Raw genomic sequence first — 126,258 nt, forward strand, 5'->3', positions numbered from 1 at the left:
GTCTAGAAGTGTCATTATTCTGCCCTTCATACTTTATTAATATTTTAACTCGATATAGACTTATAGACTAAAATTTATTTTTCTTTCAATATTTGAAGACTTGTCCCATTGACCTGTACCATCTGGATTTGTTGATGGGAAGTCTGATGTTCATGTGACTCTTATTTTATTCCTTTGCATGCAGTCACCTTTTTTTCCTCTCTAGACTCTCCTAAGATCTTTGGAGAAAGTGGAAAATTATGCCCCAAAAATGCATACTCATTGTGTGGTACTTATTTCTCAATGAACAATATCATATTGTTATGATATTAGTCATATAAATGGCTGAGTAACTATTTAACAAAATGTTTTATTATTGAGGTGATCAGGAAAAGAAAGGAAGGTAACGTAAGAGTTTATTATCATCTGTCATATCAGGAAGTCAACTGATAGTCTATTTTATAAATCAAAAATTAACGATGTCTGCATGTTATTTAGAAACAAGAATTTACCCAAAAAAGCAAATATCATTGAAGATGATTTCCTCTGAGAAATAAACCATAGATGTAGCTATATACAAATGCATAGCGTTAAGAAGGAAAGGGTGCTATTTAAAAATAGTGTGGGGTAAAATAATAAAATATGATAGTGAGTTAAGGTATGCAATTTTTAGCTAGTTTGGATTGTCAGAGAAGTTTTCTTTAGAAAAAGTGGCATTTGAGAAGATGAGACATGAGAAGATCTGATGGGGAATATTTCAGGTAGAAGTAATAGCAAGTGCAAAGGTCCTGAAGCAGGAATATACTTAGTTGTTCAGTGGACAGCCAGAAGGCCGATGTGATAGGAGTGAAGAGAAGAGAGGGAGCATGTTGGGTAATGAGTTTGGAGAGGTGTTCAGAAGCATGATCCTGTAGGGTAAGGGAAAGACTTTTCAGTGTAAGGGGAGCTACTGAAAGTTTCTGAGAAAGGAAATATAATCATATTTGTCTTTTCAAAGTATTATCATGGCAGCTTTATAGAGAAATCGGGACAGAAGACAAATTAGTTGGCTACCCTAACAGTCCAAGTGAGAGATGATGGTAGCTTAAACTAAGGTGGTATCTGTGAAAGTGTTGAGAAGTAGTTGGATTTGGAAAATGTTTTGAAAGTAGAACAACACAGTGAAATAATATAAGATTTTCATCCTCAGGAAGTGGAGAATGTAGGTGCCATTTGCTAATATGGAGAATGAAGAGGAAGGAAGCCTCTTGGAGTTAAAAAAATCTGAAGTCTACTTTGGACATGCTAAGTTAGATGTCTATATTTGCTTTATACTTAAGTGCAGATATTGAGTAGAGAGTTGTATATGCAAGCTGGAGTTCAGAAGATAAATTAAGATAGAATGTGTAAATATGAGAGCATCAACACATAGATACTATTATATTCAAGGTCCTGGAACTAGATAATATTATCAAAGAATAGGAGTATAGAGAGGAGAAAAACTTCAAGACCTAAAGCCTAAGAGTTGGGAAATTGAAGCAAAGCCAACATAGGAGAGTGATAATAAGACGCTTCTGAATATGCTAGTTTGGAAGATAGGGCACCTTGAGAGATTGCTAAATAAGAATGTAAGAAGAGAAACAAAGTGTCGCAGAGTAGGTAATCAATGTATGCATATGTAGGTTCAGTTTGAGGTGTCTTTGATCCACCCAGTTGAGCGTGTCTAGTAAGAAGCTAGGAATGCAACTCTGAAGCTCATAAGAGTGAGTGAAACTAGAAACATGAGATTAAATGTGTTATATATAAAATTATGATTAAACTCAAGGGCATGAATCCGAATTGCTGAAGACAGCATAGAAGGTAAGGAATAGGACATTGACTCTCTTGATGTACCAGAAGTCTGGAAGGCCACTCAGAATTCTGTATTATTTGATATGGGACTTAGAAAGTTTCCAGTACCTATTTCAACTCTACTACCAACTGGCTGTGTGGCATAAAATCTTCATGTACTAATTGGGAATTAAAATAATAAGTACTATTATACACACCTCAGAGAAATATTGCAAGAGTAAAATACGATCATGTGTGTGACAGTGTTTTGCAACTTGTACAGGGCTATACAAATGGAGATGCTCAGTTTGGGGTTTTTTTTCTCTCTTTGGCTTCGAGTAGAGTAGTTTTCATGATGAAGAGTCAGGACAGGCTCTGTGGACATATGGAGCTCCCAGGGGGTTTGTGTAGGACTCAGAGAAATGTCCAGCTTAGCCTGCTGGGCATCACAATTTTGCTGCTTCAACCCATCTGCTATGGAAAATGAGGAGCCAACAAAGAGGAGAGAAACAGAGGTGAGGGCACCTGATAATGAGAGATCTAAGAAATGGAAGGAATAGGCACACAGTGTCAGGTTAACCTAGAAGCCAATAAAGATGAAAAACCCACTGGGCATGACCAAGAGATTGTTAGTGCAATCTGCCGACATATTAGCAACCTGCTTGCCTCGCCTATTCGCAGGCAGAACTGTAATGCCCTTCTCTGACAGTATCAGTGAAATGGTGTGAGATATCTTTACTCTATTCTCAGCTATATCCTGACTCATTCACTTCAACCCATCTCAACATCTCAACCTGATCCTCACCTTCAGAGTTCCTTACCCTTGGAATCAATTTTTGTTTAAGATCTTATATCACCTCCCTCAAAACCACTAGTCCACATTGCCCTTCTGTTCTGACCTCTGGCTGGCCCTTTCAGGAATATTTTGAGTGCCTCTTCAACCCTGATTCTTACTTAAGCTGCTTATTAGACATTGATCTCTGAATTCACCTCTCCCTTGGTTGTGATTTGCACAGTTTACCTTTGAATATGTTGCTTCTGTTTACTCCATATTAACAACCTGGGTACCTCTCTTGGAATTCACACCAACCAAACCACTGATTCATAGATTCACCCTCTAGCAAATGAAACCCTGAAACTACTAAAAAAAAAAAAAAAAAAGCATGCACAGATGACACTGTGTTGAGGCAGAGAGGTTAGTTGGAAAGGGAGGAAGTCATTCTGATAGAGCTGGAAGAGTTTACACTAAAACATAGTGATTATAAGCTTGGGCCCTGGGATTCAAATTCCAGCTGTACCATTTATGAGTTCTGTCCTTGGTCAAGTTATGTAACCTCTCTAACCCTCAATTCCCTTCTCCATTTTACCTAAATCTCAATATATTCTAGCACCAAGTATATGACAGGTATTAGAAGTTGAGTGAGTGAATTAATACAGATTTTTTTAAAAAACCAAGGCCCATGATTAAATGATACATATGTAGTTAATAACTAAGGAAGAAATTAATCCTCCATATTAAAGCAGTTACATACCATTAATTAGGGAAATAAAGTTAAAGTCTCATCAAAATGATGGATTTATTTTATTTAACCAATACTGCATAGTGCCAGACATGATTCTAAGTGCTTCACAATTTTCTTGTGTGTTGGGTATAATTATTGTCCCCATTTGTCTATGGGATAATTAAGGTACAGAAAGGTATAGAATTAAAAAGATTCTTGAAAGACTTACTGAAGGAATACTGTGGTCCCTTTCAAATAGCCTTTTTCAAGTTTACTAATTTAGGCTACCATGTTCTCTGTTTCTGATTCTCAGAAGGCGCTTCCTCTCTATTTGACTGTTGGCATGTCACAGCCTTAGGGAGGGTTCTAGAATACATTCATTTATGAGAAAGTCTATAATTTCGATGCCTTAAGGAAGCTTCCCATGATACTGTTCATTGTAAAGAACAATGGGTTATTTTAAATTCTGGGTGTACACTCTTATTTTTTCTTAGCATGGCAAGTCAGAAACAGCCACTAATATTCCTGGTTCTTTCTACCTCTCACAAGATATATCCCTACCTCAGAGGCTTCAGGGAATCAGGATAGCCTGGGGAGTTTAGACTTACTGCTTTTAAGTGTTTGCCAGTTACCACTTCTTTACGATCTGAAAATAGGGTGGAGAGCTGGGTAGAAACTGGAAGAACATATAAAGAGAAAGCAGCAAACAAACCATGTGGAAAGCAAACTGAGGACTCAAAACAGCTGATGTATCAAATTGTATATTCTTGTGCTCAAGCCTAGTACCCTCACAGCCTTTTAAAACATTGTCACAGGATGCCAGGATGTAGAGGGCTTCTAAACTAGGCTGCCTCTAAGTTACTTTCAAGTTGACTTTGGAAAGATCACATGGAATTTTATAAATTATTTCCCTTATGAAATTGTAATAGTTGAGTCAACCATGAATCTTGCACCTTACCGCAGAAGTATAAGATGAATGCTTTGGACCTGGAACTACTGCAGACCAAGACCAAAAACCTTTCAGAGGCTGAATTAGCATAGTGTAAATATCCATCCAGCAGAACAGGTAATTTTCTCATTACTCATCAAATCCTTTCCTAAGCATTAGTTACTCTACGAGTTGATTCTTTATAGAAATAGCCCACAAGTAGTTGAATCATTTTGGAGCAAATTTTCTATCACCTTCCTTCTCTGTGTGGTTCAGGCCTTTGTAAAGCCTGAGTGACATGAATCTGCTGGTTCCCTACTGGCAAGGATGATAAAATGTTTTCTTAATTGTTTCTGTTTTGTTTTAGTTAAACAATGAGAAAATTCTAAGGGAAGAAATCTCATTATCATATTCAAAATACATCGAGGGCTGTCTGATCACAGTAAGTTTACATTTACCCAATATTTATACTTCTTGAGTTAGACTCTGTTACCTTTCCTAGAGCAAGATGAAGACTCTCTCAACTAGCATCATTTTTAAAACAAGCACAGGGCAATGGAAAATGTTGTCACTACCAGGAGATAATCCTGAGGGCCCATGGTATTTTCTGTAATGCCTTGAATCAGTCTGGCTGTCTCCTCTTATCTGTCGTTTTTAAAGAAATCAGTGTGGAACATCAGCAGTTGAAAACTCAGAATACCAAACCAGTCCTTCCCTGTGACTCCCACAGAGCTTTTGACTGCAGGATAAGCCTTCTTCACTGACGTAGCTGCTTTTTTAACTTTTTTTTTCAATCTGGAAAATCCCCCGCCTCCTCCATTCCTTCACAAAACCTTCTGCCTGAATGACTTCGAGTCTGAGGGCCATACACATATTTTGTTTCTCCCCACTGCAGGTTTTTTTTTTTTCTCTCCCAACTTCCGCATGCTGCTGTTTTCTTAAAGTGTCACATTTTAGGAAAAAAAGTTTCTCACCATAAAGGATTTTGCTGTGCCATTGCATTGTCACCAATTCCCCCCACCCTATTCCAGCTTGTTTTACAATGCAAGAACCATAATTAAGAGAGTTTTATTGGTAATTAAGTATCTAAAGACTACGCAGACTTTCTTCTTTATTGTATAAGAATCTTAAATGTTTAATGAATATTTAAGTAAACAAATTTCAGCAACATGCCTTATTTTAGGAATACAGCTTTAATAAAAATCCAAATACTGTTAATTATTATTGCAAGCATTCAAATGTCAAAACAACCTTTGGGTCAGGGAATCTTTAAGAAACAGTGATGTCTACTGGTTTCAGTTAAAAGCATCCTTTATTAAATTCTTACAGTTCTCTCCTTCTAAACACAGTTCCTTTACAACTCTTCTTCCCTCCTTCCCAAAGCCCCCCCCCCCCACCCTGCAATCGAGTGCAATTAAAGGCTTTATTATTGCTTAAGCTTTTCTCTCTCTCTTTCCATCCCTTTCTCTCTTCCTCCCTCCCCCTCTCTCCCCCTCGATCCCTCTCTTCCTCCCCCTCCCCCTCTCTTCCTCGGTGCTTGTGTGTGTTGGGGGAAGGATGATGTTTGAATGCTGTTTTTCAGGACCCAACTCTAAATGGTTTCTCCTCAGTAAAACACGGATTTTCCATCGCCTAAAAGAGGCCATCAAGTTTTAACATTGCGAGGCACGACTTCTAATCGCCTTCTTCCCGGAAAAGTACAAACAGTTCTTCAGACGAGGTCCCCACCTCCCACGCGCTCCCAGCTCACCCTCCCTGCGGAGAGCCCCGCGACAGCCTCCCCAACACCCGTGAATCATCCGGAGAGGCTGCCACCACCGAACGATTTGCACCCCCCCAGCCCCCACCCCCCCAACCCCCGCCGCCGCCGCCACCACCACCACCACCACCACCACCACCACCACCACCACCACCACCACCACCACCACCACCACCACCTCCCGCCCACCCTGGGTGTCTAATGCACGGCAAGGGAGGAAGTTAGGATTACTGCTTTGTGGTTATTATTTTAATCTCTAATGTGACCAGCACGAGTAGCCTTTCTCTCCCACACCCCAGTTTGAGCATCCGAGGGCCCCAAGCTCGCCTCTCCGGGTTCCTAGGGTCTGCCTTCTGAATGACCCAGCAGACTCTGATGTGTCCCAGCCGCCCTTGAATCCGAAGCCCTCCACCCTCTCCCCGGATGTTTGGACGGTTGTGTCGGGTGTGTACGTGCCTCTGTGGACAATTTCTAAGACATCCAGCACAAAACCCTAGGTCCGCCTGCAAAGCCCACAGAAAACAGCGTCATCAATGTTGCCCTCCGCAAACAACTCTCAGCTCCAAGCCCCAAGTCCTGCAAGCCCACGCTGGCGGGGTTCATTGCGCTTCCCTCCTCTTTCCCCAATCATTTGATTATCTCGGCGATCATTGCTCTGACGTACTTTAAAATAGCATGCGCCAGTCTCTCTCCCCGACTGACCACATCCATGAGAACTCCAAGCCCTCGACGCTGCTTTGATAAAATGAAGAAATCACTCATAAAAATAGCAACCCACGTAGCTTGGCCATATATGGAGATGGTGGGGGTGGACAGGGATGCCCCTTCGGACCCTCTTCTTTGGAGAAAACAAATCGCAGCTGAGATCTCCCCCCACCCCTCCCACCACCACCTACAACTCCTCCTCTCCCTTCCCTTACATGACTCAACCAAAGACTCAACTGAATGGGGGGAAAACACACACACATACACATTCACATGTGTCCCAGCCGCCCTTGTATATGTTACACACACATATATACATGCATACACGTATACACACATGCACACCACACACACACACACACACACACACACACACACACACATATGCACACACACATAACAAAGAACATCAGGAAGCCAGTTGCGAGAAAAATGAGTTTGTCTAAGACCGAGTGTTAAAAATGGAGCCCTAAAGAATCGTCGGGTTCAGGTGTTTATAAGAGACTGAAATACACAGGTTTGCAGCAAAGCGCACGGGGAGCTGAGTCAAGCGCTCCGCACCTCCGGGCTCCTCCCCTCCACCCCAGCCCGGTCCTCCCTCCGCCCTCCCCCGACACTTCCTCCCCGCCCCTCGAGGAGACGGCTATTAAAAGCTGCTTACGTCAAAGGGACGGCCATCTTTGATGAGGGCAAAGCTCACGTTGCATTGAAGACGAAACCTCGGGGAGGTCAGGCGCTGTCTTTCCTTCCCTCCCTGCTCGGCGACTCCTCCACACTTGCAAGCTTGCAGGGACCCGGCGAACACAGCCCTCTGGAGAAACCAAGGTAAGGAGCCCTCTCCCCAAGTCGTGGTTCTGGCTTGGAGTGGCTGCTTACCCAGAAGAGACCGCAGCTGGGCAGTCCAAGTGAGCCCGAGCAAATACAAGTCTCTGTGCACTTAGGGTGCGGTATTCCGTGTGTGCACGTCTGGCTGGACGCCTGCCTGGGGCTTTATAAAGTGTTTTCGAGGTGAGCTGCTTGGGGAAGGGTGAACGGGGACACTGCAGATGGAGCGATAGGGAGGAAGAACGAGGATACGTACCGAATAATAACTTATTCTTCTGAAACAGTAGTGGGACCCTCTCTCTCTCTTCCATTTTGCGATGCAGTTTTCAGAGATGTTTGGGCTGTTGCGGTTTTCCCCCCACTGTCGTTCTAACCGTATTATTATGACTGTTGTTGCTAGGGCGCTCTTAGCGAGGGAAGAATCAAGGGGGAGGCAGGGTGTGGGCGCTGGGGAGGCAAAAGGAGAAAGGGGGAGTTCCCGCCCCGGGCAAGCTGCGCTGCGGCAGCGACAGCAGCCTCCATGCCCCACGGACTTGATTTATGCCGCCTGATCTACGTCAACTGCAGGCTGGCGGGAGGCGGGCGGGTCGTGCTGGGTGGGAGGGCTCTGCGGAGGGCCGGCGCGGGTGGGCTTGCTTCGGGGACTGCGGCGGCCCCGCACTCAGCACCCTGGATAGCAACACCGACCTTTCAGCACCGGGGACAGCGGTCCGGCAGCCGCGCCGCAACTACCTACCTGCGGCAGAAATGTCTGGCCAGGCTAGATGTGCAGGGGCTGGAAGCCAAATTAATCGTCTCTCAGAGACCCTAGTCTTACAGAGACCCTTAATAGAGCAGGTGTAGTAGGTTAAAAGAAAATAAGAAAGAAAAATAATAATTTCTGTTCATAGGAACTCCTTTGTGGAAATTGCCTGCTTCCCTCCTCACCTCAACTGCATAGCTTCGACAAAATAGTCTACTTGTGAAAATCTTCTGTGTTGTCCTCTGTTCCTTCTTTTAGGTAGGGACTATATACATTTTTTAGATTATGCATTCATCCTCCAGCATATCAGGGTTTTGTTTGTTTTTAACACAGAGTAGATCTTTTTACAGACCTTAGGCATGAGTAGGGTATATATGAAGATGCCAGTGCTATTTATTTACAGGGGTGATGTATCACTCCATATATTTATGTCTGAGATTAGCTGAGCTAAGCAGAGTCAACTTTAAGAATGAATTCCTCTTCCTTCACCCCCCACCCCCGTAATTAAGTGTGAACACAAGCACACATCCACAAAATTACATCTCTGAGAAATACCACAGGTCCTGTAGTTATAGATTTAACCTCTATGCGCATGGTTTCAGAGTTCATGAAAGTATTTCCTATTGGCATTGGTTATTGCAGACTGACAGATTTGGATTTTGACACCATTAAAACTGGTCTTCCTCGGGGTAAGCTGTGCTGGTCTTTCTCAGGGGACTCCAACTGTGTCCTTCAGGGTAATGCAGGTAAAAGAACCATGGTGTTAGACTGGAATCGGACTCTGACTCAAAGATTAGCTGCAATTTCTATTGTGGCACTGCGGGATTTTACTGAGGCAGTGATAAGTACTTTAGCCGTTTTATACTCTAAGGCTTGGAGCATCTGAGTGAGCAAAAATCATTAGGGATATTTCTCTCTGTTTGATATCAGTAAAATTGGCATTAAATGGCCAGGAAAAAAAGTACGCCATTTGAGTAGTTTGTAAAGAAGAGTAACAGCATCATAGACTATATAAAACACATTAAAGAAATATTAACATGATCCCCTTAAAATACCCAAAATAAAACCTTGGAGTGTGTTTATTTAGTCATACTTCAATCATTTGTAGACTACAGATCCTAAAATTCCTTGTTCACATACAGAAAGTGCTTTCATTCCCTGCTATTTAATTATTTCCTGGTGTTTTTCCTTTTTATAGATAACCATGTATTTCCATACATGTCTATGTTGATCTGGTATTGTACATGAATGTAATATTATTTGGGTGGTTATTTATAAAAGAGTATGTAAATGCATGAAATGAGTTTGTAACTCTGCAATCTACAAATGAAATAAACAACCATCTTTTAGTGATGGGAGGAGGGGAGGAAATATGAGCAAGAGTCTTTGAGAATGCTTTAACTTCATGCTGCATGTCCAGACAGCTCTCTGCGTAGTTGCGTCAAATAAAAAGCCCAACACTGCCGGAATTACGTGCTTGGACATTAGTAATTACTGCTGGGTTTGTTTGCTAGTGGAAGACTGGGGAGGAGGGGAGAGGAAGAGGACTGCGGTGAAGCTGGCAGAGGGCACAGAACTGAGAGGAAGAGGCAATGTGCACAATTATAGAGCTAATTTTAGAATGGCTTACTAAGAAATTGAAAAGACGTATCATTGAACCACGAATTTAACATTTACATCATTGACAAGCTTCAGGAGTGAAAAAAAATCAGGAAATTTCCCATTTTAAGTTTGCATTTTAAAAATCCAGGACAATGCGGTGAGAAGAGGCAGAAGCAGATGGACATAGGATGAGCCAGGAATCATTCACGCAGACCTTCTGATGGTATCTGCTTGTTTGTTCATGGGCATTTTCTGCATTCCACCTGAGCGTTCAAATGGCAAAACAAATAACAGTCTCCTTAACCTCTCCATGGTAAAAATCTCGCAAGAATTCACAATTTTATTTTTACTTTGTTAAATACACACAACCACACATGCACAAACACAATGCAAACTACCCCTTTATTAGCTTGCCTAAAGATATTTCTAAACTCTAAATGTTAACCATAGAGTGCAAGTTATCAACTGAAAGACTGATGTGTCTGCCAGTGACACCTAGCAGCTGCATAGCAGTAGGCCTTCAGCAGAATACGTAGTTTTTGATGATGAGTAGAGGTGAGAAAAATAATTTGAGAAAGACGTTGAGAGAGGAGGCATGAAGGAGAAAATAGATTAGTCTGATTTTTAGATGATGCACTATGAATAAACAATATTTCTCGCATTGCAGGACTGCTTTACAATTCTGAAAAGGAAGGAAAGTCTATGTTTTAAGCCTAAGTGACAGATATATTTCTGCAATGTCATCCCTTGTCAGCAGGGACCAACCTGATAGGAAGATAGTAATCAATCAGTAAGCAACAGATATATAAATGAACCCCATGGGAAATATACGTCTCATGGTTATATGGTCTTTTACCTCAATAAATTTAGCATCTAGCAATTTTAATAAAAACCATTAAACAACAAATGTTAATAAATAATATCAGAATTAAAATGCAATAAAATACTAGAAGAAAAATTATGAGGGCATATGTGATTAATTGCCAAGTGAATGTGACCAACAGTAAAGAAGGTAAATTCAGAAGAGGGCAACATCACAGTGGACTAGAACTATCTCAAAGAAGAGGCAGGACTTAAGCTGTCTTTTGGAGGTTGCAGAGAGGTGGGGGGAGGTCTGCTAGGTAGAAGTCATAAGTAGAACTTCACACCTAGGCAAGCCCACTCTGTGGTCAGCAAACCCTGAAAATGCACATCCATTTGGGTAGAGTGGGAAACTTGTGGTGGTGGGAGGGAGAAGGATAAGCTTTAATGGAGAGTAGGAGTTTTCTGTGGGAGGTTTTGAATGACAAGCTGATAATTTGATACTTTATCCTTTAATGTTGATTTCCGAGCCAAAACTGATATAATAACATGGCCACATCCCTTTAAACGTCCAGGAATTGCTATTGACAAAGTGGATCTAATTTGTGCTCTTCCAGAAGTAGATGGGAGCAAATCGGTATCACAACGGATGATTAATGAAAAATGATCAGTTTTATTTAGGTATCTTTTACAATCACTGTTCATGATACATACACCAACACAGACATATAAGTCCTTCTCAGAAGTTAATTGTAGGTTTCAGTTTTCCATTATTAACTAAAAGAAATTGTTCAAGATGAGTATCTGCCAGGGAGATTGAAAAGGAGGTTGGGAATCTGTTGATGAGAGGTCCCAGAAGATACACATGAGTAATAAACATGAGGCAGGACATTCTCTTGCCTCCTCTAGGTAGTTTACATTGTCAATTGCACTGACTGGGTGAATGAGAAAAGTTGTCAGTTCTGAGCATGTTTTGAGCACTGTGACAAATGGAACCATCCCCAAGTGACTAAAAATGAGCGATAAAAAAGATGCTGTGGTAGAATCTCGAAAAACTGGGGTGAGGTGAAGTGGGCAGTATTCAAGTTTCTTTCTATATCTACTTTCTGACTCCTACTCCAGGGCTAGCTTGAAGCCTGAACTATACCCATTTGCTGTTTAACCTTGTGGTTACTACTCTAATAGCAGAGCCTCAAAATTCCAAAGGCTGACAAAATTGTTAAGCCAAAATAGTCAATGGCCTCATGTAGAGGAGAAAATGGCAATTGCAGACATAAATTTTGTTGCTATTTCATTTCTGGCTATAAAATATTAAGAGACAATCCTCATCTGCTCCTCACAAAACACTGGCAGTAGAGACAATCACAGGATAATATTTTGATTTTCAAGCTGACTCCCTAGGGAAAATTTGGAGGTAGTGACATTTGATGCTGTAGGAGGTCAGGCTGGTCGTTGTTAAACTGAGCCCAGAGAGCCTTTCAAGCATCAGGCAAGGTGAAGAGAGGAGATACGACATAGCATTGAGGAAGTAGGACATGGTGAGTGGAGAGAAACTTTAAAAGAAATTAATCTTACAAGAGGAAAGAGCCTTCAGAGAAATTTCCAGAGAACTCCAGCCGTACTCCGAACTTCAAAATTGCTATTATTGCCATAACAATAATACCTACTCTTTCTACATATTTTTCACAAAGATCTCAAGCACTTCATCTAATGTAAAAGTCCAAGCAGCTTCTGATTTCTAAATAAATAGTGCAAACCCTAGTCATATAATATTAGATTGCATTTGGTAAACCATAAATCTGAATTAGGACACAGACACCCAAAGCAGTGATTAATCAGAATAGACCTGTGGGGGAGAAGTGTGAGCCACTTGTTCTAAAAGCATTTACCTACACTCCTCGTAACAGTCTTATAGTCAGTTTATTATTATTATTTCCATTTTACAGATGAGGTAGCTGAGGCACAGCAAGACTGAGTAACTTATCACAGGATGAAGCCAGAATATGCATGCAAGTGGTCTGACTCCAGAGGTTAAGCTCTTTATATATTATGCTACCTTTAGCATCGTCCACATTTTTCATATTGACCAAATGAGACATGGAAAATGTACATCATTTTTTTTTTTTTTTTGGCAATGACCTTCCCTCCCATTTGGGCAGCAAGGCATGATGGTAAGAATGCTGGCTGAGAGCCAGGAGACCCAGTTCTAGCCCTGAAAGCCACTGCTTGTAATTTCTGTTTTAGAATCATAGTCTTTAAATGTCACTCAAGCACTGTTCAACTGGGTTTCTTCATAGGCAGAATGATAGAAGTGGACTAATAATGTCCAACATCCCTACTATTCAGAAGTCAATGAAATCCACGCTGAGAATGCTGGGCAATGAGTTCAGGTCCAGTGACTGATAGTCGCAGTTGACATTTGCATTGCCTTGATAATGAATGCTTCAGTATCTCACCACACCCCCAACTGTAAGATTAATTAAATTTATTGTCTCCCTCATCCCCAGTCCTTTTTTAAAGCCATATTCTGAATCATTACTGCTTTGAGTATTTCTCATCCTTCTTAATTAGATTGATTGCTATTTTGCACATACTATCTCCTACAATCTGCCTAAACTTTTTATAATTATTTTTCAAGTGAATTAACTGCTTTGTATGCTTGCTTTTTGAGTCCAGGTCTCACTGTGTTGCCCAGGCGGGAGTACAGTGGCACGGATTATGGCTCACTGCAGCCTTGACCTTCTGGACTCAGGCAGTCCTTTTGCCTCAGACTTCCAAGTAACTGCGAGTACAGGTGAACACCACTATACCCAGCTAATTTTAAAAAAATTTTTTTAGTAATGAGTTCTCGTTATGTTGCCTAGGTCGAACTAAAACTCCTGGACTCAAACGATCCTCCTGCCTCAACCTCCAAAGTGCAGGAATTAGAGGTATGAGCCACCATGCTTGACCTTAATTAATTGTTTGTTAAATTCGTTTCCAGACTCCTTTTGGTTCATGTCCTGTGTCTGACTTAGCAATTTATTCGTTGCTATTTCCCCACTCATCCGCTTACTTTTTCTGTCACTTAGACAAAACAGATGCTTTTATAAAACCTGTGAACCGTAAAGTCCTTTAAAAGTAACACTTCTATGTGATCTGAATCTCAGAATACTGATATCCAGCTCAAAAACGAATCACATTGGAAGGATGAGGAGTAAGACAACATTGCAGGAAAGGTTTGAAAACATGAAACGAGGCAAAGGAGAAAGCTTTAAAGCCATCAAGCTTTAAAGTTCGGAGGTCAACAGCTGGTGGTACAATACTGATTAATTAAATTCACAATCACATGACAAATAATTCACATGCCCCAGGAAAGACAGGTTCTTTTCATAACCACAACCTACTGCAGATTTCAGCATCATTCCACCAAGGTAAAACATAATATCACAAGAGGAGATTCTAATTAATTATCTTATGCTGACCACGAAGGTTAACTTCAGCTATGACCAACTGATTGGTAAGAACAAACCTGTATCTTCAAAAAGACATGGGGGGAAATCCTGTTTAAGGATTAGCATTTCCTTTTAAATGCCTAACAATCATTCCAGAGAAATGCAGTCAAATGATGCTTTGCTCCAGATTGATAATGATTGACAGCTGTACGGATTTGTGGTTGCTTTCTTTGATTATGAAAAAATATATTTCATCCTCTTCTTTGTTGGTGGTGGTAGTCTGACTTGGTTCACTTTACTCAAAGATGTCTAATTCTAATGTCTTAAATTGAGATGTTTGCCCTTTCTGCTGACTCACCATGTCTTGTCTTTCAAGGTGGTCCATTTTAAAGAGCAAGGTTGTTTTCCTCCAAAGTGGCAAGTTCTACAAAGTAACCATCTGGTCTAGGCTTCCCCATCACTTCTTTTATTCAAATGACACTAGTCACAGATTTTGAACTTGGGAGATGACTTCCCATGCCTGCAGCCTTGAATCAGTGGTTTCTGTCCTTTACTGATAACAGCATGTAACAAAATGAAAGCCTCTTAAGTGCCCCCCTGAGGCCAGAGTTCAGCCCTGCACTCCTGCCTCAATCCTTTTTTAGAGAATTCTCTCAGTAGGGCTCTGAGAATCCTGCAAGTTGGACAGAGTTCCCTTTCCATGAGAACTATGGAAAGCCCCAAATCAAGTTGTTGATCTTCTTTATTTATAGTTATCTTTTTCATAGTTTCAAAGAATAATGACTGGCAAATTGCATAACAGTAAATTTCTTAGATGTCCCTGCAGTTAGTCCGAGGTTGGTCTGGCAGCTAGCTGTGGGTAAATCACCCTGTGACTTCTCCATCAATAAGCAGAAAGTAGAGGGAAATAAATTGAGGATGCCAGTCGAGAAGAATATTGGCAAACAATTTCAATATGCAGTATACCCATAGAGTAAAATTTGTATTTTAATGGGAAAGCCCATTATAGCTTCACTAGAAAACTTTACCAGAAAACAAAGTAGTGTTCCTGATTTATGTCTGAGAAATTGCTAAATGTATCCACTTTTTTCAATTCCAGGATGACTGTTCATATATTCCTCCATCATAAGGTAGTAGTTATTATGGCATTCTTCATTAATTAATTCATTGAACAAATGTTTATTGAGCATCTGCCATGTACCAGGAAAACACTATACTGGTTAGACATAGCAGTAAATAAGCATGTTTCTGCTCTCAATGTATTATACTGTACATCCCCTTTGAGATGTTATTTTTTTAGAAGATGTATTTCAAATAGAATGCTTTTTAGAATCTAAGACATTAACTCTACCTAGGGAAGAGCTTGGCTCTCTACCCAAAATATACATTTGATTGAAGGTTTCTGCTGAGTGATCAGTATCCACAGATTGCCTGAATACATAGTAAGAACCAGGCTTGGCTATTGGAGAACTGAGTAAATATAGGCTAAGATAGGCCTTTGTGTAAATTTGTCTCTGTTTACATGACAATGGACTAGGATGTTACTAAATTCTCCTCAAATACATGTCTGTATGTTCCAGTATCCTCGTGTATTGGAGCTTCTCCCTGTATAGACCATTTTCCACCACTCATGGGAAAAAGAGTCAAACTTCAAGAAACATGGTATCTTTTAGGCCAGAAAACCTGTTTCCAATGCTAAAACTCATAGAGCAAGTTGACCCAGAGAGAAAATACAGGGGCCTTTGAATAACAGCACTTCCCAGCCTAATCCACTCCCTCCTCTGAAAACTCCTCATCTTTAAACAAGGTTCAGTAATTCAGGATCAAGTAGAAGTATGTCTTAGTTTCCCAACCCCTACTTAGAAATTCACCTCTTATCAATGATCAATGTTCCTCTCTCTCTTATAAAGTTTATCACATTGCTTTGTCATTACCTATTTTATGCATTTCTCTTCCTTAATAGACTGTGGAAGTCCTTGAGAGCAAGGGCAATATCTTAACCATCTTTGAATCCTCAGTACCTATCACAGTGCCTGTCACATTCAGGTACGTGGAAAATAAATGAGTGAGTGGGGACACCAGCTATCCCTTTGCAGAGAAAAAGAATTCTACCACTGTAAGTAATTCTGCCTTTTATTCATCAAATGTTATGATCAGAACAACTCAGGAATTGTGTAGTCCTCCATGTGGAGTCACCCTAAACATTGAAATAAAATTATGTCCCAAGGAAGTACTTTAATTTACTCCAGCTAGCTGCCAAACTATGGCAAACAATTTATTCACCTGACCTCGTGTTTTATCACCTATGAGTCAGGGGTTAAAGTGCTAATGAAGAATTAGAAGAGTCTCAAAAAAAGAATTAATTAAGAATGACTTAAGTCAGTTTCACATATAAAAGCCAAGCTATTTAGCATGTATAAAATATACATTTAAAATTTTTTACTGTTCACTAGGATGGAAAGGATATTTTTTATGCAATTGTTTATACATTCATTGAGTCATGTATTATAGACTTGGGATAGATTTGTCTCTTTGGTCTTTAGAGACACATATGTGCCACTGCTCTGTTAGAACTGGCATGGGGTATACAAGCTCTTCATGTTGATTTGCTTTCTATAAAGTGTCCTCCAAAGACACCAGTCTCTGACTTTTGCTTTCCAACAGTCAGCGTCCTCTTGTCTAAGAGAAAACCATAAACCTGGGCATGATATGGTAAATTTGTCCCATTTGTCTTTAGAAAAAAGCCATCACCAACTGAGCATTACATTTTGTACTTCTTTCCCACCCCTGGCATACTTCTTTTCATTAAAGAAAACTAAAACCACTGGTCAGTTCCTCTGCACCCTAACTGTTCCAGAGGAGAATAAAGGTACGACCACTTAATGACCATCAAGAAAAAAATTAACTAATTTACTGAATGCCTACTGTGTGCTGCAGTAGACATTTGGCATATGTTATCTCATTTAATTTCCATGAACAACCTTAAAAGAGTCTGAAACACATGTCTCTCTGACTGCAAAGAGCCTGGTTTTCCCCCACCACCCTGTGAATTTTCTCATGAGTTGCACACAGTCCATTGAGATCCTCTAAAAGAAATCATGTTCCTGATATGTAGAACATGAGTCAGCAAAAGAGTTCAGTCCTCTGAGCTAAGAAGTCTGGTGAGATGTGGTGGTATCAGTGACAAGAGAAACTAAGTGTTTAGATGAGTTTATTGTGCACTGGATTGAGAGTCAGATGGCTGTATACCAGCACCGCCACTTCAGTTGTATAACCCTAAACAGTTCATCTACTCTGAACTGAGCCTCACTTTTTACATCTATAAAAAGAAAGCAATTGTTCCATGCATATGTCAGGTGGTTGTCATGAGGCCTAAAAGAAGGACTGTTACCTCCACCACTGTGAAAAAGGGACTGTTGTTATGTTCAGTTACCTGGTATTTGCCATGCCAGATTTTCAGTGTTCCCTGTCGCAGGTTAAATGAAGGCCATATGCTTTTCCTCTTTGTTATGCTGTCTGCTTAAAGGAACACCAGGTCTTGGTATGGCATGACTCTGTAGCTTAAGCCGCATGGATGGTAAAATGGAAAAATATGTCAACAGCCTTTGATTTTTCTATTTGGAGGGAGGGTTTAAAAATATCTTTGATTAGCATCTCTGCTTTGGAAATGGCCTCCTGATGCTCAGGATAATACTTGGATACCCAAAGAGACTCCAGTTGTCATTTAACTAAACACTGGTCCTCTCTTCCTTAATACCTTGGATTTTAGAGGCCCTTGAGGATTTAAAAGAGATGATGTGCAAAATTTCCTGCTATTCTTTAGCTTATGAAAAAGAAATTTGCTGTAAGCTATTTAGAGAGCCATTACTGAAGCTACATCTGTTGGCTTCATTTTGTATTCAGTTTTGTGTTGAGATTTTTTTGTTGAAGGGGTGCATAGACTTCTTTTCGAATATTGTGTGTGTGCATGTGTCTTTGTGTTTACCCACAGAATATGAGCAGAGAGATGCAAACCCAGACTCTTTGTTGGAGCCAGCCTTGGGTACAAGATCCCTATATGTATCACCTCATTGTCAAAGCTTTTAGCTTTATTCATAAATCAGTGAATGTAAAACCTGCATGGGCAAGTTATATGAACAGTATAATGTATGTTCCAAAGCTGCATTCACAAAATGATTCCCCTTCAAAGCTGGAAAGTTCTCCTAAACAACCCTGTATGCAACAGTGATGTCAGATTCTGTTTGGTGGAGAATTCCTCCAGGTAGTTGCAGGAGGCTTGCAGTTAGGAGGAGTAGAAAATGCAAGTTTGCTGTGGACAGGCAGATCCTGGAGAAAAAAATCAAGTGGGGACTGAGTTTTGCTCGTCCATGGTGACATTCCATGTCACAGAGTACTTAAGTTGGGTGTGGGAAGGGCAAATAAAGGAAGGAGTGGAAGGATTGGTGAAGGCTATCTTCCAAGCACTGGTCTTTCCAGAGAGTAGAGGTTTCCATTTTATTAGCCAAGGTAGAAATTAATAAGTCTTTGAGGGGGAAAAAAATGATTCTTCCTTCTTCTACACAGCTAATAAGGGCGAGAACTTGGGTTTGCATTTAATGTCCCAAATACAATGCCACTGACCTTCCACAATTATTGATTCATTATTCTAGGACACTGGTTCTCAAACTTCAGCCTTTAGCCCATCATTATTACCTGGGAGTTTGTTAGAAATGCAGTTCTCAGGAAACCACCCCATACATGCCCGTCTGAAACTCTAGGGTGAGACTCAGTAACCTGTACTTTAATCACCTCCAGTTGCTCCAGTGAGCCCTAGAGGTCTTACATGATCCTTCACAATTTCACATTTCAAATTGATTCTGATGAGGATGAGGTGTTTCCACTGTTCTCTTCCTAAAGTTGTGACTAGGTACTTGGAGAGAGAAGATCTGTCCTGGGTCATTGGATAGAAGTCTCTACTCACCCTTCTGACTTAGTAATAAAGATGCTATTGTTCATAAGAGTGAGTATGAAGGACCAAGAAGGTGGTGAGTGTCCACAGAATAAGGAAAAGAGGATGGGGCAGAGGCCAACTCACTCATTTGTTATTCCTTGTTTCCTGCAAAAATAGCTCCATCTCCAGCTCCCAGAATCCTCCCCCCAAAACTTAAAATATCACCTGATGATAGGACAGTCCCTCTCACCTAATGAAGTGCTAACCCATAGCTTCTGAGGGATACCACTGAGGACAAAGGAGTTTCTGTCACTCCTCCTCTATATCCCTTCCCCACAATAAACTGCCACAAATATAAGGAGTTGGCCTGCCCTTTCCCATTCATCTCCTGAAAGTTCTTATTCTCTTCCCTGGATCAGAGCCCCAACTGCCCTTGTAGAAATGATCCTCATGTTTTGCATTGCCCTTCTTTTCTGTCTTCCTCTCGTGTAGAATCAGGTTTGGCACAGACCTTAAAAATTGCATTTTTAAAAAAATGACAGGTTACTAGACTCAGAGGTCTAGTAAATTCCTTACCAAGGTCTCAGGCTGAGCACTCCAGCCAGGGCTCCTGACTCAAACTTCAGTGCTCTTTCTGCTGCCTTGTACTGCCTTACCACTTCTGCCTCCGTCTCTTCCAAATTTTCTGTATTGTGCAGACCCAGTCTCAGGCCAAGAAATCTTTCAGTCTATTGTTACCCTCAGAAGTATTTGACTTTAAATTGTGACTCAGCCTCTAAAAAGCAGGGTAGAAGCATTCCCATGACTCTGAGCTGCCAGCGGAGCTTCCTGGAAAAAGTTGTATATACAGATTTAGCATCCCAAATTTTAAATCCAAATTGCTCCAAAATCGAAAACTTTTTGAGCACCAATATGGCGCTCCAGTGAGCATTTCACTCCAGACTTTTGAGTTTAGGATGCTCAGCTAGCAAGTATCATCAATTCCAAAATGTAAAAAAAGAAGAAGAAATTGAAAACATTTCTGGTCCCAAGCACCTTGGATAAGGGATATGCAAGGATATGCAACCTGTATTACTTATATCTACTTGAGTTTTGCATATGACAGAAAGTCAAACTTAAATATAAGTGGTTTTGGCAAAAACTGCGATGCATTGGCTTGAAGAATCTAAGTAAATATTAGGCAGTCAAGTCATGGGAAAGACAGAGAGGTGGCTGCATGTCAGGAACAACTCAAACCTAGTGTGCAAACACTACCAAAGCTGTCTCTCTCTGTCTCTCTGTCTCTCTCTCTGTCTCTCTCTCTCTCTCTCTCTCTCTCTCTCTCTCTCTCTCTCTGAGCCTCATGTTCCTGATTCTTCCTGTACATTGACTTCACATTCTCTTGTTAAAAATCTATTTCCTCCTTCCACATGCCAAAAACATGGGAGCTCAATTTGTACTTCCTGTATATGCACTAGGAACAGGGAACTGTTATTTGTTGCCTGTATCTGATGCTCAAAAAGATCAGGGAAGGTCTCTGATTGGCTCAGCTGGGGCTGGATACCCAATCAGTTGTGGATGTGGAGTGTCATAGGAGAGTATGGAACATGCTGAAACCACACCATTCAATTGAGGAAAGAACCAGTTTCAAAGCAGGCACAGTAAGCATCTTTCTTTCCTTTCTCCAAAAGCCTGGGTTGGATAACAAACCAGAGGCAAAACCTCTGCTGTTTTGGAAGAATAAACTACCTCACCCCTGAGAACATTAAAGGAAATTTAACAGAAATGAGGAATAATGTTTCTCTCACCTGTTTCTGGACTCACACTTTCCAGGCTCTGTAGTATATTACCTCCACATTACAATTCATTGAGCAAATGTTTCTTGTGCCCCCATGATATTCTAAACACTGTTCTGGCAATAGAAATCAGCAGAGATCAAAGCAGATAAAGTCTTTTTCTCATAGAGCTTAATTTCTAGTGGAAAATGACAGACAATACTATGAATAAAATCATGCAGGACAGGGGATAGAGTAATGACCCAAATAAAGACAAAATGGTTATTTACAAAGGGTTATGCAACAAGGCTTCGCTGAGAGGTGGCATTTAACCAGAGACCAAATCATCTGTGGGCTCCATGATCTTTATTTCCCCTTCCCTCTATACCTTCAGCAGAACTCCAGCCCTGGATTCCATCATTTATCAGCAATACAAATAGACTAGATCTTGGTTTGAATCATATAGATATGCTTTTCTATTATCTTCTCATTTGTCCACCAGATTTTATGACCAAGGGCCCTTATAGCTCCAGGATACAGTGAGAGCAAATGACCTCATGAAGTCCAAACAGTCCACAGTGGCAGAAATGAGGGATAACTTTGTACTCTGGTTCAAGTCTTTCCTCCCCAGTTCAATTTGCCTCCTAGCATGACCATATTATGTACAAGATGTACTGATGAGCTGGGCACCTGTTGCCTCTGTGGGCAAAAGGACTCAGAGACACTATCTGGTGTCAAACTAGGTGGTGAATTTCCCACTGAGCACAAGATTTACACTTCTAGTTCCTTCTATGCCTACTTAGGCTGCATCCCACATATGCATCATGAGAACATATGTGACCTAGTGGGAGAAGATGAGTGTGATCCCTTGCCCCAGTTAACCATAACATTTAACCCTGTCACAAATTTTCTTGGACATAATGAGAATCTCCTGCCGCTGTATTCACTGACTAAAACCCATCTCTCCATCAGTCACCAAAAAGGCCCAGTGTAAAGCGTAGTCACCTCTGAACCAATGAGAAGGTAAACATTAAGGGCTGGCATCTAATTGGACAATGAGATGTAGGCAGCACACAGGCCCTAGGAAAGAAAGAACAGGGTTCAATTATGTTGCTAGGCTATATGATCATGCCTGGAGCAGCAAATTCATGTTCAAGGTCATGTTTTCCTTCCACTTTGTTCTCTCTATTCCCTTCTTGCCCTAGTATCCCTAGTATCCCAGGAGCGTGGTTTTCCTTCCTTTTGTGTGTTTTATTCATTTGAGCTTGTTTTCTTTCTTTTTTTTTTTTTTTGAGTTGGAGTCTCTCTCTGTCACCCAGACTGAAGTGCAGTGGCACACTCCCAGCCACTGCAGTCTCGCCCTGCTGGGCTCCGGTGATCCTTCCGCCTCAGCCTTCCAAGTAGCCAGAATTACAGGCGCATGCTACCACACCTGGCTAATCTTTTATTTATTGTAAAGACGAAGTCTCGCCAAGTTCCCCAGGTGGGTCTCGAACCTGCGGGCTCATGCAATCCAATCGCCTCGGCCCCCCAAAGTGCTGGGATTACTGGCTGAACCACCAACCCCGGTCTGAACTTGTTTTCAATGATGGTTTCCTGAGTGTAGCTTTTTAATGTATTATTGAATTGGATGTTAGTCCTCCACATTAGGGGTCAAGACTCTTATGGGAGGCCCTTTTATGTACTTTTTCCTTCCAATTTTACCAACAACTTGGCCCAATGAACCAGAGTTGTCCCCTTCATCATTTTTGAGGTAACTTTTTTGGATTTGATAGGCTGGTGACTTAAAAGAACCATATTTTATATAGACAGACTTAAGTTTTGCCAAGTCACTTACCAAATAACTGCACTGATTTACCCTGCATCTATTTAATGACACATGTTCCTTTTTTTCCAAATTGTTTCCCCATTATGATCTAATTTTTTTAATTTCATTATAGCTCTTGGCAGGGGAAGATGATAAAACCATAACAATTTTGCAGATGTAAAAACTGGGGCACAGAAATTTGACTGCCCTGGAAAATGTCACCTACTTATTTGATGACAAAGCCAGTTCAGGGATGAAGGTTGACCAGATGTCCAGTTCCCAATCTTACTCTTAATCCATAAATGGAACACTAGTGATCTATAGACTTAATACTATCCACAAATTTATTTTATTTGGCCAGTACTGGATTTGCAAAATCTTTAATCTGAATGCCTTAAGGGAGGGTATTTCCTCTCCAATTTGCCACAGAGCCTAACACTACTTGTCTTTACATAACTGGTCCAGTCCACCAATTTTTATTATCTTCTCAGTCCTTAGGCATTTGAGTTTGCTTTCATTGACTAGCAAAGTAATGGAATTCTTGGTGGTTCTATGATCTGCTAGAGTCAGAATGACTAGGAATTTGTTTTCTGCATTATTTTACCACAACTTTTTCCTGTGGATATCTTCAGAAGTTATGTTAATATCTTGAGAAACAAGGTTGGGCAAACAAACTGCACAAAATAGATCAACCAAGTTTTTAAAATCTGAATAGATCTCAAAAGATCTTAGCTTTTTGCTTTCCTCATGGCCTCCACTGGTAGTATGGTGAAGCCATACTGAAGTCACTTCTCAGAGTAATATTTTTTTTTGAGTTGGCATCTCACTCTGTCGCCCAGACTGGAGTGCAGTGGCTGCTCCCAGCCACCGCAGCCTCGACCTGCTGGGCTCCAGCGATCCTTCCGCCTCAGCCTTCCGAGTAGCCGGAATTACAGGCGCACGCTACCACATCCGACTAATTTTTTAAAAATTTATTGTAGAGATGAGGTCTCGCCTGCCCAGGCAGGTCTCAAACCCGCAGGCTCAGGCAGTCCACTCACCTCAGCCTCCCAAAGGCACGGGATTACAGGCTGAGCCACCGAGCCCGGCTAATATTTTTAATGTATAAAATAAAATACAACCCGTCCTGTCTCTCCATCCTGTCTCTCTCTCTCCCTCCCTCTCTCCCCCTCCCTCCCTCCTTCTCCCTTTCACCCCCTCTCCCCCACATACATAATACATATATACATACATACATAGATAAATAAATGAACTACAGTTATCAAAATATTTTTAGAAAAAACAAATTTGTGATATAATAATATGTGTTTTTAATTAAGACATTAAATTATAATGTTTAGTGGTGAGTCTAATAACTACCATAATTTCAAAGTGGTAATGAGAATATATGACATCCTGAGATATCTGCAACAACTGTAAAGTGACATGAAGATGTCCAAGATATTTCTACTGGTGGCACATTATATTGGAGTACTCCTACACCCCTCTGTGGTGGGATGGGAAGAAGCCAATGAGTGGAGAGAGGAGTGGATCCATATGTCATCCAAGCACCAGTGATCCCTGGGAGACGCTGAAGCAGTTATTTTTGTTGTGGAACAAACCACCCCAAAACTTAGTAGCTTAAAACAGCAACTATTTCCTATTGCTCATGGGTCTATGGGTTAACTAGTTAGTTCTTCAGTCAACTATCATGTCGGCTAGGGCCTGGGTGGTCTAAAGTGTGTTCACTTCCATGTCTGGTGAATGATGCTGGTTCTTGGCTGGAGAATGCAACTGGACCATGTGTCTCTCATCATCCAAAAGGCTAACCTGAGGGTGGCATATGAACATGATGGGAATTCCAAAGTTTCTCAAAGCAGCAAGAGAGAGCAAACTCCAATGTGTAAGCACTTTTTAAGTCTCTGGTTAGGCTATATTTGCTATTGTCCCATTGACCAAAGTCACATGGCCAAGCACAGAATCAGTTTGGAGGAAAGAATTAGGAATACTGGGAGGGGAATTATGATAACTATTTTTATAAAATACTTACCACAGCCCCCACTAATCTTGTGAGCACAAATCAAATAAGGTCCCCCACACCATCTGCCACAGGCCGGACTCTGGATTCTGCCTGTCCATCCAGGGGCTATACATCTTCCACTAATTTCCACAAACTTAGGAAACTTAAATCTAAGTTATTAGTACCTGACCCTCCAGACCTTTTCCAGGCAAACTTGGAGCCCTCAAATTTAAGTTTTGGACAACCTTGAGTCAAGAGGGCACCTGAAGTGTCTAGTTGCATCTCCTCCAAGGTGGTTAAGCACCCACAGACCCAGGTATCTGGTAAATTCAGGAGGGGAGTCAAAGGGAACATTTTTTCCCTTTGAACTTTGAGGATAAGCAAGCATTTCTGGATTCAAACTGGAAAAAAATCAGCTTCTTATTATTTTGTGTAATGCTTCTTAAACTAAAATTTCCTTTCCCCTGGTGAGGACATTTGCATTTTTTTTTTTCCTGTCTCTCCAGAAATCTCCCTGTTTAAGCAAACCCCTGCTTTCTCCTCTCATTACAAGAGCTACCCATAATGGTAGAAAGAGTTCTCAAGGTAGCCCTCTGTCCAATGAGCACTCTGGAAATGGAAACTCAAGGGAGGAGGCAATGGAAAAAACCCTAAAGGCTTTTCAACTGTGTTGCTGCATCATGGAAATGAAGCCAAGCTATTGCAGCCTCACAGTAAGCCCCACCAGAGCCTCTCCTTAGTTACTCCGTAGCTTAGCGGGGCACGGCTGACTCACCCAGCAGCCTGGGCAGTCACTTCCAAAGAACATCCTGATACCTGGCTATGCCTTTTCTCAACTTGCTTCAGATATCAGATGGCAGACCCCTGAAGATCAAGCCCTGGGCAGAAGAACTGGCCCCTGTTTCAGACCCTCCACCACCTGTTTACTGAGAGCCCTAAAGGAAAAAAAAAAAAGAAAAATTAGAGGCTTCTAAGTTGTTTAGTTGGAATGCAGCCGTAGGTTGGATTTTCCAAAAGTAGACCCTGAGAAAAGGACATGCATGCACATATTTCATTTGGGAGGTGATCCTAGTAAGTACTGGTAGGGAACTGGAGGATATAAACAGATTTTTAAAAATTTTAAAACACGGGCACGAATGAGCAGGTTGCCACCTGCTGGTGCTCAGCCCAGCTAGGGACCTCTCTGGAGGGAGTATACTTCCTGAAAGACAAGGAAGCTGGGGCATTATGCATTGACTCCCATCCTTCAGTGGCTAAAAGCTGTCCCCAGGGCTATAAACTTGCACCCAGCCCTGTGGGAGGCCAAACCTACGCCTGAGATTGGAGAAAGCCCTAAGGCAGCGAGTCTTGCCTCATTTGCAGTAAGGGCACTAGCAGTAGAAGCCCTTAGAATATTCAGGAAAGGTGAATGCCTAGGGATATGGAGGGCACCCACTGACTGCTATAACTTTCCAAACTGTCATAGCCAGATACTCCAAATATCACAAAAGCTGCCTCCAGTTTTGGCACATTGATAGCTCAGCCCTTCATTTATTCAGCACATATTCAGTGGGTTCCCACTGAGAACCATTCATTCAGCATCTATGTCCCAGGCACTGAGTCAAGGCTTTTGCATACATCATCTCATTTGGCCCTCATGACAATCAGCAAGGTATTATTAGCTTCATTTTACAGCTGAAAAAAATCAAGATACAGTGAGGTTAAGTAAATGACCTTAACTCTACTTAAAAATGGCAGGGCTGAGATTCTCATTTACATCCCCCTAAAAGTCAAAGCTCCATCCACTGAGACTTTTCTCCTACTGATTCGAGACAAGGCCCGCCCATGCCCAGCCCCCATACCACCATTCCTTCTGAGTCCTTCTCCTCTGTCTTCTTTGTCTCTCCTGTTTCTTTATCTATCTCTTTTTTCAAAGTTTTCAAGCAAAATTTAGTTAGAAAGTAAATTAGAGAGAGAAGATTCACTTCCCCAAGGAGAGGGGGTCAAAGCTAAGAAAACATGGTGACTGTAGCTCAAAGAGCCATATGGAGACACCAGAGCTTGAGAAAGCAATGGTGAATGGAGAGAGGTAGAATGAGACTCACATCCCCAAAGTAGGAGAGGGGGCCAAAGCCAAGAAATATGGCAGCCATAGCTCAAAGAGCCACATGGACACACCAGGGTTTAACAAAACCATAGCCTATTTATCTCTTGTTCTCAAGTTGGCTCCATGGAAATAACACTTGTCGCTTCGGTGTTCCAAACCCTCTCTTGGGGCAGTGGGCTGACCCTCTCATCCTGCAGGCCTCCTTGCCCTGGACGCTGGGACCACTGTCTCCAAGCTCAAGACATCTTTGAACCTCCAGGTCCTTAAGCACCCTCTAGCTCACACCTACCCAGGATCTGTGCTCCTGCCACCAGCCTGGGCCAAGCACTTTGGCAGATCTAGTGTCCCAGTAGAAAGGAATCAGAGAACCCTCTCTTGATGGCCTCTTACACAGATTTAGAGCTGATTTCACCCATGGGCCCCAACAAACGGAACTATGTGATTTACCTTTAAGCATCAGGCCAATGTAAGTCCCGATTTACTTTGTTAATGTTTTGAAGCTAAGACAGCATGGGGCAAGGACCAAGAGAGGGAATAATTAATTCTGGCCTGCCAGTGAGAGCGTGGGAAGCAGGCAGCAGCTCCCACAGCCTCAGGGAGGGTACCACAGCAATCAATATGGAAGTGTAGTTTCCAAGTGGCAAAAAATATAAAGAGGAGTGACCGGGTGGGTGCAAAAGGATGTGGCACAGCTCCCACAGCTCCACATTAGAGCCAATATATTTGACTTCATGAGAATCATACTATTATTTCAAAAAACAATAGAGATAAAGCATCAATGTGAACACCATGTCTGATGGTGGCTCAGAAGCCAATAACAACGAGTGGCAGATTCTCACTAGCCCTCACAGGCCTAAAGAAGACAAAAGAAAAAGAAGTTGGAACTGAAAGAATATGATGGAGGCCTTTGATGGAAAATGCCCTGGTACAGATCAGAGAGTGTAAATTTTATACTCTGGACCCAAAGGGGCCACTTAAGCAGCAACATTAAAAGTGGGGGGTTTTTTTGGAGAAGGAAGAGGAGGAGACCTTGAATCATTCAAACCTAGTCTTAAACCACATCTTGCATCCCAGGGCCATGTCCTTTTGAACCACTCAGAATGTAATGCCACCCCTGTGGTTTTAGACAACCGTGGAATGTCATATACATATATGTGAAATTCACAAAGGCATACTTCCTAAGCAATAATTCAGGTAATTTAAGTGCTCTGAAGAAAAATAAAGTAGGAGGAACCAATAGAACCATGCAGATACACTATTTAGAATGAGCATTCATAAAAGTCTTTTGGCTTTGAAACATAGTTGAATTCTCCCTAGGCCTAGGCCTGCAGGTCTTTTTAAAATACAAACTAGGACTTAATATGGTAGCTGTAGGCAGAGGTACAAGTAGTAGAGAATTACTTCAAGAAGTAATTGCTATTACAAATTTCACATGCTACCAGACATCAAATATCTACTTGTATGAAGTTACTTACTACTCACTGTCACCAAATGCAGTGGATAATTGCAATATTTCCACTTACAGATCAGGAAACTGAGGTTCCAAGAGGTTTTAAGGAATATGCCCAGAGTCCCATGCTAGTCAGTGGGATGAGCACTGCATGGCCTTGGGCCCAAGCCCTTGTGCTATCCCTCAGTGTCCCATAAGCCCTCCCTAAGTAGAGGAGCAGATAGGGACAAGAGGGAGTAGAATCCCCTTGATTTGGAGGAACCTGGCTTTAAGAAGTCAGTTATCATCTTCCGAAACCCACAGGGGTCTTTCTGGAACCTGAGTGTAGTCACTAGCTATTACTGTGTAATGATATTACTGTGTCCCTAGTATCTGAAAGCAACACATATTTTTTATCTCACAGTTTCTGGAGGGTCATAAGTCTGAGACCAGTATGGCAGGGCTCCCTGCTCAGGGTCTCACAAGGCTGTCCTCCAGGGTCAGCTGGGCTGTGGCTTTATCTAGAGTCCAAACTCCACTTCCAAATTCTGAATTCTGTTGGCAGAATTCAGTTCCTTGTACTATAGGACTATGGGCCCTGCTTCCCAGCTGGCTGTCAGCCAGGGACCACTCTCAGTTCCTTACCAAGGGTCCCTCTCAGAAGCCTCTCATAAGATGGCAACTGACTTCTTAAAGCCAGCAAAGGAATCTCTTTGGGAAGTTCAGGAAGGGCCCATCCCTTTTAAGGACTTTCATCTGAGTAAGTCAGGCCCACCCTTGATAATCTTCTTTTTGATTATATAAAAATCAGTTGGTTGAGGACATTATTGGCATGCAGAATCCCTTTACCATTTCTGTATATTATAACCTAATCACCAAGTGACATCCTGGTGTGTTCACAGGTGCCACCCAAACTCCAAGGAAGGAGATTTTGCAGAACTCGGGTGGAAATGTTGGGGGCCAGTGTAGCCTTCCACCCTCCAGGCTAGGAAAGTGCCATCCTCCTTCCTCCAGCCATCCTCAGTGCTTCACTCTGAGGAGACATGCGCTACAGCCCAACAGAGAGCCTCGCCCCCCATCATGTGGTCAGAGGCCTCCCCAGTGAGCATTTCTCAGCTGCCAGTCCTCATTCTGAACTGGGTGATTCAGATGTTTGCAGACCTGTGGGCCTGCCTGAGTTGGGGCCTGCATGCATCCTTCTGACCTTGATTACCTCAATCCACAATCATCCATCCAGACAAGGCCACAAGGCCTGCTGAGCCCTGGAAGAGCAGGCAGGGGGCTCTGGAGCATTTTCTTTCAATGTTTGCCATTAGCAACCTGGGGAGTGATGTGAATGACTTTAGTGGCTCAGTGGAGCCAGCAGTCACAGCAGGTTTTGGAGGTCCCTGACATGAGCTGGAGAAACGCCTCTGCCAAGCAGCTGCTGGGGTGATGGAAAGGCCTTGCAGTCTCACAGAGCTTCCATGGAGCCAAATGAGAGTCTAAGGCTGCCTACCCTGGTCAAGAGAGGCATAGTGTGGACTGCAGAGCTAGCTTGGGCTTTCCTACCAAAGCTGGACTGCTTGAGCCAAAAAGAGCAGCAGAAGCCTTGACCCAGAAGGCAGGAATTGGGAGAGACCTTTGAGGCAGGGGGTGGAGAGGGTAAGATAGACTGACAAGGTGGGTGCAGTTGGAGGTGAGGGCAGCATCTTTGGTCTGTGGTTCACAGAACATGTCAAGCAAGATCTCATCTCATGGTGATAACATTTTAATAGGAAGCGGCAGACATCATACAGACAGATGGACAAGAAAAATACCAGATGGAGTTGGGGCTAAGTAGGAGATTAAAATAGGGTGAGGTGGTCATGGAAGACAGGGTCAGCGACGGTCTCTCTGAGGAGGAGATGTTTAAGCTGAGGCCTGATGACAAGTGGCCAGTCGTGAGATAATGGCAAAGAGTAGAGCAGACAGCTGGTGCCAAGCCAGAGGCAAGGGCAAGGCTGGTGTGCTCAAGACACAGTGATAGGTTGGTGCTGTAGGAAGGAAGGGGCAGAAGAAAGTGAAGCATTAGGAAGGAACCAGGTCAGCCAGGGCCTGTGAGCCTGGTGAGGGGTCTAGCTTTTGTTCCAAGAGCATTGGGGAGGCTGGAATTATAAGGGCATTGATGCAATCTGACTGATGTCTTTACAAGCTCACCCTAGATTAGAATGGATTGAGAGTGGAAACAGGGAGCCTGCTAGGAGACAACTGAACTTCCAGTGTGTGGCTATGGGTGAAGGAACTTGGGTGCAGAGAGATAACGTGACTTGCTAGGGGCTCCCAACTGGACGAGGATAACCAGCAGGTGAGCATCACGTGGGGCCCCTGGAGAACCCTAACTGCTGACCCCTCAGTCACTGCCTGGGACAGAACAGAAGCTGATTCTAAGTCGGCTACCTAAATACAGCTGGATGTGTATGCCAGTGATTCAGTGAGGGAGGACCCTCAGGTGAAACCTATAAGAAAGTGGGGAAAACAGGATGGGGCAAGAGAAAAAGCTAAGCAAGGATGTGGTCGCAGCTGGAAATTAGTGCCAACCTGATCCCAGAGGAACTCTGGAGTACAAATTGCATCATGGCCATGCCTGCCTTGAGACAGGGTCCCAGCCTATGGGAACCCTGTTAGTCGGTCACTGGCCAGCACAGAGTGGAGGGGCATGTAGTCTCCCAGGCACCTGTAGGTGGCTTCTACCAGTCAAGGGCAGGGCTTGAGAGAAGTCACAACTGTAAGCTGTGAGCCACGGCAAGCTCAGCATCTAGGGAACAGGTGAACCTGCCAGTAAAGAGAACTAGGAACCTGGCAGACCACCTCCAGCACCTATTACTGCAGCCATGACTTGGCTGAGAGAGGAGAGGGAGTTTGCCCAGACTATGAAAGTGCCCTTCTGCAAGAAAGCACAGGGCCCATATTTCTAGAAATAAATGAGTTAACATAGGACGCCTGTGACAGGTGGACCCTCTCATTTCCCACAGATTCCCTTCAAAATAGCTTTAAATAAGCAGCTCCCAATGTGCACTTAAAATAGGAATCAGTTTACGGGTGTTCCATTCACTCAGCTAGCTTCTCAGGAATAAATTCAGTGCATGCTGGAAGGGTACATCTGAATATCCATTTAGCCAGCATAAAAGGAGATTAGGATTAAATGTACCTCACCAGTACACTAGAGTTTTTCACCAAAGAAATCTGATCCTCTGTTTCTGAGAATAAATGAAAATAAATGTGGTCTATTAGCAAGGAGAGCTGTTCGTGTAAGAACTGCTGCTCTGTGATTGCACAGAAATACCAGTAGCTAAGAAGCTACTTCTGTGATGGCCACAGCTTCTCTTAAATGACTCCGGCTTTGCCACTCAACTGTTTAGCTCTTTAGAATGCAGATCAGTGGTTTCCAAACCTTGTCTGCACGTCAGAATACCTTGAGATCTTATTTGAAAAATCCAAAACCCAGGTCATATCCTAAACCAATCAAATTAAAATCTCGGGGGTGGGGGTATCTTTTCAAATAAACTTTTTATTTTGGAATATTTTTAGATTTATGGAAAAGTTGCAAGGATAGTATAACTCTCACTCAATTTCCTCCATTGTTACCACCTTGCATTATTGTGTTTGTCATAACCAAGAACCTGACATCTGTACCTTACTGTTCATCAAACTCCAGGCTTTTTTTGGATTCCATCAGCTTTTTCATTAATGTCTTCTTTCTGTTGCAGGACCAATCCAGGGTGCCACACTGCATTTAGTTGTCATGTGTTCCCTGACTCCTTTAGTCTGTGACAGTTTCTCAGTCTTTCTTTGTTGTTCGTGACCTTGACAGTTCTGAGGAGCACTGGCCAGGTATCCAGTAGGATGTCCTCCAATCTGGGTTTGTCTGCTGTTGTCCTTGCAATGGAACATGACTAGTGTTGTCAGACTTGAGTTTGGGGGAAGAATACAGCCAAGGTGAAGTGTCCCACTCATTGCATCATGTCAAGGGTACAGCAAACCCATATATGATATCACTGGCAATATTGCACTTCATTGCTTGGTGAAGGTCATGTTTGCAGGTCTTTCTCCAAAAAAGTTAATACATTTCTCTTTCCCTACTCTTTTTTTTTTTTTTTTTTGGGTTGGAGTCTCACTCTGTCACCCAGACTGGAGTACAGTGGCTGCTCCTGGCCACCGCAGCCTCGACCTGCTGGGCTCCAGAGATCCTTCTGCCTCAGCCTTCCAAGTAGCCGGAATTACAGGCATGTACTACCATACCCGGCTGATTTTTTGATCTATTGTAGAGATGAGGTCTCGCTGCCCAGGCGGGCCTCGAAACCTCAGGCTCAGGCAATCCATTCACCTCAGCCTCCCAAAGGCGCGGGATTACAGACTGAGCCACGGAGCCCGGCTCCCTACTCTACCTTTTGACTGAGTCTAGCCACAATCAAAGTGGATAATCAGTCAGAAATCTACCAGGAGCATTTTCTTGGCCACCACACTCTCCCCATTCATTTGCCTTTAGTTCCCAATCACAATGGTACAAACTTTCTCAAATGACCCAGAGCCTGGCATACTGTTCTGACCCCCTGGGTCTGAATTAGCACTTCCTGGCTATGATACCAGGTTACCTTGAATAGTTTTAGTTTTTTCTGAGCCTCAGTTTTCTCCATCTGAGAAATGGGTTTATAATGGGTATTGATAAATTACCTATATCTAAGAGTTTTTGCAAAGATTAAATTAGATAAAGCCTATAAAGTTTTTACTATGGTGCAAACATTTAACAAATGTTAGCTACCAGTAGTAGCAATAATAGAGGCAGTAATAATGCCTTAATTACTCTGACATTATGTGTCAGATATCTAATGTCACAATAATGCACCTCAGTAACATAACAATTAGTTGGCACTTACATTTAAGAAAGAAAAACATATTATAAAACTAAATCCACAATATTTGTTTGTTAAACTCTTATTTAGCACTTACTATATGCTAGGTACTATTCTAATCATTTTTATAAATATTAATTAACTCTTTCAGGCTTCATAAAAAAATATGAGGTCGGAACTATTATTATCATCATTTTACTCATAAGGAAACTGAAGCACAGTGAGGTTAAACAGCTTGCCTAAAAGCACAGTGGCAGAGCCAGAATTTGAACAGAGGCAGTCTGACTTCAGAGTCCATGCTCATAAGCACTATGCTTTGCTGTATGGTATAAACAAGAAGTACAAAGTGTTGTGAGACTGTGTGACGGTGACTTGGCCTGGTCAGGGGAAGGAAGCCCAGTTAGGGAAGACATCTGCTAAATTTTAGGTAAGCATGTATCAGGCAAGTTAGAGGGGTGGGGCAAAGGGAGGAGAGCACAGTGTTTGGAAAGATTACTAAGGAACCTCCCAGTCAGGTGGGCCATCCTTCCCAGATGCCATTAAGTATTCTTCCCATGGAAACTCTCTCTCTCTCTTTCTCTCTTCCCTCCCCCCCCACCTCACCTCTCTTTGAATGTGCACTTGGGAATTCAGTATGTCTTTAATTTTAGGGAGACTGAAAGAGATAAGACATTTCTTTCAATAATGGGAACTGGTAGCTGGCATAAAAGACTCTGGACGCTTCAAAGCATATCTTCATGCTTTCTCTTCCATACTTAAGAAAACCAACCCACCCTCCTTAGTTTTTAGGTCAGTAGTTTGGTAAAGCAAAGGACGTTTCTGATTATGAGAATTCAGATTAGCTATCAAATTATGTTTGGGGAAAATGAATGTTCATTTGAATCTAGGGTTTTTTTTTTAAAGTACTGTTTCTTGGACAGTGTGGATTTCAAGGTATTGCATTTGGAGTCTCTCCCTGGGTGTGTCCCCAGATCCAAAGTCTTGCATCTGAATTCAGCTACAAACATTACAAACATCTGGGTGACAGGAATGCTATCTTCTTCATCCTTCTCACACACGTGTGCACACACACACAGGTATACACACATACTGACACAGACAATCCCCACACAGCAGGTCTTCAATATATGTCTTAAATTAATGCATAATTAAGTCAACTCATGATAAGGTACTGTGACCATCTTATTTACCATTGCATTCATATTTGAAACCCCAAGAGTACATGTAAATCATAAGCTTTCCTTTCCTTTGTCCCATCTTATCCCCATATAAAATCGTCTTTCTGCTTCCAAAATTGACAAGGAATAAAAGTATCTTAACTCACTTCATGACTGAAATTTTAAGCATACCTTTAGCAAAATCTGAGACTTCAAAGCTGCATGCCCTGTAGCCCAGGTAAGTAACGAGTGTCCTCAAGCATTGGCATTATTTAATGGAGCTCATGGAAATTCATTCTATGCCTGAATATGTTGACTCTGCTTCTGTCTGAAGCCTGCTGGAAAAGCTCAGAATTCCAGTGGTTTAATTGAGGATATATTGATTGTAAGCTGATTCTGAGCACTTTCTCAGCCATTATGCTTTAAAGACGGGGTCTTACACTGAATTAAATAAAAGAGAAGATGAGGTAGGTGTGTGTGTGTGTGTGTGTGTGTGTGTGTGTGTGTGTGTGTGTGTGTGATGTGCATTTCTGTGCATGTATTGAGCTAGGGTAGACAACAGAAAGAGATCAAAGAGGTTGACCTATTTATTAAGAAGAAGAACAAATTGCACTTGAAATGTTCTCTTGTCAATGAAGACAGAATAATTAGCTGAGCCCAGAAAAATTTGATATAAAACACCTTATAGAGAAGAAAGAAAAACGGCAAACCAACCTGACAGTGGCAGGTGGGTGGGTCCTATTACTGCCTACCATGCCAGATGCTCCATCAGTGCCCAGCCCTCATCCACAACACACACACAATCTGAGTGACAACTGTGTGCTTGCTGAGAAAACTCACTTTCCAGATAAGCTTCCTAAAGTTCTTGCCAAATTGCCACCTTTAATTTCATGGCCCCCTCAAAATGTAGATGTGCTAAGAGTGGCCCTTGAAGTGGAGAGAGAAGGACAGAAGAGAAGAATAAATACATGCCCCATCAATATTCATTCTATAGGTGTGTTCACCAGCACCCAGGTACAACAGTCCTGTTTGGTCTCACATGTCAGTCAAGCACAATATTTATTTGGGCATCTGTCATGTCCAGACTGTCCGGCATCTGGTGGCAATTTAACATAAGGTTTAAGGGTAAATGTTCTGGCCTTAGACTTAGGGAAAGTCATTTAACCTTCCTGTTCCTCAGTTTCTTCATGTGTAAAATAGGGGTGATAATAATATTGTTCTTAGGAGGATTAGCAGACATAAAGAGGTTAGACACTGCTGGGCATGAGGTGAGAGCTTCCCAGTGTCAACTATGGCGTCTCTAGACGCTCAAGATGGCCGATACATCTAATTAAAACCTATCTGATCCAAAAGTTTAAAAAGGAACAGGCAATTTCCCAATGGCAAAAGCAAGAATCTTTTTTTACTCCCTAAAAAAATTGGGGCAGTTGCAGAGAACACTCTAATTATGCCCAGGATGCTCTCACGAATCCACGACCATCAGCAGCATGGTCAAGAGATGCCACCAACAATCACTTGTGCAGATCAGTAATGACATCTTGGGCTAGCCCTCCAGAGATATTTTTTTCAGACTCTGAAGTGAAATGAGATAATCACATTTTATTTTGCCAACAACATTCTTCCCGTCCTGGCCCACCACTTCAGTACTCCCTTTCAGACCAAGATCGGCATTAAACTGGAAATAAATTTCAGTTTCAATAGAGGAAAAGGCTAAGAATAGAATCACTGGTTGCTCCTGAGATGCCATATGAAAAATTCAGATTAAGTCAGGCTTCCTTTTTTCCCTTTGGCCTATTTTCTTTTAGTAAAGGATGCAAAGACAGCACCTTCCATTACTGACGTGTCTTCCACGCATGCTTCACTTCTGCTCTACTTGCTACCTGCCGCTTACTCATCCTGATGGTCCAAATGTCTCTAAAACTCCTAGCATGAAGGAATGAAAGGAAATTTGACTGCCGGGTATGGAGGGCAAAACAGGGAGGGCAGACGATGGCACGAAAGCAAACTTTTGAAATATACTCAGTAAGTCAATTAACTTCTGCTATGCAACAAATGGCCTTCAACTTAAAACTTAGTGGTTTCAAATAACATCCATGTATTTGGCTCCAGATTCTCTATAAGTCAACAAGTTGGGCTGAATTTAGCTGGGTTCCCTTGTCAGTCTCTTACTGGATCAGCTGGGGGCTGTCTGGTCTAGAATGGCCTTCGCCAAGATGACTTCTCTCTGTTCCACAGGGCATATCTCATGATCTACTAAACTAACCTGGGTCTGTTTGCCCAGTGGTTTCATGGATACAGAGAGGGACGGAAAACACTTCAATTTAATCATCTTGAGGCCTTACTGATGAGATGAAATGAGACCTAAGAAGTTGTTCTTCCTGATTGAATTGTGTGGGAATTATCAAACACACATGTATGCACAGAAGCCAACAAAAGGCATATTCGGCTTTGAGGATAAGGATACGGGGTACAGAGAGCCCCAGAAGGACCCAGAAGATATTCCATAGCCAACCCCTACACCTCATCTAATTCAGTTGTTAACATTTTCCTTCCTTCAACACAAATCTTTTTTTTTTTTTTTGAGTTGGAGTCTCACTCTGTCACCCAGACTGGAGTGCAGTGGCCGCTCCCGGCCACCGCAGCCTTGACCTGCTGGGCTCCGGCGATCCTTCCGCCTCAGCCTTCCAAGTAGCCGGAATTACAGGCATGCGCTACCACACCCGGCTAATTTTTTGATTTATTGTATAGATGAGGTCTTGCCAAGTTGCCCAGGCAGGTCTCGAACCCACGGGCTCAGGCAATCCACTCACCTCGGCCTCCCAAAGGCACGGGATTACAGGCTGAGCCACCGAGCCCGGCTTCACAAATCATCTTTATCGTGTTTCTTCTGGTTATAAAAACAATTTATGTTCATTGCAGAAAAATGTGTAAAGAGAATTATCACAAGGAAAAAATAATCAACCATAATCCCATGTGCAAAGGCAATAATTATAAATAATTGTTCTACATATGGGATAACATGACCTTGTTTCTATTTATATTTAATTGTCTAGTAATACCATTTGTTGAACTCTGTGTGTCTTCTGCTAACTGCTTTATATGTATGGACTCATTTAATTTTCACAGCAGCACTCATTTTTGAGATGAGAAAGATAAGGCACAGAGAGGCTAGATATCTTGCCTATGATCACATAGCAAGTAAGTAAAGGAGCCAGCGTTTGAAATAGTGCAGCCTCAATCCTCAGAGCATGTTGACCTTTCAAATCTCCTATGGATCCTCACCTTCAATGATACTCAAACTCTGGTGTGCATCAAAATCCCTGGAGGGCTTGTTAAAGCAGTTTGCTAAGTCTCATCCTCAGATACAATGACTCAGCAGGTCTGGGGTAGGGCCTAAGAATTTGCATTTCTAACAGACTCCCAGGAGATGCAGGTTCCTCAACCACTCTGTGAATAGCTCTGTTCCCAGCAGCATCAAGGAATGCACTTGTTAATTCCACTTCACAGATGAAAACGACAGAAGTTCAGAGAAGCTCAATAAATGGGCCATGGGCATGCAGCTTGTCAACTCTATATTAATTCTTCTAGTTCACTCTCATGGAAAACAATAAACACAGACAATTTTTTACCTCATTTGGAGAGAGTTCAGAACTTAGAGGCCGCCTTTCTCAGAATCAGGCTTTACTGTGAGGTATGTGAATTGCAGTCACTCATTTTTTCTTCACTCATTCATTTCCTTGGGGAGAAGTTCTAGCTGGGAAGCCTGGTAATGGGTAGTGACATGAACCCTGCCCCCAGCAACCTCTATGTACTCACGTTGAAGTGACTGTTTCTAACTGAAGAGGTGACAGTCTCATCAGGTGAGGACTCAACAATAACAACAACAAAAGCACAAAGATGTTATCTTTTGAAGCTATGGAAAGGAATCTGTTCCAAAGGCCTCTGGGATAGTTTTAAACAGCAAAGAGACTGTATTATTTAGATGGATTCCTTACAAGGAGTAACAAAAAAAAGAAACCTCTTGTGATGGCAAAGCCTTCGTGACATTCTGACGAGATGAAGTGTCGCTTTTGTAGTCATGCCGAACTGGCCTGGAGCTCTCTGGGTGTCTGTCCTTGCTTCTCAAAGTGTGGTCCATGGACCAGCAGCATTACTGTGCAACTTGACAGAAATGCAAATTCATAAACCCCACCCCCAGAACCACAGGATCTCTAGGGATAGAGCCCTGTTTTAGCAAGCTCTCCAGGTGATTTTTATGCAGCTAAATTTTCTACCTAGAACCCTGTGAAACTAATTCTTTTGTTTCCCAAGAAGAACAGCTAGCCCTCTGGAAGGTTTTTACCTTTACTGGTCTCAAACTTAGTGACCCTCAGGGTCACCTGGAGAGCTTAGTCAAGGCATAAATTCCTGGGCCACCCCCTCAAAGATTCCAATTCAGAAGATCTGGGATCTTGCACATGAATCTTTTTTTTTTCTTTTTCTTTTATTCTTTTTTTGGGGGGGGTCTCATTCTCTCCCAGTCTGAAGCACAGTGGCACAATCACAGCTCGCTGCAGCCTCAACATCCTGGGCTCAAGTGATCCTTCCACTTCAGCCTCCTGAGTAGCAGGGACTACAGGCATATGTCATTGTGCCCAGTTAATTTTTAAATTTTTTTATAGAGACGAGGTCTCATTTTATGTTGCCCAGGCTAGTTTTGAACTCCTGGACTCAAGTAATCCTCCTGCCTCAGTCTCCCAAAAGTGAAATAAGCCAGGGTCAAAGCAAACGCTTTTGTTAATTCTTCTACTTAAAAAAAAAAAAAAAAAACTCCGGCCGGGCTCGGTGGCTCAGCCTGTAATCCCGCGCTTTGGGAGGCCGAGGTGAGTGAATTGTCTGTGCCCATGGGTTTGAGACCTGCCTGGGCAAGTTGGTGAAATCTCATCTCTACAATAAAAATCAAAAAATCAGCCGGGTGTGATAGCGCGCGCCTGTAGTTCCAGCTACTTGGAAGGCTGAGGCGGAAGGATTGCCAGAGCCCAGTAGGTGGAGGCTGCGGTGGCCGGGAGCAGCCACTGCACTCCAGTCTGGGCAACAGAGTGAGACTCCAGCTCAAAAAAAAACACAAAACTCCTTGGGCTTTAGGAGTATCGTACAATGTACTTAAATACAGTTTTTCTTTTATTTATTTTTGTTTTAAAGATGTAGGGTGCGATTCAGGGTTAGGTATATAAATGACCATTGAACAGGTAAAGTTTGAGCCTCGCTTTGGTCCCCACTTCACCTGGTTTGCATTTCTAACAAGTTCCCCAGGAACATCTGTCCTAGACCACACTCTGACTAGACTAGGTCTCTTTTAGAAATGCTCTTCTTGGCCGGGCTCAGTGACTCACTCTGTAATCCCAGCACTTTGGGAGGCCGAGGCAAGTGGATTGCCTGAGCCCATGGGTTTGAGACCCACCTGGGCAACTTGGCGAGACCTCATCACTACAATAAATAAAAAATTAGCTGGGTGTGGAAGTGAGCACCTGTAGTTCTAGCTACTTGGAAGGCTGAGGAGGAAAAATCACTGGAGCCCAGCAGGTCGAGGCTGCAGTGGTCAGGAGCATGCCACTGCAGTCCAGTCTGGACAACAGAGTGAGACTCCAACTCAACTTTCAGAGCTTTTCAAGATCTCTGATTCTATCATTCCATTTAAAGATTCGATGGTCTTAATTAAGGAAATAACTTTCTTCAGAAAACGACTTATTTTTAAAACTTATTTTTCAACCAAAGTCCACAAACTATTTTGAAACAGAGATAGTCCTGGTCGTCCAGGCATTTCTAAAAGAGCTCATTGAGTGTAAATAGTGAAAGAGTAAATTCGTGATTTCCTGTTCTACAGACTTTAGTCACCATCCGTCAACTTAGAACCAGAGACCCCTGATAAACATTGGGGCTAAATTTTCTGGGTACATTAGTCAAACCCTGTGAAAGTGATGCCCAAATGACCAAGAGTAGTCTCCAAGTCTCCTGGAGAAAAAACCTTAAGATGTTACCTCCACTCTTAAACTCTCAGCACCTTTACCTCCTAGGATACCAAGGCTTAATGGGTAAATGTGTGTGTATAATTAATTAAATTAAGGCTGACTCATGCCTGTAATCTCAGCACTTAGGGAGGCCAAGACAGGAAGACTGCTTGAGCCCAGGAGTTTGAGACCAGCCTAGACAACATAGCGAGACTTTGTCTCTACAAAAAAATCAAAAAATTAGCCTGGTGTGGTGGCACATGCCTGTAGTCCCAGCAACTCAGGAGGTTGAGGCAGAAGGATCACCTGAGCCCAGGAGCTTGAGGCTGTGGTGAGTCAGGATTGTGTCACTGCATTCCAGCCTGGGTGACAGAGTGAGACCCCGACTCAAAAAACAAAACCAAAAGAAAACAAAAAAGTCTTAAAATACTCATTGTACTCTCTAGTAAGTGTAAAATGCTCAAATTAATTAGAAATGTATTGATCAAAGGAATGGTCAAAGGAAGATTGGTACCAAAAAAGCTGCATGAAACAATTAAGAAACATATATAGTAATTTTTCACATAAAGACATTTTGGTCAGTGACATACCACATATGTGATGGTGGTCCTGTAAAATCATAATACTGTATTTTTTCTGTACCTTTTCTATGCTTAAATACACAAATACTTACCATTGTGTTATAATTGCTTACAGCATTCAGTACAGTAACATGCTACAGGTTTGTAGTCTGGTTGCAATATAACCCAGGTGTGTAGTAGGCTACACTATCTGGGTTTGCATAAATGTACTCCATGATGTTCATACAATGATGAAATTGCCTAACAATGCACTTTTCAGAACATACCCCTGTCATTAAACAACCCATGACTAGACACTCAAATTTGAGAGCTCAGCATCATGTCAAGCAAAAAATGTTATAAAGAAGTGTGAGATATGATCCTTGTCCTCATAACTATTTATATGCTGCTTTCTGTGTGTTAGGCACTCGCACTAACAGGGTACTGATGGAGTGACCTGTTAAACACAAATGTATGGGGAATTTGTGCCTCAAGGAGAAATTGTAGCTCAAGGAGAATTTAAGGACCTATCACAGTGTACTGAGGGATACAGATGACACAAAGAGGCCAGTGTAGCATGAAGCAAGTACTAGGACAGAAACTCGGAGCTGGGGCTTGGCCCAGGCTGCAGCCTTCTCGGAGTTGCCATTTATGCTGAATTTGGAAGGTTGAGAAAGGATTGAGGGATGATATTATAGCAAAAGAAATAACAGACATAGGAAGAATTCCAGTGAAAGTAGGTAAGCATTTTCATCAGGGAGCATTTCATCCTGAGGGAGCAATGATTAATAAGCTTGAGATCTGATCCCTTGGAAAATGTTAAACCAACCTACTGCTACCTCCAAAAAGGAACACATGAATCTATTTAAAGGGTGCCATGTTTGTACTTGTGCTTAAAGCAGACTAACCTTTCCTAGGTGGCTTTTGTCTTTCCATTTTGTTATTCATGAGATCTTCTGTTTTCATCATATCCCCTTGGGGTTCTAGGTAAATGAACTACAGGCCCAGAAAAGCCTGTTTGCCTCTCATATGTTCCTCATAGAAAGTGAATTTATGGAAATTTTGGATATTTGTGCAGCCACAGGAAAGGAAATCTCAAATCTGGGAAGATGGAAAGAACAGGAACCTGCAGAGACTTTAGGCACAAATTCTCTGCATATTCATGTTTGATAGGTTACTCCACCAGTACATGTCAAATAAGAACGAGTGAGGGTCTTAAGCTCACTTTCTTATATGGCTGCCATGAACTTCTAGAACCATCTAGAACTCTACCATTGTCAAGGGGAAAAGACACTATGTGCCCTGATTTGCTCTTGGGGTCATTTTATACTTCCACACATAACTGAGGCACACACAAGCTGTAGGGGCAAAGTATAATTTCCAAGGAGTTAGAACATGACTCATATAAATGTATAGTGAGTATATGTCAAAGATTTATTCTCTTCAAGCAGGTTCACTGAGTTTTGAGGAACAAAGATTTATATAGTCAGTCAGAAGGGAAGGTTAAAATAAATTTGTTAAATTGGTTTAAAAACTGATTAATGCTCTATTGGGCAATAAAACTCTAACTCATGGGATTATCTTTTCTACTAGAGAGATATTATTTGCATCTCTACTGGGTGAAAGTCATTTGCTCAGTCGGGCTTGGTGGCTCAGCCTGTAATCCCCCGCTTTGGGAGGCTGAGGTGAGTGGATTGCCTGAGCCCGCGGGTTCGAGACCCGCCTGGGCAACTTGGCGAGACCTCATCTCTACAATAAATCAAAAAATTAGCTGGACATGATTGTGTGCACCTGTAGTTCCAGCAACTTGGAAGGCTGAGGCAGAAGGATCCCTGGAGCCCCGCAGATCAAGGCTGCGGTGACCGGGAGCATGCCGCTGCACTCCAGTCTGGGCGACAGAGAGAGACTCCAACTCAAAAAAAAAAAAAAAGAAAGTCATTTGCTCAATCTTCTGTAAGGTAATATCTAACTTGACAGTCAAGTCTCTCTAATCAAGAGTAAACAGCAAAAACTTTTAGGGGTGATAGACATGTTCATTACTTTCATTGCAGTGATGGTTTCATGGCAAACTTTATCATATGTCAAATGTTATGATATGTCCAAGCTTATCAGATTGTGCATTAAATATGTGCATTGATCATTTTTTATATATATATATATATATATTTTTTTTTTTTTTTTTTTTTTTAGCCCGGCTATCATTATATTATTTATAATATACATTTATAATTATAATTGAAGTATATTTATAATTGAAAGAGAAAGAAAAAATAGAAAGCCAAACAAAGATACATTCTACTAGAAAATTAAATAATCCAGTCGGGCACTGTGGCTCATGCCTATAATCTCAGCACTTTGGGAGACAGAGGCGAGAGAATTGCCTGAGCTCAGGGGTTTGAGACCAGCCTGAGCAGCACGGCAAGACCCTGTCTGTACAATACATCTTAAAAAAATTAGCCAGGCATAGTGATGCTCACCTGTGTTTCCAGCTACTTGGAAGGCTAAGGCAGAAGGATCGCCTGAGTCCAGTAGGTCAAGGCTGCGGTGGCCGTGAGTGTGCCACTGCACTCCAGCCTGGGTGACAGAGTGAGACTCTGACTCAGAAAAAAAAATAATTAGATAATTCCTGAGTGAGCATATTAGAAAATGTTCCAGTATAATATTTTTTACAATGCTACTGTCTTTTTCTTTACTTCTAAGTTTTGGATAATTTTTCTTGACATACTTAAAATAAGCATTCTAGAGTTAAAGAGATTTAGGTATTGATCATTTTTAATTGTGTAACATTAGGCAAAATAGTTAAACCTCCCTAAGGTTCAGATTCTCCGTCTGGAAAAAAAAATGGAAATAGTAATAGGCTCCTATATCACAGGCATATTACTTGGATTAAATGAAATATATTGCATATGGGTGCTTAGCACAGCACCAGGAGCCTATTAAGGACTTGTTCATTCTTCACAGTTCTTCATTTTGTTTCTAAGAAAGAATATAACTGAGGAGCTACCTGAATAAGACAATGTGACAAGAAAACCACAGAGCAGGAATGAGGCTCTAAGGACACTAAGAACTGTGATCTTGACAGAGTCACTTGTCTTTTCCTCATCTCTGACTCCTTGGCTATAAACTGACAAGAGTAGATGAGAGACACAGCAGGTTACACATTTTAGAGTAGGATTCACTTACCAGGCCTTGAGCTGAATCCTGATGGCATCCTGACTCTTCACATCCAGAATCTACCTATAAGCTCTTGGGGCTATCTGCCCACAATATTATCGTTCAGCGGCCAGTGGTGAGGACTCTGGATTCCAGCTCTCTGGATTCAAATTCTGGCTCCTTCTTCTATCAGCTGTGTGACCCTGGGCCATTACTGTATTTGGGTTCCTTATCTATAAAGTGGGGATGATGAAGGCACCCAACTCCCAGAGAGTTGTTGGGGCTATTACACTGAGTCACCACATGCAAGGATCTACCTTGTGCTAGGCAGACAGGAAGTACTCGGGGATCACCGCTGTTATCATTAGAGCCTGTGCACAGTGGCTGAGCAGTCAAGGGTCCCGGACATTCAGCAAGACTGAGAAGTGCTGATGGACTTCTCAGAGTAATGAGCTGGAAATGCAGTTTTCATATGCAGAACAGTTCCCCTCTGGGGTGTCACTCAGCAAGCACTTCAATGGCATATTTGGGGTACTAACAAACACAAGTTATCCTGTTTGGGGCACTAACACAAGCTGTATATAGCTTATATACAGTTTAATGATATAAAAACATTCTGTGATCTACATGTCCTGCACGCAATGGGGCTGGAGTTATTGACACCTGCAAAGGGGTTGACCAGGCAGTTTTAGGGTGACCAGCCAGGCCTTCCACCCTGACTGGCAGGGTTCCCTAAGCAGGATGTGCCCTCCTGCTCCCACAGAGTCCACAGATGGTTTTCCACCTGCTTTCGGGAACATGGCTTCTCCCTAGTTCTAGGGTAGTGCTCAGCCTAAGCTGCTGGATTTATCCCCGGACGGTTCCTCTGGTGGGCACTGTGGGTCCCCTGTGAAGTCCCCTTGGATCCCTTTACCAACCCATTATACAGTCTATGCAATGTTTTGTGGCTAAAGGCAACCTGTGACTTAAGTCATACAATGAGTTGCTTCATGAGAGGTCAGAAATGCCTGGGAGTTTTTGTACGCTGTAAGTGACTTTTGCCAGTGACTGGCTGATGTAGGCGTACAAAAGCCCAGCTCTCTGGCCTGGAGGTGGAGCATACTCTAAGGTGCATATAAGACTCCAGAGCTCCCTGAAGGATAAGGCTGACACTGAGACACCCCTCTTTTTGACTTTTTCCCCTTTGTTAATCTACTTCCTTCATGCTTTTCCTGGTCTTCTCTGGGAGCATTCTCTCAATAAATTCCTTACACTGAGACTCTTGGTTTAAGGTTGGCTCCTGTAAGAAGCCATCTCAAGACCATCTTCTTTTGCCCTCACTCCCACCCCCAACAGAGAAGTGTCTCTTTGCCGATAGTTTGTGGCATTCCAGAGAAGGAGGGTTCTGCTTTGAAGTTCCTAGAAACACAAAGTTTATCAGGGCAATTTACCTAATCCTGAGCTACTTGCTTTGTAAACATTTTAGGGGCAGGAGGAGCAGTGGAATAGGTAGTCATGGACCTTGCAGTGGATTACTGGAGAGTCAGACCTGCCTTAAGTCTGGAGGATTTTTTTTTAATGCACTGGGCAGTCCCAGAGCCTCAGGAACTTCTTCCAAAACACATGTAATCTGCTCTGTGCCTCACTGACCACAGGGAAAGTGTCCCTAGATTCCATCTTCAGCTCAGCCACCATAGACAGAAGTCTGAGACTTCAGATTGTTTCCTCATCTGAAGCAAAAAGGTTGATGGGACACAATACAATTCCAGAGTCCAACCATTTGTAGCTAAAGGTATTTGAAATGGTATAAAGGGATTACTTTCTCCCTCACCCCCAAGGAATCAGGGCAGCCCATAGCCTGGCCTTGAGTAAGAGAAAGATCTCCAAGTTTGTTGGAGTTTGCCAAATCTCAAGGTCAAGTGAGCCCGTGAGTGAGTACAATGGCCATGACCACCAACCTGCCAGGTTTCCAAAAGTCTGGATGGCATCACACAAACTCACTGGCGCAGCAAAGCACTTCAATCACTTCAATCTTTGATGGCTTAAAGGGCCATCAAGCAATACCTGCTCCCTAGCCACAGATGGCACCCTTAATTCTTGTCCACCATATTGTATGTGTCTTTCAAATGAGTAAATAACTCTTTGATCAATACAGAGCCTGGGTGGGTGAGGGTGAATGGGTCAGGGTAAACTCCTCCCAATTTCTGAAATAGTAATACACATACACACAAGTATCTTAGTTCCTCTGATCACTCTGGGTTATGGGGTGGGAATTCACTGAGGTCTGCTCTTGCTCTTCTTTTTTTTTTAATTTTTAATTTTAAATATGTGGAGTACAATTCAGGGTTAGGTATACAATGTTCATTATGCAGGTATGTTCCTCTTCTTAACATTTAATCACTAGTAGGTCTAGATAATTCCTGGCAACAGGAGATGCACAATGAAAGTTTCTCAGGCTCAGAAAAGCTAATAAAGAGTACAACTTGTGTACTACAATTACCAATGAAACACAACTCATTAAAAAAATTAGTAAGTCTACAGTCTCTGTGATTTAACACAGAAATTGTGCAGGTTATAAATGAAACGACTTGTGCCCTCCATTGATTGAAATTTTTTCTTGAACATAACTGAAATCTCCAGCCTACTTTTCCTTTGTGTAACATGGCTTTGACAACTTTGGGCTTCATTTACTGGTTTTAAATAATGTATAGTTTCATTACAGTGAAACTATTACGATTATAAAAATATAAATAGTCGGGCTCAGTGGCTCAGCCTATAATCCCGCGCCTTTGGGAGGCTGAGGTGAGTGGATTGCCTGAGCCCACGGATTCGAGACCTGCCTGGGCAACTTGGCGAGACCTCATCTCTACAATAAATCAAAAAATGAGCCGGGCGTGGTAGTGCGCGCCTGTAGTTCCAGCTACTTGGAAGGCTGAGGCAGAAGGATTGCCGGAGCCCAGCAGGTCGAGGCTGCAGTGGCCGGGAGCGGCCACTGTACTCCAGTCTGGGTGACAGAGTGAGACTCCAACTCAAAAAAAAAAAAAACAAAAATAAATAAATAAATAAATATATAAATAGCAAAAATGTATAAAAATCGATTCCACAAATTCAGAAGTGGTATTAATTAACCTGGGACATTATAAAGAAAAATCTTTCTTCATAGATAATGCAGGAGTACAAACAATATTTCAAAGGGAAAATATGTAAAGTAGAACAGATGGATTCAGGCAGACCTGTTATTGGCAAAGCTACAAGCTGCTTGCAGACAGATTAAAGCCATCTTAGAGAGGATGAGCTTTGGGTTGTTTTTCAACACCTAAGTGTTCTATAAATGAGTAAGAGTTCAAACCAGAACTAGGTATCTCTAAAAAATCGAAATGATTAAGATTCAGATAAGAATACACTCAAACTAGTCTGTTAGTAGTTAGTAGTTTGTTAGATCATATGTGCATTTTTTTAGTCTATCCACTATTACAAAGTACAGTTAATTAACCTACATATTTTATTATAGACTTCTTTGAGTCATGAACTAAATGAGAAAGAATAAATTATTCAACAAGTTATATTGAAAAGGGGACTGTTGGAAAAAATATCAAATTAGAGCTTTAATTCTTTCCATATATACAGTAAAATAAATTTTGACTGGATTAAAAGTGAAATTAAAAATGACCACTGAGAAAACAAAAATAGATAAATGTTTAAGTCTTTTGGAATATGCAAATATTTTACAAAGAAAAAATTGAGAAAATTGCAAGTTAAAAAGTATACCGTTATAAGTCTTTGTAGAAAGCGTTTTGGTAATATATCTCAGATTTTTAAAAAACATTCATATAAATTCACTCCCAGAAATCCATTATAAGGAAATAATCCAAGCCGTAGAAAAAAAATTTGTAAAAATATGTTTATGGCAGTCTAACTTATAATGGCAAAAAGAAAAAAAAGAAAAGAGAAGGGCAGAGTGAAAACAAAATATCAGTAAGCATACAGTAATAGGAAATTAGCCAAATAAATCATAGTACATTATATGATGGAACACAGTGCAATCTTTAAAAATGACACTTGAGTACCATTTAATAATTAATGAAAATTTTCATAATGCAAGTAATAATAAAAGAAAAAACAGGATGATATATCAGCTTGATTCTAATTTAAAATACATTTATGTATTTGCATACACACACACACACACACACACACACACACACACACACACATACACACACACATATTGATTCTAAATAGGGACAGTAGTTGTCAATCTTGCCTGCAATCTTGACTGCACAGTAAAGTCACCTGGGGAGCTTTTTGCTTCCTGGGATCCATTCTCAGAGATTCTGATCAAATTGGTCTGAGGTGTCACCTAGGCATTAAAATTTTTTAAAGCCCCCGCAGGAAATTTTTTTATTTTTATTTTTATTTTTTATTTTTTTGAGTTGGAGTCTCACTCTGTCGCCCAGACTGGAGTGCAGTGGCCGCTCCCGGCCACCGCAGCCTCGACCTGCCGGGCTCTGGCGATCCTTCCACCTCAGCCTTCTGAGTAACCAGAATTACAGGCATGTGCTACCATGCCCAGCTGATTTTTTTGATTTATTGTAGAGATGAGGTCTCGCTGCCCAGGCGGGTCTCAAACCCACGGGCTCAGGCAATTCACTCACCTCAGCCTCCCAAAGGCACGGGATTACAGGCTGAGCCACCGAGCCCGGCTCGCAGGAGATTTTTAGGTGCCCCTCCAAATTTGAGAACTGCAGGCATAAGATTTTTTAAAAACTTTTCCTAAGAACACTAGGAAAAAGAGCAGTATTCCTTTAGCCTTCCAAAGCAAAAGAAATTCACCTGGTAGCTGCTACCAAATTTCACAGCATAGTGCTCAAGAAAAACTCACCTGTTTGTATTATCAAGAAAAATTATCCAAAACTGGGAGACAAGGCAAAATGATGGATGCACATCTTTTACTTGACATACTGGTGCATTGTCTAATGGACCTGTTTAAGGATTACCTAATTCTTTTCTTTGACTTACTATTACCTTTTGATCAGGGGCCAGGCTTTGTGAAGCTCTATGTTTGTTAATTTGGAGATTTTTGTGTGATAAAAATGTAAATGATTTCTGTCTGGCAAAAAAGACAACTACAACGGTTACAGTTTTCTTGCTCTACATTTAACCGGCTTTATATTTAAGTTAGCAATCTTATTCTAGTATTATGGATGAATTCTCTGAATCAGCTTTACTATCTTTTTGGGTCCCTTATGATTTAGTTAAATAAATCTTCAACACATATCTATTCTATATTTTTATGAGAGTCATGTTTTTGTTGTTTTTTGTGGGGTGTTTTGTTTTTGTTTTTTGGTTTTTTTTGAGTTTGAGTTTGAGTCTCACTCTGTTGCCCAGGTTAGAGTGCAGTGGCACGCTCACAGCCACTGCAGCCTGGACCTGCTGAGTTAAGGTGATCCTTCCGCCTCAGCCTTCCAAGTAACTGGTACTCAGGTATGAGAGTCATGTTTTTAACCTTTTGAAACTGTACCTTACAACTATCCAAGATCGAACATGGATTCAGTGATAGAAGTGAACCTAGAACAGTCATACTGAGTATAGATTGAACCAGCGTAAACATCTTAGCATTTGGCTACCAAATCTTTCTTCACCCTGATGTTCTGAATACATGCTCTCTTTGTGGTTTACAAAAATTCCCAATCCATTTGCCCACAAGGTGTAATCCAAAGTGCTGTTTAAATTCACTCCATAGGCCGGGCTCCGTGGCTCAGCCTGTAATCCCAACAGTTTGGGAGGCCAAGGTGAATGGATTGCCTGAACCCATGGGTTCAAGACCCTCCTGGGCAACTTGGAGAGACCTCGATTCTACAATAAATAAAAAATTAGCCGGGTGTGGTAGCATGTGCTACTTGGAAGGCTGAGGCGGAAGGATCACCTGAGTCCAGCAGGTCGAGGCTGCAGTGGCTGGGAGCGTGTCACTGCACTCGAGTCTGGGCGACAGAAAAAAAAAAAAAATCCACCGCATGTTAATGATAAGGAAGCTGAGTAACCAGAGAAGTCAAATTTACACACTGGAGTAGTTACAGACACACAGTTGCTTATCTTAAGCAACTGGAGATTTCGGTAAATCTAATTTTATAAATCAGTCTTCTGTCCGCACTGACTTCCACAATCACTTCAGAGACATTTTGTCATCTTGTGGAGCTCTTCTGCCATCAGTTGGGACTCCTGACACTTTAGCAGGGACTTTTTAAAATTTCTCCCACTCTCTGTGTCAAGTACTTAATGATCTGTAAAATGCTGGAATGCAAGCTACTAGCTTTGCTACTTAAAGAAACCAGCAGTGAGTTCTAGAGCAAATAATTTTCCAGTGAGTCTTTGAGATTAACTGCTTAGTAGTTTGGTGTATAGTGGATTCATTCAGAGTAAGATTGTGTTCACAGGTACTGGTTTCTTCAAGGAAAGACATAGCAAAACTAAGGCAAAATTTAAAGAAAAAACCTCCATCAAAGGTGAAAATGATGAAGTCTAGGGTGAACGCCTATATTATTTACATGAGATTATCAGATTAATCTAAGAAATAATTAGATTGGCATTTTTGTTTCTCTCACCTCCATGGAAGCAAAATTTGCAAGTGAGTCAGCTCCTTCCGGGAGTTTGCTGGCTTCAGAAATGTCTTCCTTGCTTCCACAGTGGATCCTTTAATACTGAGGAGCAGATGGTGTTTCTCCCAGAATGGTAAACCTTTTCCAAAAAGGATGAGAGGGTGGAACAAATTAAATAAATCAAAGTTTTAATCTCTATGACAGTCTTGTGAAAGAAGTAGATACTGAGAAACCATGTTAAAGGATTTGCCCCAGCTAATCAGCAAATTCCAATTCCCATTGTTACAAAGAACCTACTCTTATGAGAGGACCTGGGCTTGTGACACCAACACCATACATACATGCTGGTTTTCTTCATAGAGCCGGAGACCTCAGACTTGGAAGAACATTTGCACATCACCTCATCCCGTGTCCTATCTTATAAATGGATCATGCCCATCCAAGGCCACTAGCTGGTTGATCAGCCTTTCCTTGATTAGTTCTAGGAAGGGGGAACTAACTTCTTCCAAGTCCTCCAACTCCAACTTTGGACAGATCTCTTAGAAATTTATTCTATAACTTTCCTTCCAGTGCTGATAGTTTTATTCCTTGAAGTCTGTTGCATGTTGTCCTCTGCCAGTTTCATAATTTGCAGTTATTACTTTAGTAGATAGAGTAGGTGAAATTTACAGTTCTCCTTCCTCATGACTTTGACATTAGGCATTATGTTATAAAGAAAATAAGCCTCAGGATGGATTCTTTCCTCATTCAAATATTAGCAAGCAGATGCAATACTCATTGTTCTATAATCATAATGAAGTACCAGCTTTTTTTTTTCTTTTGGGCATTCCAGTGAGCACCTTGCATAATAGTCTAGTGGTAGTGTTTCTGTGATCTCATAGTCAGATCAGATCAGAGGAGTAGTTCTTAAGGTGTGTTCTCTGAACCACCAGCAGCAGAGGATGAGAATCTTGGAAATGTAAATTATCAGGCCTTTCCCTAGAATCACTCACTACATCAGCCGTCTGAATTTTAACAAGCCCTACAGGTGAGAACCAGTGGTCAAGAGAATTCCTCAATCATGACAGAACACAGAAGCCAACGTAAACCTTTAAATGACAGACTCACAAATACATATAAAGTGCAAAATAGATATGTATGTATCACACACACAAACCCTGTTTGTATTATGTGGGATGTTAATATCTGTACAGTATTTCTAGCCAATTCATATATTCTTGAACACTTATTTTTTCAATCATTCCTAACATCTATTATGTAAGTCAGCAAATCATCCAGTAGATCACAGATAAAGGTAGTCAAGGCACTCAGGTAGCTGTCTTAGGAATTTAGGTTCTTGAAGAAAATCTTTCTTTCTATTCTTTTTTTTTTTTTTTTTTGTCAGAGTCTTACTGTTTCTCCCAGGCTGGAGTGCAGTGGCACACTCACAGTCACTGCAGCCTCTACCTGCTGGGTTCAGGTGATCATTCCACCTTAACCTTCCAAGCAGCTGGAACTACAGGCATGCACCACCATGCCTGGCTAATTTTTTTATTTATTGTTGGGATGAGGTCTCGCCATGTTGCCCAGTCTGGTCTCGAACCCATGGGCTCTCGCCTTCATCTCCTGTAAAAGTAAAGTGCTAGGATTGCAGGCATGAGAGCCACTTCACCTAATGTGAAGTAAATCTTTCAAATGCTGACTGTTCATCCTAGAAGTATGTTTCATGGCTTAGGGGACCAATATTGTTTACCAACTACCTCTAGGGTAAAGATTACAACTAACGCATAACCATGCCAAAGAATTTTAAGTTAAATCACAAACAATTTAATAATTAACATAAAACAAGTCTAATACCTCTTCCTTGTGGTGACTATGGAGTCGTATTCTGCATTCTTTTCTCTCAGCTAACTATCCAGATACTTTCTATCATCCTTAGGATTATATGATTTCAAGGCCCTTGACCACTCTGTTCTCCTCCCAGATTTAAGGGAACCACAAATTAAAGAGTATGAACATTTGATGGAAATTACATTTTCTGTGACTTCTTGATGCCAGGATTAAAGTACTTACATGCACCTCAAATGTTACACTTCTGTGCCCTGGGTCACCACACTCTGTATTTTGCCCAATTTCAAAGCCCCTCTCTGCAGGCTTCCCAGGCCTGCCTTTGTGCTCTCTACATGGGTCAGAATTATGGAAATAGAGGCAAGAATGTAGGGCATGTGACCCCAGCCCACATCTGCAGAAATGAATTCCCTCCATGACTGACCATGAACTTAGAGGGATAATAGGTGAAGTTTTTTTTTTAATTTGGATAATTATGTGTCTATTTTAATGTATCTTAATAAAACATAATCAGTCAAAATACTTCTGATTTATAGACATTATTACTTAGAATGAGGCTAAGTTGAAAGGTAAATATATTAAAATCATTTTTTTAATGAATTGAATTAATAATCTAATGTACATTTATGCCCAAATTGTGAAGAAGTCACAAGAAGCCCAGGGTTTTGGAAAAACTATTCACAAGGACGATGGGTTCACGTCATGGGGGTCTTCAATTGTAGTTGCCTTCACCATAAGTACTTCTGTTCTTTTTTTTTTTGAGTTGGAGTCTCACTCTGTCGCCCAGACTGGAATGAAGTGGCCGCTCCCGGCTACCATAGCCACGACCTGCTGGGCTCCTGCGATCCTCCCGCCTCAGCCTTCCAAGTAGCTGGAACTACAGGCGTGCGCTACCACACCCGGCTAATTTTTTTATTTATTGTAGAGATGAGGTCTCACCGAGTTGCCCAGGAGGGTCTTGAACCCGTGGGCTCAGGCAATTCACTCACCTCAGCCTCCCAAAGGCACAGGATTACAGGCTAAGCCACCGAGCCCAGCTCTGTTCTTCTTGTCTGCAGAAGGAAATAGAAAAATAACAGAAAATGCCAAAGTTCAGTTTGGGTAGCAATACAGGCATCACTGATTCTTTGGTAAATACTATGTTGTTCATATGCCTCCTTTTTTTTTTTTGAGTTGGAATCTCACTCTGTCGCCCAGACTGGAGTGCGGTGGCCGGGCTCAACCTGCTGGGTTCCAGTGATCCTTCCACCTCAGCCTTCCAAGTAGCCGGAATTACAGGCATGCGCTACCACACCTGGCTGATTTTTTTATTTTATTGTAGAGATGAGGTCTCGCTGCCCAGGCGAGTCTCGAACCCGCAGGCTTAGGCAATCCACTCACCTCTGCCTCCCAAAGGCGCAAGATTACAGGCTAAGTCACCGAGCCCGGCTTACCTCCTTTTAATTCAGGAGAGAAAGCAATCGCTACTAAGGCCAGCACCACCAGAAAAAATCTAAGAAGAAGAAACTAGAGTTTTAACTTTGCTAGTGGAGGGATGATATCATGAAATATAAAAATAGCAATTGTCTCAAATTAACAGTAGGAAAAAGCACAGGCCACGTCGGCCTGAGTCCTGTTATTTTTATATATTCTAAAAACATTCTCAGTGAGCACAGACAAGTCTCTTCCTCCCAAGTTTTTTGATGTTTTCTATTTCAAGGATACCTTAAGATAAGCCCTAGATTGGGAGTTAAAAGATTTGGGCTCCAGATGACTTGGTTTGCCTCAAATTACTTCACCTCCCTGAGCTTCTCTTCCTCCTGTGGCAAATGACAGACCCTCCAACAACCCTCAAGATTTAGCCATTCTATATTTTCAATGTGGAGTCTTCAGTTTTAAGTAAGTCCAGTCAGGATTTATCATATTTTTTGGTGTGGTGGGGAATATAGGGAATTTTTGTTCTTTTATCCCCTCTTTTCCTGATGCAGTGATTTATTGATTCCTTTAAGTGTATGGTGTCCAGTTATTATGTGATGAAATGTAGCTCATTAACAAATGGAAGTTGTCTTGCACTGGGTTCCTCAGAAGCAGATGCTTAGACAAGGATTTACGTGCAAGTGATTTATTAAGGAAGTGCTCCCAGGAAAAATTAGAAAGGGAGTGGGAGGAAGACAGTGAGGCCCGGAGGAAGCCAAACTGAGGTGCAATTGCATGCGGTCCCAGCTTTGGCGTGGGATTCTGAATCTTTGGAGTGTACATCACACCATGTGGTTTGTCTTACCTTAAGGCAAAGGAGCCCAGCTTTTGTACTCCTGTGCCTATCAGTTATTAGCTATGGGCCTGCCCTTGGGGGAATATAGATTCCCAGGTATTTGCCGCTCTCAGGGAATCAGAGGAAGCAGCCCTATGGTGGTCTTACAAAGAGGGTCACAGGCACAGAAATAGGCAACGACCACACAGACACAGTGGGGACTGAGCAGAGCATCAACAACATCCACTGCTGAGCCTGAATAAATAATAGCTTTCTTATTTTAAAAAATATTATTATTATTATTATTATTTGAGTTGGAGTCTCACTCTGTTGCCAAGGCTGGAGTGCAGTGGGACATTCACGACCACCCCAGCGTCAACTTGCTGGGATTCGGCAATTCTTCCACCTCAGCCTTCCAAGTACCCAGAACTACAGGCTCATACTACCAAGGCCAGATACTTTTAAAAAAAAAATTTATCGTAGAGACAAGGTCTCACCAAGTTGCCCAGGCTGATCTCGAGCCCACAGACTCAGGCAGTCTATTCACTTCAGCCTCGCAAAGTGCTGGGATTACAGGTTGAGCCACCGAGCCTGGTCAATAGCTTTCTTCTAGTAGTTGATTTGGTCATATGAGCATTAAATCGTTTGGTTTTCATGAACAAGGGGGGGTTTTCTGTTTGGTCTTGGGTTCTGTCTGTTCATGCACCCCTGAAAGGAATCATTTCATTTAGGGTAAAACAAGACATTTTTATTGAGGAGAAGTGTTGATCCTACAGGAGATCGCTCATCTCCCAGGAACCCAGCTGTGTACCTTGGAATACGAACATTTCTATCGGCTCTCTCTTATACAAGATGGAGGAGGAAATCTGAAAACAAAAAGCATCTTGCTAGAGCTCCGAGAACCATCCTTCAGGGATGGTCCTTCCACCTTAAAGGGCTAGATACCGCTGCACTAACAGTGGGACTCAGTAGATATTGGCTAAATGAATAAACCAGTTACTGTGGTTTGCTTTGACTGAGATCAGGACACATGAGACCAGGTTGAGATCTACCCTTCCCTCTCGCTGGTCAGTGAGTCCACCATGCTTTGGCTCCTAAGTAAGCAATCAGGAACTATTGCATAATACAGACCACAGGGCTAAATTCCCATGTGGCCACATTTGCAAAACAGACAAAAGGAACATTGACATTTTTGAAAAAGAGATTTAGGCATAATGTGTTGCTTGTGGCCGGTTGCCCTGTTACAATTAAGAAATGCCAGTGCTAGCTGCATTTAAATGCCAAGCCTCCCCAGATCCAGCACCCTAAAAAACAAAACTGAAGTAGAAGCCACCTGTTAGCAATGCTGTCATTAATCCTGGAATAGCCCAGGGAAAGGGCACATTGAGGAAGCATGACTTCCCTTCTCAGAAGAAACCAGACCAGGACTGTATCTTTTTATATTCACATATGACAGATATAGAGTCCCATGTAGGAATGATATGGGGTAGAATGGTCTGGAAAAATAAATTAGCCAAATTTGAAAAAAAAAATGGGTTAATAGTGTTCAATGCCTACCCTCAGAGACACCAAGGGAGAGGGTGACACTTCTACGAGCTGGTTGAACCACCTGTCACTTGAGATGGTTCTTTAGCCAAATTCTCCTATAAGAATATATTCATGTTTGACATAGTACATGCTTTGTCATCAAATACTGCAAAGAACATGGTGGGGGGGAAAGAGTCTTATCACCTTGGACCATAATAGCCTCCTAAATCCTGGGGAACCATGTACTTGTGCTTCTAGATGGTTTTATCATAGTGTTACCAGAGTTTCCCATTGGATACTTGCAAAGACCTTCAGCCCTAAATGATGCTACACATGAATCCTCTCCCCGCCCCCCCACCCCAAGAACAGGCTACTCCATAGGCAGAGCAGCCTGGGCTCTCTGTCTATAGGAGAAACAGCCTGAATTTTTCCATTCTCTGGGACATAAGAAGGACCTATGGTTGTTGTTGGAAGTGCAAATTCTAGTCCAATATCCATAGATTTCTTTCTATAGGCAATGTAACTGAAATTCTGCATTTTTAATAAGCAAATTAAAAAGGTTTTGATGCAAGGAGATCTCAGACCATGCAGCTAAGAAGTCTTGTGGGATCCATTGTTTTGTTAAGCATTAGCCAGGCCATGTGTTTTTTGAGCTTGGCTGCCATGTTTTCTTAGCTTTGGCCCCTTCCCCTACCTTGGGAAGGTAAATCAATCTCTATCTCTCTCTCTCTCTCTCTCTCTCTCTCTCTCTCTCTCTTTCCCCTTCTCTCTCCTTCTCTCTCATTGACTTTCTAAATAAACTATATTCTCCAATCTAAAATAAAAGTCTTGTGGTGAGCATTTGTGACTTATCTGTTACCCAGTTGATGGGTGTAAAATGGATATAAGATGATAAATCAATTTATTCACAAGCCATGTATTCATCAAATGTGAAATATAATCTTTTGATTTAATTAAAAATTGATTAAAACCAGTAATACCCTCTATGAAAAGAGAAGGTGATTGAATTTCATGCATAAGAAAATTCAAAATATAAAAACAGAAAGCCAAGTCCAGTCCACACTTCTAAAACTTTGCAACCACAGACAGAGCAGATGTAAGAAATGGCCATTTTTAATGTTAGAAGTGTTAACAGAACCTTACTACATGTTATCTGCTAAAAATATTCTTTGCTCTGGTCCTTCATTTAGCATTAAAACATGAACTTTATCATTTTCAGAGCAAGAGGAATAATTTATCAGGATTATCCATAGAATCTCCAATATTCAAAATCTTCAGTGTTTTCTTCCTCTCATTGTCTTAAACAACAAGTTGTAGCTTTCACAGACTGTTATTTGTGCAAGATGGAAAGTTATTGGTGTGTTTTTTCTGATAATCATCTTCCCTTTGTTTTCTGAATGAAAGACGATATCTCATGGAAATCAGCCAGTTTGTTCACCCTCCCAGTGCAGAGCACTAGTGGGAGATGCTTAGAACTCATGACCCCAAGGAGCTTTCATTCTGCTTGGGAAGCAAGGGATGCTGGGAATCTGCAGGACATGTAAATTGGGAAAATTAAAATCATGATGCATGGTCAAGGTGCAACACTGGCACAGAGTCAGCCCCAAGGTGGGAAGCTCAGCCTCTTCCACTTACCAGCTTCAAGATCTTGATTGTTATCAAATCATTTGTACTTAATTTTTTTCAGGTTTAATATGGAGATAATGTGGTTTGGGACAGTATTTTTCAAACTGGTAATGCTTGATATCTTGTTCAGTAAGTGATCTGATTCAGCAGGTCTAGGGTGAAGCCTAAGATTTTGCACTTCTAACAAGCTCCCCAGGTGAAGCTAATGCTGGTCTGGGGACCACGTTTAAAATAGCAAAGATTTGAGGTTTCTGTATAAACCCCTTAGTCTTATAGAAGTTTCCTTGCTGAGCAGGATGACCCACACCTGTAATCCCAGCACTTTGGAAGACTGAGGCAGGATTTCTTGAGCCTAGGAGTTCAAGACCAATCTGGGTAACATAGCAAGACCTTGTCTCTAAGGAAAAAAAAGCTTAGCCAGGTGTAGTGATGCATGTCTGTAGTCTTAGCTACTTGGGAGGCTGATGTCTCTTGAGCTCAAAAGGTTGGAGGCTGCTGTGAACTGCGATCACGCCACCATACTCTAGCCTGGGCAACAGAGACCCTGACTCAATCAATCAATCAATTCCTAGTGGGATTTCTATCACATAGCAAATTCTTGATAAATGATTGTTATTATGAATAATATCTTGACAACTTGGAGTTATGTGGCATAGAATGTTGGAAAAAATACTTAATTGAGAAAGGCTGCTTCAAACCTGGGGCAAATTCTGATGATTCAGAAAGTTGAAAGAATCATCTCTTCACCAACCTCATTCGCCTGCCCTGATGCTCTTTAGGAGCCTGAGGGAGTTGTCTCAGCAGCAGTCACTATGCTTAACGATTCTTTTAGGATGGGCATTTGGAATCTTACAGCATTAACTTCAACAAGAAATTTCATCCAGTGAAAATAATACCACCAGACCCATCCCTAATCATATTCTTGTGCCATTACAGTTGGGGAAAGAGTTTATTAGCCTCCAAACAAATCCAAGTACTGGCTCTTTCTAGAAGGTGAGAATACAAACCCAGAGAAACAGGGGGACTTCCCCACTTTTAAGACTCTGGATCATGAGTCAAGGGAGGGTGCGTTAACTCATAACTTAGAAGTATAATACTGGTTTGATGTTGTTGCTGTTGTTTTGTTTTTTGACGATGAGCAGGATAAGACTAACAAATGAATATTTGATTTGATTGAGTTTGATCAAAGTAGTGCAGCATAACTAACAGTGAAACAGGGTTATGGTAGCAATACCAATCTTCAATACTGACAAAAAAAGCTACAATCCATCATGAAAAAGTAACAATCATGAACCTATACATATATCTTGTTGTATGTAACAACACAGCTGCAAATTGTAAAAAGTAAAAATGGACTGAAATAGAAGAAGAAATTGATAAAGTTACAATCACTGTAGGAAACCTGAACACATATTTTTCAGAAATCAATAGGTCAAGTTGACAAGAAATTTCAGGCATTTGAATAACATAAACTTTTTTTTTTTCTAATTGACTTGATGTAGGAAGGTAGCTAGATAGAGTCAAAGATAGACTAGACATTCTTTTAGGAAACTTAAATTCCAAAAAGCAAAAATCATATGACCCATCTTCACTCAGCATAATGAAAATAAAATTACAAATTAGAAAAGAAATGCTCTAATATGTAATTTTGAAATCAAATTACAAAGTACATAGGATATGCCAAAACCTGTAAGATGCAGACACAGTAACACATAGGGGACAATTTATAGCAGTAAGCATACTGTACCCAAAACAACAAAAATGTAAAATAAATGAATCATGTATCAATTCAAGAAGATGTAAAAACAACAACATATTAACACATCTTCGGAAGAAAAGAGAAATAAATGCCAGACATGGTAACTCACATCTGTAATTACAGCATTTTTGGAGGCCAAGGCAGGAGAATTGCTTGAGCCCAGGAGTTTGAGACAAACCTGGATAACATAGTAAGCCCTTGTGGTATATGCCTATAGTTCCAGCTACTTGGGAGGCTGAGACGAAAGACTTGCCTGAACTCAGGAGTCTGAAGCTGCAGTGAAGATAGTGGTATGTGCTTTTGGATCTATAAGGTGAATAAAGACATGGCTGTTAATGCTGGGAACATGGACCATTAGTCAAAGCACATAGGCAACAGAGTGAAACCTCAACTCAAAAAAAAAAGAGAGAGAGAGAGAAAGGGTTGTGAGGAAAAAAGAGAGCTAAAGATTAAAAACAGGTAAGATGATAAATAATATTTAAAAACTGGGATATTTTGAGATGTCAAACCATTGTATATTATTTTCCAATAAGTAAATGACACTAAAATTAGTCTTCAATTTTTTATCAGAATACAAAATACCCATGCACTTTGCTTTACAAATGAATATGCTTTGAAAATACTTTTTGTGAAAATGACCCAAACTCTTGTTCTGACATTTTAGCCGAATGTTAATAGTTACTTTTAAGCCTGTCTATTCCACAAAGAGCGGATAGTCATAGTCTGCACACCATGTGTCATTGTAAAATTTGAGTAAGGTTATACATTATATGAAAAGCACTTAAAATAGTGCCTGGCAAAGAGTAAGCCCTCCATAGGGGTTAGTTATAAGAGTTGTCTCACTTGGTTTAGAAGATTTCTTTGTTCTTCTTTGGGCTTCGTTGAATATAATGAGTTTCCATAAACTTTTGTTGAATTTGAAAGTATGAGCCGGGCTCGGTGACTCAGCCTGTAATCCCGTGCCTTGGGAGGCTGAGGTGAGTGGATTGCCTGAGCCTGCGAGTTCGAGACCCGCCTGGGCAACTTGGCGAGACCTCATCTCTACAATAAATCAAAAACTCAGCCGGGCGTGGTAGCACGCACCTGTAGTTCCAGCTACTTGGAAGGCTGAGGCGGAAGAATCGCCTGAGCCCAGCAGGCCGAGGCTGCGGTGGTCGGGAGCGGCCACTGCACTCCAGTCTGGGTGACAGAGTGAGACTCCAACTCAAAAAAAAAAAAAAAAAAAAAGAAAGTATGGCTGGGCACACTTTTTTTTTAACATGCAATCTCAGCATTTTGGGAGCCCAAGGCAGGAGGATTGCTTGAGCCCAGGAGTTTGAGACCAGCCTAGACAACGTAGTGAGACCTTGTTTCCAAAAAAGTTTATCTCCATCAGAAAACAGGCAGAGTTTACATGAGAAGAAAGAGTTACCCAGCAGATTCTTCATACAAATTATTAGCACTGTGAGGAAACCTCAAAGTGAAGGTTTCAGTTCTCTGTGACAATCCGGCTGATAAGTGCTGAATTATATAGATTTGTTGGTTTGTCTTATTAATTTAAAAAGGAAACATGAGACTGGGCTGGATGACTCAGCCTGTAATCCCAGCACTCTGGGAGACCAAGACGAGTGCATTGCCTGAGCCCACGGGTTCAAGACCCACCTGGGCAACTTGGTGAGATCTTGTCTCTACAATTAATCAAAAATTAGCCGGGCGTGGTAGCACACACCTGTAGTTCCAGTTACTTGGAAGGCTGAGGCGGAAGAATGGCCGGAGCCCAGCAGGTCGAGGCTGTGGTGGCCAGAAGTGGCCACTGCACTCCAGTCTGGGCAACAGAGTGAGACTCCAACTCAAAAAAAAAAAAAAGGAAACATGAGGCTGGGAATAGAGAGGCTCACACTTGTAATCCCAGCACTTTGGGAAGCCAAGACAGGAGGATTGCCTGAACCCAGGGGATTGAGACTGTGGTGAGCCACAATTATGCTACTGCACTCCAGCCTGGGTAACAGAGTGAGACCCTGACTCAAGGGGGGAAAAAAAGAAAAATGGAAAGAAATAAATACTAGCTCAGGGTATACTCTCCTTACACATTTTCTAAGACGTTCTCGCCCTATGTGCTTTGACTAATGGTTCATGTTTATCCACCTTGTATATCCGAAAGCTCACACTGCTATCTTCACACTACCTCTCCTCTGGTCCCTAACCTCACGTTTGAGTCCAGATTCTGCAGTGAGAAAGCAGTCTTATCCCAATACACCTACATAAGTAAGCCCCTTGATAGGGAGGAAGGGTTTTCTCCAGAGTCCATTTGTTCCGACACTCCCTTACACCCCAACCTTCCCATCTCCCCCTAGTCTAATAAGAGTCTCAAATAGACTCATGTGTAGCATTAAAGAATGAAGATCTTTTCAAATTACCCTTGACACCAAAGAATAACTGCAGCCTGCCCACTTTGTACCATGTACATGCACGGGGACAGGCTCTCAGATGTCAAGTGGCCCAGTGCTGCCACTGGGTCTGGGAACCTTCTCTGTCAGCAGTCATGGAAATCAGGAATTTTGTGAGGGCAATGAGGGTACCCCATAAACTTGCGATTAATCTACTCGATTAAATCTGATTTTTAATCCTAAAACCTTGGAATATTGAAGACTGAAAAGGAATGTTTAAGGATTTCTGTTTAACTTTTTTAGGCCAAGGATCTGCAATTTTTTTTAGAGCCCAATAAGAAATATTTTTAGCTTTTCTGTTGCAACCACTCAACTCTGCTATCATAGCATGAAAGGAGTCATTGACAATAGCAAATGGGCATGCGTGTGCTTCAACTTTATTTATGGACCCTGAAATTTCAATTTCATATCACTTTCTTTTCTCTCTCTCTCTCTCTTTTTTTTTTTTTTTTGAGTTGGAATCTCACTCTGTCGCCCAGGCTGGAGCACAGTGGCATGCTCACAGCCACTGCAGCCTCGACCTGCTGGACTCAGGCGATCCTTCCGCCTCAGTCTTCCAAGCAGCTTGAACTACAGTCGTGCGCTACCATGCCCAGCTTATTTTTTGATTTAGAGTAGAGACAAGGTCTCACCAAGTTCCCCAGGCTAATCTTGAACCCCTGAGCTCAGGCAATCCTCTCGCCTTGGTCTCCCAAAGTGCTGGGGTTACAGGTTTGAGCCACTGTGCCTGGCTCATATAATTTTCATGTGTCTCAAAGTTTCTCCTCTGAAATTAAAAAATCTAAACACCATCTTTTGCTCAAGGTCAATAGAAAAACAGGCAGTAAGCTGAATTTGTCCCATGGGCCCTAATTCTCCTCAAGCCCCTGGTTAATTTAGCCCACTGACTCTCCTGTCACTATACAATATAGGACCTCCCTGGACCCTACCTGGTGACACTCATTAACATTCCAGAAGTGAGTGCTATGCTGATCAGAGCTATTCAAAGTGTGGTCTGTGAATGAGCAGCATCAGCATCACTGGGGGGACTTGTTAGAAATGAGACTCTGGGACCCCATCCCAGACCAGCTGAATCAGAATCTCTGAGGATGGGGCCTAGCAATGTGTTTTAATGGGGTTTCTGGTTATTCTGACTCCTATGGAAGTTTTAGAAGCACTGTCCTAGACCACATCTTGAAAAGTGCTGATTTGAGAACCTTAAATGCTACCTGGCGGTGTCAGAGTAGTTTATTCAGTCATTCATTCAACAAGTCAATGAACATGAACTGAACACCTCATGGGGGCCAGACCATTTGCTAAGTATTGGTGATTTGAGACCATTAATAAGGTACTGTTGAGCCCTTAATGGACTAAGCGATTGTCTTACATCAGAGCCTCTCTAGTTGCTGTCTCTTAGAATGTTAGCATGCATGAGTTTGGGGTTCTTGGGGGACAATTTATCAAGCATGGGCAAAAAAAAAACACCTCAAAAGAAGATCTGGGGTTGCACTCGGTGCCCACTGTCTGGTGATTCTTATTAGGAGAGGGGACATTCCTTTTTCAGCTTTGAAATTCTGTCTGTTTGAGATCTGTCAGATTCATCAGCCCTCCTCCCAAATCACAGGCACACCCCCACATTGTAGAGCAGGACAAAGGTATGAGAGCTTCTGGGGGAACTGTGAAATTGATGATATCAAGGGTATCTGCCACATGGCTTCTCTGCCATCGCACCAGCTGCCCATCAGCCAGACCCAGAGAGGCTGCTGTCAGCTTGGAGCCAGGGGGCTCTACAGCTGTTCTTCACATGCTGAGAATAGCAACTCAGAGAGGAGATTGCCAAGGAAACACAGGAGACTTGAGAATGTGGGGGGAGGGGAGGAAGAGAGAGAGTGAGCGAGCATGCAGAAACACCCACCAGCAAAGAGACCAGGAGGAGTGGGAAACAGTGATAGTATCACAGGTCTGAAGGCACACGGCCCCTGCCTTCTAATAAAGTGGGCTGTTAAAAGAAAAGGTCAGTTGCTTGCTTAGGCTCAAGGAAAACGTTCCCCCAAAAGAACCCAGCAGCAAAATGTGAAGATGGAGAACAGGGCCAGAAGGCGCTCTTGTCTCCTTGTGGCAATCCTGTGAGAGGTGCTGCTTAGAGACGGGAAGCTCAAGCAGTTGGCTGGTTTCCCCTGGTTTCAGGCTTCCATGGGCACTCAGTACTACAGCAACATGGCTTGTGCCCAGCCATTATTAGAGGAAAGCTAATTAACAAATACTGGATTTGTTCCACTTGTAGCCAAGGTTGCGGACCTGTCCTGAACAAGTAAGGCTTTCTAAATATTAAGCCCCCACATTCTTACAAACAAGGTTGATTAGAACTTTCTATAGTTTATTCCCCTCAACAACCCCATGAGACTGCTCTTGTCTTCTTGAGAAAACTAAGACTCAGAGATGGTAATGAACTTGCCCAGAGTCAACAGTTCTACTGGATCTTTTAGCCTTCAAAGACATTATCTACTGTGCTCAGCTAAGGCCCACAATGACTCAACTTGCCTATGGTTCACCATTTTATTCTAAAGGGTAGATCTTTCTAATCACTCAAGGGAACATTGGAATTTTGTTTCTGCTCATCATGAGGTCCAGGAATGACTTCGTGTAAATTCTGCTTAGTGTCTGTTTCCTAGGTCCTTAACTTCTAAAATAAAGATCTGTATTTGAGTTAACACAAAGTGGTTCCAACTCTTCATCATATCATAAGCACATATTCTGGTGGCCAGAACAGGAGTTTGTAAATCACCAGGTTCATAGTAAATTACTAAATGACTTCCCATAAAACCAACGTAACAAACTTGCTACCTTATTATTTTTTAATGTCAGTAGTAAAATGATGCATCCTTGAATTTTTTTTTTTTAACTCTGATTTTGTATTTGATGCTTTGCTCAAGAACCACTGGGTAGAAAAGAACTGTGAAATCTATTGTCTCCAAAGAAGTTTCACTTTAGGATTCCTTCTATCTAAGAACCCTAAATAGTATGACTCCTTTCACAAGAGCAATACATATAAAAGATTCTGATAATATGCACTCAATTTAAATCCTAAAGGAATTCAGTCTTAGGAGTAGAATAATGGACTTGAGACACAGGCTATCATAGCCTTCTCCCAGGCCCAGCTCAAGGGCCTACCTCTGTGAACTCTTGTTCCCTTGCCTCCAAATGAATATGTTCCTGACTTTTTCATAAAGGATTTTCACTTCTGCTTTTGCAAAAATGTAATTCTTATACAAATAATAATAACAACAACAACAACATGGTACTGCCCCAAGGCTCTAAAATCTAATTTTCTCCCCCACTTTCAGTTTTCGATAAAAGAACAGATGTAGTTGTTTTTCCGTTAGAAAATCATGCTCAGAAGAAAGGCTTTATTCCGTTTTAATTTTCTTCTGGCCTTTATTAGTTGTTGTAACACCAGCTGCTATAACAAAACAAAAATCTTATGTTTTCAGTAGTGTAGCACAATAGAATTGTTTGCTGGTAGGAGAGTTTAGGTGTTTCTGGCAACTTCCTCCACGCAAGGATCCAGAGGACTCAACTTCCTGCTGTCTCATGTTTCAGCCATCCTCTATGGTCCTTTTCTGGCAGAAGGAGAAAGAGAAAGAGTGGAACTTCTAAACTGTCTTAGTCTGACAGGGAACACACATCACTGTACTATAACTCGTGGTTCATATCTAGCCACATAACACCACCTCCTTGCAGTGGGGACTGGAAATATACTTCCTGGTTAGGCAGACACTTCCCAGAGACTATGTTCTACCATGTAAGAGGGAGGATAAATTTCAATGCACATTTGGCCATCTCAGCCACAAGACAAGAACCCATGCCTTTCTCGGTAAAGAGCAGTTATTACAACAGGTACTTGACATCTCGAGCCCTTCTTCAGGCCCCGACCCCCTTCTCTCTGATGGCCATTCCTGAGGACATGGCTTTCTCAAGGAGGCCTGCTATGAACTCATGGGCACCCACAGCACCAGGCATGTCCCCTGATGGAATTACTGTCACACTGAGTCATCTCATTTCCTTCTTTCACTTGCATCTTCCCAATTAGATTGTAGTTCTGTAATGGTAGTGGATTTGCCTCTCTTGTTTATCCCTAGCACCTAACACTGTCCTGGCACAATCCAAGTGCTCAATAAATATTTGAGAAGGAAGGAAAGACAGGAGAAAAGGAGGGAGGAAAGTTTGCTCTGGAAGGAACTCAGTCCTGCTACCTGTAATTTGCATGAGGTGGGATTTCAAGACAATAGGCAAGAAATGAGCTGGTCACCTTTTGGGGCCAAGAACCCATCCCTCTTTGGGGTGATAGCAACTCACCCTCACACAAGCTTTCTTGGCAACCTCTGATGACAATTGAAAGATTTTCTGTCTTTTGCTTTCAAATGTCTCTAAATACAATGAAAAACTACTTAACAACAAAAAGGAATGAATATTCATACATGCTGCAACATGACTGAATCTCAGAATGATTAAGTTAAGTGAAAGGAGACTGATAAAAAGTAGTACATACTATATGACTTCATTTACATTAAATTCCAGGAAATTCAAACTAATTTATAGTGATAGAATGTAGATCAGCAGGCCTGGCACAGTGGCTCATGCCTGTAATTCCAGCAATATGGAAGACCGAATCCAGAGGATTGCATGAGTCTAGGCGCTTGAGACCAGCCTAGGCAACACAGTGAGAGCCAGTGTCTACAAAAACACCGAAAAATTAGCTAAGCATGGTGGCACATGCCTGTACTCCCAGCTACTTAAGAGGCTAAGGCAAAAGGATCACCTGAGCCTAGGAGGTCTAGACTGTGGTGAGCCATGATCATGCCACTTCACTCCAGCCTGGGCAGTAGAGTAAATATATGCCTCAAAAAAAAAAAGATCAGTAGTTTCCTGGGCATGGAGGGGATAAGATAGGGTGGCAAATGGTAGGTGAGTAGGATTATAAAAGCATAAGGAAGCCGGGCTCGGTGGCTCAGCCTGTAATCCCGCGCCTTAGGAGGCTGAGGTGAGTGGATTGCCTGAGCCCGTGGGTTCGAGAACCACCTGGGCAACTTGGTGAGACCTCATCTCTACAATAAATCAAAAAATTAGCCGGGCGTGGTAGCACACGCCTGTAGTTCCAGCTACTTGGAAGGCTGAGGCAGAAGGGTCGTCGGAGCCCAGCAGGTCGAGGCTGCAGTGGCCGGGAGCAGCCACTGCACTCCAGTCTGGGTGACTGAGTAAGACTCCCACTCAAGGAAAAAAAAAAAAAAGCATAAAGAAATTTATGGGAGTGATGGATATATTCATTTTCCTGATTGTGACCATCATTTCTTGAATGTATACAAATGTCAGAACTTCTTAGACTGTATACTTCAAATATGTGAAGTTTACTGTATGTCAAAAAAACTGTTTAAAAAAAAAGAAAAATAAATAATTGTGACGTCAAAAATGTATTAACCCCAAACCGCATCCCTTCATTCCATCATTCCCTACTCTTAGGTAGCATGTGCTTTTAAAACTACTTTATTGATCAACAGGTATCTACCTCCATGGTAAAGTATGTATGCAGGGTACCTGTTGGAGAAATAGCATAATTCTGTCAACCCCAGTCTGAGCATGGCTTCCAGTTCAGAAGATGATGGAGCCATGCATAGGTACAGATGTGGGCCACTTGGAGCTCATTCACTTTGCATACACCTCCACTCACACATATAAGCTCTCATGTTTTCACATCTGCTTCTTTTCAGGTTTTGGGGCCGAACCCACCACTGAGCCCCCAGCCTAGGTACCCAGCCACCCCCCACCGCTACCATGGCCGAAGACGCAGATATGCGTAATGAGCTGGAGGAGATGCAGCGAAGGGCTGACCAGTTGGCCGATGAGGTGAGGATGGAGACTTGAAAAGGGAGGCAAAAGATGGGAGCTGGGGTGCTTTGTCCTATTCAGACTCAGGAGGAATGAAAGTTTCTTCCAATGTCTCATTTTTTAAAAGTGATATGACTTTTATTTCCTGTATACCTAAGCCATCTATAGACCAGAATGGGTTATAAAAAGCTGCATATGAGCCGGGCTCGGTGGCTCAGCCTGTAATCCTAGCGCTTTGGGAGGCTGAGGTGAGTGGATTGCCTGAGCCTGCCTGGGTTCGAGACCCACCTGGGCAACTTGGCGAGACCTCATCTCTACAATAAGTCAAAAATTAGCCGGGCGTGGTAGTGCGCGCCTGTAGTTCCAGCTACTTGGAAGGCTGAGGCGGAAGGATCGCCGGAGCCCAGCAGGTCGAGGCCGCTCCCGGCCACTGCACTTCAGTCTGGGTGACAGAGTGAGACTCCAACTCAAAAAGAAAAAAGCTGTATATGAATTAATGTCTTGACCCTAACTCCTCATTTCTAGAAGTCTTGAGAAGTCCAGGTCCTCCAAGAAGAGCAGTGTCTCTGTGTGTCTTATATCCAGTGGTGTGCTGGTGCCAGCTCAATTCTGAGAGCTAATTATTAACATTTTCAGGAACTTTGCAAGTTGGCTGCTAAACACAGTCATTATTAAATTTGATTATATAAACTGACAATTAGATTAAAACCAAAACTAATAAATACTCAAAATGTATCATTTAAAAATTTTTATACTATAATTGACTTCTATCTATGCTCTTGAAACACATCCACTGTATATGTAGGATGGGAACACTGTATAATAATGTGTTACTAAGTTCCAAAATAAAAAAATAATGTGTTACTGTGTATCCTCCCAACTTCTTGTTCAATTGTAGTTAAAAACCAGACAGAATAAAAGTATTTATACCACAGGAATCTGTAAACACTATAAGTCAGGGCTTGGCCTATTGTTCATCAATTGCCTATTTCAGAAAGTGGATACAATGTTAATAATGCAGATTAAATTCAAAAGTGTGCATGCCTGCAGCCACTACACTATGAATAACATAAAAAATGAAAAAACTTGCAATATTTGTAAATTGTGATTCTCTAAAGCAATCACTTTTGCCATTGCAAACAAGTAAAATCCAATATGTCTTCATTGTTTCAATTTCCTTTTACTCATTAACATCAATGAAAATATTGAACCAACACTCATGTTAGAGCTACACTTGTTCATCACGTAGTTAGCTATGGACATAAGAGTTCAGTAAAAGGCTGGGCTTGGTGGCTCAGCCTGTAATCCCAACACATTGGGAGGCCAAGGCAAGAGGATTTCCTGAGCCTGCGGGTTCGAGATCCACCTGAGCAACTTGGCGAGACCTCATTTCTACAATAAATCAAAAATCAGCCGGGCGTGGTAGCACGTGGCTGTAGTTCCAGCTACTTGGAAGACTAAGGTGAAAGGATTGCAGAAGCCCAGCAAGTCAAGGGTGCGGTGGCCAGGAGCGTGCCACTGCCCTCTAGCCTGGGAGACAGAGTGAGACTTCAACTCAAAAAAAAAAAAGAGTTCAGCAAAAATCTACAAAAACTTTCTGTGAGAATCAATTGGCTATATGGAATTTATAATAAAGAGTTTTATTATTGTTTGTAAACTATGCTATTCATCCTTTATATCAGTAAAATAATAAACCTGAATACATGTATATAGTCATATTATTTTTTTCAGAGAGCCAGTTTGTTAAACATTTACCAGCATACATACTACTGCTTACAGCCATTCTGTTTCAAAAAGCAGCCTGCTGGCAGCTCTTCCAGGAAAGTTAACATCCTCCAGTTTCCTGCAGAATCTTGTTCAAAATAAGTTTGTCACTTAAAAGCACGGCTTTGAGAACTCACACTGGTGGTTGGATTCTGGTAGTTTCAAAGGAACTGAGAAAAAAGTGGCAACATTGTGCCTGAGGGACTATCATGGAGCTCAGACTTTCCATCTCATTTTTTCTTATCTAAGGATGAAGATAATTATTTTAGCTGTCTCCTATAGGCTAGTTATTTCAAACATGCTTGATTTTTTTCACCCTAGGGCGACAGCTTAATTTGTATGGATAAGAACTTCCAATTGTGTTTCTAGGAGCTTCATAAGAAACTTGATGTCATATTCATCTCAATTCATGAAAAATTATGTTAGTATTTAAAATTCAATATTCCTGGCCCAGGGAGACCAAATTAGTCCTCTGAGTATCTGAGATAATTTTTCATGCATTCTGAGTATGCAAAATTATCTTTTCCAGATTACTTTGTCTTTGATATCAAGATCAGCTTCATGTGGTTTTGATTTTGTGAAGATAAACTTTAATATAATTGCTTTAGGGAATCTGGTCATGTATAAAGCTTGATAGGAAGGATTTTGAAAATGAAACAACATTCTATAAACTGGGCATTGTGGCTCACACCTATAATCCCAGCACTTTGAGAACTGGGGGCAAGAGGAATGCCTGAACCCAGAGGTTCAAGACCAGCCTGGGCAACATGGAGAGATCTCGTATCTACAATAAATAAAAAAAAATTAGCTGGACGTGGTGGTGCATGCCTGTAGTTCCAGCTACTTGGAAGGCTGAGGTGGAAGGATCACCTGAGCCCAGCAGGTCGAGGTTGCGGTGGCCATGAGCATGCCATTGCACTCCAGCCTGGGCAACAGAGTGAGACTCTGAATCAAACTTGCAAACTGATAAGGATATGTGATATGTTTCTCAAGTGAAGAAAGTTTTCTGACTTTCCAAGATCTTCGGATCCTGGACTCATAATATTTATTAATTTTTTTTTTTATCTTAGTCGCTGGAAAGCACCCGTCGAATGCTGCAGCTGGTTGAAGAGGTAAGAAGTGACCATATTTTAAGATAAAGAAGCCAATCGCATATACTTGCATATTCTTCTCTTAGACCCTAATGTATTTCCCTAAGCCACAATCCCACCAATTCTAGTGTGAATATAGCCTATCAAGAAGCCTTGCAATGAGAGAGATGCTGTATTAAAGATGCCAGGTAGCCATGAAAGTGCACCTCTCTCCCAGCCTTGGCCACCTTGATAGTTTGGGAAGCAGTGAAGGATAATATTTCCAAGTCCATGTGCCCAAGAACTCATAAAAGTTTGGATCACTTTAAGCAAATCAGAGCAATTTTTAATATACCTACACAAGAACTTCATTTGTAATTATTTTGTTTCCTACAAATTGCATCTGATCTGAATATTTATTCTGACTTCAGCCACATATATAACTTTTAAAATATATATTAATATAAGCATTTCATATTCAAAAATTGCTATACTTAAAGTCAAGCACTGAAAATGTATAAAAGATAGGAAAAATCTTTAACAAAGGGAAATATCAAATCCAATAATATAAATACAGAAGCTCTTTTATATTCCTGACTTGGGATTCAACATCCATTTACGAGACACAGTTAATGAATCCCAAACTATTTTTAAATGGATAAAATAGAACAGATAGCAATAATGGAATCAAAAGGGGCATTTGCAATAAAACTCACTCATTCTGATTTGGTAGAGCAGCAGTCAACCAGGAAGAATAAATGGATTAATTGAACTTGCCCATTGGGAGAGATGAAGTGGAAAAAGGATGGGTTGGACTATATTTATCTTAACCTCATAAAACAAGCCTAATAGTTTTTATTCAGTGAGATGCTGTTTTAGCTATGCTTTGAAACTGCTTATCAATGTATAAATTCATGTGCGATTATCATTTTAGAGATCTTGGGCTTTCTCTAGCAGAATAATTGAATGCACCTACTCTCCCTCACGCTACCGTAAATTGCTTATGCAATGACAAGAAAAGAAGAAAGCTAAATTTTACAAAGGCTAAAAGGAAAGGCAACCACCTCTCTCTCATGCTACAGGAGTTAACGTCTTTCCTTACTTCTGTAGCTACAGCTTCTCACCTAGGAATGGAAATAAGGCTGAGTGTGAATTGCCACAGGAGGGCTGGGGAAAAGAAGGTGGAAAGCATGAGCGCCCTAGGAAACCTGGGAAGTTGGGAGGGAGGGTGCAGGGGGAATGCATGTAAAATCTGTTATCACAAAAAAAAAAAATGACAATTCAAGCCTGTCATGCAGCACAAAATTGGGTCGCACAGGAAGACAGGCCCAGCAAGGGGCCCCCCCTGAACACAGGAAAGCATCCCTCTGCCCCTAAATAAAGAGAAATGTTTTCTTTGCTCTGTCCTGGGAGTACTGCTCATGCAGAAATACTTGAGGAGCAAGAAGGAAGCAGATATTCTAAATCAAGGAGTACTAGTGAGGCTCACAGCATAGACTTATTTTCTCCCAATTTGTCATGAGACAAAAATGAAAGGAGCAAATGTTAGCAGCACAAGCTCTGATGTTAACTTTAAGAGAGCCCAGAAGAGAACTGACATCTTTATTATTTAGTATTATTATATTTATATTATCATGGTACATCTTTATGATCTTCAACCATAACCTTCAGTATCATGTTTCTTTTTCATTTACATGTGTACACATATGATATAAATTTCTAAAATACTGGTCAGGCACGGTGGCTCACGCCTGTAATCCTAACATTCAGGAGGATTGCTTGACCAGAAGTTGGAGACCAGCCTAGGCAACATAGTGAGACCACAACTCTACAAAAAAATTGTTTAACTCTTTCCCCCCGTTTAACCTGAGGATACTCACTGGCGGTGCCTGCAGCTACATTTACCTCTTTTATTTATGTAATTCTCATTAGGATTAGAGACAAGTTCTGTTTAGAAATAACTCCAAGAACAGATTTTATATTATATTTTACATTGAAAACTGGTCAGATATTCTTCAACCTCAAAGAGCATGTTTTTTTAAGTTAAATAAATGTGGCAGCGAGCTGCACTCTTTTTTTTTCCTAAATGGGCAAAAAGTTAAAAATCAGCCAAGCATGATGGTGCATGCCTGTCGTTCCAGTTACCCGGGAGGCTGAGGCAGAAGGATGACCTGAGCCTAGGAAGTGGAGACTGCAGTGAGCCATGATGGTGCCACTGCTCTCCAGCCTGGGCGACAGAATGAAACTCCGACACACAAAACATAATAAAATAAAATAAGATACTGGAGCAGTCACCAATTTGCCTGCCTGTGCAAGGCTGAAACACTATCTAAACTATGGAAAGAAGAACAAATGAACGAGACCTCACCACCTGGAACTGGCCCCTCACCGTCTTTGAGACACGAACGCTTCTTTTTCACGTGTCTTCTTAAACTGCAAGGGTCGACCAGTCTTGAAAAACGAGTGTCTCCTCTAATTTATTCTAGGGGGAAAAAAAAAATCTCAAAAGCTTATTGATTGAAGTAGGATTCTTGAATCATATGTTTCTGTTTCTCCTAAAGCGGTTCTCAATCAAGCATGAAGCTGAATTTTAGAACAAGGGTTGAACCAGATGGAAGCTATCTCCTACCTCTAATAAATGAGAGGAGGCTATTAGACTTTCCATCTTTAGGAAACTGTGAGCAAGCTGTTATTAGAGTAGATTGATTTGCTTTTATTTCCTCCTGGGTTATTTTATATTTATGGTCAAACACCCCGATGTCATTGACTCTTCAGATGATATTATGCTCTTCAATCAGAAAGGAAATTCTCTTTAAAGAGAATCAGCATGAAATATTCATGAAGGTCAGAAAACATTGGCAAAATCTGAGCATTGAAATACCGGGATCTTGCCCAGGATCCCAAGGTTCATCAGTGCCATATAATTTAAGTTGAGTTGAATCCGTATTGAAATTCAGTTTCAAAGACAGAAAAGGTTGCTAAACTTGGAAAGTCTCCCTAAGGCACACAATCCTCCTTTCAGTGGAATATACAAGTATACAACTTTGTACCTTCCCTGAAAGACTCCAGGGTGTAACAGCAGCAGAGATGGATCTTTGCTTTTTAATAGAAGCCATTATCAGCATTTCATTACCAGCATTTCACAGAGGTCAGTGGAGAAAGTAGAAAAGCCAAATGCCAGAGATAAGTTAAAAGGTTAGAAATCCTGTAGCACTTGGTTCCCAGCTTGGAGCTGGAAACTCTTTTTGGTGGGTGCTTTTCAACAAATATTTATGGAATGCCTAGCTTCTGGGATTGGAAGGAAGATGCAAATTGTATCTTGCAGGGAAACAGATATGTAAATAGCTCATTAAATTCAAGGCTATATTTGCCTTAGGCGCATAGAGGAGAGAATGACCAATTCTGGTAAGAGAATCATGAAGACATCCTCAAGGAAAGAGTGTTTGATCCCAGGCAAAAAAGTTTACTCTGCTAATGCTAACTGCAGGAAATGAAGTCTATACGTTAATGCCTTGGACTATGAAAACAAAGCCTAGGATAAGTCACACTGTTCTAGGGCAGGCCAATTCAAAAAGCCCACACAGCTTTACTGGAGTGGTTATTCACCCACTAATATTTCATGAATGTCTTAGCATCTTTCCTTTTTATGCCAACTTATCTTTGACCATGAGAAGAGAATACGCATTCCAAAGCTGTTTATGTTAAGCCAGACTTTCTGCTAACAATTGCAAGCTGGGCAGTTCTTTTCAGATATGCAGATGTGGTGTCTTTTGTAGAGAGTGCCTGAGGTGTTCTAGTTTAAGCTCAGATGTATGGAGCTTCGGGGAAAGCATCTTAGAATGGCAAAAGAAAGATTAGAAATGTCCTATAAACCTTGTCTTAGTTTATCTGCAAAACAATTTTTTAAAATTAAAAGAGAAATAAATAAAAGGAAAGAAATGAAAAAGAATATCTCGTATGTCCAATTCCCATGCTTTTAGGTAGGCTGTTTTCCCAGTAATCTCAAACAGAAACCAAGAATTGCACTAAGATAAAAATAGAACCACCTCCTCTCACTCCTAGCTACTAAAACATAATACTATTTAAGGAATAAGAGAAAATAATATTCTGCCTCCCCTGAAATCTTGTCCCTATCCCTGTCCTTCTCCTTAAGCTTCTAGTCCCCCCCAAGAAAACTCCAGTTATTTTTATACAAGCTGTCCACAAAACAGTGGAGTCAAATATAAGTTCTAACATGTATTGAAGACATGTAGATGCCAGGTACTACTGTGCTTGGAGCTATCATTACCATTATCATCAAATATATATTATCTAATTTATTCTTTGTAGCTGCCTCTTACTACTACTTTGTTCTCTGTTCCACTCTGTAGGAAATTGAGGTACACAGTGGTTAAGTAGCTTACTTGAGACACCTGCTCAAGATGGCAGAGATGAAATTAAAACCCAGTTCTACTGATTCCATAGTGTAAATTCTTACACACAACACTTAACTTCTCTTCTACCAGCAGCTCCTACAATCATTATTTTTCTTGGAGAATTTCACAAAGAATGAAAGATCATATGAAAATAAAGCAGCTCATTGTAAACTGATTGAGATTCTACTCAAATTGAACCCTGCATCTTAAATATATTCCTTCCTGAACCTAACACAGCCTCCCACAGAGGTGAATAATCTGTATCTCATCTTGTCCTCATAACTACTGTGGGAAGCAAGCAAGTGGTTACTGTTCCCATTTGAAAGCTGGGGAAGCTGAGGCACAGAGCTGGTGACTTTAGAGCACCAGGACAGTGAAGAAGGTCTGGAATGCACAATTACTGACTCCCAGGTCCCAGTTTAGCCTGCCTGACCAAATTGTTCCTCACACCGAGGTACATGATTGAGAAATCATGCATTTGTCTACCCCTTGTCCTTGGTGCCTAGGGCAAGAGGAGAGGCTCAGTAAACATTTACGGAAGGAAGGGAGGGAAGGAAGGGAGGGAAGGAAGGGAGGGAAGGAAGGGAGGGAAGGAAGGGAGGGAAGGAAGGGAGGGAAGGAAGGGAGGGAAGGAAGGAAGGAGGGAGGGAGGGAACAGCCAGTGAGCGAATGAGCCAACACATCAATCCCATGATCTTACATGGCATCTCAGGTGACTATCCAGTCTCATAGCTAGTTGATGCTTTAAGCAAGAGCACAACCTAACATTCCTGACTCCCAGATCAGTGCTCTCTGCTTCCGTTCTCCCAAATTGGGGCGGCCTAAAAAAACTTTTGCTCCCTCTATAAAAGGGAGGGATAGTTCTGTGAATTATCCTAGTGCTGAAACATTCAGAGGCAAATTGGACAAATGTGAAATTGTACTTGCAGACTCTGTATCAAAATAAATGAATATAACAGAATATATTTTTTTAAGTATAAACAGGTGAGAGTTGGACTGACCAAACTAAAATCACTACGTTTTTTTCCATCCACTGTCCCCAGCAGAATGGAGCAGGGATCTCATGCGTGGCTTTGATTGTGATCTTGAGGAGAAATTGCTCTCCAAGTTACCAGTGTCCTCACCAGAACTTCCATTGTCACATCCATATGCCTGAATGGCCATCTGCTTTTCATAATTTCATCTCAAAAGACATGGAGAAAATATGCAGAAAAGGGCAAAGAAACCATACAGGCTAGTATAGAAAAAGACCATTTACAACACACTTAAGGGGAAAAAATTTGAAGTGTCTTTTGTGATCTAGCATCCTTGCCAGCTGCATGGATAGGGGAACTTGTTAGAAATGAAAACCTCATGGAGACTGGTTTAGACGCAAGCTGGCCTAACATGCACCCCGGGAGGAAGCGGCCCGGAAAAAATGAACACGAATCTGCCATTTTCGGTGGAAAACAAGGGGCGGTTGCTAGCGATGATGGCATTGTACTTTGGATCTGGGTTTGCTGCACCTTTCTTTATAATGAGACACCAGCTACTTAAGAAGTAAGGATGTTTTAGTTCATCCATTTAACAAGCCTTTGAGGTGGATGATATAACCCCATCTGAGACACAAAGATGTTAAGTTGTCCAAGATCCCATAACTAGTGATGGAGGACGAGGATTCTTACCCAGGCAGTTTTGTTCCAGAGCTTACACTTTAACCAGATATGAAGAGCACTTTAAAATGTGCAGTCTCTTTGAAAAATAGATCAAACTCTTGAACTCATGGCATGCTGGATATGTTTGTAAATAAACTTATGACATGAAAAAAAAAAAAAGAAATGAAAACCTCAGGCCCTACCCCAATTCTACTGAACTAGTATCTAAGTTTTGCAAGATGATCTATATGCAGGGAATTTAAATGCACATGAAAGTTTGAGAAGTAGTGGTCTGGAAGCTTATGATACTTGGCAATGATAAGATTTTTAGTTTGTCTAGACAACCTGCTATGGATGCATTTTCTGAATATATTTATTTTGGAAACAATTATGTAATGCTAACTGTAGACAAGGCTCTGTTTTAGCACATTCCACATATTAGTTCATCTAATTTGCATAACAATGAGGTTTAAACTATTATTATTGCTGTATTGCAAAGGACAGAAAGGAGATTCATTGCAATTAGGACACTTGCCTGAATTCCCATAGCTAAGAAATGAAGTCACTGGGATTCCAGCCCAGAATCTGGCTCCAGAATCTGTGCTGTCAATGACTCCTCCAGTCATTCTAGGGCAACACTCTCCAAACTACATCCTGCCTTGGCCACTAAAGCTTGACCAAGTGTGTTCAAAGGCAAAGTAGGCTTTTGTGCCCTGGAGGGTTAACTGAACGTGTTTTCTAAAGTGATGAGTTTATAAAAGCTCACAGAAATCATTTCAGTGTTTTGTTTTATTTTTTAGGAGCACTATTAAAATATAAGTGTTAAAATACTATTTTTTAAAAAAACCCTCTAGGCCAGGCTTGATGTCTCAACCTGTAATCCCAGCACTTTGGGAGGCTGAGGCGAGTGGATTGCCTGAGCCCGCGGGTTCGTGACCCACCCGGGCAACTTGGCAATACTTCATCTCTACAATAAAAAAAAAAAAAAAAAATTTAACCGGGCGTGGTAGCGTGCGCCTGTAATTCTGGCTACTTGGAAGGCTGAGGCAGAAGGATTCGCTGGAGCCCAGCAGTTCGAGGCTGAGGTGGCCAGGAGCGTGCCACTGCACTCCGATCTGGGCGACAGAGTGAGATTCCAACTAAAAAAAAAACAAAAAAAAAACCCTCTATTGCTCTCCACTAACATCTCTGTCTTTCATTCTTAGTTAAAAGTAAGTCAGAAGTAAATGGGGCTATGAGAGAGGTCTTATTTAGAATAGATTCTGGGGACTACTGTGTACTTTCCTTGAAAAATCAACTAATCCAAACTATAAAAAATGCTATTTCATACACACTAACTGTAAATTGGAAAGTCTTAACTGGTTAGAATGCCAAGAAATGATGACTCCTAAGTATGAGTTATACGAATATCTTGGTTCCTTCTCCCCTGCCCACCAACTTCCACTCCCTTCCTGCACAAAAGATCAGTAGCAAAGCTTATAGAGGAATTCTTTTCTCACACTAGGTTATTGTGTAGGATTTTAGATGTCAGAACAGAGAATCCTTATTTCTCCTCTTGATCCCCTTTTTAATTGTCAGAGAGAAAAAATAGGATGTGAGTTTCCTTTTGAGGTATGTGTCTCAACCTTTGTGAAGCCATGTTTTCTTCTGATACACCTAAAAAGTCTCAGCCTCCCAAGATTCACCTTTCCAGTGGGGCATTGCTCCCAGTTCACTGATGGAGACTTTCCAATAGATCACACCAGAGATGAAAATCCAGTCGTCTAGAAGATATTGAAAGATTTGCTTTTTGTGATTGTTGCTATGAAACTACAGGAGTTTTGTTTTCCAAATATAAATTTACAGTCTGATATAAATATGCACATTGCAATTTTATGTCAAACTCCATCCCCAGCCCTTCCCATGGAGATTGTATTACATTCCCTTCTTCTGCGTGTGAGTGTCACTGATAGAGTCCTTGGGTCACCCATTCTTCTGAGTCCCTTCCCAACCCTTCAGGGCTCTCACCATACTTTCTCCCTTTTTTCTTTTGGCCCTTCTTCATTTTCCATTTCTAGGGCTAATTGTCCCCTTACTGATTTCTCTTTCTCTCTTTTCTCTCTCTAACTCCTTTTCAACTTTGCTACCATTCTTGGAATGTAGAGCAAAGATGCTGGTATCAGGACTTTGGTTATGTTGGATGAACAAGGAGGTAAGTTCAGATTTCTTCAGTAAGAACAATTCCTCATCTGAATAATGTGCATTTTAAATTATTTGTGAATACATAGGTGGTCATTTTGACATGTGTTTCACACGTACTTGAATGTGGGAGTTCTAGAATTTTTATCTTGCTGTTTTTCTTTCTCTGTTGAAAAGATTGGTAAGTGTGTACAAATGTGGAGGCTTTCTTCATGATTGAATGATGATGCTATTTCTGTTATACATGTTAGGGTAACAAAATTTTAAGGCAAAAGTCATTTGTTTATATATATTTTAATGATAGTATTTGGACAGTGTGAGAATAATCTTATTCTCTGTAGTCCCAAACTCTCCCAATAAATTTGTTTTGTACCCAAATAGAAATTTGTAATAATAAATTATAAAAATAATATAAATAATATAATAATATATAAATAATAAAAATAAATTTGTAATAATATCTAAATAGAATAAGAAAATAGTATATCATGTTGTACACTCTTTTGACCATCCTAATTCAGTGTCTGTCAGTCTTGATTTACAAGTCACTATGGGTATGACTTAAATACCTGAAAGCTATTTTTAACAAGATAAAGTAGAGGGGAATTATCTGGAAAATAGACAATTAAACCAATTGAAGTATTTAGCCTGTTTTGTAAATGATTATAGAAATGCTAGAAGCAATGAAAATCAGAGAGCCAGCATTTTAGTGAGCATCTCTGTACTCTAAAGGGTAACCTAGAAGGATAATACCATAATTTTTATTTGCCTTAATATATCTAGCCAGATGGTGATACTGGACATAATTCTAACCACAAGTCAGCTACCTGATTTCATTTTGAATTCTTATCACAATAAACAGATTTTTGAGACTTTTTTTTCTTTATTCATATTTTTGTGAAAGCATTAGAAAATTTTTTGGGATCATAAGCATTCTTTTTTAATGGGAAAGATAAAAATATAAAACGTATTCACAGCATAGGACACCATAAATAAACTTCAAGCGTAAATCTCTAACTGGAGAAGAAAATGCCTTACATATAACAGACATAGGGTACTTTTCCTAAAATAGAGTGTCCTCACATATCATCAAAGAAAAGGGCAACAATCTAAAAAGAAAAACTGACGTAGATAAGGCATGAGTCATCAATTTAGACATATAAAACCATGCTTCAACCATTAACAATAATGAGATACCACTTTTTATAGCAAACTGGAATAAATTTTAAAAATTTAAAATAACCAATGGTGTGTATGTGTTGGGAAAACAGAAACTCTCATTCTATAGCTGGACACGGTTGATTGGTACAAATGTCTGAAAGAATAATTTGATATCTTCACATTTTAAAATGCACTCATCTTTAACCAAGACATTCCACTCCTAGAATTTTACACTACAGATACACATTTACACTTAAAGAAAGAAAAATGCACATTCCTTATTCATAGTCATAAAAGACCAGAAATACCTTAAGTGTCTGTCAGTATAGAGACCAACCAAATTAATTATGATATGGCCATGAAAGAAATGTTCTGCAGACAATACAATATAAGAGAGAAATCTTTATTTATTGACTTCTGGTGAGTTGGGACGGGGGAAGGAAAGAACTGGAGGAAGGTACATTATTTGGGGTCCTCTGGGAAGCAAATGCTAAGAAGCAATTAGTAGCTTCTTAGCAACACAATTAAGAGATGTATTGGGAAAATGTCTGTGATGAGTCAAGGAGAGAAGGCGTGGGAGTAAGCAGGTCTTGATGCAAGTCTAACACCTTTAAAAGGAGATAGGGAAGGAAGGAAGATTGGTGGGAAGAGGCTCAGACTGCAGAGCTGCTCTGAGAAACTCTCAGCCAGGTCTATGGGGATTAGGGTAGCAAAGATTGCCCATCAGAGGAGCCCGTGTCAGGCAGACAGGCTTCACTGGTAGGCTGATTGTGCTCAGCCATTGACTTGAGGCATCCCAGGGAGAGCCTGGCTCAATGTAAAGGCTGTGGCAAGTTCCATAGGTGCACAGATAGGCACATAGCTAACTGTGCTCCTCCCAGAAGAATCCCTCTTGGAAGGATCTCAGAGGGGCACACCCTCATGGCAGTCAAATAAAGACCTTTGGTTTTACCTCATATATTTGTATTAAACTTTTTCAATAAATGCATATCAATGAGTCAAAAGCATCAAGAAAAAAACCCTTGAAAAAAGCAACTGAATATCAACCTTAATGCTTTTTTCCTCAATTTTCATAATATAAATTGTCAAGATGTATACACAAATAAAAATGTATAGTGAAGTTCTATTTTGAAGGTATTACAATAGCAGTGGCAGTCTTCAGATCCTTCCAGATGAGTTTCCTATAATTAGAGGACTTATTGGCTGGATTGCATAAGAATGTTCCAGGTTTTAGAACTCAGGATGCAGTGAGTCATTGTTGTTTGTTGTTGTTTGTTTGGGGTTTTTTGGGGGAGGGTTAAAATAATTAAACAGCAGGTGTCCATATATAAGAGTGGTACCTTATTTCCAGGGCAAAATTGAAATATATACATTCAAATAATTAGCGGTTCCACCTTATTAGCTTTTTCAGTTAATAATTTGTAATATGAAGGGAGTGGAAAGCAACAGAGGGAAGGTTTAAGAAATATTCAAGTTAGAGTCTCTCTTCCCCGACAACAGTGCATTGACATAAAGACAGAGAGAGTGAATAACATGCTTACTTAAATCACAAATTTCACTGTACTTTGATGAAGAAAATCCAGAGATATAATTTGCTGAAATGCTCATACAAATGCAAAAACATAAAATTCTTTAGCACAAATGATTTCCAGTATCATCTATACATTATTCTCTGAGAAACAGAGCAGAATAGAATGTCTATTTGACAGATTTCCCCGTGAGATAGTTAATATTCTTAGCTGAAACACTTCCATTGTGGCCATGACACAGTAAATGCAAAATTCCTTGGTAAAATAAGGATAACCTGGGTTTTATCAGATGTGTAATGAATAGATTGACACTGATGAGAAACATGCAATTGTAAAACCCCCCAAAGTGGGTGGTTTCTACCTGGTCTTAAGTGATACATATTCCATTTAGAATATAATAGGAGCTTAGGACCTTTTGAAATGACAGAGGAACATAAGTCAATAACTACCTTCACTGCCATTATAAATGTATTTTGATTCTGTTCATGACATATTTAGTTATTTCGATTGGTAACTGCTTTAAGATTTCTCTTCATTTATGCTCTGTTAATTCTGTCTATGTCTGAACACCAAAAGCTCTGAGGATTTCCACCCCGCAGCTGCATAGGAGCCTCAAGAAACAACCATCCTCCTAACGAGTCATCCCAACCACTATTGGGTTAGGCCAGACCATTCCAGGTTGTCCAGCTAAATGGTTGCACTGGGAAATTCTTTATGGGATTCCTGTTTTTTACCCAGGTATCAGGAGACTCCAAGGAGCACTGAGCGTAACAAACAGTCCTGGAAATATTTGAGACTTTTATTTCTCTAGAAAATTTGTCTCCAAGAGAAATCCCCTGATACTACCGTGACACTAATGTGGGCTTTCACCTCCACATCTCTTGTTCGTTTTGTTGATCTTTGCTGGGTTATATGTTTGTTTGATGCTAAAGATGTGGCGTTTCGGGAAATTCCCTGGGAGCAACACCAAACTAAACAATTAAATCTTTGACCCCTGTCTGGCAGAGTAAAGAAAAGCCCATCCAGAGAGTCAGCCACTTATCTTTAAAGGTTTATGGCACTACAAGGCAGCATTTGGAAAAACATCCCTCTTGCTAAAGTCTACTCACCTATATCTGTTATGAATAATTAGGGTTGTACTGTTCAGTATGGCAGCCACATATTTAAATGTATTTCAGTGAATTTCTACATGTTCATCAATGCTAAGGAAAATGAAATTCATAGAGGCAGCATCTTGTAACTGATCTACTTATGATGGCTGCATACTAGGTCAATGGCACTGGTTCTTGCTCTTCTTTTACTTTTTTTTTAAGCCAGGTTGAGGATTCTAAGGACCCCATGTTTCCTTACATTGATGAGATTAGTAGAAATTATGTGTAAACTTAGATCCGTAAGTATTCTGTCATTGGCAGATCTATCACAAATGACCAGTCATTCAAACATCATGGCAAAAGGAAGCCCAAGCTCTTGCTCCAACAAATAGAGTGGTCTACTGGAAGACCTCTCCTGACCCAAAATGTTATCCTCCTCCCAGCTTCCAAGAATAAACAGAAAACAAGCTTAAAGGAAGTAAGAAGCAGTCAATCCTGGACAGGACGTTGCATCAGCCTCAAAGACACTATTATCCACCCCAGAATGGAATGAAGACGTTCGTTGCTTTTAAGCATTTCCAGAGAAATGTCTTCACAGAAATCACTGAAGTGCTGTGAAGCTCCAATATGCCAAACATATCTATAAACATGACTCAGCACACTCTAAAAATTAATGTTATTGTTAGAATATCAAGAAAAAGCTTCCACAATATTTTTTAAATTAAGAATGTGACTTAGCCGGGGTCAGTGGCTCAGCCTGTAATCCCGCGCCTTGGGAGGCTGAGGTGAGTGAATTACCTGAGCCCGCGGGCTCGAGACCCGCCTGGGCAACTTGGCGAGACCTCATCTCTACAATAAATCAAAAAATTAGCCTGGCGTGGTAGCGCACGCCTGTAGTTCCAGCTACTTGGGAGGCTGAGGCGGAAGGATCGCCGGAGCCCAGCAGGTCGAAGCTGCAGTGGCCGGGAGCGGCCACTGCACTCCAGTCTGGGCGACAGAGTGAGACTCCAACTCAAAAACAACAACAACAAAAAAAGAATGTGAGTTATAATTTGTATATAAAAATACCTTCTATAATATGGTAGGCATAAGATAGTTTTCTGCGTCAACTATTTTCTGAATAGTTTTCGAAATCAAATTTAGCTTCAGAAATTCCTCTTTTAGTCAAACTTTTGCCAAATCAAGCTGGTGACACACAGCAGAACCCAGCTCTCAGAAACATCGATTTGGACTTTCTTACTTGTTTTTAATCTTTTCATTTCCGTTCTCTAGTTCAGAGGTCTGACACCTGTGAACCAATCTATGTATATATGTTACCTCCGCATCCCTGAAGGCACCATGGATGAGTTCCTGAATTTTGTCAGAGTTAATATTTTCACCAAAAAAAAAAAAAAAAAAATCAACTTGCATTCTAACTTAGGAGAAACTTCTCAAGAAGAAAAATAACTGCATATGCATCCCCGTGCTGTAATCTGTACTTATGTCAGCTGTCATTAGCTTAGTCCAGCATGCTTTTCCTTGGAGCCCAGACACCTCCTCCAATCCATCTCAACCCAGTGCTTCCAGAGACCATTAGCAATTATTTGATTGGGGTTTGGCATTACTGTTTCTGTCTGTACTTGTAACGGTTCTCCGTTTGATCATATTGAGCTCTTTTATGTTGAGCTTCTTTTCCCCCCACCAGTCCCCTCACTTGAATATTTAATTTGATCTACAAACTAATGCATTACACCTTTAAAAGGAAAAGGGAGTAAAATCTTTAGAAAAGAAAAAAATTTGGAATATAAAGAATTGCTATATATACACATACAAACACACACGCACGTGTATATTTGCTATATATAAATTTATATATTTTTTTTCTTTTTAAGGATTTTCTTGAAGTCATCATTGTACCTGTATTTTTCAGCTCTATACTATTATTTCTTCCAGGTATCCAATGCTGGATAAACACTGAAATTTTGTTTTCACCCATCATATGACAAACAGCATAAATAGCAGATTCCTAATAAGCTGAATTTTGTTCTTTAGCCCCACAAAAGAGAACACAATAGGCTTTTATTTTCCAAATACAATTCTCCTCAGTTTGGGTCACTAGAGAACCTATCTTAATCTTTTGAAAGGACAGTTCCAGAACTGTGGCCAATTTCCTCTGTACAGCGTAATGTTAATGTGAAATTGTATTTAAGGGATTACTTATGCCCTTTGGCTGGAAATGTACTTATCAGTTGTATTCTAAACATGCCTTTATTCCCAGAGGCATAGGCATGCATGCTTGAGAATACAAATGAAAAGAAGAATGGAGATAAAACTAGGTTTGTAATTAGACAGCCAAGACACTCATTGCTGCTTTCCTTTAATGGTCTTAAAAGCTGTTTTAAAAATCCCTTCATTGAACCTGTAGTTCCCTCAATTTGGTGACAGCACTTTTGAAAAATTAATCAAGCTGGTGTTTGTAACCCTGGCAACCTAGAAACATGATTCATCTTTATGACTATCGATCCATGCCTTAGATACGCTAAGGTCACCTTTGCAAGCAGCAATGAAATGTTAGTGTCCTGTGTTCCAATCCATTGTCCCTCCCCCAAAGAGACATTCATGCTCCCTGCTTTCTGCCTGGGCTTGGTGTTTACCATGCTCCCCATTGTAGAGACTAGGAAGTCATAGGTTAGAGAAGATAAATGCCTTCTAGAACTTCCATAGCAAGTAAGGCATAGGATGAGAGAGGAATTGAAATGTTCCAGGACTTACAATGTTGCTGTGCGGATGTACTTAAAAAAAAAAAAAGTTCCTATAAATTAAATACAAGATCCGTTCCCATGGCTCAAGATTGCTGCTGTTGTTAGTGTCCCAAAGGAAGAAAACAGATTCTATTTTCTCCCCTTATCTGGTTGAGGATACTTAAAAACCAAAAGATGAAGATATTTTAAAGGTACTTCTTCTAGTAGCCTTAAATTGGATTGCCTAAGACATAAACTAACACCCTGTTTTTCTTTCTCTTGGGTTTCACTGGTGTCTGAATAAGTGAATATGCTGTGCTGTTTTCCTGGACACTCAGAATCTAAAAGGCCTTCTGACCCCCATCCCATCACGTTTGAATTACAGACTATTTTGAACTTCATTTTTGTTCATTTCCTTCTACTCATGCCTGCATGGGGCAGCGGCAGCAGTCTACAACAATGCATCTTCCTGGACAATGCATTGTAATATCTCTCTTTCTCTTTCAAATTCCGTTTCACGTAGTCATTTCTCATGTTCTGTTGGAAACCCCCAAAAAATTCATTCCACACTGTCATCCCTTTGTCCTAACCAGAACAACTCGATCGTGTCGAAGAAGGCATGAACCATATCAACCAAGACATGAAGGAGGCCGAGAAAAATTTAAAAGATTTAGGGAAATGCTGTGGCCTTTTCATATGTCCTTGTAACAAGTAGGTACTGGGTACCAGCTCTAATCTGTGGCGTCCAGTTTTCTTTCTTTCTTTTTTTTTTTTTTTCTTTTTTAATGTCAAAGTGAATGTCTGAAGTTTTGTCTTTTTTTTCTTTGTCCTTTTCCATCTGCTTCATTCTGTGGGGATAAAATACTTGTTTTAATCAGAACAACTGGAACGCATTGAGGAAGGGATGGACCAAATCAATAAGGACATGAAAGAAGCAGAAAAGAATTTGACGGACCTAGGAAAATTCTGCGGGCTTTGTGTGTGTCCCTGTAACAAGTAGGTGCTGCCTGCCTGCCTGAAGCTTTGGTTTCCCAAGGCCCATCTCCAAGCCTTGACAAGCTCATTCCTGCCGGGCTCTTAGGCGGGATGAGCATGTGGCATGCAGAACAGATCAATACCGTCTCCAATGCATTCATCTCATAGCATAGATGATACTAGTGGGAGTTACTGTTGATGCATTAAAAATCAGGCATACTACAGTGAAAGCTTCACTGTCAGCAACTTTTATTGATGAACGTTTCAACATTTTCCAGAAAGTGTACCTTGAGGCAGAGACTAGCCTCCAGAAAGAGACACCCAGGGAACCTTTTATCCCCAACCCCAAGAGCCAAAATGGCAGATTTAGAAAAGGCTGCGGGTAAGTTTGGAAGATGAGAAACCCATATATCAAGAACAAATAGAGACAGGTAATTTGGCCCAAGCAAGTATTCTATAAGTTAGAGAATATGACAGAGATTCTCCCTTTCTACTGCCCGCCAGTTGCCAAATTTGGTCTAGAGACACTGCCGCTGCACCCAACACAGAGGCAATGAGTTATTCAGCAAGAAATGTTGGAGCCTTCCCCAAATTGGACCCACCCCTCTCAAATTCTTCCCCTTGGAAGACCTACCCGTACACTGGCTGAAATGTTGAAATGTGTAGATTTTGCATGCACGACATCACAAAATAGTCAACTGTTCTCAAGGTTCTGCAACGCTTTTTTTGGAATGTAGCAGAAATGTGACATGTGGTTATAAAGGTTTGCAACAGAAGGAACCTAAAACTGAGGGTTCTGGAAGATAGTCTCATTTGACTAGCAGTGAAAAAAATGCATGAGTGGATTGTTCAACATGCATTTGGAAAATTAGACTCCTTACCCAATCTCCCTCACCCTTCCCACTTTCCCCTTTTAAAAGAAGCCTTTTTCCTAAAAGCTTTCCTGATCCTAGCTTTTAGAATAGAAACTGACGTCACTGTTAGCAGATTATATGACCATTCACACCCTTTAAACTTTGAGGCTGATTTAAAATATCCCACTTCCTGTTTGGGAGGGGGAGGGGCTCAATTCACAAATAAATTTAAAAATTTTGTTTTTGAAAAAATGATCTACAGTAAAGCCTGATTAACTGGAATCTAACTAACTGGAGACATTGACTATATACTTTTGTTCCCTTCCACCTTTAGCAAAAAGAAACAAAGAAAAATCACATCAGAGATTTAAAACGGTTTTTCTTCTAGGGCAATCTAGGTAGTCTGCATTGTCTCACTCAGTCTCCATCCCCCTACAACTTCCCCATATATGTGGCCCAAACAATAAAAGTTGATGTTCAGAGGAAAGGCCATCAGACAATCAATATAAACCATAGACAAAGAAAGATTTGATTGTATCTACTATCCTAAGAGTCTCAGGCAAGGAAGTGGCTCTAGAATCTAACAAAGATGTTCACCAATCACCCTTAAAACAGAATTTTCCTCGGTGGCCTACTGTTCATTAAGAAAGTCATATAAAAACCTCATGTTAAGTATTCCAGTTAGTCAAGATTTGACTGTATATCCTTTGCAGTGGCAACTTGTCCCCAAGTGAGATTTCCATCCATCTTGTGATGAATTCCAACAGATACACCCCCACCTCCCTTTATCAACTGTGTGTGAAGAAAGGGCGGAGGCAGGGCTCCCTGGGATGGATTCTAATGTTCTGATGAAATGACGGCCCCTATGAATTCCACATATTCGTGGTGACGAATTCCTTAATGCACAAGAGACCCTAACTGAGCTTCAAAGCTTGACTGAAGTTTTCCCTATTGTGTGTAAATAATGCTTTAAAAACCATGTGTCACAACGCAGTGGCTGGTGGTGCCCTGGACTATCTGAGGGCTTCGCCCTGTCTCGGCATGTTTCGAAGGATTATGGTAGATGTACGGCAGTGATGTGAGTCTATGTGCAGCATTGTGGGTGCAGTGGTTTGCCTTCTTTCAGAAACGCATATTTCCCTCTCCTTTGTCTTTGCCAAAGATGGTATACCAGACATTTTACATAGCAGAAAACATCACAAAGTCCATATAACATCTTTTAATCTGAGAAGGGAGGAGATGGGGAGTTGGAGAAAGAAAAAAAAAAGCCAGACTCTAAGTTTTATTAAAATTAGTTTTTGGATCTTGTTTCATCGAATGGGTCCATGGCCCTTTGGTGTAGTCAATTCTGACTGCACTAAGACCTGTGGCATTATATACTAGATTGTGGGGTTGCTAAGGTTCCATTGGTGCAATTTTTGAATTTGTCTCCAGGGTTGCTTGGTCCTCAGTTTGCAAGTCTTAGAGCTAGTTTTAATAGATGGCTGTGGTCCTCTAGTGAAAGAGAAAAAAAAAGTTAAATTCTGGTGTCTCATAATAGAAAATGGGACCAGAGGATGACTCTTGTTTTTGGACTAAAAAGCATATGGTTTCTACTATGCAAAGAACCTAAAAACATCTTTGATCGCCTCAAATTACAACACCCACCAAAACATGCTGCACATGTTTCTATTGGGCACAATAAGTATGCCTGGATTTTAAGTTTTTCTCCAAGGCAGCTCAGTGAAGTACAGCCCATGGAGACCACACCGGTTCCAAACCACTCTTCCCCATCACAACCTGAGGAAAGTCTGACGTAGGAGTTTGTAAGCACTTTCCACCCTGCCCCTCAGTCCAACAAAGAGGCCACTGAACCTGCGTTTCAAATCCTCATGAAGGCTATTACTGTCCTGCTAGTGCCTTTTTTGAGAATGGTCAACTTCTGGAGTAGTTTGGCTTAAATGAGAATGCTTCACTTTCTACTCATGCCTGTAGCTGGTGCATGAAGAAGACATAGAGGGGTTTCCCTTTTTGGTGCTAGATGGCTTGTTCTCTCTTCTATCTTCCTGCTTTCATTTCACGATGCTTCTTTTACTTTTTGTCTCTGTGGACAAAGGTTTGTACATCAACTCTGGATGTATGGTGACTGTTTGGAAGTACCGATATATTATCTAATTCAAATCACTCTAGAGGCAACGCAAGGACCATCACCCTTGGCCAACCACCAATCCTTCATGTTCTTCATGCTGAGTTGGACATGTTCATTCCACACAAGTGTCAGGAAAAAAATATTAAAACAGGGATTTTTGCATGATGGTGTGTAAAAATTTGGTCAAGGATGTTTTTCTTGATGACAGTGTGTTGCTGTGGTGTGATGTACACACTCTACTTGGCAGTCTTGTTTTGTGTCTGTCTGCCAGTGTGTTTTTCTGTGTGTTTTGTGTCTCCAAATATAACCATGTCACTGAAATAGAATTGAGTGTCCTCCAGCTACCTTAATTCTTATCTTAATTCCAAATTAAACAACAAAATAAGAACAACCTTGTGGGCAAAGACTGCAGTCTTGATCATCGCAATTGACTCAATTGGCAATGAAATGTTGAGTAGCTGAGGCATGGTGGTGGCCAACTGTTTGGGTCTGGATTATGATATATCGGTATTCTCTAGTGCCTCAACTTAAAACTCATTCGCTTGGTTCGATTCTTCGCTTGAAGAAGTCACGATTGGGAGCTTTCTGCTCCACCCTCGTGCCGTGTCACTCACCGTCTTTTTTGCATAGGCTTAAATCAAGTGATGCTTACAAAAAAGCCTGGGGCAATAATCAGGATGGAGTGGTGGCCAGCCAGCCTGCCCGTGTTGTGGACGAACGGGAGCAAATGGCCATCAGTGGTGGCTTCATCCGCAGGTAAGCTTTGTACGGCATGCACTGTAGCAGTTCTCTGTTGTCGAGTAACAAACCACCTTAAACCTGAGTGGTTCTTAAAACAGTAACCATTTTATTGCTCATCAATTTACATGTTGGCTGGGCAGTTTTTCTGTGAGGCTTTCCTTGGCTCATGCAAAGGGCCACACACAACTGGTGACGGGATGATCCAAGATGACCTCACTCCCTTGTCTGGTGGTTGGCTGGGACTATCATTTGGAGCACCTCTGTTCTCCATACAGTTTCTCCAGCAGGAGAGACCAGGTTTCTTACATGTTGGTAGCAGCATTCCAAGGGGGCAAGCCCCAGTGCACAAGCACTTATCAAACTTTTGCTTGTGTCATGTTTACCGAAGTTTCATTAGGCAAAGCAAGTCACAAGATTACATCCAGACTCAATATGACAGTAAGCAGGCATCTCATTCCATGGGTTTAATTAAACAGAGTTTATCAAAGAGACTATTTGCAGAGATGTGAGCAGGGTTAATAACAGGAAATGGTAAAACACTTATGAAGTAGTAATTGCAGGAAGCTGTTACTACCATACTCCTGAAGGGACAGGAGCCGGAACTATCATCAGAACCCAACCATAGTTCTGGATATGGGTAAAAGGCTGTGGGTACAGAAATGCAGCCACTGCCAAAGTCAGCAGAGAGTGAAAAAAGGAAATAAATGCCCTAGTTCCTCACTGTTCTTGCCTTCCAATTTCTCACTCTCCATTAGCCAAAGCCTATTGAAAGTCAGAGTGTAATAGAAGCTGGGTATGAAGTCATGAGGTCAGCCTCCAGGGGGGCACAGAGCAATGAAGGTCCGAGAATGGATTTAGAGTAAAAATGGAGAATAGTGAGCTTCTTATTAATCATTTATTTTGAAATCTAGAAACAAAACCCACTTGAATATTTATTCATAAAAATATCAAATCACACTCATGAGTCAATTCAGACTCAACTCTCTTGCTATTTTCAGAAAAACCAGACCAAGAATTCTCAAACCTGGCTGCATATTAGGACTTGACTGGGGGAATTTTTTTTTTCTTTTCTTTCTTTCTTGTTTTTTTTAATACCAGTACTTTGGTTCAATCTACACCAGTTGAATCAGAATCTTTTGAAGTAGGATACAAGCATCTGTGGTCTATTAAAACTCCTAAGGTGATTCTAATGCGCTATCACTGTGAGACCCATCGAACTAGAAGTATGTCTCAGCTGTTGATGATCATTTAAGTAAGCTTCTTCCCTCCATGAAAAAGCTAGGAAGTCCTCCTTTAATTGTCTAATTTTCTCTGGCCTGGGCTGCTTTAAGAAGCCATAATGATTTGTGGCAACAAACAATAGCATCTTCTTCTACCGGGGACCTTTCAAAGATCGATGTTTCAAAATTTTTCATTTTATTATAGAGATGTGGGGATAATTGCCCACAAATGATACCTGTGACCTAAACAGGTCAGCCTTCCAGTGAGTTAATTTGATCTTCTCCTCCTTCCACCCACCCCACCCAACATTCTCTGGACTGAAAAGAGAGACAGTTGTAGGTTTTCTTAGGTATTCAGGGTTCTGTAGGGAACCTTCTCACTGACCTCTGAACTTCCTTGTGGCAAGGACTGAAGAAAGAACAAGAAAACCATGTCCAGTTCGGGAAGAATACGTGGAATTAGGGAGGCAGTTATCAAAATACCTGCTGGGTCTGCTTTTTCCCTAAGTGACACTTGGGTCATGGCTCTCAGAGTCCACAAGGGATCCAGCTGGCCTCATTATACTTTTGAGGTCAACAAAGTAAAGTGGAAAAAAGAGTGAACCGAGGACAAAAGACTCACATTCTTGTGTTAGCAGTCTATCCACAGCTTAGCTGTGTGACCTTGGGCAAGCCACCTGCTCTTGGATTTCTTATAGAGGAGGTAAGGGAGGAATATTAAAGGAGTCTCCTAGACTTCTGTGGTCCTCGATTCCCCCTCTCTTTGTTGTTGTGCTGAGGTCCCGTCCTCCTCATGTGGCCAGAACTTGCTTCTGCCAGCACTTTCTTCCTGGCTTTTGTAGCTTGGCCATCTCTCCCCTGCCCCACCCTGAGATAAGAACTGCCTATTGCTGCCCTGGTCTCCTGACAAGCAGTTTTGGAAGAAAGTCTAACTTGTTGAGAGTGTTGGAGATCTAAGGAATGAAAGGTGAATGGTATGAAAGAGGCATGGGAGTAGAGGATGTTGGGATATTCGAGTTCTTGATGCTCCATGCTACCAGGACTCAATTAAGTTATTTGACCAGAGGATAGCAGATAGGTTCTTAAGAATATGGCCCTAGTTCAGCCAGGCTTCATGGTCAGGGGTGACCAGACCCTCTGGAGACATAAAAGGCATAGCATTGGTAGAAGGCTGTCCAGTGAGAGGTGAGAGCTGTCTCAGATAGATGACCAACAGAAGGGGAGGGCTAGAGAAGGTAGATTTGTCACTAAGGCTTACAGTTGTAGAGAATTAAAGCTGGAAAGAATTTACAGATCATCTGATCCAAATCTCCCATTTATGAGTAAAGAAAATGAGGCTCAGTGATATGACTGAAACCCACAAAGCCAGCTAGTGGTAGAAGTAAGGAGGCCAAGTTTCCTGGTCCCCAGCAAATGGCTCTTTCCCCAGTGCCATGTTGCCTCCTAATATGGGTTCAGCCACCACATCTTCCTCTCCTCTCTTTGACCCTGAACTTGAATGTCTAATATGCTAACAAGGGCCTCGCTCTTCCCACCTTGTCGTTTATGAAGACCTAATAAAACTGAGACATAACAGCATGGAGAAATTGAGGCTTCTCATGTGCGGACTGGGAAAATTTTAAAAAACCATAATTGCCAGTCTACACTGGGAGTTACCATAGAAAAAGGATTTTAACCCCCTCAAATAAATATATTTTTTTAGTCCATCACCATATGTATTGGGAAGATTCCAGAATAAGTCCCTACTGTTTGCAATAAAGCGCATTCTTAACTTTTCAGGTAGACTGTGAAAAAAAATGGCAAGAAAGTAAAGTACTTTGTGAGTCAACTGCTTCCCCCCTACCCCCACCCTATTCAAACTGGAACAATAATCTTTTATCACAATTTTATACTCTGAAATCACACATTCACAGTGCCCCTAAAAAAACTCATGGCGTCAGAATATGAGCAGATAGCAATAATCTTGAACAAGTAGCTCCCCTTGGAGTTCTTGGGAGCAAGCAGGATTAAGGGCAGACTGTAATTATCCTTACTCTTCCCATTGATGTTGGTCCCAAATGGGAAATGAAATGAGCAGAGAGACTCTCCTGACTTGGCACAATAAGCTTTTTTTTTTTCATTTCCAATTTGAGTTTTGGAGGTTTTGGTTGACATTTCAGAAAGAAAAGTACAGCTTCTTTCTAGCGTCACCTCCATCCTTTGACCTAGAATTCTTCCAAATAAAACGATTTTATTTTCACACAGTACAAATTGGGATAAACATATGAAGGGAGAATGACATGTTGGTAGAAGTGAGAAAGTAGATAAACTAATATATTTAACATACCTCCTTAAAAACAGAAATTCAAGGGCTCAGGATAACATTTAAAAAATTACTTTCTAAGTACAGAAGTTAAAATATGTTCTTGCATTGGATGAAGATTAAAGATTGATAAAGTGAATGTTTAGAGGATTCCAGATTCTCTCCAAGCTTTGAATTCTTGTATTTCCCACCATCTGTCTTCTGAAAATTGCTCTTTGGCTCTCAGGGTAACAAATGATGCCCGAGAAAATGAAATGGATGAAAACCTGGAGCAGGTGAGCGGCATCATTGGGAACCTTCGTCACATGGCTCTGGATATGGGCAATGAGATCGATACACAGAATCGCCAGATCGACAGGATCATGGAGAAGGTGAGCACTTGGTAGTCAGCAAGTTACTATGGCTTGTCACTTCTTCTGAAATGACCATCAGGAAGTGTGACTCAAAAAATGACATTGGATTTAGGCACAATTATAGCTGGAAATATTACTCTTAGTTTTCCTAGACAAACAAACAAAAAGCAGAATTCAGAAACTATCACACAAAATATAAATCACGAAGAGATCCATAGATAAAATGATAAATGGAGTTAGATAAAGAAAGATTTCAAAGGGAAGAGATTGGCAAAATCTCAGCATAAGGTGAATTTGAGTTGAGTCTTGAAGGATGGCTAGTAGTTTGTCAAGTGTAGATGGTAAAGGAATAGAATCAGAAAATGGGGATAAGAAGAGTCCATTTGGCCAGAAGATGAATATGAGCTTTGTTTTTGCTGTTGTTGTTGTTGTTGTTGTTGTTTTACAAATGTCAAACCTTTAATGAACATTTAAAAAAGATCCAGGTTTCATTTCCAGTCCAGCAGTTCACATTCCCCTGTCTCAAAATAGGGAATTTATATCTGATGAAATGAATTCACACAAGAACACCAGACTTGACTCTAAGACCCTCAGTATCAGCAAGGGCTAAAAGGAAGACTGCAGCGAGTAGACTGGCAAGGGATGTGTTTGGAGCTTATGTTAAAAGAGAACATCTTGAAAGAAACATGGGCAAGTTCCTACAAAGAGATTTGGGGCAACAAAATCTGATATTCTACACCATAGAAATCTGACATAATTTCTATTTTCTTGTATTCCACTCCTTCCTCATCAATTAAGTCTTGAAAATTAATTAGAAATGTATAAAATGTCCAAATACCAAAAAGAAAAACTAGATATATTATAGATTTAATTGTAATTGTGCATCTATAATCTACTCATTTGGCTAATCTTATATTGTATGTTTATTCCCTGAGAGATATTGAAGTTCTTATTCTGGGATCCTGAATTTCCTTATAACAATTAATTCCATTTTAGTGAGCAGAGAAAAATACTTTTGAGATTTCTATGATCATAAAGCTGAATAGTAGTTTGTTGGTACTCACAGCTTCCAATGACTCAAAAAAATAGCAATTAAAAAGAGAGAGAGAAAAGAAAATGGGTAGAAATATAAGGAACACTTTGTCCTATTGTGTTATATGAATTTCATGTTAAAAATATTGGATTGCATAATATTTTGCCTGATCAATATTGAGCTACACAAATGTTAGTTTATTGGCCAAATTGCTTACACTTTGCTTACTTTTGCAAGTTATAGCATGCTTGTCATTGTTCAGAAACCTTTGATATGATACAGCTTTTAAAACTGTGTTAGTCAATAGATTTTAGAATAATCCTGAGAGTTTCAAAAAGCCCTGGAACTAACACAAGCTGACCTAACCCATTATGGCCCAGAAAAATGAACTAAGAAATAATTGCTGAGTTGCCTTCCAACAGAAAAATTATTGGAAAAAACAGGAACTATTCATTTTCCATTAATGGATCCAATTTACTCAAAGATGAAGGCAGATAATACATCAAAGCCAATTAGGGTTCCCAAAGAAGAATTTTACTAATAGAGGGGTCAAACTCTTATTGATAGAATTGGACTTTAAACAAGAAAAAGTGTTCCTGGAAAGGCAAATGGCATCTTGATTCTGCCACTTTGCATTTTTAGTTCCCATCTTACAAAATAAGCTTTTATTCTGGGCCCAAGGTACTGCAAGGGCAGAGACAAATACAGCTACGAGGTTCAACCAGAATCCAGACAAGTGGATGGGAAATAGCTATTCCAATTTGTAACATTCTCTGAGTGCTGAATTGTTTAAGAAGGGGGGGGGATGTCTAATTGCCTTTGGATAATTTATTTATTCCAGTCAACACTTTAAATGGCCCCCCTTTTTTTTTTCAAAATCACAACCTAACATGATTCATATAGAGAGGCCCATTTCAACCCAGCTTTGCTCATATTATATGAGCTGTACAATTAATGGACTTCTACCTTCTCACGGAAATTCTCATTCCTGATAACAGAAAACTGTGCAAAAGTCTCCTGCATATCTAAGATGTAATAAGAGTCTCATTGTAGGGGGAAGGAGACTCTTGTGTTATTTCTCCCATATTCTCTCATGGCCGCAACAGTTTACCCAGTTCTGTCAGTCATGAGCTTCTCTCATCACCTGAATTGAAAGTGACATTTTGAAAGTCCTTAACAATGAGATTTTCAGTACATTCCCATGGATTGTTAAGAAATTACTTTGTCTATTTAAAAACTTCATTTTCTGGCTAAGAGTATTTATATATACGATCTTCTAAAGTTAAAAACATACAGTTCTTTCAAAAAACTACTAAACTGGAAGCAAGTTTATATCAGGTAGTTTATGGGAATTATTGCTAAGGAAATAACTTTCTAATGTTCAAACTTTGATTTAAAGTTGTTCATGGTAAGCCAGGCATGGTGGTGCCTGTAGTCCCAACTACTCAGGTGACCCAGGCAGGAGGAGTGCCTGAGCCCAGGAACTCGAGGATGCAGTGAGTTATGATAGTGCCACTGCACTGCAGCCTGGGCACCAGAGTGAGACCCTGTCTCTAAAAATGAAATAAATGTTTAAAAAGTTGTCAGTGACTCCACCTATAATCCCGCCACTTTGGGATGCTGAGGCGAGTGGATTTGAGACCAGCCCCAGGGAACTTGGTGAGACGTCATCTCTACAATAAATAAAAATTTAGCCGGGCGTGGCAGTGCACACCTGTAGTTCCGGCTACTTGGAGGCTGAGGCGGAAGGATCACCGGAGCCCAGTAGGTCAATGCTGGGGTGGCCATGAGTGTGCCACTGTACTCCAACCTGGGTGACAGAGTGGCACTCCAACTCAAAAAATAAAAAATAAAAAAATTGTCAGTAATAGATGTCAGGCACACATACAGTGAAGCTGATACTTTAGCAGTCATTAAATTCTTCTATCAATGAAGAAACATAGCATTTGAGAACTAAGACCTTGGGTTCTAATAGGGTGTTGCTATTCACCAGCCTGTGACCTGGTTGCCTTACCTGAAAGATGGTAAGAGAACAGTTCAAACCTGGGATCAGAACCAGCTGGAAGCCTGAGCTGGGACCTAAGTGCTACTTGCCATGATCTGAAGTTGAGATTCCCAGAGTGTTCAGAAGGGTGGGCTGGACAGTTCCTGTTAATGGAATGGGACAACCTTCATAAATAAAGCCATAAAGCATATCAAATAGGGTGAACCCAGAGGCATTTTCCAAATACCAGAAAGATATCTAAAAGGAGATTCAGAATTTTTTTCTAAAAGGTGCTACTTTTATATAATATAACAAAGGTGCAGTACCTTTTGTGTCAGATATTGTATGGGCTGAAATTTTTATGTGCTTCAGAGAGAATGTACATAGAAATTATAGATGCTCATTGAACATAGGTCTTTTCTTGCCCCTCCTAGGATACCTAAAGAGTAACCTCATGCTCTACCTTAAATATTCTCTTGGGAAGGCTCATCAGTGCATTCTTATATGGGGGGGACCCCCCCAAAAACCCAGAATTATCTTTTCGAGAGCAGTCCCCTTGTAGTACGTTTGGAACTTGTTCCTCCGGATCAAATGGTCAACCAAAGGTTTTATCTGGAAGTTTGAGAAGGTTGCATCATGATTTGTGGAAGAAATGTCCCAAGTTGTATCAGTGACTGGTTCTTCCACCACGATAATGCAACTGTCCACACTGTGCTGAGTGTTCACCAGTTTTTGACCAAAACCAACATGACCCCTGTGCCTCAGCCTCCCTACTCACCCAGTCTCACGCCAATGAAAAAGGTCCTCAAAGGGAAACATTTTGCTGATGTGGAAGAGGTGAAACAAAAAAACGACAGAAGCACTAAAAGGCATCAAAACTGAGTTCAAAAACTGTTTTAAGCAATAGAAAAAGCATCTTGATAGGTATATTGAAGTGACAAGTTTAAACATGTAATAACAGATACACAATTTTTAATAAATAAATTCTGATTGGGGAGTATCCCCCTTTATACAAGAGATCCTAGAATGTTTGCCTTCAAAAATGCCATCTATTGTTAAATCGATTATTTTTCTCATTTGAGCTTTCCTTAGAGTTCAGTCTGGAAGCATAGTCAGTATAATTCAATCTCCAGGAACGTTTCACATTGCTCTGGTCCTATAATTTTCCTTTACCCTAAGGTGTTGTTATTTTTATACAATTTGTAACTGGAAAGGGAGGACTTAAGAGTCAAGTAATATTGAAGAGTTTATCCATTTTCCAAATGAAGAATCAAAGGTCAAAAATATGAGTCTATAGCTCAAAACAATAAAAAAAAATGCTTTATCTTATGATGTAAATACTTGTTTTGAAAGGCAACTCTCAATTATCCAAACAGAAGGCTGAGAACCATTGCCAGATAATTCAGTTATAAATAATCTAGAAATACGTTTATTTTAACTTTGCAAACTTCTATTTGAATATGGATAATTTTAACATCCTGAGAATTCATAATGGGAACTGAATGAAGAAGACCCAACTCAGTGGAGATGGGAAAGCACAACATGGTAGTAGGCACAAAGTTGGTAATCATTGAGTGATAATGGTTGACAGAATAACAGTTCAGTTTCCCTACACTGCCTGGCAGCTTCCTCTTTCTTTTCCCAGGCTGTAGAGGGACAGACAGTATCACTAGTCAGTGTAGGACAAATGACACCCTCAACAAAATGATTGTCTTCACCTGTACTTGTGGACTCATCTTTCTCAGTGGTGATGGGAATCATTCATTTTCTGGGATTTAAAGGTCTATCCTGGTAGCAGCCCTGGGTTTCATGTTGTATATGCAGCAAAATGTAGCGCAGGCAGTAAAGAAGCCAAACAAGAGACTAAAGGGAACAAGGTACAAAATTGTGGTAAATGTGCCCCTGTTAATGCAAAGCCAGTTACCAAACTCATAGAATTAAGTCTTTAGAAATGTGACCTAAAAAGTATTAAGCAGCCGGGCACAGTGGCTCACTCCTGTAATTCCAGCACTTTGGGAGGCCAAGGAAGGAGAATTGCTTGAGCCCAGGAGTTCAAGACCTGTCTGGGCAACATGGCAATATCTCATCGTTAATATAAAATTAATAATTAAAAACAAACAAAAAAGCATCCAGAAGCAAGCCAAGTTTTCACATAATAACAGCTATTGCAAAATAATCTCTATTGAGCACTTCATTTTTGCAAAACATTAATCTAAACATATTATGTGTATAAAGTCATTTAAGCCTCAAAAGCAAACCTAATTAGTAAGCGATTAACAGTGTGTACTGTTAATCACTGACTCAAGGTTGCTTGCATTTTTGACTCTGGTTTTTCCGTTTATTAGCATTAAGATGTTAGATAAATTGTCCAGATCCTATCTGCCTGGTTTTCCCATTTGGAAAAGGGAGCTAATCATAGTATACACACTTTTATAGTTGCTATTGTCAGTCTTGGTGTTATCAAAGTTGAATGAGTGGAACATAATACAATTTAGCTTTGAACAACATGGGAGTTAGAGATTCTGACCCCCTGCACAGTAGAAAACCGGTGTATAGCTTTGACTCCCCCCAAAACTTGACTAATAGCCTATGGTTGACTGGGCACAGTGGTTCATGCCTATAACCACAACACTTTGGGAGGCCAAGGCAGGAGGATTGCTTGAAGCCAAAAGTTCAAGACCAGCTTTGACAACATAGCAAGACCTTGTCTCTCTAAAAAAAAAAAAAAAAAGCGTAAATAAAAATTAGCTGGGCATGGTGGTGCGCACCTACAGTCCCAGCTATTCAAGAGACTGAAGCAGAAGAATCTCCTGAGCTCAGGAGGTTGAGACTGTGGGGAGCCGTGAGCATACCACTGCACTCCACAACCTGGGTGACAGAGTGAGACTCCAATTAAAAAAAAAAGTCTACTGTTGTGTGGAAGTCTTAAATAACATAAACAGTCAATTAACCTATGTATTGTATGTTTTATGTATTACATACCATATTCTCACAATAAAATAAGCTAGAAAAAAGAATGTTATTAAGATAATCATAAGGAAATGAAAATACATTTATAGTACCGTACTGTATGTATTGATGCCATGATTTACATTGTCAGTTTACAAGAAGAATCGTTTGTCTGAAATTGTGGGCGACCACATCCTCTCACCTCAATCTACAGCACGTATCTGGCAATTCAACTTTTTCTTGTAATGTTGTGACTTATCTCTGCTTCTTGGGTGCACTCCTGGCATCACAAGTGGCATTTCATATAGGTCCCCTGGTATCATTCAAGGTTTTTGGTGTTGCACAAAACATGGTGAAAATGACACAATAACCACAAGAGATCACTTTTTACTGTGATTCATAATTGACTGGAGAGACTAACTGCTCACTTGGAGTTGTGAGCATCATCACATGGTACTTTAAGCAGATAGATACAACATTTGAGCTCAACACAATAGCAAAAGGAAGTGGCTACAGAAGTATAACAATAGTACAATATGTACTACAGTTCATTTTGTGCGGTTATGATTTATTACTGCATCTTGATGCTTGTTTACATTTCTCTAGACTTTGAATAGTATAATCTGTGTGTGCACATGTATCGATACATTTTAACATTTTAGAATCATTTTTTTGTGGTAATAAATGGTAGAATAGACTTGCATCTACATATATTTTATGCATTTATGACATACCTTTTTCTTATTTTTTTGAACACTTTTAGGAGGCTATGCGTGCATCTGCAGGTTTTTACAGATTGTTGCAAATCTCCAAAAATTGTTTTAAATCCACATATAAGTGGACCCACATAGTTGAGACCCATGTTGTTCAAGAGTTCACTGTAGATGTTCATGCTTATTGGCAATATTCTTTATTACCTTCCAGTTGTGGACAAGAAAGCTGAGGCCCCCAAGATGTAAAGTAATTTGCTCAAAGTCACACTGCTATTAGTTTAACCATGACTTGAATCGAGCACAGAAGTGATGGTAATTCAACTCAGACCAACGGATGAGAATGCCTACCAGGAAGCCATTGAGTGTTAGTCCAGGATAGAAAGATAAATGACATAAACTTATCTTCAAATGGATGCTTTTTGGTGGGGAAAAAGTTAAAAACTAAAATCCAACTTCCTTGGCCATGTCTGAGTATAGCCGTAGCAATGGTTCTTGGAACACTAAAGGATGGATGATTGACTCTAACTGAGGAGGTTTCAAGTGGTTTCACCCCAGAGGAAACATTGGTTTCACCCCAGAGGAAACATTCATCCCAGAAGGATGAATGGGCTTTTAAAAGGTAACCTGAGTTCTGTTTTCTTTCCCTGTTTTCTAGGCTGATTCTAACAAAACCAGAATTGATGAGGCCAACCAACGTGCAACAAAGATGCTGGGAAGCGGTTAAATGTTCCCACCTGTGCCCTCCTCCGAATGCTGTCGGGCAAGATAGCTCCTTCATGCTTATCTCATGGTATTACCTAGTAGGTCTGCACACATACACACATCAGTCCACTCCCATCGTGAATGTCGTCTTGTGTCGTCTGTCAGCTTCCTGACAATACTATGTGTCTTGTTCTCTCTGGGTCTCTTTCTTTCCAAAGGTTGTATATAGTGGTCATTTGATGGCATTAACTCCCTTTGTAAGATGTCTTGAGTTTCATTTTTCCTTTTCTCTCTTCAGTGGCATTTGCTGAATGACAACAACTTGGGAATGCTCAATGTGCTGTTGATTATTTCAATACACAGTATTGTTCTTGTAAAACTGTGACATTCCACAGAGCTACTGCCACAGTCCTTTCTTTGAGTGTCAGGCTCTGAATCTCTCAAAATATGCTGTTTTTGGTTCCTCATGGCTGTTATCCGTCTTTATGATTTCATGATTAGACAATGTGGAATTACATAACAGGCATTGCACTAAAAGTGATGTGATTTATGCATTTATGCATGAGAACTAAATAGATTTTTAGATTCCTACTTAAACAAAAACTTTCCATGACAGTAGCATACTGATGAGAAAACACACACAGACAACAGCAACAACAACAAAACAACAACAAAGCATGCTCAGTATTGAGACACTGTCAAGATTAAGTTATACCAGCAAAACTGCAGTAGTGTCACTTTCTTTCTGTCAATATATAGACTTCTCAATCATAATCATCCTTTTTTAAAACAAATAATTTTAAAAAAAGATGGATTTGACACACTCACCATTTAATCATTTCCAGCAAAATATATGTTTGGCTGAAACCATGTCAAATGGATGTAATATAGAATTTGTTTGCTGCTTTTGAAGGCTGTGTTTTGGAGAAAGCAATCTTGCTGTGAAACAGTGTGGATGTAAATTTTATAAGGCTGAATCTTACTAATCACCATTTCCTCTGTGGTTTGTTATCAGTACAATTCTTTGTTGCTTAATCTAGAGCTATGCACACCAAATTGCTGAGATGTTTAGTAGCTGATAAAGAAACCTTTTAAAAAATAATATAAATGAATGAAATATAGATAAACTGTGAAATAAATATCATTATAGCATGTAATATTAAAGTCCTCTTGTCTCCTCTGTCGGTTTGTGAAGTGATTGACATTTTGTAGCTAGTTTAAAATTATTAAAAATTATAGACCTCAGCTATCTTCTTGAATTTCTTCATGGACCCGTTTGATCTTGTATTCACACAAGAAGAGGAAGCTCGGTTGCGCGGTCTCATTGCTCCTAAGAAGCCAGTTCTGGGTGCCGAGGACAGTGTGCGGAAGAACAAAAGATGTTTCTTTCAAACATAATTCCAATGGCAACTGACAACTTGTCTTGAGTTTCATAATCTGTTCTAGAAATACTTGTGGGTGGATTCAGTGTTGACTGTGGGAGAAAACGCTTTCCGGCAGATGTAGGGGGAAAAAATCCATAGGAAAAAAAAGCTATGGTACTCAGACTTGGCCCTGCAAGATGCAGGGATCTCTGGTGTCAATCAATGCTTCCTTCTTCTCCCCTAAATCCCACCAACCAAAACTGAACCCTCCACTGCCACCACTACTGCTGCCCACACATTTTTAACAACTTTATTAACTTTACCATAACATTCACCTATTTAAATATCTAATGCAACGTTTTCTTTACTATGGTCACAGAGTTGTGCAGTCTAATTTTAGAACATCTTTATTACCCCCCAAAAAGAAACCCCATATGTATTATCAGTCACTCTAATCTCATGACTGCCAGTCCCAGACAATAACTAGTTTACTTGTTGTTTCAAAGAATTTTGCCTATTCTGAACATTTCATTTAAGTGGAATCATACAATGTGTGGTCTTTTGTGACTGGTTTCTTTTACTTAACATAATGTTTTCAGGGTCCATCCATGTTGTAGCAGGGATCAGTACTTCATTCCTTTTTATGGTCAAATAATATAACATTTTATGGCTGTACCATATTATGTTTATTCATTGTATATCTATTTATTTATTTACTTTTAATTTTCTTAGAGACTGGGTCTCACTCTGCCACCCAGGCTGGAGTACAGTGGTATGATTATAAATCACCATAACCTTGAATTCCTGGGCTCAAACCATCGAGTAGCTGGGACTACAGGTACATGCCAGCTCGCCTGGCTAATTTTTTTTCCCACTTTTTGTAGATTTGGGATCTCACTATGTTGTCCAGACTAATCTTGAACTTCTGGCCTTAAGTGATTCTCCCACCCCCTCACTCAGGCCCCCCAAAATGCTGAGATTGCAGGCTTGAGCCACTGTGCCTAGCCCATTCATCAGTTTATGAACATTTGAATTGTTTCCACTATTTGGCTCTTATAAATAATGCTGCTGTGATCATTTATGTACAAGTTTTTGTGTAGACATATGTTTCCTATTCCCTTACCAGCACAGTTTTATTGCCATCATTGCCCTTCTTGTCACAACCACTCTCAACACCTCCACCGCTGTCACCTGTATTACCCCTGCCATCTCCATCACTCCAACCATCACCTCACCTTTTTGGCTACCTCTACCACCTTGATATTATTTTAATTTGCACTTCCATTACTTCCACCCTTATTCCCACTACCATTACAATCATCATCATCACCTTTGTCACCACCGCCACAGCCACCAATTCCATCAGCAGCACCACCTGTCCCTCCACCATGGCCTCCACCACTTTCTCAATACCACCATCACCACTATCATTTCCATCACCTCTGCCACCTCTACCATCTCTCTCTATGACCCCATAGTAGCAATGAATGTATTCCGTTGCCTTTGTTGGGTGTCAGATACTTTTACCCATGAAAGCATCAGCAAGAACAGTGATGACAAACTCGTCATGTTCGAGAAATGTTTCGAGAGAGGTTCTTTAACTTCTTCTCAGGCCTGAGTACAGTTTCTCCCAGAATAACTCAGAAAGTTAATCTAAGGAGCAACAGTAACAACACATTTATTCCTTAAAAGTAAGGTAGTTGCTGGGCATGGTGGCTCATGCCTGTAATCCCAGCACTTTGAGAGACTGAGTCAGGAGGATTACTTGAGTTCAGAAATTGAAGACCAGCCTGGAACAATATAATGAGGTCTTGTGTCTACAAAAAAAGAAAAGGAAAGAAAAGAAAAGGAATAGGCATAGAGGCTTAGGTGGCAGGCTGAGGTGTAAGGATCGCCTGAGACCTGGAGGCTGAGGTTGCAGTGAGCTGTGCAACTGTACTCTGGCCTAAGAAACAGGGTGAGACTACGACTCAAAAAAAAAAGTAGTAGAAAGGACACAACAACACAGAAAAGGGGCATAAAGACACTGCATATGTCAAAGCCGCCAAGGGGTCAACATATGGGCCGTGTTTGAAAATTCTGTTCCAAATTCCATCTGTTCTCAGCCAGATGAGTGAGCGTTTCCACATCGTTTGAGTTTCCACATCATTTGAGTAATTAAAACCGTACAGTAGATACATGAAAAGTAAGATACAGGCATTTTGCTTTCAGGCCAGTTACATGATTCTTTCTGAGGCATGTTTCTTTTGAGTTTGTCCAGCCTTGGCTCTTATGCAGTCAGCTCCATCAGGCTAAAAGGAGACATATTCCCCAGAAATGAATAAACTGGGTAGTGTACCAACACAGGAGTACATTCGAAATGTAACAATTAGGGCAATGCGGGACACTGCAGAGGCTAAATCTTCTACCTCCCTCATTCATTGGCACTGGCAGAGGACTCTTATACAAAAGACCAGAGGTGAAAGGTGGTCCCAGATCCCAGACACAGAATCCTTTTCTCTTGTCTGACTCTTATCTCTAGTTTCTACAGTCCTTCTTCCACATCCTCCCCGACAGCCTCGCTTTGACCAACTTTCCTCAATCTCTCTGTCACTAAGTCTCAGTAAATTGACGATTGCACTGGGAAAAAAAAGAGGGAAGAAAGGCCAAATTTTGTGATCTAGCATATGCCAGATACAGCGGTAAGTGCTTCATTTATATTGACTCATTAAACCCTCTTAAAAACGCAGCAAAATCACCATTATTCACTCTGTTTTTTAGATGAAGACATTGACAGATATCTCAGCTAATAAGTGATGTAGGTGTGATTTAAACCATATTTAAACCCGATGTAACTCCCAAGTTATAGAGAGAACAGGTAAATACATTCCAGGGATGTGCCTCTCTCAATTCAGTCATCCAGGAAAACCCAGATGTTTGATCCCACAAGGGGCCACAAAGGCACATGCCCTAGATGTCATAGCAAAAGGTCTTGGCGACCTTACCATTCATTCACTCATTCACTCAGGAAACATTTGTTGAACTTTTATTATATGCCGAGCCCTGTTCTGAGTAGTGGGAATACAGCAGAAGGATAAACAAAAACAAACAAGCAAAACTCCCTGCATTAGGTGAACTTGCACTCCAACTGGGGGAACTAGATAAACACATAAAATATAAAGTGTATCAGATGGTAAAATGTAAAGTGTGTCATAAAGAAATGCAAAACAGTGAAGGGGATGGGGAGGGGAAGAGGTGGGAGAGAGGAGGTGTCTTAGTCGGCTTGTGCTGCTACAACAAAATACCAAATACTGGGTAGTTTATAAACTATAGACATTTATTTCTCACAGTTCCGAAGGCTGGAAAGTCCAAGCTCAAGGTACCAGCAGTTTTGGTGTCTGGTGAGGGTCTCTCTGCTTCAAAGATGATGTCTTCTTGCTGCATCCTCTGGAGGAGACAAACACTGTCCTCATATGGTGAAAGGGGGAAAAGACAAAAAGGTCTAAGCTAGTTCTCTTTAGCCCTTCGACAAGGCACCAATCCATTCATGAGGGTGAACCCCCATAAGACTTAATGACATCCCAAAAGACCCCACCTCTTACCACCGCCAAGATGGGGTTTACGTTTCAACACATTAATTTTAAAGGGTACACATTCAAAAACCACAGCAGAGTGTTACTATAAAATAGAATGAGACCAGGCATGGTGGCTCATGCCTGTAATCCCAGCACTTTGGGAAGCCAAGGTAAGAGGATTGCTTGAGCACAGGAGTTCAAGACCAGCCTGGGCAACAAAGCAAGACCTCATCTATACAAAAGATTTTTTAAATTAGCTGGGCATAGTGGTGCATGCCTCTGGCCCCAGGTACAGGGGGACTGAGGCAGGAGGATTGCCTGAACCCAAGAGGTCAAGGCTGCAGTAAGCTGTGATGTTGCCACGGCACTCCAGTCTGGGTGACAGAGCAAGGCCCCCAACTGATAAAATAAATAGAATAGAATGATTAAGGAAAACCTCACCGATTGAGTGATGTTTAATCAGGGAATCCTTCAATGTTTAGGGTAACTAAAAACGGTATGTCCGAAGTGTACTCATTTGGGAAGCAGGAGCTGGGGTAACGGAGTAAAAGTACCTACATCTTTTCATTGCAACTCAAAACTAGTTTTAAGTATTTCCTGTATATATATTCCAGGAGAAACTTGCAAAATCCTTGGTCTAGTAGCAAGGAGGTAAGTTCAGAGAACGAAGCAAGCAGTGTGCAAGAGATGAATATCAAGTCAAATTTTCTTAGAAAGCAGAAGATGTTGACCTCATGGTTCAAGACTTAGGTCTTCACACAATCATCAACTTGTTAATCTATCTTTAAAGTTTTGTCCTGTACCTCAGGTTCTCCACCTAAGTTTTGGGAACTCAAATCTATCTCTTAGAATATAGGGAGCTTCAGGAAATGAGGAAATTAAGGGAAAGTGAGCCATTAATAAGGCATTTAACTGTAGTTCCTGCAGGTATCTCCTGTATCCCAGAGTCTAACTAAGGCATCCCAGAGTCTAACTATACTAGAGTACCATTCCTAGGTAGGGTGCCACCAGCCGATGTTCACCACCTGCCATGACACAATCCTTGGCTCCTCTAAATTCCTGCCATTACACATCTTCAAAACTATTCTGTCTTGAGTTCATGTTCCTCATTCCATAAAGAAATCAGAAAAATTTGACCCATAGTCCTCCTAGCAGATGCTATTGATGCCTTGCCTACATTTTCTGAGCACACACTTCTATTCACAAAAGGCCATTTTCAGTGAAGAACCATGCAATTCTCTGTCTTGAGACAGGCATGGGCAGAAGTGCTGACATTTTAGTGCTTCTGGCAGCAGTTGTCAACAAGGATGGATAGGGTTGGATGAACGGATACTCCAGTTTCCTAGGCCCCAGTTTGGGATAACTCTAAGGTATGTTCTGTATCATTTCCCAGGGTTCCCAGGCTGAATCAACCTCCAGTTGTTCACATGATAACTTGCCTGATAATTGTCACTTTATTGGCTGCCTTCTCTTTCTTTTTCTCACTTTGTTACTTGCATTTCCTGGAATCTCTTCTCAAATAAACTACTTGCCCGGAAATCCTCATTTCAAGGTCTGCTTCTTGGGGAGCCCTACCTAAGACAGCACCTCCATAAGATTCATGCCAGCACCTAAACATCACCCCAAAACACTACTGGAGAGAAATGTGCAGTCCTCCATCTGCTTCTCACCATTCATCGTCAAGGAAATGCCCCTTAATTCCCACTATCCGCATTTAAAAACCAGCATTGTGCAGCAGTGAGCAAGAAGCTGCATGCAAAGCAACGCCAACGATTGTCTGAGCCTAGTACCTTTCATTCGTGAAATGGGCCTCTGTCCTCATGCATCACTACCCAACAAGCATTGGAGAAATGAAAGTTTATAGTAAAAGGAAATGTGTTGCCTCCCACAAAGCTATAAACTACGGAGGAGCTATGGAAAGAGAATTTAACCAGGCGTCTTAATTAAGACTTCCCTGAGCCTTAGCCTGTATATGAATAAGCAAAAATGGTTATGATACTTGCCTTACCTATTTCATAGGATGTTAGAAAGATCAACTGGAATCATGTTTATTAAAATGCCTTGTAAATCTTCCATGCCACCAAGATGATGATTAAAGTGAAAGGAAACGCAGTCCACACCATCAGGGATAGAAGAAGGCTTCTCTCACTACTTTTAACTAGAAAATTCATTCATCACATATATATTCATATGGTTTACTCACTGAACTTCATCTTAGGTTTAAGTAAATTAATTTTCACATCAAAGATGTTTCACACCTTTGTCAGCTCTATCAATAAACCGTCCGAGTATCTCCATGATTTGAATTGCAGCTCAGCCAGTCTCTCTGACCTACCCAAAAGTCATAAATGTCAAGAGCATTAATATTGCTTTCTCCATTGTGCATGTCCAACAAGCAAGAATTACTCCCTAGATGTTGTTGTGAGACTAAATATTGTGTATTGTACAGTTGTATCTTAATGTTACCTATTGTTACTATTATTGCCAAACTGCCCCAAAACATAGCATCTTAAAACAATAAATACTTATTTAGCTCACAATACTTCAGTTTGGTGTTTGGGGCTAAGCTTGGCTGGTAGTTCTGTTCTTGGCTGGGCTCCTCAGGTGATGGCCGTCAACTTCGGGCCCACTGAGGAGCTCAGATCCTGGGAGCTGACCAGTTATTGGCTGAGACTCCTCACCTCTTCTCCACGTAGTCTCTCATTCTCTGGCAGGGAACCAGGGTTTGTTCTCTGCTAGAGTCCAGGAAAGAGACTGGAAGCAGGCAAGTCCTCTTGAGGCTTCTGTATCTCACCTCTGCCACATCCCATTGGTTAAAGCAATCACGGGACCAGACCAGGTCCAAGAAATAAGGAAATAAGCTTCACCTCTTGTTCAACTTCTTGTTGGGAAGTTCTTCAAAGTAATAATGCAAAGGGGGTATGTGTGGAGAGAGTGGTGAAGGATATGGCTAGCTTCACAATCAATCTACCACGACCTCAAAGAAGTGTACGGAATTCTCTCTTCTCTGTCTCCAGAGTCTTATAAAAATAAAAAATTAGGGCAAATTCTCTTGTGTATCTTAGAGTGGGTACATGCTAATATTCTTCCCCTTTGGTAATATTCAAAGGAAAAACCATAGCCCAAGGGAGGATTTCAGCAGTGTGCCTGTAGGGCTTGGGGTAGCTGCTGATGGGATGTGGCAGCCTGTTGATAAGACTGACCTTAATCCTGAAATAACTAAACTAATCCTTCCTATTCAAAGCAATAGGGTTTCAGCCACCATCATTAACCACTAAACGTCCAAACCTTGAAAGAAAACGTTTTAAAATACATGAATAAAACTGGATTTTCAACTTAGCACTTGACAGGAACCTTTATTCCGGAAACTTCTGTGGTTGTTTCCCCCCCATCTTTTATTTGTTGCTATTTTATGGGAATTTGCATAGAAATTTGGAGAGGAAGGGACTTTTTTAAATTTGCCTTTCCTCTCAATCTTTTCTGTACAAAAATTAGCGTTCTCTTTACTAAGGAGACAAAAAAGACTGATTACTCAGGAACAAAAAAGAAATTATGTGTGTCAGAGACAGCTTAAGTATACACAAGATAGATCCTGGGTGTGTGGGGGCGTGGGGGTGTGGGAGGTAGCTGCTGTCTTCCAAGGCACTATCTTACTTCTTTAAGGAACCCTGACAACTGCCAGCATAGGAAAGATGAGGCAAGTGCAAATGGTGTGTGTTTTTAAACTTTCAGTGGCTGTGGAGATAGAAAGCCCTAGAGACCTAAATCTGTACTCTCATTTGTTATTAAAGGCAAAACTCCAAACCAAGCCAAATAGATTCTCCAAGGGGTTAGAGCTTTTATATCATTCCACTAAAAACCCACTTTGTTTTCCACACCTATTGATTTGGCCATGACAATGACCATTTAAATTTAAATTTCTACCCATGGAACTTTTATTTGTGTACCTTAAATGCGAACAGCCCACTCAGCACTGAGAATAATTAGCAATTCTTTCATTAAGATATCTCTTCCAACTATCTCCACATAATTGTATTCCAGAACAATTATTTCAAGCCAAGAAGCAGTTTTGGAATACCTTGGAAGTGCTTTTTCTGAGTTAGGGGATGTTACAGGCTGGTTCCTCAGAAAACAGAGCCTGAAATCTGGGCAACATAGCGAGACTTTGCCTCTACAAAAAAATTTTAAAAGTAGCCAGGTATGGTAGCACATGCCTGTAGTCCCAGCTACTTGGGAGTCTAAGGCAGAAGGATCGTCTGTGCCCAGGAGATCAAACCTGCGGTGAGCTCTGATTGTGCCACTGCACTCCAGCATGGGTAACAGAGTGAGATCCCACTTGGTGGGGGGCGGTTGGGGGAGGCCGAGATAGAAGCCTAAGTCTAAGTAGTTTATCGGGGAGTATGATTTCAGGGAGAAGGAATGAGGGATGAGCAGTGAAATGATGAAAAAGACCCATTGGAAAGTCAGTGCACCTGGGTGTTTGCTGCCAGGAGATAGCTGAGACGCCTATGAAATGCACATTAGGACCTCCTGCCTTGAGCAAGAAAGAGAGAAGCACTTACCCCTCATCTCTGATCGCCCTTTTGTCAAGGATTGACGCAGGGCTTGCTAACTTCCCTGTTCTTCTGTGTTGTGTACATGGATGCCAAGGAGTTCTTTGGAAGAATGTCCTGTACCAGAGAACCAGAGAAATTCCAGGGTAGAAGTGAGATGTGGGGCTGAGGTGTACATGGTCAGCTCTCACTTCCATAAGGCTGGTTGAAACCTGCATGAAACTGATTGCTACTGCTGTAGATGGAATAAGAAATAGGGACAAGAAAATGTGAAGGCATGTTTAAGCATCCACTGTAGGAGGGAAATGAGGGAGAGACCCCTACCCGGGGAATTGCTTCCAGTTGTTCAGGTTGCTTTCAGCTCAACCCTAGGAGACTCCATTCACATCGTAATAGCAGCTCCACATTTGCCTGTTCCTTATATGCAGGGTTTCAACTGAGATTTTGTTTGAAAGCATTTCTACTGCTAAAAAAGAAAATGCAAAAGAAAGAAAGAAACCTTTAAAAGCCACTATCCTAGAACAATTTGGAAGACAAATATGTCAAACTTAAGAGTAGATGGGAAAAAATCAAGTTCTAAATATTGGTAGTGAATCAAAGGTTTTGGATGACAGAGAAGAGTAATAGAAAAGGGGTTTCTTGTTGTTGGGGGTTTTGTTTGTTTGTTTGTTTTTGGTTTGGTTTTTGTTTTTTGAGTCCTGAAGACCAAGAGGTCATAGGCCAGAAAGTTTAACAAGAGGAAGACAAGAAAAAGGGACACCAAAGAAGATCAGGTTAACCAGTTCTGGCAAAATGATAACACGGGAGAGAATGGGGACATAACTAGACAAAAAAGACACAAGAGAGAAATATAAAGAAGATCTTTTAAATAACAATAGTACCTGAAGGACTGAAGGACAGGGTCTGATTATGACTCAATTCACTGCTGCTGCTTCCAGGCAACTTCAGTTCATCTTCCTGAAAAATAACCTGTTCCTTAGTCCCCCTCTCCTCTTTATGCTGATGGCCATCATCAAGGTGACCTTGATTACACCCCTCTATACCACAAAACTCCTCTTTTCCTGGATCTCAGCTCATTCCACACTTCTCTAAAGTCCAGAGGTTTTAACTCTGTACATGTCATTCTCTGACCAAAATATTCATACCCCCACTCTCTCATATTCTTACATCTCTGCACTTGCCCCTCAAACTCACTTAAACTGCTAGTATCTTCTTTTAAGTTTTCTCTCAATAAGTTCATTTCCAGTTCTGCCCAGGGTATGACACCCTCCACTCTTGTGTCAATATCTTCAACTTCTTGCCCATAAGCCCTGAACTACAAACCCCAAACTCTGGATCAATACAGTCCTCTGCCTGATTTTCCCCCTTAACCTGGGGACCTTGGGAACACCAGGGAAAAATCTCACAAATACCTGGACTGGTGTGATTAAACATGTACAGTTTCATTGGCACACCTATGCTCAGCCAGCAGAGGGGAAAATTGTTATAACCACTTCAGAAACTATTTGGCAGTATGTACTAAGCTAAACTTACACAAACACTATCACTTAGCAATACCATTCCTCGGTATCTATCCAACAGAAATATTGTTCACCAAAAGACATGTACTAGAATGTTCATAGCAGATGTACTCATAATAGCCCAAACTGGAATTTATCCACATGCCCATCAACAATAGAATAGAGATATAAATTATGGTCATTTAAACATGGAATACTTACAGTAATGAGAGTGAACAAACTGTCTACATGCTGAGACAACATATATAAATCTTATTAACTCAGTGTAGAATAGAAGCCAAAAACAAATGAGAACACATTGTTTTGTTCCGTGTATATAAAGCTCAAAAGCAGAATAAATGAATCCATAGTGTGAGAACAGTGGTAACACTTGAGGGTAAATGATTAGTGACTGAAGACACAGGGAAGTTTCTGAGATGCTGGTCATATCCTGCTTCTTGATATGGAGGTTGGTTTACATGGGTGTGTCTTCAGTTTGTAAAAATGTACTGAGCTGTGTGTGTGTGTTCAACCTCAACAAGGAACTTTTAAATACAAAAATGACAACAGTATAGAGTCCCCAACTTCATCTGGCTCCCCCATCAGTTCCAGGGACCTTTCAAATATAAAGAAACCCATTCTGCCCTGCCCCCATTTCTTTCCTCTTTCTCAGCATGACTTTGTCTTGTATTTGAAGGCGGAAATGGATGCTATCAGCAGGGGCACAGGTTACACCATTCCATCCCAATGAGAAAAATCCTTCCCAGAGTAGTAATATACCACAGCCTGAAATTATCAGACACAAACCACTTTCATTTTCTGTCCCTCCCGTTTCAAAATGTCCTTTCCTATCTATGTGTACTGCCCTCTTACATTAGTCAGGATCCCAGAAGGACTGGGTAGCGTAAGGAGAATTTTAAAACTTACAAAGTTGAATAATTTATAAAGGTGTGGGCAGTTTAGAGAAACCAAGAAGAAGCGTGAAATTCCTTGGGACTGGCAACAGTACGGGCCCTTCCCATCCTTAGTCCCAAAGAGACAATGGAAAGAAGCAGTTTCCCTGACCCTGAAAAGGTCTCTAAATTTCATGGAGAGGACACTGGCTGACTGAAGCTGCAGCCTTTGGTAGAGAGATGGAGCCCAATTAGGGCAATGTGGTAGAGTATGTTGGGAATAAATACCACAGTCTCTCTTTCCTCCTATTATTGATCTCTTTCCTTTCTGATGGCTCCCAAGTGTTGAACTCCCTAGATGTCAGGGGACGCGAGTCAGTGATGAAGTCCACACATATTGATACTTCCAAAACCCAGAAAGGGATGGAAAAAGATAAAATGTTGGTTGGAGGGGTGAGGGATAGTATTGAACACATTGACTCCCCACTGACGTCTTCCTCTGGTCACACTGACTCTACTGAGGCTGTTGTAGCTGCAGGAAACAATCTCACTAAAGCTATCTCAGGCAAAAAGGAGCTTGTGGTGAAGAGTCGCACCGAATCATTGAAATTTGAGAGTTATAGGGAATAAAGAGCTCTTTCTTTTGATTACGGGCTACATGGTAGCTTCACTTCTATCTGACTTCCTTTGTATTTTTACTTCTTTTGTTCCCACGTTTGCTAAAGGGAATCAACATTTGATTTCTCCATTCCCCTTTTATCTTTCAGCTTCTGCTCTCATTACTCACTTCCTCACTTTCTAGAAATTTTCTACTTAAATTCCCCAAAAAGGAAATCCCATTAGTTTCTCCCTTATGTTCACAACAGGAACATTACAGGTGTTGAGCATCCTATATTTGAATTGACTGGGCTCAGTCATGTGCTCAGCATTAGTCTAAAGAGCTATTGTTGGAGAGTTAGGTCATGTGACACAAACACAGTCACCTAAGCAGCAGGAGCTGTAGTTGGGGAGAGTGGATGCAGGGAGTACCTATTGATGTCTATATAATCGTCTTAAATGTCTAGTGTCTGAAACATTTCCTTTTTAGTATAGATGCTACCAAAACAGAGCCTGAGATATAGACTTAAATTCGGGTAATTTATTTGGGAGGTGATCCCAGGGAGCAGAAAGAAAGGATATGGTAAAGAAGAAAACCCAATGTAAGTAAGTATCCGCATTGTTGTCAAGGTCATCACTCTGGGCAATGGGACTCAATTCCATGGGACCTCTGGGAAGTTTACAGAATGTGTCTCAGAATTATCCACTCAAAAGATGGGAAGCAGACGCACTTATTCATCCGTCCTTAATCCCCGCGGGTGAAGGGTTGCTTCCAGAGGTATTAATTTCCCCACATGGCCACATTTGCATGCACAGGGCTGAGCAAGTTCTATTCAGAGCTGGCAGCATTGGGGAAGGCTTGGGACAGAAGGAAAAACCCAAGGTACACACTAGAGGCAAGATGCTGCCTGCCTGAAGTGAGTTGAAGCCTGCACGGAATTGTTTACCCATCCAGGGCTAAAGCAAGTGATCAGGCCAAGAGACCATGAAAAGTTCTAGTATCAAGCAGTTAGTTAATAATTGTTGTTGTCTTGACTTCCTGACTCCCCATTTTCTTGTTTACTCTCTGTAATACATTCTCATTCCTCTTGTACTTTGATGAAATCCTTAATAAGTTCTCCATGAAACTCATCATACTTCTTAAGCACAAAACAAACAAACAAAATCTTTCAGTCCTCAGTTATTCTAGCTTCTCTGGGATATTCGATATTGTTGACCTCCAACTTAAAAACTACTACCTTGGTTTTTGCACAACCAGTCTCCCCCAGATATCTTCTCGTTGCTGTTTCTCAGCCTCCTTTGGTTTCGCTTCCTCTACCATATTTTAGGTGTCAGCATTCCCTAGGAACTAAGTTGGGTTTGCTTCTCAAAGTAGACAAACCAGCCTTGCCTATAATATCTTCAGTTACTACTTTCATGCGGATGATACCCCAAACTAGATGTCTGTTGCAGGCACCTCTTTTGAAGCCCCAAACAACATTTCCACCTGCCTAGTAAATACCTTCTTCCAGCCCACCCACAAGCACTTCAAACTCATTATGAGCCTCAATGAAAATCTTGCCACTACCACTTTCTAAACTTGTCTGCTTCCGGACTGAAGCCAGATACCACTCCCCTCCTTAAATCAGTCACCATTCATTGTCTATAACACCTCCGATATCTCTTTTCTCTGCCCCACCCTTTCCTGTGGCCATATCTGGAAGAACACAAACTCAGCATGAGCCTCCCAATTTCTGTGTGGGTCTAGCCCTATCCTCCATATGGCTCTCAGGGTGAGGTTAAAAAACCATCAATCTGATCATGGTATGCCTCTGCAATCCTTCAGTGGTTACGTTTAAGATGAAGTACAGGATGGGTGTGGTGGTTCACACCTGTAATCCCAGAAATTTGGAAGATCAAGGAAGGAGGATCACTTGAGCCCAGGAGTTCAAGACCAGCCTGGGCAACATAGCAAGACCTCGTTTCTACCATACACACACACACACACACACACACACACACACACACACACACACAATTAGCCAGGCAGGGTGGCACATGTTTGTAATACGAGGTGGAAAATTTGCCTGAGTCTAGGAGGTTGAGGCTGTAGTGAGCCATGAGACTCCGACTCAAAAAAAAATTGATGAAGCACAAACTCTAGCACAACATATGGCGCTATTCATAATCTAGTAGCTGCCAACAATTAGGACCCATCCATTCTTACTGCTTTCTAACTTACTAAGATACTTGTAGTTTTCTGCATTGCTTCCCATTTCACTCTGGCAAAAATACCTGCTCATCCTTAGGACTTCACTCAGGCCTCAACTGATGTCTTCTACACATTAAATAATCTTCAAATATATTTATTATACTGCCTTGCAAAATTTACCCTTGTATTTTTCTCTTTCATGACATTGTAAGCTTGTATCAGTTACTATTACTGCATAACACATAATCAATCTTCCTACTTACAACAATAATATTAGTGTATCATACTTCTGCAGAGTTAAGTAGATCTAGGCTGGGCTCAGCTGAATGGTTCTGCTGGTCTCTGCTGGAATCAATAATGCACTTGTGGGTCAGCTGAGTTTCGGGGTAGGCTGGGCTGAGTTTAGGCAGCTTAGCTGGGTTAGCCTGATTCCATCTGCCTCCTGTCCTTAAAGGCAGGGATTTTTGTCGTATTTACTATAGTGCCTAGTGTTTCATTGTTGAAGCAAAGGGTACGGTGAGATAGTTGCAATTTTATACTATACTATGCAGAAAATATTCAATTAAATCCAAGTGTACGCCCACACTTTCCTACCTCTTCCTTTATCCATACCTAAGAGAACAGAATATCCTCTTACCTATCCTCATAAATATTATTTTTTCACTATTCCAGTGAGTGTGATGTAAGACTTCCATGACTCTTGCAACCTCCCAGCAGAATATTCAAATGCCAGGTGGTATTTCATCCACAGGGTAACAATGACTTGTTTGCCTTCTCTGGAGCTATTGCATACTCTAAGCCACTGCAGTGGTTTAAAAATATGCCCACAAGTTCTTTGACACTCCCTTCAAAAGGCAAAGTCCAATTCTCTTCCCCTTAAGTGTGGGCTTAGTGACTCACTCCTGTGAACTAGATTAAGGCAGAAGTGACAGTGTGTAACTTCTGAGACTAGGTTATCAAAGGCCTGTGGCTTCTCCTTCTTCCCTCTTGGGTTTTGCATGGAGAGAAGTCAGCTGCCATGCCGCATGAGCACTCAAGCAACCTACAAAGAGGTCTTTGTGACAGATAAGTGAGGCCTCCAGCCAGCAGCTGTGTGAATAAGCCTTCTAGGAAACAGATCTCCCAGCCCCTTCTAAAGACTGTCACATGCAGCAACCACCATCTTGAATGCAACGTCCTGAGAGACCCTGAGCTACCCAGCTATGTTCCTGCCGCATCCTGATCTCCAGAAATGTGGTGAGATCACACATGTTCATTGTTTTAGCTGCTAAGTTTGGGGATAATGTGTTACATAGCAAGAGAGAACTAATTCAGCCGCTATGTGAATTAGTTATTAAACCCTCCCCCAAAGTCCAGTGACGTCATAATCACAACATGACAGTGGTTTCTAAACAGAAGGATAGAAAATAGACCACCACTGCTGCCACCTTGGAACCCTTCTACCTAGTGTTAATCTGCCTAGTGTTTACACACACACACACACACACACACACACACACACACACACACACACACTAATCTACCTTCATCTGAGGCTAAGAGGAAACTGTCAGGGTTTGGAAGGAATGTCAAATTTGACTGCAAATGCTGGCCAGGAATTCCTAGTTGAGAAGCTAATGTGTAGAGAAAGAAGCAAAAAGACTGAGGATCATCCCTTTGACTAAAGCCCAGCCTCTAATTTCCAAACTCCGTGTTTAGCCACTACCTCGGCAGAGAAACTAGATTACTATATCACCAGCCTGACCTCCAGCTTCCTGAAATGTCACTTGGCCTGCGCTCCTCGACTTGGCTCTGAGAAACAAAATGCTGCAGGCCAAGTCCTGGTGTAGTCCGAAGGCGGTAATGAGGAGAATCACGCAGCTCCTAAAAATAATGAGACAAGGGAACAGTATTTGAGGCGGTGAGTCAGTGTTGTTTGGGAGGCAAGAGAAGGAGAGCAGGGAGCGGAGGCGAATGTAAAAAGAGCTGAGCAGAAAATAAACACAGGCGCTGCAGACGCGAAGCTGGAGGGGGCACCCCAGGCCTCCGCAGGCTGAGCTGGGGGGCTGGACCATCAGGGAGAAACTGGAACAGGCTTGGCATAGCCAGCAGAGCTGCCACCCACCGATATGCCAGGATTTGTGCCTTCTCTGGAGTTATTGCATACTCTAAGCCCTACTGCAGTGGTTTAAAAATATGTCTGCAAATTCTTCGACTCTCCTTTCAAAAGGTGAAGCCTAATTCTCTTGACATGAGACCTGGAGGGTCCCAAATCCCTTCTTGAACCACTGGACATCACCATTTACCTCCCCTTCACGGCAGTAAAGCTACTTTTACCTGGTACTGTGCCAAACCTAGGGGCTAGGAAAATGAATAAGGTCACTGGGGATTTAAAACTTAACAGGGTGATTGACCTAGGAAAAGTCACACACAAAAGAGGGCAGTGATAGGGGATTGTGAGGGAATTATTGGAGACAGAGGACAGCTGTCTACTCAGACCAGAGCCTAGAGGTGGTGGGAGAAGAAATCTGGGAGGTTACCTGGAGGGAGGTGCATGGAAGCAGCAGAGGTAAAAATTATCCTAATGAGGTATGTGTTGAGGGGAATAATGGGGGCCTTGGGTAATTCCAGGAAGAGGTAGGATCACAACTGTGTTAGTTCCCGACGGTTGCTATAACAAATTACCACAAACAGCGGCTTAAAGCAGCAGAAGTCTGCTCTAGAGGCCAGAAGTCTGAAATTAAATGTTGGAGCCACACTTCCGAAGGATGCTCTAGGGGAGAATCCATTCTTGCCTCTTCGACTTCCTTGACTTGTGGCTATAGCATTTCAATCTCTGCCCTCCTCTTCACATCACCTCTTCTGGGTGTCAACTGTCCCTCTGTCTCTGTCTCATAAAGACATTATAGTTGCACTTGGGGTCCAGACAATCCAAAATAATCTCTCCATCTTGAGATCATTAACCATCATATCTTCAAAGCCCAATTTTTTCTTATAAGGTAACTGCAACAGTTTTCCAGGGCTTGGGACTTGATATCTTCTGGTGGCCATTATTCAACCTACTGGGACAACCTAAGACATGGCCATGTAAATGTACTGGTGGATGGACATTTCAACATTCCTCAAGCTTAGGCAGAGGTAAGAGAGGTAGGCAGATATCAGAGCATGGAAAATGTTGTAAACCAAGACAGGGAATTTGGACTTTACCTGAAGGGCAATAGAGCATCCTTAAAGATGTTCAGTGAGAGTAAAGGGATTTGATTTTCTTTACTGGAGATTCCTCTGGCAGAAATGTGGGATAGGGTAGAAAAATGCTAAACTAAAGGTTAAGCAATTAAATCTGACACCAGGAGTCATCTTTAGAAGACCACAGGTGTATGGTTCTGGGACCTCCCTGTAGTCACTAGGTCAGATTTTGTCATCAAATGACTTCACTGTAGGATTTGAAACAGAGATCTTAAGGTCCTGAAAGTTACACAAATAGTGTGTAATACAAGCTTGCCCTATAAAAGAGAAACAAGAAAACTGAGTTCTTACAAAGACTATGGGAATTGGTGTAAAAACGGGGGAAAGTCAGGAATATAGTGACCCAGTGGAGGGGCTGCTTGGCCTACAAAGTCCTCAGAAAGGCACCTGCACCAGTGGGGGCCACCTCACCCTGAGATGATGTCACCTCCTGGACAACACATTGTAGGCCACTGGCTGATATTGGGATGGCAAAGGCCTGCCCCCTCGGCTCAAGGGGGGGACCACTTTTGCCGCTGACCATGATCCAGAGCTCCTGGGGGGAGCTCTGAGGCTACAACTGAGCCCACATCCTCATCCTTCTACTGCCCCTGCCCTGTTCCACTTCCCTCACCCATTTTAGATTTGTTCTGAAAGCACTCCCTAAACAAATCACTTGCACAGGAAGCCTCACCTCATCCTCTGGTCTAGGGAACTTGACCTAAGACAGCCTCCAACTCTAGGGATGCAGCTCTCGGGACAGTCTTAGCTAAGAGACAGGTCATCAAGCAGAAGTGCAACAAGTTTTGGGAGAACACTAATCCTGCACACACTAAATTGAGAAAAGAAGTTTTGATCAACAAAATTGATATTCAATAAATAGATGCCAAAAATCTGACAGTCTGCAAGAGCGTTTATTTCTCCTGAACTGGTTTCTAATTAAAGACTATTCTTTTGGCAATTTTATCAGTCTTTCTTATAGTGAAAACTTGTGTTTTGTTACACATTTTGTTTTCACCAAAGAAATTCTAAATGAGGCCTCTCATTGTGGTCCCCCCCCATGCCTGTCACTATAGTTGGCATTCAGGAGGGGCTCAACACAAGCTCAAAGCTCACATTCCCTTGATTCTGTGGAGTTTGCAGAGACCTTCACATACTCCAAGAGTGAACCAGGGACCAGTAGTATCAGCATCCACCAACTTATTAGCATCCACCAACTTATTAGCCTCTGCCCCAGACCTGCTGATTGAGAATCTCTGAGTGGGTCCCAGCAATCTGTGTTTTATCAAGATCTCTGGGCAATTTTATGGGCACTATATTTGAAAACCATGGATGTATATTATCTCATTCAACTTGTTAGGAAATGGGTTGACTGGGGAGAGGATTGTTCACAGAAAACTAAACGATAAAGTGCAGCAGCAACAGAAACTGAATCTACTCTCAACAAACTTGTCTCCTACCATGTACCAGCCACAGGAGTGCCAAGCTAGGCCCCAGCTTCCTGACCCACCACCAGGACACAGACCCCAAGTTCAGCATTGGCTGACTTGGGCAAACTATCTCCCTCAGCCTCTGTTTTCTCATCACTGAAATGGGAACAACCTCAGTACTAGTTCACAATGGTTAACTAAATTATAATATATCCACACAAAGAAATACTATGCAACCCTAAAAATAAGGTAGGCTTATATCTGCTGTTATGAAATATGCACAATTTCTATTTTTTTTTTTTTTTGAGTTGGAGTCTCACTCTGTCGCCCAGACTGGAGTGCAGTGGCCACTTCCGGCCACCGCAGCCTCGACCTGCTGGGCTCCGGCGATCCTTCCGCCTCAGCCTTCCGAGTAGCCGGAATTACAGGCATGCACTACCACACCCGGCTGATTTTTTGATTTATTGTAGAGATGAGGTCTTGCTGCCCAGGCGGGTCTCGAACCCGCGGGCTCAGGCAATCCGCTCATCTCAGCCTCCCAAAGGCACGGGATTACAGGCTGAGCCACCAAGCCCGGCACAATTTCTATTTTTATATAATGCTAGATACTGAAGAGTAAAGTATGTGTTTTTAAGAGTATATGTCAGGTTAAAAAATTTTTTTAATAAAGGACTCATTACATATATATAATGTACAATGTACATGTACAATGTATGTGTATATATATATTATACACACACATTCTTTGTATTGGATATATGTGTGTTCCACATGTTTGTTGCATATGGGTATGAAGTTAAAGGAATCATTACCATATTCACACACTTATGACCTGTATAATTTCAGTGTGTGTGTGTGTGTGTGTGTGTGTGTGTGTGTGTGTGTGTGCGTGTGCGCATGCACGTGTATATATAAGGGTTCTCCACTTTTTAACCTCATCCCTGCACACATTCACAGAGCACTGACCATCTGCTGTGCTCTGAGTGAGGTGCTGAAAATAGCATTGGAAATAAGAAAATTGCCATCTTGTCTAAGAGGAACTTACATTCTAACTAGGAAGACAGCCAACAAAGATGCAAATAAAAGGGCAATTACAAATTACAATTAATATGATGAAAAAAATTATCTAGATGGTACAATTGTAACCTGTGGGGGGCATCTGTTAGGTAGGGGACAGAGAAGCTCTCCAGGAGGAGGTGATGTTTAAGCAGAGACTTAAAGAAAGAAGATCAGTCCATGATGAGCAGTGCTGGGGAAAGGGCATTCTAAGCAAAGGAAGCAGCACAGACAAAGGCTCGAAGATGGGATGGAACGTGTCTTTTCTGAGGGGAAAATGAGCAGACTAGTGGAATAGAAGCCTAGGAAGAGGGTGGTGCAGCGTTAGACATTCAGGTGAGGATGCACTGCAGGTGCTTGAGAATTGTTCAGTACTAGATTTTATTCTAAGAGCAAGGAGAACCCAACTAAGAGTGTATCCAGGGGACTAAACCTTCTGATTTACTTTTTTAAAAGCCCCCTCTCCCCCCTCCATTGTTGAGTGAGGGAAAATCTTGCAGGGAAATGTGAGGAAAAGCCGGAGTCCAGTCCATGAGGCCATTCCAGAACTCCAGGTAAAACATAGTGTAGGGAGGAGGATGGTGACCATGGAGGTGGATAGAAGTGAGAGTTACTGGAGATAAAATTGGAATTTGATAGTGGATTGGAAGGTAAAGTATTGGTGTGAAGTCAGTTAGCTGTTAGTTGATCTAGAACAGTAGTGCCCAACATTTTTGGCATCGGGTCGATTTCACACTTTTTCTACGGGGGAGGAGGGGTTCAGGATGATACAAGGGCATTAAATTTATTGTGCACTTTATTTCTAGATCCCTCACATGTGTAGTTCACAACAGGGTTTGGCTCCTATGAGAATTTAATGCCACTGCTGATCTGATAGGTGGTGGAGCTCAGGCGGTAGTGCAAGCAAGGATTGAGAGCGGCTGTAAATACAGATGAAGTTTCCTTCCCTCGCCTTCCCATCCAGCAGCTCGCCTCCTGCTGTGTTCCTGGACAAATGGAACAACTCAGCCTAGCTCTAGGTCCCTCTCATTCTCCGGCAGGGTATTCTGGGCACTTGCTCATGGAGACAGCAGAAGCGCAAATCACCATGAAAAAGCGCAAGATCTTTTTCAAGTCCCTGCTGTAGTGGCATCTGCTAACGTCCATTGGTCGAAGCAAGTCACATGGATGAAATCCAAATCAAAGGGCAGGGAAATAGTATCCATCTCTTAATGGGAGGAACCCCAGGACAAAAGGCAAGGATGCAGATGGAGCTGAAGAATGGGAAGACAGTGCTTATCCAAGGACTAAAAGTGCTGCATTGACAGCCAGGGACAGGAGGCCTCAGAGGTTAACATAGCTGTAGAATGTTGAATATGACAAGCGACATGACTGTCAGTGAAATCAGTCAGCTTAGGAAACCAAGAATTAAAGTGATAAATAAATGCTAGACTGTGAAATGCCCTTGGGCCCTAGAATATGCCAAAATTAGGGATTCTCTGTTCTTTGGACAGTTTTATTTTATCACGAGAAAACAGAAATTGCAGAACAGTATGACATAGATTGGCAAATGATTTCATCCTCCCTTTAGTTCCCCTGAAATGCAATTATAAATGCTTCCCAGTCATTGGTTACTAGGTGTTTTCCCTGGGTAGGATTCTTCTAGGCCCTGATCTGGTGTGCTGCCCCAAGAAGACTATAGGAATTTCCCTAGAGAAGCAAAATTTCTGCTATATCCTCTGTGCAAACTGCTCCTACAGTCAACTGAGGGGCAATGTGGTGGTGATGCTGGTGTGTTTCCACTCTATTTGTTTCTTTGAATTCTTTTTGTTTTTATCACGAGATAAACTGTGGGTCATTGATGACATCAATCATAAGTTTTAACCTTGACTGGGACAAGAAAGGATAAGCCTCTTCCTAATTTCTAGAAACATATATAGCCAGGAAACAGGATGCTTAAACAAACAAGAGCTTCTAACAGAAGGTCTGCAGACATTGCACGGCTCTCTCTACCACTGTTGTGGTCTGTATCTGGGAAGAGGCAGGAAACCTTGGGGTCTTTTACTCAAGAACAGTAAATAAAAGTTAAGGTCTGGCAATCCCATCTGCTTCCTTCAAGAAAGAAACATTATAAAATAGCAATGTCACAGCCTCCAGTAATGCTATATCCCAAGAATCTCTGACTTGTCCTCTTACATGTAAAGTTAACATTGTGATGGGGGTGGGGCAGACAGCTGGACAGACGGATGATGTTGGCACGTGAAGCAAATGAAAAGATACCATCTGTGCTACTGCTGGAAAATGATGATGCATAGATGTGACTTTTTAAATGTTCCATCTGGGTATAATTAAATTGCCTCCTTAAAATAAAAAAATCCATATTTGATATACTTCTTTTATTGTAATGATCTCCATATAGTCTTTGTTATTTTTATAGTATTTACTTCAAGAAAAATACGACATAAAATATTAAGAACTAAAAATAAGTCTTTGGGAGATGACCGTGGTGTTATTATTTCTCTGGCTGATTTGTTCTTTATTGTCTCATGATTTCAAAAACAATTTTAATCTGCAGAATTCTATCTCATCTCCTTGAAAAAAAATACCCTAGCTGGAAAACTAGATAGACCCGTAGAAGAAGAAAATTTTCTACCTACTTACAAGAGGAAGACAGGACATGAATTTACCAGGCTACCCAGTTGCCCACATTTCTAAACCAAGAAAAGCTGCAATTAATTTTCTCTCCTTAAAACCATGTTGGTTCTAAAGACCATTCCAAGAATAATAATAAATATAATTATAAGCACAACTTGAATTCAGAGTGACTTGCTTCTGAAGCATTAAAAGCATGAGAGAACAAAAATACACAGAGGGGACTCTAACGTGCCTCTCTCCACATACAATCGTAGATTTCAAATCTGTTGTTACCTTACCATGGCAACCTTCTACTTAAATTCACTAACGAACTTTTGTCATCCTATTCCTCTGGGGGAGTCCTTCAACTACTGCTTTCACAGAATCCGTGTCATTCAATACTTAACATTCCTTCAAATACATACTATGAGCTCACATCTCCAGACCAAAAACAACAGCACAGATGAGAAAGAATTTGGCCGTGCCCTCGGCAGCAGCACTTAGATGTATTCTTTCTGGTCGATGGTAACCAATCACTAAACATAACTCCAAAATATAAGTGTCAAGTTCAAAAGCAAAACTTTGGTCTCCTTTCCCACTCCATTTTAATAAGTAATTACTATGTATCTACTATGTGCTGGGAATTCCAAGAAATACAAAGATTGAAATAAACTATGTTGTCTGGTCTCAAGAAGTTTGCAAAGTTGAGGGAGAATTAGATCCAAATAATTATAAGGCAGTTCTCAGTGTGTGAGTTCCCAAACCAGCAGCATCAGCATCACTTGGGATCTTAAGAGAAATGAAAATTCTCAGGCGTCTCCCAAGTCTTCTGAATCAGGGTCTCTGGGAATGAAGCACAGTGTTAGATCAGTCCTGCTGAGGGTATGGGTGTCTGGTGTGCGATCCAGTGCCACAAGAGAGATGCAGATAATGCACAGAAGTTAGATTAGAAAATATAGTTTGTTTGGAAAGTAAATGAGAGAGAGAGAGAGATTCACCTTCCCAAGGTAGGGAAGGGGGTCAAAGCCAGGAAACATGACGATAGCCACAGCTCAAAGAGCACATGGCCACACCAGAGTCTAGTAAAGCAATGGCAAATGGCTGCTCATGGTTGAGTCCTTTTAATCCTTCCCTTTGATGGTGGAAGATTGTTAAGGTGATTGGGTGGTGGTCTGCTCCACGTCATCACAAAGGGAGACAGGTAAGCACAGGTACTGACTGACTTCAGGTGACGGACAGCAGGCAGATGGGTGGGTTAGTCACATGATTGTCTGTCACAAAGGTCTCAAAGGGCTGATTAGGTTACTTAAGTCTTGGGTGGAGGCAAATACTTGAAATAGAAAAGCTAATTAGTTACAAACCGAGGAGGGTGTTGTAAAGCAATTAACAATAGCCACCTCTGAGAAATCAGTTCTGTCCTTGGCTAGTGATTAGGGTAAGTTAAGTGAACTGCTAGAAAATCCTGAGATTTAGGTAATGTTAAAATGGCTGCTCACTGGGTATATTAAATCCATGTTATGCCCTTTCACACAGCATTCTGTGTTTTCATAATTCTTTCAGGTAATTCTGATGCTTCCTAAGAGTCATTACTGTTAAGCAGTAGAGCACACACATGACATACTAGAGATACAACATGTTAAGAGTTGACGGAAAATAACGTCCATTTGGGAAAGAGGATCTCCTGGAGTGACAATACTTCCATGAGGCTTTGAAAGTTGGCTAAGATATTGAAATGTTGGAAGTGGATGGAGTGTGAGAACATTCTGGAAGAGTGAAACATGAGCCATGAGAATTAAGAAAGTACAAGATTGAAGTGTCTAAGTTGACCACATGGAAGGAGACAAATGCTGAGGCCAGTAAATGTAAAACCTATAAGAATCTTAGAAAATGCAGGAGACACCCTTATGGAAATTGGAACTGGCAACCAATTGCTATTCAGAACCCTAAAGGCCAATACCTTAGGAAATAAGATAGACAAGTGGGACCTCATCAAATTAACGAACTTCTGCAAAGCAAAAGAAATCATCAATAGAGCAGGTAGACAGCCCACAGAATGGGAAAAAATATTTGCCAACTGTATATCCGACAAAGGCCTAACATCTAGGATCTACAAGGAACTCAAACACGCCAAAAGGAA

General features: G+C 41.2%; 1 protein-coding gene across 2 annotated transcripts; it reads left to right on the plus strand.

The window, feature by feature from the left end:
• Positions 1 to 7,367: 7,367 nt before the first annotated feature.
• On the plus strand, positions 7,368 to 102,412 carry SNAP25 (synaptosome associated protein 25). 2 transcript variants are annotated; one of them, XM_008059579.2, is made up of 8 exons: positions 7,368 to 7,507; positions 67,534 to 67,669; positions 70,486 to 70,527; positions 78,677 to 78,725; positions 85,807 to 85,924; positions 89,801 to 89,926; positions 93,660 to 93,804; positions 101,121 to 102,412. In XM_008059579.2, exons 2-8 carry the CDS (start codon positions 67,598 to 67,600, stop codon positions 101,187 to 101,189), a joined length of 621 nt encoding a protein of 206 aa, XP_008057770.1. In that variant the 5' UTR covers positions 7,368 to 7,507; positions 67,534 to 67,597; the 3' UTR covers positions 101,190 to 102,412. The 2 variants fall into 2 exon arrangements, with proteins under 2 accessions (XP_008057770.1, XP_008057769.1); XM_008059578.2 differs by lacking the exon at positions 85,807 to 85,924 and adding an exon at positions 86,092 to 86,209.
• Positions 102,413 to 126,258: the final 23,846 nt, after the last annotated feature.

This window comes from Carlito syrichta, unplaced genomic scaffold, assembly GCF_000164805.1.
Source record: "Carlito syrichta isolate Samal-C Ts95f unplaced genomic scaffold, Tarsius_syrichta-2.0.1 Scaffold304264, whole genome shotgun sequence".
In the NCBI taxonomy this organism is placed as follows: Eukaryota; Metazoa; Chordata; class Mammalia; order Primates; family Tarsiidae; genus Carlito; species Carlito syrichta.

What these genes read in the sequence shown, in the direction of transcription:
- SNAP25 (XM_008059579.2), top strand. Translation starts at nt 67,598, where the DNA reads ATGGCCGAAGACGCAGATATGCGTAATGAGCTGGAGGAGATGCAGCGA. An exon ending in TGCTGCAGCTGGTTGAAGAG is followed by an intron (nt 70,528 to 78,676) that starts GTAAGAAGTGAC and finishes CTTGGAATGTAG; the next exon opens with AGCAAAGATGCTGGTATCAG. An exon ending in TCGACAGGATCATGGAGAAG is followed by an intron (nt 93,805 to 101,120) that starts GTGAGCACTTGG and finishes CCTGTTTTCTAG; the next exon opens with GCTGATTCTAACAAAACCAG.